Source organism: Cololabis saira, chromosome 13 (assembly GCF_033807715.1).
Source record: "Cololabis saira isolate AMF1-May2022 chromosome 13, fColSai1.1, whole genome shotgun sequence".
Classification (NCBI taxonomy): Eukaryota; Metazoa; Chordata; class Actinopteri; order Beloniformes; family Belonidae; genus Cololabis; species Cololabis saira.
The window spans coordinates 22,545,164-22,666,376 of NC_084599.1; the positions used below are offsets into that span (position 1 = coordinate 22,545,164).

Genomic DNA, 121,213 nt, shown 5'->3' on the forward strand with positions numbered 1-121,213 from the left:
ACCAAACAGATCGTCAACCTGTGCAACCCGGCCGCACATGAAAGGAGAAGAAGATAGCGGAGAGATAGAAGGGAAAGGACGGAAGAATAGACGCAACATGACCAACAGTGTTGGGGGTAACGCGTTACAAAAGTAACGCAATTACAGTAATGTATTACTATTTGCTGTAACGCAGTAATATAACGCATTACTAATAAATTTTCGGTAATATTTTACTCGTTACAATCTAAGTAACGCGCGTTACAACGCATTTTAACCCGTTTAGCTGTTGTTTTTTAAAGAATTCACCAACACCGCGTCCGCGAGACATCCCGACAACAGAAAAAAGCGTTGGGAACGCGGCGCGGCGGAACGTAGCGCCGCTGGACACTGTGTGTGGGGACTGTTCAGTGAGCAGAGCCGGCAGGGAAAAGTCAACAGTGCGGCGTGTCCGCGTGTAACTTAAATCTACCATGGTCTCAGCGTTATGGCCCGGCCAAGTGAGGCTTCATTTATATTTGGGCTTTATACATTTATTAAATATATATGAGCGCGGAGTCGGCGAGGAGCTGCACGAGCCGGGCTCACAGCCAGTCGCGCTGTGAGAGCGGATTTATGGTTCCGCGTTAAATCGACGCAGAGCTTTCGCCGTAGCGTACGCAGTAGTTCGCGTAACCCACGGCGTATGGCCTGCGTTGGTGTAACGCGGAACCATAAATCAGCCTTAAACCACACCTGCAGCCCATCAGGAGGAGAGGTTAAAACAGCTGCGAGTTGATTGCTGGTTCGTTTTGTTAACTCTGAGAGCTTTATTGGTTTGTTTGTTAGCTTGCTGGTGTTTTTTTTCTCTCTGGGAGTTATTTATGAAGAAGTTCTGAGTTCCGTGTGAGCAGTATTCGAGTTGAGGGGGGATGAGGGGTGATGTGATGGCACCCCCCCTGAAATTAAAACGGTCCAAATCATCTCCCCTGAAATAAAAACGGTCCAAATCATCCCCCCTAAAATAAAAACGGTCCAAATCATCCCCCCCTGAAATAAAAACGGTCCAAATCATCCCCCTAAAATAAAAACGGTCCAAATCATCCCCCCTAAAATAAAAACGGTCCAAATCATCCCCCCTAAAATAGAAACGGTCCAAATCATCTCCCCTGAAATAAAAACGGTCCAAATCATCCCCCCTGAAATAAAAACAGTCCAAATCATCCCCCCCTGAAATAAAAACAGTCCAAATCATCCCCCCCTGAAATAAAAACGGTCCAAATCATCCCCCCTGAAATAAAAACGGTCCAAATCATCCCGGAAATAAAAACGGTCCAAATCATCCCCCCTGAAATAAAAACGGTCCAAATCATCCCCCCTGAAATAAAAACGGTCCAAATCATCCCCCCTGTAAAACTGCCATCCCTCCTTTCCATCCCTTATGTCATTTCATCAATGAATGTGGTTTTACTGCTATTTCAACATTTAGAGTCATCACCAGAAAAATAACTTATTTGACAATTTTCACCTGTTTCAAGTAAATTTTCACTTGAAATAAGTAGAAAAATCTGCCAGTGGGACAAGATTTATCTTTTTTTGCTATTTTGTTGAAAGTAACTCAAAAGTAATACACAAGTAGTGTAACGCATTACAATTCAGATATAGTAATATTGTAATGTAACTAATTACTTTCAAATGACAGTAACTAGTAATATATAATGTATTATATTTTGGATGTAACTTGCCCAACACTGATGACCAACACCCATCGCCCGCACCCAATGCAGCAACAACCCGCGACAAAAGGCAACACCAGGACAGCCACACGGCATTCACCCACACACCAGAAGTTTTCTCAAATGGAAATCTTTCTCTTGTTAATGTTAACTTCAGGTTTTTAAACAGAGCAGTGATTGGGGCAGACTGGAAGGGTTTAAACCATGTTCTGTTAACAGTTATTTGTGCCAAAAAAATGTAGAAAATCAATAATTGGAGAAGTAAATGAGGCAAATGGGATAAGGTTTATGAATCAACCAAGGCAAATTACAATACTTAATCACACAAAGGGTGTGTTATTGCTTGGGAGAACAATCTCTGCATTACAGCAATGAGGTCATCAAGTTTTCTGGATGCAGAATTTTCCACAAATAAACCTTGGTTATTGAGTTTTTCCTCACCGGCTATTGAATGGTTTTTGGTCTTTTCTTTTCTTTTCCTTATGTATTCAACTACATTCTGAATCAGTCTTCATGTACTTTCGTATGGGACACATTTCTTCTTGGCTTGAATGGATATGTCAGTTATTGTAAACATTTCAAAAGGAGGTGAGGAAGTATGTTCATATCAATGTTTATACTCCAGCTCTGCTTGACAGATGCTTCCACAGTCCCGACACCATTTCCTTTCAAAATAAGGCCTATACCTTTCTTTTGCAAAATACAACAATTAAAAAGGATATGTGAAGAGTTGTGTCTCGAAAAGTTTCTTGAAAGCCAAGAGGGGTTCCTCTGCTCTGAAAGCAACTGGTTCCACTAGTGAGACAAATGATTAGCATATTTCCAATGTCAGACTCTGTCCTTAATCCTATAAATCCACACATCTGAAAAACAAAATGATCTATTTCATCACAATACATGTTCAAAATGACACTAACAGTGTAAGAAACTCTAATAATGGAACCCTTTGTCTGATACCAAGCAGCCATAATGTGCATGTCTGAAAAAAGACAAAAACTACAGTGCTCCACACCCCTCACCCCTTTGCAGTCAACCTTACAGTTGGAACAAGAAATGAGCTCACCTCGTCCAAGTCCCAGCTCCCCCAAGGTTTGAACAGGAAACAGAAAGCACTCAACCCCCGCCCAGCAACTTGCATCCATTGCAGCAGTCCCAAAAAAGAAAACATTGTTACTGAACATTAACAAGCCCAAAGAAATTAAAGACAAGTTTTTGGAAAAAAGAAACAGGCGTGCTTGTGCATGTAACAAAGCAAATCTGAAGCATAAGTGAACATGAGATGAACAGTACTTATAACTGCTGCTATGAATTTTCAGCCAGTGAATTCCACTCGTTTTTTGGATTCCTCTGAGAGGGAATGTTTCATGCTCCTTTAAAAATACAAAAGACGCTGCACACATCTGTAAGCCATTAGTCCCTTAAACTGTTAGCAAGCACTCTGAGAATTCTTTCCGCTCTCTTGCAATCTTGCTACATTTATATGTGCCTTCTTTCCCTTGTCATGTTTTTCTTTTTTAGGATTGCAACCTTTGTCTTTTTCACTTCCAAAGTTTATGGAATCTCACATTTGCGTCCAGACAGCTCAACTTCATGGTCCACTGAAAGCCAAAGCCTTCCAAACTTTAGTCACTTGTCTATCTCGCTCTATTCCCCTCTTCACTAGGTTTTTCACAGACGTTTACACGTTGTCGAGCAAGCTGTGTGGAGCTAAAATGTTCTCTGTCACTGGGGAGCTACATCACGTGTTTACCCGCCTCTTCCTCCCCTGATCCTCACAAAGCAGACTGAGGACATGTGAGGCAGATCTTCCCTCTTCCAAATGGTCCTCTGTAGCCTGACTTCACAAAGGCACTGATGTGCTGTTGTGCTGTTTTATGAGCTCACATATTCTCATACCTCCTTGAACACTGACATCCGTTGTCCCTGCCTGTGTTCAACTTTGAAGTTCTGCATTTTTCTCCCACTGCATCACTGGGCAGCACAGCTGCACAGGGCCAGCTTGGATGACAGCCATCCTCCAGGTAGGATGAGGCAAAAAATACCTGACCTGGAATCAAAGTCATGGAAAGAACAATGAAGAGAGAACAGAGCAAGAAATGGAAAGATGAAGTCTATCCATCTGCACGTGTTTGTTTGCATCTGGTGCCGCGATCATATCATCATTCATATAGGGAAATCCACCAGCTGACCACAGGATTCCCAGATGGGATTAGATGGGAAGTCAGTCACACTCCACCCTGACCCCACGAGCTTCAACCGCAAACCCCAAGACTATGATGACACTCACAAACCATATTCTAAACCCTCAGCTCCACCTTACCACAACCACACGTGCAGAGTTTCGTATTCACATGTCATGAACCCATGACCTTAAGGTTTACCGTCACTAAAACTTAATACAACAGGGAGGGAGAAAGATTTTGAGGAATCTTCAGTGAGTCTCGCTATTACCTCATTTGATAAAGAATTGAAAATGAACTCTCAGAACAATCTTCCCCATTCCTATTTCTGTCTCTACTAAGGAGATTAACCCAACTTATTTCCTGTTTCCCTAGATGTTACTGTGATGTATGCATAGATTGAAATATACCACCACTCATGGAAATACATACAAGCCCTTGATACAAGTGTTTCTCCCTTCCGGTTTCATCAACATATAGTTTCCTTGGTGGGTCTCCAGCTTTACAGCCTGGTTAATAGAACAACACGTTACTGTTTTGTGTATCTAGAAACTACAAAAAACCTGTTTCTCAGTCACAGATTTGCAATGAAATTCATTCCCAGCAAAAGCTCCGGGAAATACATGAGCACATGTGTCAGTTGAGGCAAGTACACCTTATCATGCACTGTCAACCAGAAAGAAATGCATGATTTGGGGGTAAAGAGGTAGCAGTGGAAAAGGAGGGAAACCAGGGAAACCAAAGTTTTCCTAAAAGATCAACCTTTCCACCAATCTTTTGCTCGGGCACTTGAGTTTGTCTTTAATGTACCATGTAAATATGCCCCCCCCACGCCACCCCACCCTCGCACCCCCAAATCTTGCTGTTACTTAAAGTTTGGTTTGGTCAATGACGGGAAAAGATGATTTGGCTTATAGCACAGTCTGCATGATAATCGTAAAGTGTAATGAGATGGGAGTAACACTGCGCTGTGTACTCCAAGTTAGGCTAGTCTTCTGGTCAGTCACGACTTTGTAATGTGTTCAGAATGTGATTTTGCATTTTTCTTGTCTCGTTAAAAATAAAACAAAAAAACCTGGACATCCTTGGACAAAATGTGTAAAAAGAAGCACTTGTTGTCAGAATACTTTTCTGCACTAGTGTTTATGACATTTAGTACGGGCAATTGCCTATGAGCACAAAGAGGTGTTGACACAGCCTCAAGCTCAACAAAAGACCTCTTTTTAGCGCCATACAGTTCTCAGTGACGTTTGTGAAATGTAGCTCTGTATTGTAATGCTTGAAAGAGGTTTTCAAAGTAATACTTTGATGAATAACAGTTCTTGATGCAGGACCATCTGAGAAATGACAGATCATGGGTGTTCAGCTTGGGCTCACACACAGACGCACTAAAATTCCTCCAAATTCCTTGATCATTTAATAATATTATGCACTTTAGAGGAAGAAACATGAAAATCCCCTTTCAACCTTTCTTTGTAGAACATTGTGGAGCATTGTTTATAACTTTCTCTGCAATGGACTGGGGATTTGTCCTGGGTGTGTTGAAATAACCATATTATCTTTTATTTTTTCACCTTGGTAACCACATGAACTTGCCCCCTGTACCAACTTTTTGGGAATGTGTTGCAGGTATGACATGTAAAAATTGGTGCATATTAAAAAATGATGCCAATTTTTTCGGATTTGGGGTTTTAAAAAAAAAAAGCGATGACTTTATCTCAGATAGAATGGCTACAGGTTTCATCACCTGTTTACATTTGAGACAGTCCTTGAGCAAGGTACTGAATGTTGGCTATATTATTATATAAAAACAAAAAAGACTTACTTTAAGGACAGAAATTTGGATCCTTAGACGTAAACTCCCCCAACATACCCATCTTGTGATGACCCTTGCATGCACCGGTTCACCCCTATGGGCAGCGGTACAGCATGACTAATTCTGGCAGTGACGCTCTCCCTGCTGAGCGGCTGTCATGGAAGTGATTTAGTGCAGTGACGACTCTCCTGGCTTCGTTACAGGCCATCTGAAACTCCAGTGAAGCAGTGGTGGTCTACCCTGGTTACATTCTATTAGCAGAGGCAGAACTCAGGCATCATCTCAGCAATTCAACTATTACACAAGTGCAACAATAACTTAGTTTGATTTGCATACATCTGTGCAAAATGGGGGAGATACAGTTTTATCACCACTTAGTCATTCATCACTGAATGAATGATAGGGATTATGATGCATAAAACATTTTACGTGCATGTGCTGTCTCTAAAAGAGGATAGATTTCTATTCCTATGAAGCTTCTGTCTGTACTGGCTTGCCATTCCTCATACTATCTGAACCACCAGAGAGACTCCAAGCTCGGCACTGAAGCGATGATGGAGCCCCAACATTCCTGCTCCTCCTGCAACAGGCACATAAAATGATAATCCACTTCAGTCCACGTAAGAAAATTGCTTTTTTTGTCAACATGAGACCATGTATCCATAATAACACTGAATAAAGGTCCCTCCACGGCAATTTTTCTTTCATGAAATGATGACATGACAGTTTCTTGTCTTTAAATTGCAGCGCCGCATGCCATTGAGTTTGTCATAAGCCAAACCACGGTTTCTTCGGTACTTTGAAATTTGGCAGAGAAAAAAAGATGGAAAAAAGAAAAAGGAGTCACTCCAGTCATTTGGTTTGCCTGCTACTCAAACACCATGCATCCATCTCCACATATGGTGTGTCTGTGACGGGTTTTGCATGTATTTACAGGAAAGACAAAGATTGGAAACAAGTGAGAGAAGGGGCAAAAACTGGGGAAGGGAGGGCTGGTAAATGTATTTCCCTGGGCTTTGAATGTACAATACAATCCAGACAGTGGCCTTCTTTCACTGTAGCCAGATTGCTTGGCAAAATATGGTTCTGTTTAGAGGGGGGAGGGGGGGGAATGCTGGGAGGCAGACGAAAGAGAAAGAAAGGAGACACACACATGCACGCACACACATAAAGGAACTTGAAACTAACAGGATCTAACTCTTTGCTCCTACAGCCCACTGCAAATCGTCCTGCATGACTGTGCTGCAGGTCACAAGCTGAGGGTAAAGTTTGCTCGACGCTCCCCTTTAGAATGAGTTATAAAATAAATACAAGTGAGAGCAGAAGTTTGCATTGCTGTCTGAGTCCAAGGGGAGTGTAATTATACAAACATCTACTTTAATAGAAGTTTCCAGGTTGTTGTTTTTTTCAGTGCTGTAGAAATAATAAATTCAGCTCATGCCAAGTCTTGCTGAGAGAAAAAGCAGCATGCACATGATTTTCCACCTTTGTTAATCTTTGACTTGAAAACAATCTGGAGATGTTACAAAAAATAAATCTCATCTTGCTAAAAATGTCTGAGGAGTAAGAAAGAGAAGATTGGCTGATCCGTCAGTCCACCTCAAATTATATTTCAGTTAGACAACTCGCGCAGCAAGTTTGAAACACTTTCATTGTAACACATATTTGGCTATGACGTTTAGGCTCCATTCAAGCATATAGTTTATCAGGCTTACATTTAAATACAGGGGTGTAGGACTATGGTGGAGGTGGGATTGATCGCCAGCTTTGTAGATGAGACATCTGAAGGCATCTAGGAACATATACTTCTTGCTCCTTAAATAGGTCAAAGAACAAACGGTGTAATTGGAATAAACCATTCGGAGGGTGAATAAGCAGGCACACGCGCTGCAGATCGCCTGCCTGAAAAAACTCCTGGGGGTCGTATTATTTATGAGTCTTTGAAATGAGTGTGTGAACACATTTGAGCTATCCTCTCCGTGTAATTGTGTTAACAACGTTTATGCATACTGAGATGCAGTTGTTGTGTTGCTTTTGGGTGTTTGTAATGTACGAAATAAAAAAAAATTATAAACAAATAAAAGCTGTTTCACACTATTTGTTTGGTTACACAAAATTGCAGAACACATCAGAACACAGAAAAAGCACCGGTGAAGGTTACCAGTGATCCTCCACTTCAATAACGCTCAACTGTACTTATCCGCATGAACCCGTAAAGTCCTAAATGACTTCGATGTTCTGATTCTCAACTCAGATAAGACTGAGGACGTTGCTGCTGGACCTGAGGGTCTCGTGAATATCAAATCAAATCAATCTTTATTTGTATAGTGCTTTTCATGCAAATATAAATTGCAACACAAAGTGCTTTACATAAAATGTTAAACATAAAACGTATTAAAAGCTAATAGAAAGCAGGATAAGATAGGCTATGAAGTTAAAATACCCACTAAAAGAGTTTAAAAGTATAACATAAAATCCTAAGAAAAATCCTTTAGAAAGCAAGACATGCTAAAACAAGCATAAGAACAACTTAAAACCATAAAACCATAAAACCTGGGTTAAAACAACAAGAACAGCTAGTTAAAACAGGGGTATACAATAAAGACTAAAAGGAATCAGCTAAAAGCCAAATTAAAAAGGTGGAATACCTTCTGCCTTCTCCTACGTAATGATACGACCTGGGGAGTTTTTTCAGGTAGGGAATCTCTGCAGTGTGCGCACCTGCTTATTCACCCCTCTGAATAGTTCTTTCTAATTACTCAGTTTGTTCTTTGACCTATTTAAGGAGCAAGAAGTATGCATTCTTAGATGCCTTCAGATGTCTCAACCAAGCTTCCTCTCAATCCCACCTCCACCCGGCTTCCACCTGTGGGCTCTGATTCAAAGGGGGGGTTAATCCTACACCCCTTTATTTATGTGTAAATACTGACAAACTTTGCTTGAATGGAGCCAAATATGGGTTACAATAAAGTGTCTCGAACTTACTGCGAGAGTTGTCTGACTGAAATATAGCCAAAGTTAGGAACATCCTGGCTCTGAGTGATGCAGAGCAACCTTTCCATGGACTTGTTACATAAAGGTCTTATAAATGTAATTCTTTCTTATCAGGCTGACCCAAATAATGTTCGAAAAGCCTCTAGATGATGCAGATTGCTGCCATGAGAATTGTAAAGGGAATAATCATCAGGTTGTTGACTTCCTGCAAAATTCAGAGTGGAATTTAAAATCCTTCTCCTTATACGCTACATAAACACCTAACGACCAAGATTCCCGCATAATTTCTCTAGAGAACACTGGACTGAGGCAACAATGAATTCATGTAACAGAACTGCTGCACAGCTCTTCTTGAGTTGCTGGGATGTTGTTTAGGTCCTTTAGCTTTGCTCCATTGTAGAAAAGACAGAAGTCAAAGTGGAAAAAAACATTCTTCATGGAGAGAAGCTGTGAATGAAAGTGGTAAAAGATAAAGACCATCCAGTCCAGCTATCTATGCTTTTCACCCATGCGTTGTTATTCTTTAACTTTTTTTGGCATGTTCTAATTAAATTTGCGGTTGTCTCCTCCTTCCTTGCTGTACTGGCCAACTTTTAACCATCCGGCCTTAAATTAACTTGTAATCTTCAGGAACTACATGCTGCTAGCTTCTCGGAATGCGACATGGAATGCAAAAACCATCACTCTGGAGGATGTCGCATGAAGATGTTTATGCGCGACCATGAATGAGATCTCATTTAATATTTACAGCACCTCCAAAAATAGAATACGTTTTTCAGCTTGTAAATTCCTCTTTTGTGAAACCAGCTTCCAATTTGGGTTCAGGAGGTAGGCAGCTTCTCTACCTTTACCATAAATCTTTTCATTTGGATAAAGTTTGTAGTGGAGGGTGACCCTTTAAATATGTTGCTATACAGTTAGGTTGCTCCTCACGCTCTTCATTCCTCTCTCTTCAGGGTTTGTTTGTGTTTATGCCATAATTACTGTAATCAAATTATTGTTTTGCTTATTGTTTCAAAATGGCGGTAATCAGATTTTATTTAACTGGACTCTTTTCTTACCTGCAAACTCTTTTAAGTTAAATCAAGCATCATCCTTACAACACGTTACAGATTACAGGTAAAAGTACGCACACACAATACAAACACAATGGAAACACAAAATATTGCAATGCAGTATAACTATGAATAGATATGAAGTATCAAAAATGACAGAGCAAAAGCACTCAAAATAACCAAGTAGTATTGGGAGTCAGACCTGAAAGACAGGGATCAGTACTGACAGTTCTGAGGGGACACATATTCAGACCCAAAACCCCAAATAATGAATACAAGACAGTCTGTTACACTACAAAGACTTATAAAATAGCCAAAAAGAAAGAAAAATGCTACGAGACTTGACAACAACCGCAAAGAGACATGTGTCTGACCATGTTGTTGGCAAAAGAGGGAGTTGGTGATCCTGAAGAGAAACGCTGAATCGTAGCTTTCAAAGAAAAGCTACGATTCAGATTTAACATCTGAATTCTCGCGTGATGGAGCATGTGTTCATAGTGATTGAAGTATTAATGCAAAAACTAAAAAAAAAGAAAAAAAAGCAATGTTTGAGGGGAAAAGTAAAATCCCATTCATGTTTTTGAGGATGGCCATTTTGTTAAAGTGTAATGAAAAAACATCATCATTTTGGTGAAGATACTGACTTGGGAACAATTACAAGCGTTACTCTGGTGCAGGGGTTTTCACAGAGGTTTGTCTTTCATGAATTGTTTGATTTTAACCGAAATATTTGCTGTATCAGTTACTACCATATCCAGAAAAGAAACCAATACATGTTTCTAGGCACACGGATGATCAAACCTCACAACAGCGCCACAATTTTACATTCTGTAATTCTGTTTTTCTTATAGACCAACACTGTAGCATTAGACATTGTTTTCAGATGTAAATTGAGGCTAAAGTTTGAGTAATATACCTTACATTTCTCAAATACTACAGCTACTGAGCTTTTAGAGGAGAACCTAACGTATGAGATGTGTCCAGCTGTCCTCGCCTCTTGACCATCCAGATGGCCACTCTCTCTCTCTCTCTGTCAGCATCCTATCAGCACTTGTGACAACAAAGCACCAGGATGTGTCAATCACAACCAACAGTGGTGGAGGCTGTAAATAACAGGACTATTTGAACAGACAGCGCACTTTTGACACTGAGCTTCAGGAGACTAGGAAAATGGAACTTAAAACTAATTTCTTTTAATGATCCATTCAATAGTCCATTGTTACAAACCTTGTTTTTTTTATATTTATCTTGACAAATTAAGAAATTGTCAATTATGGAAGTTTCATAATTGTTCTCTTTTGTAACACATTGGGGTAAAAGCAAATCATGAAAGTATTTTACTTTAACAGTGTTATCTCATCACTTGATTAGCTTGAAGACCTGATTTTTTTTTTTTACAGATTGATGATAATGAAGCCATGTCAGACTCAGTGGGTCTAGCTGCTCAGGCCCCTGTTATAACAACTCCAGGAGTCTTGAGGAATGTGGGTTTGTCCTGCAGTCCGTTACTACCCCCTCCATCTCTGCCTCGCTCCGTGTCCCCTCCCCTCTTCCAAACAGGGCAATTCCCCAACTTTTCTCATTTTCTCACAAGACTATAGTTCAATATTCCACTTCTGGGGCGCATATCCTGTCTCACATTGCTGTGCTGCTCGACGCAGAGGCGCTCCGACTGCTGCAAGGTATTATTGCATGTAACCCTGCTGATCTCTTTATAACTACAATTTGGTTATGAATAGCTCTGATTGTGACCATTGTTTCAGAAGCCCGTTGTTTCACGGACATTATCCTCTTCTGCATGACTGCTCTGACTTGCTTTATATTATAGAAGGTGACCACATCACAAGATTAACATGCAGAGTAGGTACAAGAAAGTTTGACACTTTTGAAGTGTAAAAAGCTGCACTTTTTACCGGCTGCTGGAAGTTTGTAATGAGGATTAAAACAAGTTTACCATTTAACGCGTGCATTTAGTTGTGAGCAATTTTATTTATTTATTTATTTATTTTAAAAAGCGCTCCAAACTTTTTATTTTGTATTTTCCATTTTTCCGTCAGGGACTATCTTCTGTGTCAGCGATATGCTTTTTTTTCTCTCTCCATTCATAAAGTTTCAGAGGCATGCACAGCTCCTTTCTGTGGTGTAATATCGAGGAAAAACCTACTTGCCTCCTCGCCAAGTTTGCAGCAGATGGCTCTGATGGCTGGTTTCTTTTGGTGTGCAGATTGCACCAGATTTGTGGATGTTTTCTGTGCTTGAGGTGCTTGTAAATCCCAGGAGCGGCTCCCGCAGCCCTCAGCCTGGGAATGCAAAGCTGCGCTTTGATATGATTTACATTTCTAATTACTGCCAGGAGAATAACGGGATTCGTCCTTTGCAGAAATACTGCGGCTATTAGTTTTCTACTGCAGGACGGAGGCTTTTACTCGCTTGCTTTTGACAGCAGAAGTGTTCGGCAAAGCGATTATTGGGTCATTGATCCTGCCTTTCTTTTGTTCGGCTGCGAGTCTGATCCATGGTCTGATCCCGCCTCACCTTCACTTCTCTTACTGTTACTGCAAGCAGCAGAAAACACTTTTTTCTCGGGTAGGGCTTTTTTTTTTTTTTTTTTTAAGTACCATTCTCAATAACTAAGACAGAAGAAGTAGCCACAAAGTTTTTCCGCTTTCGATACACATTTATTGAATCATCATTAGCCAGGATTGAACAACTGGAACAATGTGAAAAAAACAATGAACTGTCAGTAATATCGTGCTAAAATGTCTCTGAGTTGTTGGAGCGTCTTCTCTGAGTTCACTGATCGTCTTTCCATTAAGTCGAGTTTGAGTAGGCCTACTTCATTTTTTTCCCTTTTTTTTTCTTCTTTTCCTCTCCCAACCCGGATTTCTCTCCGCTTGGATTGATGCTTGCAGAGCTTTAGGTTGTATATCACCGGGGGCCCTCTCAGTCTATAATGTTTGACAGAAAAGAAAACTAAAATTTCACTGCCGTTCAATGCACTTCGAGTTTGATGTCTGTCATTTAAATGTGCAGGGATGCGGTTAGGGCAGTACTATAAGACTAATAGTTAGGGCAGACAAATACACCGTAATTAAATCTAGAAACTCTTCTCAGTTGTGCCCACAGTGAACAATAGAGAGTTATTTAAGGTAGTGTTTTCCAATAGATAAGAAATGAGTAAAACCCCACACCTCTTTCCCTCTGTGCATTGAGTGATTGATCATTTAACTGTACTTGACCATTTAACTGTAAATGAACTCTTTAAACCCCCCCACTTGTTTACATCACCGGCTCCCTCTAGTCCCAAGTCAGTAATTTAGGTTAGTCATTCCCACTCTTTTAGAGATTTAAACCTTTAAATTAAAGTAACATCACAGGTTGACTCTGTCTATAAGATTTGAGGGTGTAATGTGGTCTGGAATTTCTTTTTTTTTCTCCAGGTCTTTTAGTTCTCAGAGGTGTGGTTTCAACAATAAAGCACTTATTTAAAAGAGAAAAGTTAGTTTGTTAAGGGATACTCTGATTCTCTAAAACTTTGATACCAAAAATTAGACTCTGATTTCCAGGCTGAAGTAGCAATAGACACAGAAGAAACTGTTTGAAGACACCAATTGGATTGACTTCCAAGCCTCAAGACTTCAATCTGTCAGAGAAGTATTTAACCACCCAAATGTCATTTAGACGTTTGTTAGAAAGCTATGCCAACTAAAGTAATTTTGATAGATTCAATGGTGTTTTTAGTTTATATTTAGGGAATTTGTTTGAACAGGTAAATAATAAGTGATGAGCAGTTGTAACAAGAGACAACTGGGATGGAAGTCCACAGTTGCTTTCACTTTTGGTTGTTCCTCATAGTAGGAATAGAGGACGACAGACAACACTTCCTGAAAGTAATCAAACGGTCACTCTAATGAAATGGAAATGATGTTTTAACATGAAAGAAAGTTTTCGGGATTGCATTCAAGTGTCAGTGCTTATCTTCAGAGCTGAACAGCTGGTATAGCCTACACTTAACACAGTAACTACTAGTCTACTTCCACAAACTGCTCTTTCTGCTGTTTCTTTCCGTTCAACACTTTGAAAAGGAAATAGAAAAGTTGTGTCCAAGAATAAGATTCATTGACATGTTTCTCAGCTTTGACATCCTCTCTTCCTCTGTCTAGCCTCTACCCTGGAGTACACACCACGACCTGGTCTCAGTCCAGATCTAGAACCTGCATCTCAGTCTGGGTCCTCACAGTAAACACAGAGTCGGAGAGTGAGCCGTAACCAGGGAGCGATTCGGTTGGAGGGATAGCCAGGCCGACCAATGGGATCAGGGAAGCTGGCTCAGTTGCTGCTTGGATGGGCAGCGGTATGTCTTTGGCCCGTTCATGTGGCTTTTGGTGAAACTGGAGATGGACCTCACCAAGCGAGCCGCTTTACTGGCAGCGCGGACCAGAGGGAAGTGCAGCGGGTTCGACGTCGTGGCCAGGAGTCGTTGAGAGGGTGAGAATCTGTGTGTGTCACTGTCTTTTACAAATCCCATGTAAGCAGCAATGTTGCCGTGCAGTAAGCTGTAGTGATTTTATTAAGATACACAGGGCTTTATGCAAAAAAATAATGCAGTTCTTTCTGGCTTAAACAAATCAGGATGTTTGTAGCTGAAAGAAGGAGGGATTCGAATATAAATGGATTTCCCCTCTCAGCTCTCCTGGCAGTCCTCTTTCAGTTGCTATACTTTCTGGGCAACACAAGCTTGTCTTAGGTGAAATTATGTTGTTGAACACTGTTGCATTGTTTTCTCAAAAAGAGCACATGTTCAAACTAAACATTTTGCTTGCCACAGAAACCTGCCTGTTTTTCACCGTAAGATGCTGTTTTCATGGGAAAAAACAGCATGCATTCTACGAAAGGATAACACACTATAGCATGACACACAGTTACTGCATAGTGTATTAAAAGTTCACGACTTTTGCAGGGAGGCCCTGATCTTGTGCTTTAAGTTGAGGCAGACAAGAGGGAACTGATGTGTGTGTGGAAGCACATGTGAACACATGATCCCAAAGTTAGTTTATTTGTCTGTTCATGTGGAGTATTGGATGGATATAGAGATCACGTCCCCTCTCACCAGCCGCAACCACCTTCACTCCCAACTCTTTAACTTTGTTAATCAAACAGCACAAATATATGTCAGTGCAGCAAAAAGTTTTCCTTGCATATTTCGCTTCTTCTTGAAAAACAAAGGATGTTTTCTTGGAGCCAGTTTTTCAGTGTCTGCATCAGTTATTCCAATCAGTCTCCCATCTGTCCCCGCTTATGGTTCCACCAGTGCCAAGCCACAGGAAATGAGGTATTCATATCCCGAGAAGGGGGTATGAAAAGGGGCATTTGTTTCACTGCTGTAGGTGACAAAGCAGCTGAAGGAGCAAATGAGGTTGGAAAGAGCATGAAACAAAGAGAACCTGATGATATAATGTCTCATATGAAGGTTAAATTGGTTCAAAGTGAGAAAGATAGAGTAACTAAACAGTAATTATATTTGATTTGGGCTTTTTAGTGTTGCACCTTAAAGCTCACATAGTCATTGGATTGTTTTCTATGAAACCATAGGAAAACATGCTAAAAGGGTTATGACGGCATCATAGAAATTGAGTTGACTACCTGAAGACTCTTTCATTCTCATTTTGTTAATATCGAAGGTATTTGTCTAAAATGTTATCTCCATACAATTAAACAAGTTTCAAGTGGAAGATTTTCACAAACGTTTTAGCCCTTTAATCGTACTTGTTCTGTATACAGCTGCTATGACTGAATTACAGCATTTTCCCTTGTTTGGTTGTATTTCCAAGAGTAAACTGTTGTACGCACACTTCGGTAAAACTAACTTCTGTGACACATCAAATGGTTGAGATATTTTGCTTGTTAAAGCATTATAACAGTGTTTTCATGAAACTGCTTTGTACTTTATTAAGAGCACCATTTATAAAATGACAACACGATAGCAGTTTTATCTGGTCACAAGTTTTGACAGCTGTTGATCAAAAGATTCGTCTAGCTTTGGATGCCTTTCACTATACCAGTATAAACCTTAGTCTATAGATACAGTATGTGTTTGCAGTCGGGATGTAAAGGATGATCACTCCAAACCATAGAACACTTATAATAAAACCACATCAACATACAAATTCATGAATCAATGTGTGTACTATAAACCGTAAAATGTTTTTGAATATGGTGTTTTGGCAGTTTACGCATAAACAAAATGGATCAGATCATCTTTTAAATTAGAGATTAACAACTCAGTTGACAATCAAAGTACCGAAACACTTAGATCCCGCCATGATTTGAAACAGCAGTGAAAAGTGCAATAAAACATCTGTAGTAGTTGGAAATTGGAGCTCTCTTCAAAGCTACAAGACTTAAGTGACAAAAACAGTAATTTCACCACCCAAAACATATGAATGATGGTTCTAAGGCTTGTGCAACTAGTTTTGCTTGGGTGTTGCACCATGTTAGTTTATTCCCAAAACAAGTCTTTGAAAAATGTCATTCCGAGAAACACTGACAGAACAATGCTTGTGTTCTTCCCAAACATGACGTAATTATAACCCAGAAATATGTGAGGCAACTCTTCCAGTGTTTACTGTTTGTGTCAGAGGATACAACTGTAATGTAATGACATTTTAACCCCTCCCAAAAGACCAAAGCAACAACATGTCCTCTTTAGACCTTTAATTTACGTCAGTCTAAAAGAGAAACTCTCATTGCAGTATTTGAACATCTAGATATATGTTGACTCTAAATGTTCTAGATAGGACATTAACTTCACTTAACTTTCCTGAATTAATTTTGAATGAACTATTGTCAATCCTAAATTAAGACAGTTTTAGCAAATGTAATTGTTTATTTAAAAGTAGGGCAGGTGATTCTACACGATTTATAACCCAGAATACTTTTTGTCAGTCACGTTTACATGCAGCAGTTCAATCAGATTTCTGATCGTATAAGACATCGTTCGGACCTTTGAACTGCATGTAAACACCTTAATCCGATCTACTTCGGACCTATTTCGGACCTATATCAGACATTTAATAATCCGATAGCAACATCTAGATAATTCGTTCAGAGTCAGAATTTTAATACCATGTTTACGGAGACATCGGATATTGCAGTCTGCGCATCCTCGAGAATTTCCTCTGGGGCATTCACCCGGAAGTGAAAGGAGACGGGGCGTGTTCAATAGTTGTTTAAACACCAACATGAAGATCGTGAAAGAGATTGCAGAAGCTTCATCAGGACACCGGAGCAGATCAAAATAAAGTGGAAAAATATACGGAAGGCGTACATTGGCGCCAAACAAAACAGGTCAACCGAAAGTGGCTCTTTGTTGAAATGGTTACCATGGTTACAGCGACACATAGCGTCACGGAGTCAGCCATGCTCTGGCCATTTATCCGATTCTCTGAACAGCATGTAAACTCAGACAAGTGATTCGGTCTTCTGGATGTCTTTATCTGATACGATCAGAAATATGATTTGTTTGCTGCATGTAAACGTACTGACTGAATATCTCTTCACCAACCGCGAGCTGCCTATAAACTAGACACAAAGAGTGGGCTCAGACTGCCACCGGCCTGACCTCATGGGGATTTGTGATGGGGGCGTGCTTTCTCTGGGTCACTGGAGGAACTATGTACATTTGAAGATTTGATTTCATCCAGAATCCCTAATCCTACCTTTAATGTTTCCAGGTTTTTAAATGAGCCACCATGTTAGTCCTGGAGAGTGAAGCTGAATGGAAATGTTAATACGGTCAGGTGTAATAAGAAAGGTGTTTCCATGGTTGTTGAGCATTTTACAGGGTGCATTTTATCTTGCTTGGTCAGTAGCAATGGAATGATACTTGCTATGTCAGTAATCTGTCGGGATATTACTTTGTCATCCACCCATCTAAAGCAAGCAATCCTATTCTTGGACATAGTACCACCCCGGGTGCTCAATAAAGTTTATTTAGAGACATACCAGTAGATGTCTTTAATTTCAATACATCTAATTGGATAATACCCATTAAATTACCTGATTTAAGTATTTCTTTAACAACGAGACCAATACTAGACCTTTATGTGCTTACATTAGGAATTGGCCTCAGGACCACTGGGACCCATCTTTCTGGCAGCATTAGTTTTGGATAGCTTGGAGTTATATGGGACAAATTACGACTGCAGGGGGAACGAACCATTATGCTATCTCAGACATCTAGACTTCACTGAGCCACAAGTCGAACCGCAGACTGGTGTTCAACTCAAGTTGAAAGATTTAACCTTGTTTAAGATGGAGTGAGTGACCAAAGGAGAGACATAAGATACAAGGAGAAACTGCAAAATAGCTCATTGTTTTATCAAACGTTTTCCCCACTGAGTTAAAAAAGACTCAATGATGTTAAGAATCCCACATTTGAGCATTGAAGTAAACAGATGATCATGCAACTGTACAACACCTTTGAAACACTACTTTTGAAGCTAAAGTTCCACTCTGGTTTTTAGACTATTACGAGAACTGAATACCAGAGTGATTTAGCAAAATGTTGGACATCTTTTTGATTGTTTTAACTGGATTTCTAAGTGTTGCCTGGTCAATGTAGCTTGAATGATCCTGACAGCACCTCCCATGAACTGCTGTAGTCAGGCCAAAGCACACAATCCTATTGCTTTGAACATATTACTGTTTTGATTTGAATGTTTTTGCCTGAAAATGATAAAGGCTTATCTGAGATAGAGTTAAATGACTTGGCAGCCTTTTTCATCTAATCCTTTTTGGATTTTAATGAGTAAGTGTTTTGGCTGTTTTATGTTTGTCACTGTGGAGTTGTTGGATTGTATTACAACTTTTTCTCCATTGCAAACTACAGTCCATGCATATGCTTTCTTTTTGTTGTATTTTCATTTAAAAGTTGCACCAATCTCAGTGGAATATCTGTAACTCAGATTAGGTTACAGTTTCTCTGTGTGGGACATGGAGGGAGGTTAGTTTAATGATGGTCATTATTCTGGCCTTGGACTTGGGAGAGTGTTTATTTACTGGCTAAAGCTACATATCCCCTGGTGTTTCTCTGGTAGTGCCGGGGCTGATGCTCACAACTCATTTATTGGATTTATTGGCTCCCACAGCACACTGCACACTGGCATGAGTCCACTCCAAGGTGGTATACGATCAGACCTCAGGCCGGCTTGTTGGCTGTCTCAATTGCTTTTCTCCATCAGTGATTGACTGGTTAGTGTGTGGCCACCTACTAACTGATGCCCTAGGAAGTAAAAAAAAAGGTGAATATTTATTGTTTGACAAGTTCACTCAGTGTTAGAGTTAGAAATTCTGGGTCTTACTTTGTTGCAATGGCCCACTTCATTAGGTCCGCCCTGGTTGACATAAATCTGCCAAGGACATACATCGGTTGCTGGCTTAACCTGGCAGACAGGCAGCCCTAAAGCAGGGAATTATATTTACTCACTCAAGAAAGAAAGAAAGAAAGAAAGAAAGAAAGAAAGAAAGAAAGAAAGAAAAGAACAAGAGCCAATAAAACAATCCTGAGGAACATTTGAGCATGGCCTGAGCCATTATCAGTTTCCATCTCTGGTTTATACGCATTAGAATTTATTTTACACTATTATGTGTATGCATATGTAGGAGTGAGCTATAAAGTCAGGATTATCCGTCTTTGCTGACTGGCATGTGCTTAAAGTGGTTTAAAATGGATGTATATATTTTCCATCAAATTACATTCAACAGTTTCCATTTTTTTTTCCAAAATCATATACATACTGTAACTAGTCATAAGACATTAAATCCACATGTCATTATAACACATCAAAGAAATATCACCTTTGTCCGAAACAATTTCACTTTAGTAAGACATTTACTTTAAGTACAATAATAAGACAACCCGAGGAGATATTTGTAGTCTTTTCAATCTGCTAAAATAAGGTTACATGTGATATGCAGAAAGATATAATTTAAATACATTTATTCTTTCACACAAGTTAGAATACCAAAACAAAAACAGTTATGTGCAAGATTGTACAATAATAAGTTGCAGTGCTGTTTTCTTGTTTCCAATAGTACAACCTCCAAAACAGAAAAAGCAGTATTAGCTGATGGTTTGGGGTTAAACTTAGAATGTGCAGGAAGCTGTCCTGGTGGACTTGATTTGTATCAATAGATAATTATATTCTTCATAACTCCGTAATTATATCAGTAAACAGCACATCCTGTCAGCCTGCTAATAAAACACATCAAAGTTGTATTACCTTTAATGCGTCATGCACCTTTAAGACACAAGATCATTCGGTAGAGGTTAAACTTGAATTTCTGAAGGCAACAGTTGGATTCAGTGAAGGTTTGAGGGTGGGTGGGGGAATAAAACACACATCTTTTAACCAGTTTGCATCTGATGCTTTTTTTTCTGACACTCTTTTGTAAATGTCTGGCAACAACACCTAGTCAGGTTTAAGTAGCACATTAAGTAGCACATTCCTTTGGAAAGGATGAGGAGGCTTTATGCTTTTCCTACAGATGAGCTTCTTTTCCATTGTCAGGGTAACCATGACAACGAGCAAGAGCAACAATAATATCTGCACAGAATGGCTCCCGACATCAGTTTCAGACGTTTATGGACTTTTGTCGAGTTGTATCAAACTATCCCACATTATGGTGCTATTAGGTACTCGGAGTGCGAAAAGGTGGGGATATTACCTCAGCCTCCTCGCTTGACTGAATGAAACCACATTTGCTGTATTTGAATTTAGACGGTCATTTTACAATCAAGAACAGTTCCTCTTTGCCATCCATTTTCACAACTTTTCATCAGCTATAACCTCGGTCTAATTTTCATTTCATATTTACTCCCATATGCTGTATCTGTTCTTTATTCATTAATAATTTATTCAGCTGCTTAAAATGTACAAACTCTAAAACTAGACCTGAATTTCAAAAAAATTACTTACAGAAATGCAAGAATTCTTGAGTAAAATTTTTTTAGTTGACTACAGTTTAGATGAAAATACAAGGACAAAACTTGAAAGGAGTTTTAAGGTAAATCTTTTTCTTCTGCTTTATCTTCCTCTGTGATTGGGTCATTTTTTTCCAGTCTGCATTCCTGCTGCAACACACTCCCAGATCTGATAGGAGAGCAGCAGGTTTGGCTAGAGGCAGTCTTATAAAAGTAAGCAGGGACCTTTGACCTTTGACTAGTACACTGACACACACACACACACACACACACACACACACACACACACACACACACACACACACACACACACACACACACACACACACACACACACACACACACACACACACACACACACACACACACACACACACACACACACACACACACGGGCATCTGACCTGGAGCTCTGACAGCTGTGAACTTCTGGTTAATGTCTTAATGGAAAAAGACTATAAAACACAATATTTTCTTACCTGTCAGCTACTGTTCCCTCTTCCTAGATCAGGGCAGCGGGGGGGGGGGGGGGGGCTGATCTGAACTGCCTTGAACTTTGACCATGATAACTCTTCTTTCAGAGGGGCCTCGAGAGGCCACAGCCTCATGAAGGTTTTATTTTGTAGTTTTTTACACTACTGTGGATCACTGTGGGTGTAAACAACTGTTTGTTTCTAGAAATTGCAACGTAAGCACAACGGGGTGTGTAAAAGTAAGTAAAATGTAGTTTTGCATTTTTATGGTTTTCAAAGTCATCTTAGATACTCTTTCAAAGTACCTTTCAGTCAACTTTGAATGTTGCTGATGGTTTTTTTCATGTCCTTGGTTGGTTGAAATCCAACTAGGAGGTTGCTGGATCAACTCCCAGCTCTGTCACATGCCAGCTTGCCCTGACTACTCATAGTGTCAGCCCAGGTAAATTGGTAGGTTTTTTTGTCAGGAAGGGTGTTGGACATAAAAACCAAAAAATCAATCCGTGGAATATAATGATTGGATGTGGCAACTCCCACAAAAGCAAAGAGCTGAAATTGCATGCTTTTTTAATATTAATGGCAATCAATAATAGGTCATTTCCACTAGTACCTAATCGGCTCGGCTCGGCTCCACTTTTTTAAAGGTATTGTGACATCATTTTTAACATGCTTTTAACACTATTAAAAGTCTTGGCCAACATCCCTCAAATGTGTCTAAAAGAGTGTAACAAGAAAAACTTCACTCTAGTACTCCATTCCTGGCTTTTTATTACAGTGTTTTTTTGCGCCATGAAAAACGCTTCCTTTACCCCCTTTCCTGTCAATCATTGCGCCGCTCCTCCTCCAAACCTCCTCCAAGCCAACCATACGCTCACAGCGGCGTCGGAGAGTTAAGCCGGGAGCGACAGGCGAAGCATGCACGGAAAAGCAGCAGCAAAAAATAAAGGCATGCAAGCAGCAGTGTCCCCTTATCTTAAGTCCAGTCAGTGGCCGCGGGTCTTTTTAGCAGTTCTCCTCCGGTGATTAGAACAAAAGAGGCTCTAAACAGCTCCGTGTTAAGCCTGATTTATGGTTCCGCGTTAAATCGACGCAGAGCCTACGCCGTACGGTGCGCGTCGCCGCGTAACCCTACGCCGTAGGCTCTGCGTCGGTGTAACGCGGAACCATAAATCAGCCTTTATGGTGCGCTGGAGAGGAGAGGAGGCAGGGAGCTGGGTGGAGGGGGCGGTGATTTAGCGGGTCTATACGTAACGACCCGCCACCAAACCAGATGCGTCGTTTTTGCATAGTTATGCGGAAAATCCCAGAAAGCACACAATACACTGAATGTTAAAAGTTTGTTGTTTTTTGGGTGTAATTGATGTCAAGACACCCAACAAAACACAAAAAATCCAGAAAAATGTGTTTTTCATGTCACAATACGTTTAAGGGTTTTCCACTAGGTGATCATACCGGTTAGTACCTCTTTTTTTCGCACCTACTAAATGCAACGTCACCTGGCTGCAGGCCACTGATTGGCCAGAGAGTAGTGTAGAGCACACTATTTGGCCCACACATTTCTGTGCTGCATGGCCGACAACTGCATCCAGAGGGGGCTTGATGGGGCAACGCTTTTCAGGCCACCTTGCCATGAATGTCCCGCCCACATTGTCGTGGTTCTGAACTGTAATGGAAAATGGAGTCAAGTTTAGTCGAGTCAAAAACTGTATAATGGAAAAGGGGCGATCCTTGAGCCAGGAGGCACCTTTGAAGGCAGGGACTTGGCCACAGAAACGTCTCTTTTAAAGAGAACAGTGGGGCATTTTGAGATTGAAGAAAACACCTGGTGTTCAGGTAATTTTTATGGCTGCTTCTCAGACTTCATCCTTGTTCGCTTCATCCTCTGAAGCTTTGTTTCAGGGGAGAGACCAGGCACTGACCTGGAGGGAAGACGGAGAGAAGAAAAAAAGTAAAAGAAAAACAAACCGGAATTTGACAGTTTCAGACTTGCGGTTTTTCCTGTATTGATACATCGCAGATCTGTAGCAGTTGAAATTGTTTCATGCTGTGAAAAGAAAGAGATTCAGGAAGAATTTTGCTTGACAGCTCATTAAGTGCTGGCATGCTGATGTCTTACGCTGTCCTTTTCTGTAATTTCTTTTTCTCTTTTTTTTTTCAAACCCCATTAGGTTTTTGGATTTGTCTGCTTCCCAAACTGTTTGGCCTCTCCGTGCTTATTCTGCTCCCTGCTTCGTTTCCATATCACTATTTTCCGCTCCCACTCCTCATCCTGCTTCCTCTTCTTCTTCTTAACATAAACCTGTTTTGTTTTTTCTTTCAGTGTTTCCCACCACCATGTCTCCTCCCATTTTCCTTCCCTCTTATATATTTTTGTTACATTTTCTCTCTAATCTGGCGCGTTTAAACTTTTGCTTGTGTCCCAGAAGAATTTACTGCCATTTATAGGTTTCTCCTTTTATTTTAGGCATCCTTCTTTGTCTGTCGTCTTATTCTACCTATGAACTTAAATAGATCTTGTCCGCCTATAGCCACCTGTTTGTCTGGCTCACCTGTTTGTCTGTCTCTCTGTGCCACCTGGGAATGCAGTTGGAGGTGTGCTCTACTTTCCATCCATCAGAGGCTTGAAGTCCAGGTGTCATTTCCTTGGTCTTCATTTTCTTCCTTTCTTTTTTTCTTACTGCACCTAGCAGTGGATATATATCAATCAATCAATCAATCAATCAATCAATCAAATTTTATTTATATAGCACCTTTCGTCCAGGTACATGAAATACAAGGTGCTTTGACATTTTGATTGAAAAATAAGCATAATAAACAAATAAAAACTGGGAGACCAAAAAATAAAAACTGGGAGACCAATGCACCCTGACATACAATATAAAATATATAAAATGTATAAAAAGATAAAGGTTCAAGGATTAAGGCTAAAAAAAAAATCAGTCCACAACAATAAAAATAATAAAAACATTATAAGAGATAGATAAATAAATAAAACAGATACCTTTAAAATGTTTTAAACGGAATAAAACTAAAACTATAAAATGTGATGCTACATAAAAGCCAGACCAAAGAGATGAGTTTTTAGTCTACGTTTAAAAATGTCCACATTTCCAGCTCCTCTCATATATCCCCAGTAGCTGATCAGCTCAACCTCTGTCATGATGGGTTTTACTGCAGGGCCACTGTTTCTCTTTATGTCTCAGTGCGACACTAAGTTCACACACCAATCATGTAGAAAATGCAAGAACAACCATTTTTAGGTTTCCTTTGGTTGTCAGCAATGTGATGATCTTGACAATAACTGCTTTAAAAATGGCCAACTGGGATTTTTAAACTTCATATTTTGGACAATTTAACTGAGAAACATAATACGTTATATTCCCTGTAAGGACACATGTAGATTGAGTTTAGATGTGGTTCGCTCACGTACATACTTTATCTAGCTGAACTGAAAGGTTGCATGGGGAAAAAAGAGAAAGAAAAACCAAAAATAACAATCACAATTCCCATAATGCAAATCAATTTCTTCAAGACTGGACAGAAACTTAAGACTGGATGTAACATATGCACATAAATCCCTTGTAGACAGTGAGCAACGTTTGCTCATTTGTTTTCAAGACACAACCGGTTTTCATTTTTTACGATGAACATAAAGGCAAACGCAGTATTTCACAATAAAAACTGAAGGCTTGAGCTCAGATATTGTTTTTATTTCATGTTTTAATGCTTCAGAGAGAAATAAAGTTTTGTATAAGCACTGCAAAGGCTCTCGAGTCTTTAACCCTTGATGAATTTAGGACATCTCCTACTGTCCCTGCCAGATCTTTTTTTTTGCTTTTCATTCATTATTAGAAGTGCAGAAGTTGTCCAGACTAAAGAGATGTGATGCTAAATGAGTTTAACAGGAGAATCTCAATCAGAGTTTTACCCAGATTTAACAATCAGACGTACCTCAGTTCTTAGTGAAGCTAAAAGCAAACGCAAACAGCCAACCACGGCGCAGATGACCACAAATTCCTGTCATTACATGCTCTGAAGGGTCACTTAGTTCAACCACATACTTGGAATCGTTTCCGTTTGCTAATCAGCCTTCCATGGCATGTTGGGGTGTCTCAGGTCAGTGCAAACTAGCCTGAAAGTACTTGAATTTTGGTTGTGATGGATGTTGGATTTTAGCGATTTTCTCTGTCGCTAAATAAACTGAGTTGTAAGCAAGGCTGTCATTGTTTATGGAGGAGAAAAATTGTAGGGCTCTTAACATGAGCTTGTAAAGCAGCTGTGGACCTCGGTTTTGCCCCATGTTTATATGTGTTTGTGAGTGTTTAAGCAGAGGCAGTCACTCTAGATGTGGTTAAGCCATTTCCTCTGAGGAAAACGTTGAGGCTAACCTGTCCATCCAGTCGAGCGCTCCGTCTACTATGACGACTCTTCCGTCTGTCAGAGTGGGTCAAAGTTTGCGGCCAGTGCTCCTACGGCAAGAAGCAGATTTGACTGAGACGGCTGGATATCTGCCAGAAAAGAAAAAGGACAGCCAGGCATAGATTGTGAGAAAAAAGGCTGGCCATCCTGTGTTTCCAAGTTAAAATTTTAGCACTGAAAGAAAACAAAAAGCTGGTCCTTCTGCCGCTGGCCCCTTGCATTTCCTCCCCTTCCCAACTCCATCCATCACTGGATAAGGGCTTTGTATCAATGTTTGTTTTAAAAGCAGTCACACGCAGGGCATGGGCCGCTAAAAAGAATCTCATAACTGTGTGTATTTGTTTAGAGGTTTTACTGAAATATGTGTAGGAAGTCTGTGTGAGGACTAAGTTTGTTTGTTCTTTCTTTTTGTGTCTAATAGACCCAACGTGTGTGGCTCTCGCTTCCATTCATACTGCTGCCCGGGCTGGAAGACTTTGCCTGGAGGGAATCAATGTATCGTCCGTAAGTTTCTCCCCTTAATTCTTTTTTTTTTTTTTTAGACAATATAACATGGATTTATTCTGCTTGTGTGACTTAAAACCTAAAAGAATGATGGAGCCAAATAAATATACTCATCTCCTCCTTTTAATCTTTTCAGCAATTTGCAGGAACACGTGTGGCGATGGCTTTTGCTCCAGACCTAACATGTGCACCTGCTCCAATGGCCAGCTCTCTCCCAGCTGTGGTGCAGGAGCAGGAGGAGGAAGTGAGTAGTGACAGTTAACAGTTACACTTACAAAAACTCAGTAAGCCCAACGATAGGGTGGTAGCAGGACGACAGATGACAATCAGGTACCAAACAATTAAGGGAAAAACCCTCTGCCACCAGATCTTTATGCAACCAAACCACCAACCATACACAGGGTTAAATAAAGAGTTACAGTATATGATTATATTCAGTCTGTTGTTCTACTGCAACAATTTTGACAGTCAAGATTTAATTATTAAGCAGTCCTCCAGTTCCAGAATTATAAAATACATTTTGTTTTAATGTTGTTTGTTGTTGTGAAAATATTTTCCTCAAAGCTTTCCGTGCAAGCTGGAAGTAAATGGTAAATGGCTTACACTTATATAGCGCTTTCCAGCTGTACTCCTACAGCCCCAAAGCGCTTTACACTGTAGACATTCACCCACACACGCACACAGGGCAGAGCTGCCACACAACGGCGCTGGCCTGACAACCGGGAGCAACTGGGGGATTCAGTGTCTTGCCCAAGGACACTTTGGTGGACACAGGTGGAACTAGGGATCGAACCACTGACCTTCAGGTTCAAGGGTGAACGCTCTACCAACTGAGCCACCTTCCACCGAAGTATTGAATGATAAAGGGGCTTTTTTGTGGGAGTTAAAAAAAAACCAAACTGATTGTAGTATATTTTATTCTTAGCTTACAGTTTGTGTAGACTGGAGGATTAATGTCACTTTCCTGTTTGTTTGGATAATAGACGGCTGTTGCTAGTAACCTGTTGGCTTAGATTAATACGGGGAAAAACTGATCTGACTGTGTCAAAGAATAACAGATTTTCCAACCTGCAGCTGGACGCAGCAAATCCTGAACTCACAAGCATTCCTAAAAATAGTCACACTCCTAATGTCTAGAAAATGTCAAAATGCTTTTTTCATACTGTACATTGAAAAAAAATTAGACAAAGATCAAAAGATGCTAAACAAGAGAAAATAAATCTTGAACGATCTTAACTCTAAACACATGAACTTGATCTCTTTTCTTATCTCTACACATTGTCACTAAATTACTCCACTGGACTGCTTTTTCAGGAAATTGAACATAGAAGAACCAAATCAATTCAAATGAACTTGAAATGTGGAAATTGTCTTTTTAGAACAATATCAATAAAGTTCAGTTGCGCAGTGGCTGCAGTGACCCTGTTCTCCACTGTTAATCATTTAAAAGGAGCTGAAAGTTAAAACCGAACACTTCAATAACCGTAAGCCCCATTTCAGCAATGTCTTACGCTGCCTTTTGGTATCATGGTGTTGACCAGACTGAACATGGACCAGAGAACACAAAGGAGTTGTCTGAGGAGATCAGAAAGAAAATTCTAGACAAGTATGTTAAAGGTAAAGGACACAGGCCATCTCCAAGCAGCTTGATGTTCCTGTGATTACAGTTGCAGATTTAATTCATGGGACTGTAGCCAACCTCAAAATTGGTGACAAATTTAAGGAATGGATAATACGAATGCCAATCAAATAGCCCAAGAAAAGGTCAACTCAAGGATCAAAGTGCTTCAGTGTCAGATCACACCATACCATCGCTGTTTGTGCCAAAGTAGACGTACAAGAAGAGGACTCACGCAGGACTCCACTGTTGAAAGCATATCTTACAACAGCCAGACTAGAATATTTTAACATGTACATTGACAAGCCACAAAGAAAAAAAGACGTAGCTGCTGTGAAACATGGAGAAGGCTTGGTTATGTTTTGGAGCTTTTTTGCTGTGTCTAGTACAGGGTGTCTTGAATCTGTGCACGCTACGCTGAAATCTCAAGAATATCAAGGCATTTTGGAGCGAAATGTACTGCTTGGCGTTAGAAAGCTTGATCTCAGTCTCAGGTCAGGGATCCTCCAACAGAACAAAACACAACTAAAAATACCAGACAATGGATAAAAAAAAAGTTTGAATATTGTGCCCTGATTTAAATCCTGTTGAACATCTGTGGAAGCATCTGAAACATCCAGTCTGGAGAAGAAACCCTTCAAACCTGAGACAGCTGGAGCAGTTTACTCAGAAAGAAATGTGTCTATAGACGCAGGAGTCTCACTGAAAGTTACAGAAATCACTTTATTATAAGATTGTATTAGTTTGTACATAAATAAAACAGGAGTTCTTTGTAAGCTCGAAACCTTTTGTCCAGGAGGAATTGGTTAATCAGTGTCTGAATCACCTATATTTCCTCCATATGAAAAGAAAATAGATGAATACTATAGTATATAAAACATTTACACACAACATAAAATAAAAAAAATAACTGATTCAAACCAATAAATAATTAAAAATAGCCTAAACATGCACACAATCCTTCATATCAGTTTGCAGTTTGCTTTTGAGTAGATTAAGTTTTGTTACAGCTGTAGGAAAAACTGTCTCTGAATCGTGTTGTTCTGCTTTTTATTGCTCTGTACTGTTTACCTGAGGGCAACAGTGCAAACAGAAAGTGTCCAGGGTGAGAATTGTTCTTTGTGATATGATTTGGCTTTTTAATACAGCGGTCATTGGGTAAGTCCTCCAAAATGATGCCTGTTAAACATGGCCAATCACGTCTATATATATATATATATATATATATGTATATATATCATGTACCTTTCAAAGGAATAAGACATTATAATGGCTTTACAAGTGATTGAACCTCTTGGGCAGGTTTGATTCCAAATTACAAAATGCATTTCCTTTTTACTTTCTGTGCTTATTATAATAGCAGTGAATGCATTCACAAATGTGCACAGCAGCCTGCAGGTCACAGGGTTTGACAGGATTAAAAAAGAAAAATCTGGCTGCCACGGCTCAGTCTACCGGGCTTAGTTACAAGCCACTCAAGATTTGTGTTTGGAGTGAAGTGAAGGGTTTCATACGGAGCGTGTGAAATGAAGCTTGCCTTTATGAGACTTTACTGCAGAATGCAGTCCTTTAATTGTGCTAGACATAGTGAAGACGTTATTAATTATCGATTTGGAAACTTTACTCTTTCCGTGAATGTGTATATTAGCGTGTTGTGTGTTGAGCGTCACTACTCTAGTGGGCCAAAGTCAGCTCATCAGTCACACCTTAGACATCTTACTCATGCTCGGCTTCCAGTCGGCCCGCGAACACGCACATTTTCACCCACAGTCAACCGTTTCCACCGAGACATTGACACGCACTGTCAAAACTCAAACAGGCACACAGGGAGCATCTTTTCTATGTAACTCAGAGGTGTAAAACAGGATCTGCTGTGGCCATAAGAAGGGGTGAATGGCCCCGAGAGGAAGAGTGTGAGGGATGGGGTGAAGGGAAACTGCCTCTGACCTGCAGATGTCCTGCAGTCAGTGCTTTGCTGAAAGCTATGAGGTCATGTTCCTCGGGGGCTGAGTGGTCATAGAAAGAGGAGCGATAAATTAACATGACAGCTTATATGAGCTGGCTGCACTTATTGTAAAACTGTGATGCTCAGAGTTTCCTCATTTTGTTTTCAGACAGCAGAGGGGAACAAAAGGCTATGAGGATGTTTTGAGGTTTGCTTCATTTGGAGATTATTGTTCAGTAGTTAGCAAAAGGAAAAGTCAGTAGAATGACTTCTCGAGGAAAAACAACAATCAATCTCATAATTTGCTTAAATATATCCATTAGGGATGGGCGGTATGGACTAAAAAATGTATCACGATAATTTCTGGCATTTATCCTGATAACGATAAAAATGACGATAAAAAAGTACCAATTCAACTCCACCTTTGTAACTATAAATCTATCTCGCTCTCAGATCCGCCATGTTTGTTACACAAAAACCTCATCAACGGGAATTTATCCTTCTCTTTCTTTCTTTCTTTCTTTCTTTCTTTCTTTCTTTCTTTCTTTCTTTCTTTCTTTCTTTCTTTCTTTCTTTCTTTCTTTCTTTCTTTCTTTCTTTCTTTCTTTCTTTCTTTCTTTCTTTCTTTGTGGCTCATTTCCTTCCTTCCTTCTTCCCTTCCTCTTTTCTCCCTTCCTTCCTTCCTTCTTTTTTCCCATCCTTCCTTCTTTCCTCTGCTCTCTCCTTCCTTCTTCCCTTCCTCTTTTCTCCCTTCCTTCCTTCCTTCCTTCCTTCCTTCCTTCCTTCCTTCCTTCTTTCCTTCCTTCCTTCCTTCCTTCCTTCCTTCCTTCCTTCCTTCCTTCCTTCCTTCCTTCCTTCCTTCCTTCCTTCCTTCCTTCCTTCCTTCCTTCCTTCCTTCCTTCCTTCCTTCCTTCCTTCCTTCCTTCTGCTTTACACAAAAACATCAGCGGGAATTTATCGTTTTTATCGCGAGATGACAAATTCTTATCGTGAGGAATTTTTTTGACGGTATATCGTGAACGGTAAAATATCTCCCATTCCTAATATCCATATCCACCATAATAACCATAAAGAATAAACACAGTGATAATAATAATGGTAATAGTCTTCTGTCTGTGTACCCATACGCTCAATTGTAACAATGGTCACATGACCCCTCTCTGTGTCAGTCATTTTAGTTAAAATGTTCAACACTGATTAGACATAGAAGCGTAGTTACATCCACCAACTTTTGTTTTTAGCTACCGTTGTTTGAAACAGCATCACAGAGTTAGCATGTACGCTCTGCTGTAGCTCAACATCAGTGAAAGAACCGTAAACCAACCTTTACAGGGTTTCCCAGTAACGTATGTTCTTCTGGCCTCTATGTCCGCTATAATGAATGTCAGCGTCCCGACAACTTCATGACTGGTGACAAAGTAAAGTCACATCACGTTAACAAATATTTCCACAGACATCACCTTAGATGGCGATTTGTATCTTTTTGCCGATCTAAAGCTTTGTTTAGCTTTTGTAGCTGTTGTCTGCTCAAAGGTGTTAGCTCTCAGTCTCAACTTCTGGTGAGCCTCCTCCTTGTAACAGGATAAGTACAGTATGCACAATTGGAAACAAATTGCAGTGATATATAGATCCAATTTCCACATAGCGTTTTCCTATGCTTCGGTTACACGGAGTGATTCTGGCGCACTGGTTCGCTGGTGTATAGATGGCATCTTTGTGCTGTGCGTCAAGCCTGTGGAATGTGGAGTTCAAAATAAATCAGCAACACATTTGTTACTTTTATTCATATAATCAGGACATCTGCACTGATCCGCATACAGAATCGTCCATTATTATTTCAGGGTCTTTTCCTGGAATCTCGGCCGCTTCCAAAGAATAATGCAAATGTTTCTGTGCAAGGCTCTGCAGCCTCTCCACTATATTAACTGGAACAGGAAAAGTTAACCATATATGTGGCTTTATGAGTACATGAGCTGCATGTATCGATAACCTGTAGATGCATGTCACTTCCCAGACTAGCAGAGTTCACACTGTAATTCACCCTCATAATAAACACGTTTAGGGCAGAGCAGCTGTGCGGAGGATCATATAGGGTTGTCTTTATAACCTTGTCTTCCCATAACCATAATTACAAAATCATTACTAGGGATCTTCTTGCCTTAATGCTCAGGAACAGCTGTCTTTAAGGCTGACAGGCCGTGAGTCCTGGGAAAGGACAGAGTGGACTTTTTAATTAGAAACCACACCACCACAACGTAGTGCGTCTTGACCACAAGTTAATGCGCTGTCCTTCAAGGTATGAGGTCAGCAAACAAGCTAAGTGAATACATCGCTCTTATTTACCTTGGAAAATAATGATGTGCATGTGGTGAAGGATTAACTGCTCTGCGGAAACAGAGAAGCATCCGCACGCCTGTATGTCAACCTGTATCGACCACATCTTGTGCAGCTTTGCGCTGCTGTTTATCCCTGCTGAAACCGAGGGTGACTTGTCACTCGTCCATGGGGGTGTGTGTAAATCAGGACAAAAAACAGCTATAAACCTCCTCAGTTTTCCATTAGATACACATGCTCCCGCTCTCTCTCTCTCTCTCGCATTCTCTCTCATTCTCTCTCTCTCATTCTCTCTCTTTCTCTCTCGCACACACACAAGCTGGAACTTCCTGTGTTTTTTAGCCTCTAGTAAAAAAAAAAGGAAAGCACCCAGATGTGTGCAGCTCACTGACGACACTGCCAGACTACAGAGGTGCATTGTGCTGCTGTAAAACTTCACCCAATGTCTGGGAGATATGTATACGCTCATTCCCTCTCCCCCAGCCCCGCTGCGTGTCATGTGCAGCTTTCCAGGCATGGGCCACCGGGGGAAACATCTCCCTCCACCTGCTGGAGATGGAGTCCCATGAGGAGGAGGGAAGCTATCTAATGAGATCATCCCTTTTTTGTGTCCGCGTGTGCTTGTTTCCTTCCGTCGCCTCCTCCTCCTCCTCATAACTAGTTCCTGTTACAGAGAAAACACATGACGTCCAGTGGATTTGTGTGAGTCCAACCGTCTTTCCAGTCACTTCCTTCATCGGCTTCGATTACAGGGTTCAGGGAGTTTAGAAAACTGGACCGAGACTCTTCTAATTTCTACTGCCCCTCGTCGCTGACCTATTTAAAAGTATGTTTTTGTGGGGAGTGGTGGGGGGGCAACCTAAATTGCCTTCAGCTTTGAGGTTGTCTTAGTTGCAGCACACTGGAGCAGCTTTCTTCATGGTTTGTTCCCTTGCAGGGAAAATTGTAATCATTCACTGCAGTCATTATTCATGTTTCACATCGCAGCTCCAACTGCTGGCTGTATGTGAAGAGCCAGTCATGTGTAGCGTTAACCACATGTTCGCCTTGAAGCTGAGACTCAAACCTTCGGGGGAAAGCATGGCCCATCCCCTGTGAGAGTAAACGCAAAGAAGAAAGAAAGACGGAGACAGAAAAGTAAAAAGAAACCACACAAAAATCAAAACGAACCTGTAAACTTCCCAGGAGTCTCAAGCTATTTGCTTTAATTTATCATCATATATTGCCAGACTAAAGTAGTTCCTGCCAATTCTTTGTGGGGAGGCTGCCAAGTGTTGCACATGAGAAACTTTGCTCAAATTCCTTCTAAATGCATTAAAGCCATGGAGCAAATTAAGCTATGTGAACCTCTTTTTCAGTGAATTACAGTTTGACATTGTCTCCATTAAAACTACTCGGGGTCCACCTCCAAGACTCGAGCTTTTGTGCTTTAATTCATCTAAAACAAGCTTCCAGTAAAGCGTGGGTGATAACGGTGAAAAGCTACATAGTTGTGACTCACTTAACTCACATTTTAGTGTGTTTGGGTTCAGTCAAAATAAGCAAATGGATTATACTGGCTGAAATATCTCCTGTTGGCAAGTGTGCAAACTTCTAAAGTCTCATTAGACAGACTCAGATACAGAGAAGCTCAGGCATTTCCCCTCTTCTGCACAGCTCTGCATGCCAGAAATGTTAAAGAGAGAAAGAGACACAAACGGGCAGATGGCAGGAGAAAGGGAGCCCGATAGACTGAGAGGAAATTAATGTTGAACTTACGATTAAGATACAGACAGAAGAGCATGAAAGCCAAAGAGGAAATGGGGGGGTGGGAGAAAAGTAAAAGCCCAGGACAATAAAGGAAAATAAAACATCCCTCTTAACCCCAATGAAAGAAAAGAAAAAAATGCAAGGACATTATTAAAATACAATTGTCTGACAACTAATACTGTAATCTTCATTCATCATCCAGCCATAGAAGAGAGCTGCTTTTAAATGTTTGGGATTGTCAAAATAACCCCCTTACTGCTAAAAAGCTGTCTGCCTGCCAGGATGGTCTTGATTCACTCAAGCGTATCACCTGTACAGCAATTACAGTCTTCTTACAAACCCCATTTCTTTATCACACCTATTGTTGTATCTTATTATTTTTTAAATTCCTCCACTCTTACTGTTTCTTCTCTGTTTATGTGCCTTCACCCTCTTCATGATGAGCCAGGTCCTGCTCAAGGTTTCTTCCCTCCTAAAGGGGAGTTTTTCCTTGCCACTGTTTGGCTTAAGGTTTTTCTCCCACTAGGGGAGTTTTTACCTGCCATTGTTTATGTAATAACTGCTCGGGGGTCATGTTCTGGGTATGGGTCTCTGTAAAGCGTCTAGAGACAACTCTGTTGTATTAGACGCTATATAAATAAAATTGAATTGAATTGAATTGAAATTCATTTAGACCAGAAGGTAGTAGACGTCTGTCTTAACGTATCGTCTCTCCCGGTCCTGCTTGATTACTTTCTTTTTCATGGCCTGAGGGTTATTGTCATTATTCAAATTCAACACATTCAGAGAGAACCTTTCAACCTGTGAGGCCACGTTTACACGTAGCCGGGTATTTACAAAAACGGATATTTTCCCCTCTCCGTTTTCAAAAATATCCTCGTTTACACGGACCCGCATGAAAACGCTGTTAACGTCATGCCAGCCAATCAGAATCCTGGAAAAAACATCAACAAATGACACGTGTAACTTCCAGTTAAGGCTGATTTATGGTTCCGCGTTACACCAACGCAGAGCCTACGGCGTAGGGTACGCGGCGACGCACACCGTACGGTGCGCATCGCCGCGTACCTTACGCCGTAGGCTCTGCGTCGATTTAACGCGGGACCATAATTCAGGCTTTACTTCCAAGAGTCTTTCCAGAGTCTTTCGTTTGGAGTGACAGAGAAGTGGAGTTACTTTTAAGTGTGACTTTAGATTATAAAACAGGTAAAATACAAGAAAATATTGACGGTGGCCAAACTAATTGTAAACACAGGTCGCACACATGACGCTGGTGAGTTGGTACACAATGTGACGTTCTGAAGCTTAAATCTCTGTTTTCCTCTGTTTTCCTCCGTTTTCCTCCGTTTTCCTCCGTTTTCCTCCGTTTTCCTCCGTTTTCCTCTGTTTAGACGCAAACGTGAAAACAGAGTTTTTGAAAATCTCCACTTTGGCCGGAGTTTTCAGAAATGATCGTTTTTGGGGGCTTTGAGCTGCGTTTTCGTGTAAACGAACGGCCAAAACGCATGAAAACGCCTCCGTTTTTGCTACGTGTCACCCATCTTCATTTAAGCCTTGGATAGACCTGAATGTGCTTTTAACTGAATTTCTTTATTTCTCTTCCAGTTCAGTCCTGTAATATCAGGTGTATGAATGGAGGCAGCTGCGCTGAGGACTCCTGCTCGTGCCCCAAGGGATACACCGGCGGCCACTGTGGACAACGTAAGTAGAGCCCGCTACAGTCATCACTCCGGTGTGGAAATGTGTGTTGAGGTGGTTCACTACGCCTGTCTGTTTATAATGTTTATGTCACCTGCTTTTGAGGATATTATATCATTCTTTTATTTATTTATTTTATTTATTAGTTTATTTGACAGGGACAATGCGCATCAATAAAACATTGCTGTAAATGTGCCAGAGTTAGCCAAGAGGCTATTTTTCATCTGTAGTCCCTGGACAGATGTAAGAATACAGAAAAAGTACAGAAAGGTACAGAAAGTACAGAAAAGTACAGAAGTACAGAAGTACATAGAGGTGCAATTAAGTTTTAGTGCTGACAGAGCTGAGTATTAATCAACCATTTCTTTAAATGAGCTCTAAATACACTGTACAGTATGTGTCCAGTTCTCTGATAGTTGCAGGGATGGAGTTCCATTCTAGTGCAGCTTTAACAGAGAATGCATACTGACTGAAAGCACTTTTTCTGAGTGGAATAATACAATCCCCTCTTGCTGCACCTCTTGTGAACTGATCAGCAGTTGTTTTAATGTTGACAAAGTCTCTGAGTGGAGGAGAAGTCAGGCCGTATATAATCTTGTGCATAAGACAAACATCTACATATTTAATCATATTTTCCCAACTCAACAAGTTATATTTTTTTAGTATTGGACAATGATGAAAATGTACTGATTTCTTATCAAGGATTTTGAGTGTTCGTTTATACAAAGACTGTAATGGTTCTAGAGTAGTGGTGCTAGCCTGTGACCAGGTTGTTAAGCAGTAAGTGATGTGGGAAATGACCATAGAATGCATATACGCTTAGCTGCCTCTGTTCACATGTAATCTCCAATGAACCTGAAGTTTGAAAGATTGAACTTGACCCGGTTACAGACCTTTTTCACCTGAGCCTTGAAAGAAAGTTTTGAATCAATCAGCTTAAGCTTAAAAAGAGACATTTGAATAATGTCTGACCTTTGAGGGAACTTTGACCTCTCAGAAATTTGACCTCTCACATTTCAGATAGTCACATCATTTATGGCATTTTGTATCTTGTTCTGTTTGTTTTTTTCTTGCCCTTAAAATGTCTGTACTTGTACGTTAAGCTGCTCACCTGTACCTAAAATTGCTTCCCCCTGGGGCCAACCAAGGATTTTCTCAATCTGAATGTGAACGTCAATAATGCTGTCTGACGATATTTTGAGGCCAAACAGCAGTCAGCCTGTCGCTCCTGTCGTTGCTCCCCTTTTCTTGTTGACAGAACCGCTGTACTTTTTATGCTTTAAAGTTTTAACAAACTCTATAAAATGTTCTGTATTTTTTAGCTTTGCGCACAAATTCTAAGGTTTGACATGGATACAAAAAGTGGGGAGTTAACAGAAAACCCGGAGACTCTGAGCTTTGTGTGATGCATTGTTCAGCAAGTTTGGGGAACTTGGCGTAAGGCTTGGCTGAATTTAACCAGCAATAATGGAGGATGTGGCAGTAATCAAAGACAAGATGTCACCAATAACAAACGTGATTGGTTCCATTCTAGCTCAGTCAAATCTCGCGATTCAATATGATCTTACAAATATCATGTTTCCTATTCTTGTTGATACAAATGATTCATGCCGAATGCCATCTGGTGCACATACTTCCAATTTCATAAAGCTCCTGCATTCACATGAATATCTGATGCAAGACACTCGACACATTGATCAGATTAGATTCAGATCATTCTGATTCGATGGTGAAATGTGTCGGAACTGGACGCTATGGCTGGGAGGTGGATCTTTGGGTTTTTCCCATATAGTTTTCCATTTAGATCCTTCCACAAATTTCAGTGCATGGTTAAGGTCAGGATTTTGCCATTTAAAGTATTGATTTTATTTCATTTTTAAAGTTAAAATAACTTAATTTTAGTACATGAGCCGCTGTCTCTTTAGATTCAGTTGTTGAACAGACACCTTCAAATTTTCCTTTGGAATTTGCTGAGATATTTGGGGATTCAAACACTACGTTTACATGCAGTCAAAATTCGGGTTATTGCTAATATTCCGGTTACTGAAACATTCAGAATATTCCGGGTAATTACATGGTAATTAATCATTCGGGATATCTGGATCAAACCAGCGACGTGCGGAGAACGTCATGACTTCTTCTTTCTGTATCCAAATTCAAAACAAATGCTGCTTCGCGCAACTTTTCTCTCACCTTCTTGTAAATCTCGCTATCCCGGTACTTTCTACGATCTACAAATGCCAAAATGTTCATATCCTTCATTACATTTATGAAGAGATTAGTCTCCTCCTCACTCCAAAAGTGTGGCGTGGTCTTGCGTTTCGCCGTGTTTAGAAGAACTTCCTGGACTCAAAAGACCAAGATTCCTTGTGAACAGAGCATGCGCAGAAAACAAATTCCTTTTGGCGTTTACATGACCGAATATTCGGGTTTTAAAAGGAGTAACCCAGGGGTCATATTCGGGTTTTTAAAAACCAGAAATATGAGCAAATCATATCATCTGGGTTATTGCCAATATTCGGGTTTTAAAAGGGTTATTGACTGCATGTAAACGCAGTGATTATAGACGTTATCTGTGCTCAGATCTGGTGAAACATATGTCACCATCACCATTTTTTTAAACCAATTTCGACCAAATGTAGTGTGCTGTACATAGGATAGAAGCAAATACTTCAGAAATGTTCCACATTTCATACATGGGAAGTTCTTCAGCAGGAATGCAGTGCTTTCATTTCTCAAAATACCACACTTTTTTTTACTAAATATTTCAACAATTTAGGTCTTATCCACCCGCAGAACATTTTTCCAAAACCCCCTTGATTGTAAACCGCAGACAGAAAATGAAGTTGTTTTGAGAGGAGTGGCTTTCTCCTGACGGCGGACTCATTCACATCGACATTAACCACGAGGAGACGTGTCTTTCATGCACCTTGCTCTCTCTCTGAACTGTGGTGGCTGTCCAGTCCTGGAGAGCGAGCAGCTGTCTTCAATATCCTCTGTTTGTACACAGATCTGTCTGACTATGGATTGATTGAACACAACGTTTTCAGTGACGACATTATCCAGCCTGATGAAAATAAATAATTGTTTTTCTGGTGTCCTTGGAAGTCTCCTTTGTGTGTGGCATGATACATTTCCACAAACATGAGCTGTGTAGATGAGAGTTTGTTAAAAGATGGAGCACCTACTTTCATTTAGTTTCCCCTGAGTGAGGACTCTTGACTAATATAGACCTAGAAGATTAGATTCATATTTAGATAAGCCTTTTATAAATGCTGGTAAACCCTGTCACACTTGTATTGTGTATTTGTTACAATTAAAAAGGATGAACCTGACGCGGTATGATAACGCCCTGCCCGTCTTTGTTCCCATCTCTCTTAGCGGTGTGCGAGAACGGCTGCCAGAACGGCGGGCGCTGCATCGGGCCCAGCAGATGTGCCTGTGTCTACGGTTTCACTGGCCCGCAGTGCGAGAGAGGTAAGAGCTCATCCTGGCGTTTATGTGTGTCTCCTCTGAGCTCTGCTTGATTCGATACGCCAGAGGCCCTCTGACAATAGAGGAGTCCCTGCTTTGGGCTGTGGGAATGTTGAATGAAGAAACGACCCGTTTTTCTTTTTACATTTCTTTCTGTGACACAGTGATAGTTGCAAACTACACTGACATACATGGTGCTACTGAAAACATTCTTGATCAAGTAATGTTAAACAAGTGAAGTATATAAGTGGCCTATTTGTTCAGACTTTCTGTTTTCACATATGATTAAGAACACAATTTATTGCATTTTAAACATCTTGAGAAATATGCTGCAATCCGCTGTTGGCATCTGTATTTCACTCATGTTGATTTTCACAATTACTGTAACATTGTGGGTAAATAAAAATGGGATATATGCATAATATTGGCGTAAAAATAAAAAAAACTATCCATGAAATTGTGCATGCGCCAGTATGTGATTAGAAAGTTGTGTTTCTTGAGAGTTTAATTAGCATCGGAGTATCGCACTCTGACACTCAGTGGTCAGAGTTGCAGTGTGAGACTTCCTTAAATCAATTCACTCTCCACCCATGTGTGTGGCTTTCTCTTGAGAAAGATATTGATCCCGGAAGGCTTTGATGGTGCCGTGTGGCTGATAATGTTGTTGCAATCTGTCCAGACGTGCTCCTAATTCAGCGCTCGGTGAGAAACGCGGATGACTTCATAGACTGAGCTCAGACAGACAGTGGGCGTTTATCTTCTGTGCTTTGAACCAAAGCCTGTGGTATGTGTGTGTGTTGGGAAACGTTCACAGGCTCGCTGAAAGGAGGCTGAAGAGTTTCAAAGGGGAAAAGAAAACAGAGAAAAAAGAAAATCAACTGATGTTCATTTTTAATTTCTTCTCATATTTCTTAGCATGTTTATGGTCATGAATCTTGTCTGACGCTGACCTTAACCTCCCGTCCTCCCCAAGTCTGATTCTCCCTTCAACTTGCTGGCATGCACTGTAAGCCTTTAACTACACTCCATTTATCTCTGCATATGTGCATGCACACATATAGATGATATGTATGCAAGCATGCCTCCATGAAAAACAGACACAAATCACTTTCTTATCGCACTTATCTTCTGTTCTGTCTGTAGTTCTGTTTTGTCTTGTTTCTTCTCTTTCCTCGCTATGAACTTGACTCTCGCTACCATTTAGTTAAACGCTATTACTTTTCTAGCCCCCATCCAACTCAAAATTCTTGGGTCGTGTTTTCTTGGGAAATATGACATTTTAGGAGCTGAGGTTGTCTGAAGGAGCCTTAAGAACATCTGGCAATAAATACCCTCCATTCCACACAACATCCCCACAGGTCTGGCCAGATACAGTTTCTTTGAGAACTTATCGTGGGCATTTCCTGATGGGGACTGGAACAAGGTAGGGGAAACAGAGATGGGGGAAGGGGGTGAGAGAGAATAGGGTGAAAATGAAAATGGACTCTCCAGCTGTGTACACAAAGCCTGTAGGATGGGCGTGCAAACACTCCACATGTCGACCAAATAACTTTTAGGGGGAATCCACATAAATCTCTGGTTTGGTGGAGGGTTTTTTTTGTGTGCCAAATATCCTTCAGAGAATCAGAGGTTGTACACCTAAGTAAGAGGCATGATACTTTTCCAGTGGGTTAGATATGTAATTAAAGCTCGGGTGTATTTGTTACGACTGATTTTACATAGACCAAAAAAAAAAAAAAAAAGTCAGCGGGTTTGTGAAAATCTTTATCCTTCCCTCGTACATTTTTGATCACACTGAGCAAAAACATTATTCTAGTAACACTGTGTTTGGGTGGAAAACGCTGTAAATCTTCCCTGACATATCCTTTGGTGTTCTTGCTGTATTATTGTGGTTTTAAAGTTTGTGCAACTGAGGCCACGGGTCATTAACTTTATTGTGTGATTCAGCGAGAAGACTCACTGATGAACTGCAATAATGAAAGCAGTGAAAGTCAGTCAGTGAGGGTGACCTGGGTGTGCATGAATTCAGTAAAAGGAGTGTGCTTGTGCAGCTACAGTATGTGTGACCCACACATTTCTTTGAGACTTGCTGACTCAGCATGAAATAGAGTTAGAGTTCTGTTTTTGATAAAAATGTCTGTCTCTATCCTTCAGTGGCTTACGTGCCTTTGTCCTTTTTTATTCTTCATATGTGTGCATGTCTAGAAAGCTCTGCCGGTTAGTGTTTAACTGTGTCCCCAGGATGGTTAATTTATGCTTTTCTGTCATTGAGTCAGTCCACCACTTAATCATCACTGAAAGCTTGAAATCACGACTTAATGAACTGATGTGGATTTTGATAATCATGTTAATGTGACTGAATGATGAAGATCTGGGTTTTCCCATAAAGCCTAATTAGACTAAGCACCACGACCTGGGCACGATGATTGCTTGCAGCAGCACCGCTACAACTGATGATTGACTTTAATACATAATAGAGTATAATGCACTTTATGAGTCACAAATTATGATGAATATTATAATCACTTACTTGATTACCTCCAATTGGCCTGGGTCCCTTTTTACATTTTATCACACCAGGATACAGCATGTATTATAATTACTTCAATTTACTACAAGCATCAAATTTGGTAGAACTATAACAAGCCTATCCGTCCCTCCATCAAGCAGCATCAGTACCTGTAGGTCCAAAAGTCAACCAGACTTTTGTTTCTTCCCAGGACAGCCCAGTTTAAGTGGACCTGCACTGCACAACGATATTAGAATGGGTATTCACACAGCAGTAATCAGTGATGTCATGGGCGTTTTGAGGTAGTGCAAGTGTAGGAAGTTAAGCTGTTTCTGCTCTTTTGACCCTGGACAAGAGAGAATGGCTGGACAGGATGGCTGCGCTGGTGACCGGGATGGGTGGGACTCCACGGGACACTCAGTGGAAAATATATACATTCACAGTTTAGACTCAGCCACTTTGGAGCCTTGCTTAATTTGATCCGCAGTGAGTATAGTGCACCTCTTAATGGTAAACCCATATGCTGAGACTTAATCTTCGGGTCGGATTATAAACTCCGTTGAGCAAATATTAAGCGAGTGCCCTGAAAACGGGCCGGGGCGTTTTTATCATCCTGCATCACTGTTCTCTAATTGCTGCCTGAAAAAGTCTGACTCTCGGGGCTCTGCTTCATAATGAGCCCTGTGCTTCCTCTAGATACTACGTATGATTATGTGCTCTGAATGAAATCACCATGTTGTGCGTTACGTATAATTAGCAGCGTCACATTTCACAAGCTGTTTCACGTGTCTGCCTTTCAGAGGGGATATAAATTTTTATGCCCCATCTCATAAACGAAAAGATTAAGGACCTGTTAACCCTTATCCACGTCACATTTAGAGACCACGGTTTGTTCAAATGTAGATATGGGACATGGGATAGTGAGGAAAGCTGGAAAGTGGACTGATTTAGCCTAGCTTCAGTTGAGAAAGCATAACAAAAAACTTTCCAAGTTGTGGAGAGTGTAGTGTCCCGATAGTGAGTGTTGTTGATGGACGCTGGTGCCCTCTGGCCTCTCTGCAGGCCGTCCAGTCTGCTTTATTGTCCCAGAGAGACAAACCAAAATAACTGGAGATGTCAAGATAGTACAGTGCAGTACAATGGTGTATAGAAACAATAAGAAAGGAAAGTGAAGTATTGGATACATAATTTTTTTTTATTGTAGCTGCAGCAATTAGTCACATACAAGCTTATTCAATCTGTGTAAAACTCTATTTCAACTCTTTTTCTTGACCCGTTTAGTAATTTTCGCAAGTTTTTAGCTCTTCAATCTTCCCATGGACTTTCACCCACAGTTGCTGCCCCTGCATGTGTGTGTTTGTGTTTGCGCCGTGAAAAACACTTAGTCACGTTTGAGTGATTGCCTTTGGAGGGAAAGAAAGGAGCAGACTCTGCGAGGAGCGATTACGGCTAAAGGAAAAGAGTGATCTCAAGCCTGCTGATAGTGGCGTAGATAAGACTAACCGAGGCCGCTACGGTCCACCAGGATGGAGATAAATGTCCCAGACGTGCCCACGTTTGCGCGCGCTCACACCTACGAGCAGTTCACATCAGCAGGATACGGAGACACAAACAAAATGCTGCAATCAGATTCTCCACAAGTCGGGCTCAACACATGCCCAGGCTGACCACATTAACCTGAACTCACAAAAGGGATAATTAGAACATTTCTTAACAGGTGAGTAACAGCATGACGTTTAGGCGTAAAGTAAATCTTCCAGCTGTATAAAGTCTGGAAAGGACATCTGGTTGGAAACACATAACACATGCATGTAAAACACACACATGTGCACAAACACACACCCACAGGCTTTACATATGGTGTATTTCTTTTTTTCTTATTCACTTGAACCATTGAACTCTTGTCATAGTAAAGTATGTATGAATGATGGTAACCTGATTTCTGTCTTATAGACTCATGCTTCACGTTTCTTATCTTTCCAGGGTCTCCTTGGTGTTTTTTTTTCATTAGAAATACTTAAGCAGTTATTAATGAATCTGAAATGATAATTCTTTTTCTTTTTTCTTGTGCCATTTCTGTCCTCCCTTCCTTCCCTCCCGGTGCTCAGGCCCATACCCAAACCCATCTCCATGGTCCCATAGCTTCATAGGGCTGATGGGAAAATGTTCCAGACAGGACTAAATATTGTCTACACTATAGTATGCTACCTTCCCAGAATTCAACTCTCTCAAGAGCAAAGTGTAATAGCATTCGATGAGTGATTGTGATGTTTTTTTTAAAACATAACATTCTTATGTTAGTAGCAGGACCAGAGAAAACATCATCATATGAATCATTTGCAAGACCATACATTTAAACTGATTAAGGTCAAACTCTGGTTAAGAATATCCTTATTATTACTAACAGCACTTCATTTAAACTTCTATAAAAAGAGCTTGTGTTCATTCATTGAAAATATTTGAAACCTTAAAGAATGAAAAGATTCTATCAAGTCTGAAAAAAAGTGCTGACATTCTCATTATTGATGAGGAACGACTCATTTTGTTTTGGCTTAGAATGAAACTTGAGAGAGAATCATGGGAGTCAGAGGTCACCAGCAGTGGGTTTTTATTCAGCATGGAATGAATAGGGGATACCAGGGGATACCAGAATGTTCAGATTTGTTTCTTTTTTAGTTTTTTTTTTTAAGCAATTCGAACTCTAATTAAACAAAATTGCTCCCAAATGTACTTAGCTGGACCAAGTCAGGAAACTGGATTTCTCTCTTGTTCTAACCTGCCAGTCCTTGCACATGTACTAATCTATTATGTTGATATCTGGAACATACAAATGTCCAAACTTTCATGCTCTGTCACTTGTGCTCACCTCTGGACTGATGCATGAAATTAGGATTTCATTTATAAATACAAAAACTGTATTTATGTTAAAAACAGAGTTTACACGGTCATTTACTCTAAGTCTGTATGACAGACAGGCTTTATTCACACTTGTATTTAAATGTAGCTGTAATTGCTGTTCAGATCCTTTGTTTTGGTTACTGCAGATGTTGCGTTTTCCTTCAGACATGTCTATGTATACAGATGAGTACGTGTATTCTTGTGCATCCATTAACTCCTGCTCATCAGAGATCAGGTTGTAGGAGCAGCAGTTTAAGCTAAGGGGCTCAGTCTTCACCGTTCTCCACCTGCAGAAAGAACTACATGGGTGTGGTGTTATGTGGGAGAGATAGCAGCTGAAGGCTTTAGCGTATCGATTGCCAAATTCCTCCACTCTGTCTTAAAAAAAAAGAAGAAAACAACATCAGACAACAACTTAAGTGTAATAACTTATGCTGGTTAATGTTTCTGTCTCTTGGCCCATAAGAACAGGCAGTGTGTCAAGGGCAGCAAAGCTCTAGAGAGTCTGTACTCTGAAAATATTGATGTAAAACCAAGCATTTATCAGACATGTTTTCACAGCGAGTGAGTATTTATATTTTCAACCAGACTTTTTGTTTGCTCCACTACTTGAGTTGAGACGATGAAGTCATGTCTCCCACATACAGAGATCTGTGGAGGCAGGAGGACTTTTCAAAATTAAAATCATCATAATTGACCAAATTTCAAATATTTTTCAAGTTTCAAAATACTTAGATTAAACAGTTACAATGTTGTACCAAAGTATGTAAACATTTTTGGAATTTCTTCAATTCAAACACCTGTGATACCTAATTTTGAGTTAGCTTGTGCATATTGAGGTGAAGCTGGAAAATATTGTGAAGTCTATTGTTACTGGCTCTTTATTGCTGACACTTCTGAAGTTTTGTCATTGGATAAGTGACAAAATGGAAAATATAAAATAGCAACAGGGTTATTCTTAGTATGATCATGTTAAATGCACACTTATTTGTGTGTGTAAAGGGGACCTATCATGAAAAACACGTTTTTTCTTGCTTTAACATATATAAAGTGGTCTCTCTTCAGCCTGACAACTCAGAGAAGGAGGAAAGCAACCAAATTCTGCAGTGTCTGTACAGTCGCCCGGATGAGCCATCCAGTGTGATGTGGCTTCTACGAGCCGTTCAGATTCTGCTCCTGTCGTTACGTAACCAAAATGCGATTTACATAGGTTGGCCTCTGATGCGTGAAACACGCCCAAAACTAACTCCGCCGGCCGGAGCTTCCGCCATTTTTTCGTAGCGGTGTATCGCGTCATTCAGGCAGCCAATCAGCACAGTGCCTCATTATCATAGCCCCGCCCACTCAGAATCCTGCATAGATAATGAGGTTAGAGAATGGGAAGATAAAGACATGGCTCAGAGGCTGAATTTCTAATTTATTAAGCAAAAACAGTCAAAAGCTTGTTTTTAAAACATTCAAGGCCTGTTTAAAATAGATATTAGATGCCATAATAGGTCCCCTTTAAGTACAAATGTACAGTATCTGCTCATATGAGATACATGAGTTGGCACAGCACGGTGCCAAGGTCATGTAATGATGGACGATCAAAGAGGAGCTGACGGACAGGCAACGACAGAGCCAAAGACAATGGAGAGCCACAGTGTGCAGAAAAGGAAAACTTAAGTGATCCTCAACCTGGACTAGGCATGCTGACATTGCTCTACTTTCTATATCCATACCCTTTTGTTCTGCCTGGGCTTTCCTGCTCTTTGCCCCGCTCTCTGTGGCTCAAGGACAATAAGTCTGCTGAACAATTCCCAACAGACATCACCACTGTGAATGCTATCGTTCCATCTCACTCTGTCCTTCAGAGCCAAGCAGGCTGTCACATCCTTGGTTAGCCAACCATGTACTTCGTCTTTCATCTCCACTGTGACAATCTAACAATCTACTTTTCTTTTTTTTTTAAATGAAGGCCATATTAAGTTTGGCGCCACTGCAGAGAACTTAATAAGGGCTTCTCCTGCAAAGGAAGCCATCATTAGTCTGTATGAGATTGAAAGGACGAACACTGTATTGCAAAAATGGTTTCAGTGTGAGGTCATAGTATCTGATTGTGAAGTTCATGCGGCAGGGTTATGTCAGTTTCACTTGCAGTTACTCAGAATGACCACTGAAGATAAAGACTAACAGTATGCTTGGATGCTGCCTGTTGTAAAAAGTGCCTGTACTTTGGTATATTTGTCTCCACTGTTACTGTAAGAATTTGGGATTTTGCAAAATTGACTGACTTTTTTTTAAAAACAAATGTAATGTCTGACATTGGTTTATAGTGAATGTGATTTTGCACAATTGCATAAATGAAAATTCTCCAGAATGCATACATTGATGATGATCAATTGCTGACTGGTCAATTAATATGCTAAATCTGCGGCCAGCTAACCAAAACGTGTTCCTCTCCAATCCCAGACTACAGGACTGGGCCATGTTTCACCCAGGTGAACAACCAGATGTGCCAGGGCCAGCTCAGTGGAATCGTCTGCACCAAAACTCTGTGCTGCGCTACCATTGGCCGGGCGTGGGGCCACCCCTGCGAGCAGTGTCCTGCCCAGCCGCACCCCTGCAGACGAGGCTTCATCCCAAACATCCGCACTGGAGCCTGCCAAGGTTAGGTCTTGCACTTTTCTTCATGTATACACACCTGACAGTTTTTTTTTTTACTTAATGTCAACAGAGACAAAGGACACACACACACACACACACACATGGGCTGACGTGCACACACACTCACCCACACAACGACATACTACCACCACAATAAACATTCTAACCATTACTTTATCCATCATCGTCTCAGCTGAAATTCCTGCTGCACAACATCCTCGAGGTAGTGTTAACAACTCTGACGGTACATGTATACATTAAGCCGGATACCAACTGGAGTGTTCCTGTTCAGACCTTAGTTTTCAGAAGAAAACTGTGCTAACAGCGTGCACGGCTGTTAGATGCTGTATTTAAGTGAAGTGCCTTGGTTATTATCAGTACGTCACACATGCCAAATGTGTCCTTCCCAAAGTCAAGCTAGTGGCTTATGTGCTCTCTAGAACACACCCTGTCTAATGACAAATTAAGTGCTGATTGAAATATAAATGTTTCTCTCTGGTTAAAATGGCTCTCTGCTTAGGTTACAGCTCATATTATTTCAACTAAACTACAAGAAGAAATAGACACTTGATCGTTTCTATATTATTGGATTGTCAGCATTTAAACAAAAAGCCATAAGTAAAGACTGAGCATAGGATATAGGGTTTCTTTTCAAAGCATTTGAGCTCCAGTGTGGGATGTGAAGGACGCAGTGCTCCAGTTGTGTCATTTTGAAATTTTTGGAATAGCCTCATGCTCTTTATTTTCACATAGCAGAATTTAAACAACCAGACACTCTCTACATGCCTTTCCAATAAGCTATGGCCCTTACTAGACTAAGCAATAAGCTTATATCAATATATGACACATGTGGAGGTCAGACCCCTTGTTAAATGAAGCCAGCCCTTTGCTGCCCCTATCCAACTCCTTTCACGTTCACATCAAGTGTCAGCTTTAGCAGATTCTGATGGATGATGTGTAAATATCGTCATGGTGTGAGGCTATTTTTCTAATGTTGCGCTGATCTTAACACATTCTGCTCACACTCCAATGATTTGAGTGTTAGTTACACTGCAAAAACACCCCCGTAGGAATAAGCACAATAGTCCATGAATCGAGTTAAAATGGTCTGCAATAAATCTTACATGTACATGAGGTAAGAATATTGTTCTTGGTTAGAATTCTTAAAACTAACAAAATGGTCTAAAAAAGTCACTTAATTTTCTTGAAAAAAGTTGTTTTCCCCTGCTTAGAAATTGTTTTTTTGCAGTGTAAAAACATTGATTTTAGTCTTTTTTTCTAAGAAAGTAAAAACTATTTGTTTCAAGAAAATTAAAAGACTTTTAGACTATTTGTTACCATAGTTTCAAAAATTCTAGTCAGGAAAATTTTCCTCACCCCATTGGCAGAGATAGACAATCATGACTATATTAAGGAATATTAGCCTTATTTCTAGTGGGGCTGTTTTATAAGGCTCATTTTTGTGAGTATGTGTTGTTTGTTAGTTTTGTAGTAACAAACAAATACTCACACGGATGGATTGTTTATCCAGGTGTGTTTATGCAGGTCAAGTGACGCAGCTCATTGCTGGCCCTCAGCCTGGCATGAAATTGCAAGGAAGTGACTTTCATGTGATTACTAACGCTGTAATTGCAGACACAGAGTAGTCCAAATAAAATGCCAGTGAACACTTACCTGGATGGAGCATTACGTATTTACGAGTGTTTTTGCAAGTTTTATTTAGTACCGCTGAGGCATAGGAGAGCTAAACAGGTGAATGCATTGAGGTATTGGAGACTATGATGACTTCCTGTGCTGTTTACAGCCTTTGCAGAGGATGGTTTTCCAGTTAGTTTTGTCTCATGGTTTCCAAGTGCAGCATGAAACACTGAAAATAGCTTTGTTACAGCAGCCGTCACTCAGGTGAATGAGATGTCACGAAATTGCACGAATGAAGAATTTATTTAATTATCTATGCATTTATTTTTCATGGATGAAGGATTTGAAAAATGACTCAAATCTTGATCGCTTATACTGTGATGTTTATTATCCAAATTGTTAGAAACGTTTGTATATTCAAGTCCAATAGACCCATTTGTAAAAATATAGTTCCATTCAATTTTAGGTGAATTTTATTTTTATAGCTCAGATTCAGAAACAAAAGCCATCTCAATGTATTTTATAGTGAGTATTATCATTACTGCTCCCAGTCCTGGATAAATGGGAGGATTGTGACAGGAATGGTATCAGATGTAAAACTTGTGCCAAATCAATATGGGGAATGGTGATTCACTGTTCATCTTGCCACAACCCATCCACGTTTATGATCCAATCTCTTTATAATATTTATGAAGGTAATGGAAAAAGTAACTTGTCTTTAATCAGAAACTTATTTTAAAACTACTCTAGAGGTTCCTCTGTTTTTGTTAAGGTTGCCAAGTCGGTCATATGCTAGAGGTGTGCCAGCATCGCACCATTACTAATGTCTAAATGACTCACACTCCTCCTTTCTGACTGTGTTTTTCAGTATTCTCGCATTTGTTCCCTCGCTACATATCCGTTTTTGTCTTTTTCCCACTTTCTGAGTTTCCACTCCTGTGCTCTTGCACATAAGAATGCAGTAAGGATGCCTAATTGCCAGAATGCCGAGAGCAATGTCTCTGGCAGCAGTACAAAGCACACATGACCATGAATCCAAATGTAAGGATTCCTCCCCAGGCACCACATCAGAATGTTGGCCAGTAGTCACTTTCTTTTCCCTCTTAGACTTTTACATATGGAGGTCCTTAACATGAGACAGAACTTTCAATTTTTACAATTAGTAGCATAAACATGTTATGGCGGATCAGAGACAGGCTTTTTACATGTCATTACGGTGTGTGAAACATATTTTGAGAGCATAGCTACATAATCGTAGGTTCTTCATGAGACACTAGCACTGAGGTGACTATTAATGTACAGTAATGTACCGCCGTAATGTACCGCCATGTGTGGGGTTTTTTGTCCCACTGTCCCACAGCTGAATCAGAGAGATCCACATGTTTTAAAAGAACCCACCCACTGACGTATCCCCAGTCCTGGTAAAAGTGACTCACATTGAATTCTGGGAAAAACGTACGTTTAAAAAGTCATTTCCTGTTCAAATGAAAGCTGGAGTGGGTCTTTCTGGATATTGACTTCAGACATCACAGCTAGTGCCAACTTACTGCCAATCGTAATAAGTTATGGCAAATTACAGAGAATGCAGGAACGTGTTTAAGTGCAATTGTTGCTTTGACTGTTGTTTCTCTGTCTCTTTTCTTTTGCTTTTTTCTAACATAGTCAGAGTCATTTCTGACTTTATTGAGGTCATAATCTTTCTTGGGTGTTTTTGCCTTTTCTCCCTAATTTCGTGACTTTTTTTCTGTCCTTTTAGACGTTGATGAGTGCCAGGCGGTGCCAGGCCTCTGTGCTGGAGGCAACTGTATCAACACTGTGGGATCCTATGAATGTAAATGCCCCGCCGGCCACCGTCAGAGCGAAACCAACCACAAATGTGAAGGTGAGTCTCGTTGAAACAGGACTCTGACTCAACACAAATTTACATTTAAGAATTAACCAAGAAAAGTAATAATATGATGACTAAAAGCATCATTTTCGAAATCACCCTTAGCGACCCTGAATGGGAAGAAGCCATTATAGATAATGAATGGATAGATAACTGAGATAGACACAAAATGTGTCAATATCAATTAGTTTCTATGCGACAAAATATGCTGTACAAGAGCAGAAAGAAGCACAATTAAATCATTCATTGGAGTTATTCATATGTGTGTAAAACATCAGCTACATTTTTCTGAACAGCTTTATTTGAGGTGAAACATTCCCTTCATGATAGCTTCCTGGTTACTTCGATTTCAGATCTATCTCCATATTAATTTAAAATGGAGGAAAATAAAAATCGCCCAGTCTGCACCAGTAAAATACACAATAAAAAGGTTTTTACAGCCCTAACTGCAGTTTACAAAGTGTCAGGGCTGCAAATAATTATTGACCTGAACATTTCCCAATAAAACACGATTAACAAAAGCTTCTTTTTTGAGATGAAGTAACTGAGAACACGAAAAGAAAAACAAAAAAAATATACTTCAGCATTTTGAAACTAGTAACTCAGCTTTATTTTTACATGTTGATACGTTTCATGACAGATCTGAAGTGTCTGTTGGAATAACAAGAAATCATTTTGCTGAGTAGAAGGTGTGACATTCCTGGACTCTCCACTTTAATAAGAGTGTGGGGTTTCTGGGCTTGGACTGACAAATCCCCACGGCTGTTTAAAAGGCGACGATGTGTTCAGAGTTAAAGTCATCTTGACCTGTGCACGGAAGCGCGCATGTACACATGTGAGCACTCAGCAGAGAGGATTCACATTACACTGAGCTGATTGGATGGAATTTAAACAATGGCCAAGCTAAACAGCCATTTAGTTAGCCAGGCAAGACTTAATGTTTGTTGAACAAAGGTGGATACGTTCTTGGTCTTCTGCGAGGATTACAGAAAGCTACTTAACTGTTTTAGGAAGATGGCATTTGTTTTACTGAACAAGATCACACCAACGCTGTATTAGTGTAGGACTTATAATTTAAAGTTGACACTCCTAGAACCACTGAGAGCTGTAGAAAGAAACAGAAGAAGCACAAGACCTTTTATGTGTTAGGAACTAGTGCACCTTCAGATTTGGGAGAAACTATTACTAAAACAAACCAAGAAGTGGTTTATTATATCTATTAAACCATGTAAATGAGTTCTGTACATATAGCTAAGAGATGCTGGAGGTAGAAACAAGTACGGTAGTATCAAGAAGAATTAAGACAAAAAAAAGAGAGGACACAGAACTGTACTCGAATACTGAGGGCTGATGAATTGTTTGGAAAATGCTTTCTTGACAGTTTCTGGAGGATATTCACAGGGGTTTTACAGAATCTAGTCTACAGTGTTGGAGAAGATTTTTATTCAGGACAATACACCATCACATTCTTCCAAGCTCACCACTGATTGGCTAGGCAGTCAAGGCTAGCCCAACCCTCGTTTTCACATGACTAAAATCCCGCTGAGGACTGGTGGGCCCCTCTCAAATGTCAGATTTACAGTGAGAGGAGACAATAGGCCTCTTTGAACGGCATTTGGAGACATTTGGTTGCAGCTTCAGTGAAAGCTGATCTATAAGAGGTCAGAAATGTAAATAGTCTCTGGATTAAAGGCTCACGGTTGTAAGAAAAGAAAAACTGCAACATTGATCACTATATATGAATTCAGTTAACAATTTATTACATTCTCCTTTAAAGTTTAAATAAAGCAAGTGAGCTTTTCATATAAAGCCATACGATCCACAGGAAAGAAGCTGTCTCACTCTTGCTTTGTGAATCTTTTGGATTTGGGTTTCAATTCCTTACCAAGATGAATAATAAAACAACAATAAAATCAGTCATGAAGGTTAAAATCTACTAATAACGACACATGGAGTTTTACAACAGTTATAACATTCCTCAAAAGCTTTGACCGAACTGCTAGAAAGACAAACGTTGGCCCATTAAAGGACTATTTCAGAAATATTACATCCAGTCATTACTTTGTTTTTTAGTGCAAAAGTAGAATGATGTCACAGTTTAATATTGTTTATTTATATGACCTTTGCAGAGAGAGAAAGTGTATTGTTTGGAAAGGTTGTTTAAACAAAATAAGAGTTGTGGTATGTTTCTTCAGTCATGAATCTCCAGGAAACAACTATGTAGCCAAATCTCACAAACAATCAGACTTGGTCCTTTGGGGAATGTTTTTCACTGAAATACCTTTCTACTGTGAGCTAACGCACAAACACGCTCCCCGAGTGCTTTCACAGGGAAATTAGTATTAAATTAGGCTCTGGAGCAGTTGAGATAAAGTGCAGTGAAGATGTCATGCATCCCAGGTTGTTTTGGGCACAACAAGTATCTGGTTTTGTACCCGGTATCTAGTCCAGACTATGCTCAACAGCGCCCCCAACCCCCCCACACACACCTCTTTCTGCCCCTCCTTCCATTTTCCTTCCATAAATACTGTGATTTAACTTAAAACCAGCTGTTAGGGCTGAAAAAGAAACACTTAGAGCATGTAGGAGACTTTTCTCGTTACGCAGCAAGGACCACCGCAAGCAGATTCTCTCTTATGCACATGATACACACGGTTGCTGACCAGGTACTTTTGTATGTTTCAAACAGTCAAACAACCATGGCTGCTTCAAAGATTCCATCATAGGCATTTATTCAGGTGACACGCATTTGCCTCTGTGCACAAAGGCAGTCCCTCAGCTCAGCGCCTGTGTGCAGTAACGTCTGGCGCACCATTGGTGCTGCTGACACAGGGTTTATTTGGCAGAGCTTTTACAGCCTCACCTAGGCCTTCTGCCACTTCTGTCAGACAAGAGTCAGGAGGAGAAGAACAAACTGCTTCTTGGCTTCCAACACTGGGCGTTACTACATACTGTGAAGCAGACGCATACCTCCATAAAGGATATGGGTATTAGTTGCATGCACTTTACCCTTTCCGAAACACAGAGTACTTTCACATTGCAGCATGCGCCACTTCTGCTTTGATGCCATAACGGGGTCCAGCAGCAGAACAGTAATTACATGTGAATAAGCGTGACACATCATTAAAAACTCCAGTCTCTCTGGAACTTTGCTTTGGGTATTCCCTATTGTGGTGCAATGAGGCCCTCTCATAGAAGAATTTAACTTGAGTTTTTCATAAAGTTCACCACACAAAGGTGCACACTGCCAAGCACGATGCCTGTGTGCGCTCATATATCTGAAACATTACTGACTCACACCACAGTATGTTTAAATCTAGTGAGAGTAGACGAGCGGAGACTGCAAAACACTTTGACAAATCAAAGAGAAGGGGCCCAATCTTTAAAACTCCTCAACCCACTTTCTGCATCTTTAACGACAGCACTTCAAATCAATTTTGTACGTGGAAAATCAATGAATGTTAAAATCATATATTTCTTTTTGGAGAGACCAAGTCATATGTAGATATATTTAATCTCTCCTCTCTGTGAATTACTTTAATCGTAACGTTTGTGTGTATTTGGTCATGCTGAGTGCTGACGTGACCTAAGGTGACATCTGTTGTTCTGTTTGTGAACAATATGCAAAACTTTCAAAATACATTTAATAAAACTTAGAGAGGTGGAGCATGCATGAAGAAGACACTACTCTCACTTTTATCCTGTTCGCCTGATGAATTATAGCCTGAACAGAACGAATAAAGGTTGAACTGCCAACCATCTAACTTCTGGATTTACTGAGATCAGCAATAAATATATTTACAGCCTGGTTCAAAACAAGTGTTATAGTCTCAATCGTTTGATTTCACACCCGTGAAAACTCTGAGAGGGATTGAATATTTATGTACCACAGCACGAGAGTTTATATAAAGCATCAAATGAATTTCTAATATGATTGATTGACAGAGAGCCAGTGGCTAGCCGCTATCCCTTCATCGTTCGTATTCGTCATGCTAACGGTATATGCTGCTGTAAACGTCTGCACGCAGGTCTATATATATTTTGATATTTCGGCTGAAGGAGTTCAGAGCAAAGATAACTTTGATTGAAACACGGCGGGCGTGTTTCCATCAGCTCCGTACAAAGAAAAACCGGCTTCAAAACCGATCTTCAGAAACCAATGGGTCACGTGACCAAATATTTCGTCCATTGTTGTATACATATATGGGCTGACATCATTAAACTGTCAAACTTCTGATACATTCAGTGTTCTTACATACTTCGTAGTACACGTTTACCGCAGCATGCTACTGCATCTCTTAAACATCGTAAGTTTAGCCATATGAACATGTGCAGATGTGTGCTATGACAAAATGAGCTGTTTATCATGTGACTATGTTTCAGATATTGATGAATGTAGCACCATTCCTGGTGTGTGCGATGGAGGAGAATGTACCAACACTGCTGGCAGCTACGTATGCGTCTGTCCACGGGGCTACGTCTCCAGCACAGACGGCTCCAGATGTGTCGGTGAGTCACATTCACGCATAAAGCAGCCTTTTTTAGTGTTTCTTGCTCTCGATTGTGCATTTTTTCATCCCTTGGCTAGGTAAGAGCTCCACATCTGGCTTCAACACCATTTCCTGTCAGTGGAATTCTGATGAGTCAAGCTGGCCTGCAGACCTGTGGTCACCATATGCAGACCTACATGCTTTCACGCACTATTTGGCCTTGACAGCGCTGATGTACTCCATTCTGATTGCTCCTCTGACTCACGTAGAGCACATACATCCCTGACATGACCCATGAAACACTAGCAGGTGTTTATGTCAAAGAATTGCTGCATTCCTCAACAATCAGGGCATCTGTGAACGCGCACAGCTGCTACGTTAACTCAAGATTTTGCTCCAAATGAACGGCTTAGGCTTGATCTGTCTTTCCAGGTCAACTGTAGAGGATTTCTGTCACTGACGATACATCCTTTACATCGAGTTCCATCACGTGATATTCTCTACATTTCCTGGTTTTCGCATCACCACACATCTGTGGAAAATAACTGGCCTCTGGGTTTTGTTTAGGAAAATGTGTGAGAGGGTTTGGGTTGAGCCGATCAGAAAGAGGCATGTCCAGATCCCGTGTGCCCACATGTGGAGCACAGGGGCATAAACAGAGTAGGAGGTGATCTCACTGGCAGCACATGAGCCTGCTTCAGTGGGTTCCTCATATTCAAAGTTACAGCTATACGATACTGTGTAAACTAGGATTGTTGTAGTAACATGAGGCTGTTGTACACAACACGGGAAATCTCCACAGTATTAGATTCAGTATATGTTTTCTAAAACTATGTTTCTGTAAAAACCTCAATTTTTTTGTTTTTGCTTTTCTTCATGCAATTGAAAGCAAAGTCCTTTAACACAATTTCCAAAACATAAATTTATTATATACTGGGGAGGTAATATTTTTATCCATTTGAAATATTTTGGAAACATCCTGTACATTTGTGATGTTCTCTTACAAAGTGACAGAACATTGGAAAGAGGAGGTACAGAGAGAGAAATGGTTTAAGTCTGGCGATATATTTAACATGGCAAATTTAACGCAGCTCTCCCACCACGCAACCCAAAACTCCTCATCTGCTCGTCATTAAGCATGTCCATATTTTATCTTTCATGTTCCATCCATTTCTCTTTTTTGTTTCTTTTTTATGTTCCTCAACCAACACCCTAGTGATTTATAATACAGAGGTCCGATGATCACACTGCACCTTCCCCTTCTTTTTGTTTTACTTTTAATTTAATTTCTAAAAAACTGATGCAAAGTCGTGCCCTTTCCCTATCTCCACGTTCTTCTGAAGCTTTATATCCTTTTGTTCACTGCCATCTGGATTGTGCACATCGCTCTTTCCATGTGTTTCTGTTGTGGATTCGACTAAAGGAAAAGAGTGAAAAAAGACAGTAAGCAATCAAAACAGGTACCAGATACAAGCCACGTATTTGCTCACTCTTTCTCTGTCTCACTGCCAAAACGGACAAAGCTACACCGCCGAGAGAGAAAGGCAGAGGACACTTAAACATTTAAAGACAAGACCAGATCCAAACTAACAATCAAAAGTCACTCCAACATTGAAACTTGGATTTGAAAAGAAAAAATAATTAGAACTTGCTGTCTTTTTGGCGATATTAAATATATTCATTATTTCAGACTATTTTTTAAATTTTTTATGGTCAGAATAGAAAGTGAATAAACAAAAACTCAAATACCTGGTTGGGCTAGTATCACGTTGTGAAAGCAGGAAGTTTGTTCTGGTCTGGACTCATTACTGTGGGCCTGTGCTTTGTGAGATGTGCTGTTAGCGCGGTAAAGTAGGCCAGTGGGAGCCGTTTGGGGGGAGTGTGACAGTAATCAGAGCCTAATGCTGTGTCCATGTAAGCAAAAAAAAATGACCTATCCAGTCACTCAGTCTGTAAAAAAAAAACACCTCACCAAACGAAAGCATATGCTTGTGTAGTGGAGCAATGCTGGTGAACAAACTGCAGTCTGGATCCAATTTAAGTCATCATCATCTTCATCAACAGCCCCATCTCCTCCGTGGTTCCCTCTATCTTCGGCTGTGCCTCCAGCTCTGCCTTTCCTATGGGATATTTCTGTGGTTTGTTTGTTTGTCCACGCTGGTAGATATGTGTGGGAATGTATGTTGATTCGCATGTAAATGTGTGTGAGCTTTAGTGTGTGTGCTCCCAGACACAGTACAGGTCCTCATGTCCCATCTAATTGTCAAAAAGTGGCCCACATGGAAGTCATTAATTCCAGACCGCTGGCTCATTAGTGACTTAATCGACTTGTGCTCTGCCCCCCCCCCCCCCCCCGCCCCCCTCCCTTCACTCATCTTCTCTCTTTTCTGCTCCTTTTTTTCTGCCGATGCACTTCAAATTCTCTTCCACATATGCTGCTCACTTTCTCAAATGACAGTCACGTGTTCACTCGGCCTGTCTTTCTACTTTTCTGGGTGTATTTTTTCAATTACCAGGAACTCTCCACTCACCCTTGCACACACTTACTGAACTGCAGCCCCCTCTCCTGTCCCACTGACCCTGACCTGGAACACTGTAACAAATAGGACCCCTTTGAGGGGGCCCTTCAGATGCCTGCAGGCCCTGCTCTGACACTAGTAACTGAATCAGGTTCACGGAGGACCCCTGATCCCAATGTTGGTTTTATACCGTCATATTTATCTCACACATGTTGTTTAAGTACTAGTCTGCAGTCTTAAACGGTTCTAGTTATTTTACATCTTGCATATAAATTGTTTGCCTGCTTTCCAGTACAATGTCAGCTGTTGAGTGTGAACTGCTGTTGCTGTGTTTCCAGGCCATCAAAATATTTGTGTTCATCTCTACTCGCAGATCAGCGCGTCGGCACGTGTTTCTCTGCGCTCACAAATGGCCGCTGTGCCGCAGAGCTGAATGGCCAGTACACCAAGATGCAGTGTTGCTGCGACACAGGACGCTGCTGGGCTTTAGGACAGATCCCTGAGATGTGTCCAGTCAGAGGTTCTGGTGAGCTCACATGCTACTTAGGACACAAGACACAGATGTCATGTTTTAGTTTTGGACAGTTATTCACTGGACTAATAATATCTTTGCTAAATGATACATAATAAAAAGATGACATTTACAGAAACCCAAGCTGAAGCCGTGACACTATAAATGCTTCACCAATGAAGTTACTTAAATGCAGTAATGTAAAACTAAATGACCCTGAGTTTGGCAGTCGAGCATTGTTGCTTGATTATCACCTCAAGTTAACGAGCATGATGTCATGAGTCTAAGAAAAAGATGGGAACGATTCAAATAGCCATCATCTCCTCTCTTAAGTTGGAAATTGAAGCTCCCTGTGCGTGAGTTTGTGTGATTTGGTGCTGATCAGTCACAGAACCGTTTCTTCCAACACTGTAATGAGATGTGTACTGTTACTTCTAATCAGTCCAACTAAGTGGAGATTATAATTGATATATCTGACTGTAACCTATCTGATATGTTAACATGCAGCAGTACACACATTCACACTTACGAGTTATCATAGTTAACGCAAACTAACACTAAATTGAACCTTACAGTTGAAAAATAATCCTGTTAACCAAAATAAAAATAAAACTTACATTTTTCATAAACTGTAAACTAGATAAAAACTAAAATCAACAATGCATGACTAACTGAAATGAAATAGAATTGCAGGTAAAAATGTACTATGTTTTCATTTTCCATTTTGGGCCTTTTTTATGTTAATCACTTCATTTTTGTCATTACTCAAAGGAAAGAACAAAAGAATTTAGTACTTTACGGCATCGTCGATAAGATTCTTTCATGTTAGATTTTAGAAGTTAATTCCCTTAAAAAGTACAATTAAAACTAAAACTAAACTAAAAGTAAACTATAACTAATCAATGTTTCAAAACTAGAAGTACTAGTGAACTTGTTAAACTAACTAAAACTAAACTGAAATAATATACAAACTGAAAAAAATCTAAACTATTTTGACTCTGGCATACATACACAGAAATTTGAATTATACTGTCTCTACTATATATTTATATAAAACACTGATAATGGTCTGCATGCATATGACCCGTTAACGTCAGCATATCCCAAACTAGTAAGCTGTTAAAATCAAATGTAATACCTTTCTGAACCACTCATCTCACTTCATATCAAACATTAAGGTACTTTTTGTTACATATGAAAACTGAAGCACATTTAATATTACATATACTTTTTTTCTTTCATTTCTTCGTCCTCAAGATGAGTACAGGCGTCTTTGCATTGTGGGTGTTGCCCAAGGACAACTTCCTCTAAACTACCCGAATGGATATTACCCCAACAATGGCAATTATGGATTCAAGTTCCCAAGTGTATCAATCAGCAATGGAGGGGGTGGCGGCAACGGAGGAGGAGGAAATGGTGGGAACAACAGAGGCAATGGAGGAGGAGGAGTGAACTCCCAAAATATTGGTGAGTTAATTTGTGATGATCAGCTGATATGTATTATTCACTCGGAGCTCTGTGTTTACAAAAGTCATATTATGTGTTGCATTTGCACTTTTCTTATTTTTTTATGTGTCTGGTGTCTTTTCGAAGGTACTGTGACTGTGAATGAAACCATTGATGTGTGCAAGCATTTTACTAATCTGTGTCTGAATGGACGCTGCATCCCAACACCTACGCGCTACCGCTGCGAGTGCAACATGGGCTACAAGCAGGATGTCCGTGGGGAGTGTATCGGTAAGAAAGTACACAGACAGCTGTTCAGGAAATTCCCATAACAGGTGAAGTGGCTGTGTGACAGTCCCACAGTTTACTGCATGCACTGTACTGCCATCTTCTGCCATTTGTAGGAACATGATTCAAAGTGTTGCTTGGTCCTGATGGAGGGCATCTGCTGAAATGTAATCTTCTTTGTGACTGATAGGTAAAACCATGTATTCATTGTGGTTATATGAGTAATATTCTCTCTATTCTCATCTGTACAGATGTGGATGAGTGTGTGAGTAACCCATGTATCAATGGAGACTGTGTCAACACTTCTGGATCGTACCACTGCAAGTGCCACGAGGGGTACCAGGGAACCCCCACCAAACAGGCCTGTATTGGTGCGTCTCCCCGTTCTGTCAAATCTGAAATCAAGATTTTTCGCCAACTCTTAAACTTTGACTCACTGAAACATTTACCAAAAACTGAAGATAGTAAGCAGTTCTTATTCCCTGATTTTTTTTCTTAGATATTGACGAGTGTATTGTGAATGGAGTAATGTGTCGCAATGGCCGCTGCGTCAACACAGAGGGAAGCTTTCAGTGTATCTGCAACGCTGGCTTCGAACTCACCTCTGATGGAAAGAACTGCATTGGTAAGGAGCAAACACGACTTCTTTGAAACGTTCACCCTCATGAAACTGAGATATTGACTGAACTTTTCTTGGTTTCGTCAGATCATGATGAGTGTGCCACTACCAACATGTGTCTCAACGGCATGTGCATCAACGAGGATGGCAGCTTTAAATGCATCTGCAAGCCTGGCTTTGCACTGGCGCCTAACGGACGCTACTGCACAGGTATGATTTATTAAGTACAAACACAGATCTCAAAACCTGGAGCAGCCAAACTCTTTGTTTCAAAAGAGCGTTGGTAGGTTTGATGTTTTTTTAAGTCCCAAAGGGGCTTTTTTTGTACATGTGTACTCAGCTTTGCTTCGAAAGTCAGACTATTTGAAACTCTCCTAAAGTGCTAACAGTAACAGTGAAGAAATAAATAGATGGATGAATACATTTACAAGTCTCTCCGTTGAGCTGTTGTTTGGAAGCTTCAAGAGCAAATGCCATTTCATTGTAGTCATTTAAAAAACAGGGAACAAAGTTAAAACGTTGTCCAAATAAACATATTTAAAATGTTAACTCACCATGAACTGCATCCAATCTCTTTAACTTAGTACAGGGATTGTTAATGTGAGGCTATTATGGTGCGTGGGAATGACCTGTAAATGAAAACATATTTAAACAGTACAGTATGTTGTGCAGAAGATGTACCTTGTTGTACATGGAAAACTTTCCTTCTCCTCAATCAGTTCAAGCCACACAGTAGACAGCCTTTTTCTTTTCTTTTCTTTCTGGAATTATGATTTGATATGATTTATTTGGAATTTCTTTGGTCCATGTTAGCTTTCATATTTCATAAAGTCCAAATCTGCCAGCTGTATTCCAGATTTTGCCTTTATTGGGAATCTATTGGAAACATACATTCTGAATGTTATTCTGCTTTGAATGTTCATCTACTTATCTAATTATTTTTTAAAGGGGTTTTCCATGTTATTGCACTAATTTGTAGAAGCTTTTGTATACTCAGTTCTGCCTTAACTGAAAAACTGAGTCTGGCCTGTGATGCGGCGCTTACATCAATATTCCTCTCCCCATCAGACATTGACGAGTGTCAGACTCCTGGTATCTGTATGAACGGCCGCTGCATCAACTCGGAGGGTTCTTTCCGCTGTGAGTGCCCACCAGGTCTGGCTGTGGATATGGATGGAAGAGTGTGTGTGGACACGCACATGAGGACCACCTGCTATGGCGCCATTAAGATGGGCACATGCTCACGCCCATTCCCAGGAGCTGTGACCAAGTCGGAGTGCTGCTGTGCTGATCCCGAACATGGGTTTGGAGAGCCTTGCCAGCCCTGCCCATCTAGAAACTCAGGTATGGCCTTCGCTCACAGCTGTTTGCTTGCTTTGGGGCAAAAAATAAAGGAAATATTTAGCTAATTTGATACGTCATCTACCTGTCTTCTGTCTTTCAGCCGAGTTCCAGGCTGTGTGCAGCAGCGGTATTGGCATCACAGTGGATGGCAGAGGTTAGTATGTTTTACACAAATGTGAATGCTATTACAAAGAAAAAAATAAAACAAAAAAACAATGCACCTTCTGGTTAACATTTGGTGTCTCGCAGATATCAACGAGTGTGCCTTGGATCCTGACATTTGCCAGAACGGCATTTGTGAAAACCTCAGAGGAAGCTACCGCTGCATTTGCAACATTGGCTATGAGTCTGACACAAGTGGCAAGAACTGCGTTGGTGAGTCTGTGTTTATTTTAAAATCTTTCCTAAGTTAAAAAAGTTAAGTTATGTCCTTGTTAAGTGGGGCTTTGTAACTACTTCAGAGTTTTGGCCGGTAACCGTGACCAGAAGCTCTCAACAGAGGTGTCGCATGTCGCATTTAGACGTAACACGATTCAGCATGAGGAATTTGTGAATGGATTTAACACTTATAACATGTAAACACTATATATACGTGGTTTAGCATATAAATAATAATTAGCAAAAGCCAGTTTAACAATTTATTGAATAACATTTTCCTTTAACGACACTCCAACACCATTTGCAAACTAACGAGACCATTTGATGTAGTTTTTAAAGGGGACTGTTTATCCATTATTATTAAAGTATTTTTAGCTCCTACTTTGTTGTGTTTTTGTTTCATAAGCTACCAAAGATTTATTAAAGGTAGCCGGTGGACCTTTTTCGGACCCCTTTGGCCTTTGCTTTAACTTTGACCAATGCTGCTGAAGTATGTTCAGAGTGTGTTCTGGCATTGTCTTGCAGAATTAAGCAAGCCCCAACTTGAAACAGATATTGTTTTGATGGCAGCAGATGTGACTTTAAGATCACAATATATCATTTAGCATTAATGTTGCTTGCACAGATGCTCAGGTTAGCCATGCCATGTGCACTAATTGCCCCCTATACCACCAAGGATGCTAGATTTAAAAAAAATACCAATTGTTTTATATTTTGTTGGCCACAAATTAAATATAAGCATATGCTTTTCAGATGAGCGTTGATTCACTCAACGTTAATTTCAATCCGACAGAGCTATGATGAATGATTTGGTTTAATCATCATTATTATCGTTGCATTATGTTTTCATCTATGGTTTGTATAACCTTCGAACACTGCATGGTATAAAATTAGCCTTTCATAGATTTTTTAAACTCCTTTTAGGCAAATAAATAAATAGATAATGATCATCAGGGTAAACTCTTTGTCTTTCCTGCAGACATCAATGAATGTCTGGTGAACCGATTGCTGTGCGACAACGGCCTTTGCAGAAACACTCCCGGCTCCTACACATGCTCCTGTCCTAATGGATTTGTCTTCAGACCTGACTCAGAGACCTGTGAAGGTGAGAGCTCCATCAGTCACTTCTTGTTTGTACTCTCAACACGTGTTGTCCTTTTTGACTAGCTACTGGGGTCATTTTTGAAGTGAAATTGCTACCAGATATTTTATATTTGATTTAAATAAACATCCGACTGATTGAAAGGGGCTTGAAAACTTTGTAACTGACAAAGGGTTTGAAATTGAAATTGAAATTGCTTTATTTGTCAGTGAGCCAGCGTGTTGGGGGGTTATAATAAATTTGACTTGGTGTCTCAGGTCTCACGTGTGTGTTTGGTAATATTTCAGATATCAATGAATGTGAATCCAGCCCGTGTATCAATGGAGCATGTCGTAACGTAGCTGGGTCTTTCAACTGTGAGTGTGCCCATGGCAGCAAACTGGACTCCACCAACACCATCTGCGTGGGTAAGCCATCAGGCCCGTCATGTACTTGTCAATTCAGAATCGATACATTTTTGTCAAATGATGATATAACCATCTAACTACTACATATACACTCTTAAACTTGTTTTAACCGTGGCATTAAAGTAGAATCAGTTTGTTTTTTAAATCCATTATTGTGTGTGTGTAGTAGTTTTGTGATGAGCTTTACGAGATTTAAAGAGAGCAGCTACTCAAATTCTACTTCCGCTTAGTTAAGCTGCCTGGTTGGCAGTGGTGCATCCTCTCCACACCCTTTTGATGCTGTTGCTCCATGAAAAAGAAAAATATAATAGTAGTAGTAGTAGTAGTAGTAGTTGTAGATATCCTGCTTGATGAAACACACAAGTGAGTACTTTTAAACAAGCTGCAAGAATACTCTTGCAGCTAATACGTACATATATATATATATATATATATATATATATATATATATATATATACCGTATATATATATATATATATATATATATATATATATATATATATATATATATATATATATATATATATATATATATATATATATATATATATATATATATATACTCAACTCTGTTTATCTAAGAAACCTAAGAAAATGAATCAGTTTCTGAAGTTAAAAGCAATATTTTTTTTCATCTTACTTAAGTTATGGGAAACAAAGGCCTAGATAAGCTGCCATTTATCTACTTTTGAACTCAGCCAAAAATAAGGTCATTATTGTTCTTGCCCATAAAGACCTCAGAGATTCACTGTCCAGCCCTGTAGTTGCTCTGGATAGCATTGCCTTGGATATGGCCCCAGATATCCCCTTTCATTCTAATATTAAACAGAACTGTCAAGGAGAATTCTTTCATCGGTAGAATATTTCCAAAACTTAAGCATCAGTTCCCAAAGCAGTGATGTAAAACTGATCCAGGCATTTACCACATTTTAGCTGGATTAAGCTATGCCACTTTAACTGGATGTTCATTCAGTCTCAATTTCTCAGTTTTCCAAAATGCCAAGGGAAAATCCCGTTGCTCGCACACATCCCTAAACTGGCTCTCTGTAAAGTTACAATAGCATTTAAAATCATTTGTATTCTCCTCATCACATTCACATTGTCATGAAACAGCTACTTTCTGTCATAAAGATCATAATGTTTCCTATAACATCTCGAGAAGTTTTCCCGATCAAACGCAGGTTTATTTATGGTCTATGTTCTCAAAATGTCCAGCTCTAGAATGGGGGCACATGATTAGCCCTTAACAATATTTCACAACTATATTTGATTGTTATTTGCACAATGCTGATCAAGAATTGTTAATCTTTGAACCTTTGACATTTTGTTTTGTTTCCTTTATTGTGTAATCATGAGTTCTTGCTCTGCATAGCACTTGAGTTGCATTTCTGCTTACAAATGCTATTCAAACAAAGCTCTGATGAGCTGTTTTGAGATGAGTTGGGGTCAGATGATCTCACTGGGACACACAGTTGATTTATTAGATAAATACTTGCGTGCACGGCCTTGAGTCCTATGAACATTGTTTTACTTCACAGAGATCCACTACAGATTTAAAATGACAAGCGGAATGCAAGACTGTCTGCTGACGTTAAAATTGTATTTGTTTAGGAGTTTGTGTCTTTTGGAAAATCATGCAGGAAGAACTACGCGCTAATACAATATGCAGATGTTGTTGTAACTGGAGTGGAAAATGTATTTAAAAAAATACACATTCAGATTGCATGAGCTAACTCTGCCAGAGGTCTATAGATTCCTCTGACTTTGTTCATTTCTGTTTAATGTTTTAGAGCCGATTTCTAAGTGGAGAGAGAGTGAGAAAGTAAATTGCGGTTTTGTGTTTGGGTGGCCTCATGATTTGGGGGAAAATGTGTCTTATGACTGAATACTATGCCAATCGAGAGTGCAGGAACAAAGGATTAAATGCAATAATTCATGGGCTTAACCTCAGCATTCAGCCACAGACACTGTTTAATGCCAGTTGGGAGAGTAGGGAATTTTAGATTTTTTGTTTTTGCAGTTTCATATGTTACCATAGCTGTAAAATTAAAATAAATGATTTAGGAAAAAGGGGTGGCGAGGGGCAACTTTGGCAAAAAGACCACTAGTGACGCTGTAGAGCAACGTTTTGCTGCATGTTTTATTTGTATCTTTTTATTCTAAAGGCATCTGCTTAATATAGATAAAAAATGGCTTGGCCAATGTTTTAACTTGGAATATAAAAGCACTCACCGCTCACTTAGGATTGTTTTTGAGGCCATTTTATCTGTTTTCTCTCTCTGTAAACAGAGCTTTTTGTTTACATGAAAAAACTCTGCAGAATACCTTTAATCAAGTCTTCTCTGTTGTTCCATGGCTTTGCAGATAGCATGAAGAGTACTTGCTGGCTCACTATACAAGACAACCGCTGTGAGGTCAACATCAACGGAGCCACGCTCAAGTCTGAGTGTTGCTCCACACTGGGAGCCGCGTGGGGCAGCCCCTGTGAACGCTGCGAGATTGGTCAGTTCTCACACAGATACGTTCATACGTACATAAACATTTTTTCATCGAGGGTTGAAGTAAGAGTTGTATCGTTTGCTCTACATAGTTATTTTTCTGCAGCAGACGAATTGTAGACAATCTTTCAAAGGGAAAAAGGAAGTATTTGGTTCACAAGTTTTAAGTTATTACACTGTTAAAGCAGCTTTTATATCATCATGGTAATTTTGCAGGTAAACAGGTCAAAAAAAGACGAAGAAAAGTGGTGGCAGTGCCATCAAGCTTGTAGAATGGTCTTCACTGAGATTTGAACTGAACCTTATGAAAAACATCTGAAATATCAACAAAAAAAAAAGGAAAGGAAAAAAAGCAGGCTTCAGATGAGTGTTCAATGTAACATCGGTTTAAGTTGGCACAGATGCGTAACCTTTCCATCCTGCCTGTCCTGGGTGGAGTTAAGGAGTGAAGCAGAGCAAAGTAAAAACACCTCAGCATAGCCGTCTGTGAGATGTTCAGTCCCGATCCCCCAGGAGGGCTGAAAAAAGGCGAACTCTTGTGTTCATAAAGTATTCCTGCTGCAGAGCGCAGCTCGACAGCCTTCAAGATCAGCTTACGCCGACAGTGCTGACTGACTGGCTAATTACTAGTACCCACACAGCACTTTCTATTTAGGTTAATAGGGCCGAATGTTTCAGTCAACTCAGTGGAATCAGCTGGAGCATTCAACCCAGACAAATATCCAGTCGTTGTTTTTTGACTGATTTATTTGCTTATTTTATCCTCAGACACTGCTTGTACTCGAGGATTTGCTCGCATGAAGGGTCTTGTTTGTGAAGGTAAGAATATCGCTAATAACTCAATGTGTGTTGCAATACATTGCCCTCAGAATGTGCTTAATATTCCCTATGCATAATTTTTTTATGATTGAATGTTTACCAGGGGTCAAAAGTGTAACAATGACTTTCAAAATGCTTTACTTCCTGCAGATATTAATGAGTGTGAAGTATTCCCTGGGGTGTGTACAAATGGACGATGTGTGAACACCCAGGGCTCGTTCCGCTGTGAGTGTCCCGAGGGTCTGACCTTGGACAGCAGTGGTCGCACGTGTGTGGGTAAGACGACTGTAAACATGTCTCACCTCAGATTATAGGACTTTGGTTCACAGTTACTGCACTATAAAAGCTTGAATGGCACAATAATGTCTTATCTCTTTGATAATATCTTCAAGACACGCGCAGCGAGCAGTGCTACAAGAAATGGCACGAGGACGAGTGTGGCGAGCCGCTACCGGGGAGATACCGCGTGGACATGTGCTGCTGTTCTGTGGGGGCTGCTTGGGGCGTCGACTGTGAGGAGTGTCCCAAAGAAGACACACCAGAATACAAAACCATTTGTCCTCGAGGGCGTGGCTTTGCCAACAGAGGAGATATATTGACCGGCAGGGCCTTCTATAAAGGTACCTTGAATCTCAATTTATGGAATATAGACACCTTTTATCAAAGATAAGAGAAGTTGCTTGTTCTGGTCTATTTATGCACATTTGAACGTCAATGCACTCATAATCAAAAAAAGAATGTGACTTATTAAGATGTAATTATACTGTATATGTGTTTCTTTCCAGATGTAAATGAGTGTAAAGTGTTCCAGGGTCTGTGCTCTCATGGAACCTGCAGAAACACCATTGGCAGTTTCAAGTGTCGATGCAACAGTGGCTTCGCTCTAAATGCTGAAGAGAGGAACTGCACAGGTGTGAAGGGCGCTGAGCTTAATATAGGTTCAATAAAAAGTCAATGCCGCTCACCACAAATACATGTCTTTGGCTATTTTCCTATTTTTCAGACATTGATGAGTGTCGCATCTCCCCTGACCTGTGTGGTCAGGGTACCTGCGTTAACACACCTGGTAGCTTTGAGTGTGAGTGCTTTGAAGGCTATGAAAGTGGCTTCATGATGATGAAGAACTGCATGGGTAAGTCTGAAGTGCATTTCTATTCAAAATGACATAAACTAGCACACCGTCTGAATTCACCCCCACAATGTGTCATTCATTTCTTCTTCGATCTCATTTTTTCTGATGACAGACATTGATGAGTGCGAGAGGAACCCTCTGCTGTGTCATGGAGGAACCTGCATGAACACAGAAGGGAGCTTTGATTGTGAATGTCCTACTGGATACCTGCTCAGCAATGACGCGTCGGTCTGTGAAGGTGGGCAGTCTGTGCAAATGTTACATCTTGATACATTATTGCTAATTAGGTGTGCTATATTTAAATTTCAACGGCCTTCCTCTCTTGCTTGTTCAGATCTGAACGAGTGCCAGCTGAGTGAAAACTTGTGCAAACACGGCGAGTGTGTGAATATGGCAGGAACCTACCAGTGCTCGTGTAACACCGGTTACCAGGCAACGCCAGACCGGCAGGGCTGCGTTGGTGAGTGAAACAACAAAAAAGGCAGACTTCTTTTGGATCGTGTCTTCTGTTTCCACTGAGACTGAGATCTAGCTGATCTGAGTTCTGGCTGTGTCGGCTCTGTCCACACAGACAGCTGGAAACAGAACAACACTTCCTGTTAGAGTGTGAACATTAGGTTCAGGTTCAGGTTCAGGTTACTTTATTGATACCCAAGGGTAAACTGGTTTTGCAGTCGAGAGTTAAACAAGCAGCAGAAAACATACAATCAGTTCAGGAACAAGACATTTAAGAAGAAGACATACACATAAAACAAGAGACAGCTTCGGCTCGACAAAAAGTGCTGCAGTTCATGAAATAAATATAAGAGATAAAAGACATGAGGCTAAAAAAGAATTAAAACACCAAGAGCAAAATTTCCTCCAAGTTAGGAATGGATAAGAGCAATAAGATAAAAACATTGTAAAATACATCGTGCATTACAAAGACATTAGATCTAAGTTCTTTCCTAAAATTAAACAACAAGTCCAGGATTTTGATTCCCTTCCAGATCAGGACAAAATCCAACATTTAATTGGAGAAAAAAATGAAAGTTCTTTAGAAGCCGCTAAATACATCAGCGCATGTCATAGATGGAGAGAAACACAACCAGACAACTCAGTCTCCTTATCCCTGCCTATTAATTATGGGCATGCCAAGTAATGGCATGACCATATTGCAATCGTCCAGAATGGCCCAAAGGGCAATGCTGCTAGCATTTCGCTAACAAGCTAAAGTCGCAAAAGTCCCACGTCACACCAGTGGGTGTACAGCATGACCCCGCTCTGATGGGGAAAAAAAAAATCCCCAAAAAATAAAACACGCCTGAAAAAATGAGGAAAAACATGAAAATGAAGGCGATATAATGGTATACAGAAAAGGTTTCCCTTTTTTTATTATTATTTTTATTCCGCACTTTTTTTCGTCCGTTAATACGGCCCGAACCGCAACGTGCACCCATGCATGCCATACATCGTTGGATGCGTCTCCATCGTGCCTCGATGGCTATTACTTTTCTCAGTAATAGGGGTTACCGCGGCAACGCTAGTTGCCAAAAAGCAAAAAAAAAGGCGAAAAGTCAGACGCTTATCGCTCGGCCGAACTTTATCGTAGAGACATCGTTCAAACTTTCAAACACTTGGCCCGATTGGCACTAAAGGAACGTACAACCTCATTCTTCCAATTATTACAGTTTTTGTGATATTGACCTTTCATTTTTTTTTTTTTTTCCGTTTGACTTTGGATGCTTGTTGCTAGGCAACAGGTTATCGTAGAGACATCGTACAAATGTTCCCCGACTCGGCACGCTGTGGACTTCAACATACTCAAATTTCATGAAGCTGGGATTTAAGGAAATTTTATGTATAAATCCCGGCCAAATAGCCCCATTCATTCGGATGGGGGTTTTTACCATGATGAAAAAAAAACCTATCCGTTAACGTAGCCTGAACCGGAACGTGTACCCAAGCATGGCATACATCGTTGGATGCGTCTCCATCGTGCCTCGATGGCTATTACTTTTCTCAGTAATAGGGGTTACCGCGGCAACGCTAGTTGCCAAAAAGCAAAAAAAAAGGCGAAAAGTCAGACGCTTATCGCTCGGCCGAACTTTATCGTAGAGACATCGTTCAAACTTTCAAACACTTGGCCCGATTGGCACTAAAGGAACGTACAACCTCATTCTTCCAATTATTACAGTTTTTGTGATATTGACCTTTCATTTTATTTTTTTTTTCCGTTTGACTTTGGACACTTGTTGCTAGGCAACAGGTTATCGTAGAGACATCGTACAAATGTTCCCCGACTCGGCACGCTGTGGACTTCAACATACTCAAATTTCATGAAGCTGGGATTTAAGGAAATTTTATGTCAAAATCCAGGCCAAATAGCCCCATTCATTCGGATGGGTTTTTTTTGCCATGGTGAAAAAAAAACCTATCCGTTACATAGCCTGAACCGGAACATGTACCCAAGCATGGCATACATCGTTACATGCGTCTCCATCGTGCCTCGATGGGGATTACTTTTCTCAGTCAAAAGCGTTACCGTGGCGACGCTAGACGCCAAAAAGCGTGCCCCATTAATAACTATGGGGAGCAAAAGAATGAATGCAATACAACCGTAAACACCTCAAACTGACATAGAAACCCCCCGAACACAACCACTACAGCCCCAAACCAAAGCAGCGAGAGGGGACGAATGAGCAGTAGGGCATGCCCATATCAAAATTTCCTGAAATTTTCTAGTTTAAAATAGTTCTGTATATATGTGAATGTATATGTATGTGTATGTGCATTTGTGTGTGTGTGTATGTATATATATATATATATATATATATATATATATATATATATATATATATATATATATATATATATATATATATATATATATATATATATATATATATATATTGTATGCAGGTGTTAGGTATTTGGTGTTGGGCATTTGTTGTAATTGTATCGGTGTTTCGTATGTTGATTGTCTCGTGATTTATTGTATGTATGCTTTCGGCAACAATGATTATTATCATTCATGCCAATAAAGCCAATTTGAATTTGAATTTGAATTTGATCTAAGTGTCTCGTGTGTAACGCCGGCCTCTCTATGCAGACATCGATGAGTGCACCATAATGAACGGAGGCTGCGAGACCCACTGTACCAACTCAGAGGGCAGCTATGAGTGCAGCTGCACTGAGGGCTATGCCCTGATGCCTGACCTCAGGACCTGTTCAGGTAATAAAACACCAGACAGGTTATTCATTTTTATTTATCAATGTATTTATTATTGTCTAGTCTCCTGCAGTATATGGTGTTCCTACTTCTACCAAAATAAATCGCCCCTCTGCTTTATCTTCTAGATATTGATGAATGTGAGGAGACTCCAGACATCTGTGATGGAGGTCAATGCACCAACATTCCTGGCGAATATCGCTGTCTGTGTTTCGACGGATTTATGGCTTCCATGGACATGAGGACTTGTATTGGTATGAAGGTTAACTTTCTTGCTTAATAATGCTCTTGAGTTACGTTTGAAACGAATGCTGCCATCTTTAGGCCAATTCCAAAGTAAACTATTCATTCACTGCCTGAGATATATAGACATAGACGTGTTTTTGTCTCCTCTCAGCACACCTGCAGGCCTGCCTGTGTCAGAATCACTTTCTGTCACTCTGATTTCCACTGTGACACCATTCTTGTGTAACCTCTGTGTCCGTTCAACCCTGTCTGCCCAGATGTGAACGAATGTGATCTGAACCCAAACATCTGTCTCCACGGCGACTGTGAGAACACTAAAGGCTCCTTCATCTGCCACTGTCAGCTGGGATACTTTGTCAAGAAAGGATCCACGGGTTGCACGGGTAAAAACATGCACACGCGCTTGGAGAAATGAACATCAGGGGCAGCTGTCGCCAGGAAGTCTGATCGTCCATGTCTCGATATTTGAGTTAAATGTTTTGACAGTTTATCCATGCATACAGTAGTTCCAGGTCTGTGTTTTAGAAATGAATTATTAAAGCCAAGCCTGGCGCAGCTGAAGACCAAGCAAACTGCGAACATAATTAAAACTGCTGTTTCAGAACTCCACCACACAAAAAATATTATTATACTGATTAAAATTATTACTGTATTAATTTAAAAATAGTGTATTTCTTCATTTTTAGAGAAACACAAAAATATAGTATAGAAATGTAATCTGTTGACCTCACGAAACTTTAACTTCATCAGTCATCTACATTTATTTCTTAGTTACACAAAGTATTTAACTTTGAATGAATGTCAGTACCTTCTCACTGACCACTGATGCATTCCTGCATATTTGTAGTCTTGAAGGGATCTTTTGATTTTCAGCTCTTGTTGGCATCATCCATCACCAGCATCATCATCTTCGTGGTGTCGTAAGTGTGTAACTCATCTCTACATATTTCCAGATATTGACGAGTGTGAGATCGGAGCTCATAATTGTGACATGCACGCCGCCTGCATCAATGTGCCGGGAAGCTTCAAATGTCGCTGTCGAGATGGCTGGGTGGGAGACGGCATCAAGTGTGTGGGTAAGTGCATGCTTAGTTTATTTTAGATCTGATGAAGTTTGTAAATGCGTTGCAAAATGTGTTTCAAAGACATAACTGAGGAATGGAATTGTCTATAGGGGCGGCAACATTTCTTTTAAAGTGGGCCACCAATTTAACTCCACTGGCCTTTACATACTGGCCCAAGGACGAGAGTAAAGTCCCGCAAACGTGTACAGTACATGAAACCTGCTTTCCGGGAGACAAGTGTGACTCGATGTTGTGAAATGAGAAGGAAGGAGTCAGTCATGTTCATTCCACTCACGTTAATTAACTTTTTTCTAAAAAATGTAGCAGAGGAGATGCTGTCAGCTTTCTTCATATTGTTATGGTCCTGTAAGCGTGTGTAAGCTTGCATGCACAATTCTGTGTGTGTGTGTGTGTGTGTGTGTGTGTGTGTGTGTGTGTGTGTGTGTGTGTGTGTGTGTGTGTGTGTGTGTGTGTGTGTGTGTGTGTGTGTGTGTGTGTGTGTGTGTGTGTGTGTGTGTGTGTGTGTGTGTGTGTGTGTGTGTGCAGCACGCTGATGTTTGGAGAAGTTGAGGGGGAAGGTTTGAACAGTGTAACTAGACAGTCAGCTGCATGTACAGCAAATAAAAACGCTGTGGCTCCTCCAGTTACTACTACTACTACTGTCATTTAGCGGACGCTTTTATCTAAAGCGACTTACAGCTGGAAGAGTCTGGCTCTTTCTCACAAGCTGCTGTTTCATTTGTGAGCGGTTTTAACTGCAAGTCTCCTCATCCCTGGAGCGAAGTGCGTCTCTGTGGTTATGGCTATGGTCGCACACGTCCAACGTGATCAGAAAGATGTTAAATTCTCATACTTTTTACTCGGTTATGGAATGGGGGAATGCCCCCTACATACACAACCAGCCTCTCATTTTTCATGCCTATTGGTCAACCTCAGGGGGTGGAAAAAAGAGGTGATCAGATTTTATGCCTTTCTGGAAAGTGGCGCTACAGGCAACATTATCAACAAAAGGGGAAAATGTTCTGCAAAGCAGTGTTGTCAGACACCCAAAACCAAATTATTGTACAGAGAGCCCCAAACTATCGTATTTCACATAGATTCATCATACGCAGAATGAGAAATGTGTTTGCTGATGGCGTGGGGCTAAAGGAGCGTGTCTGTGTGAGAGAAAAGTGATAATTAAATAAATAAACTTCAGATCAATTATGAACTGCTGTTTCTAATTCATAATCGGACTAATAGTAAATTAGAGTTGTGAAGAAACTTTCACTTTTAGAGAGGGATTGTATACTATCGTAAACTTTCACTTTTGATGGTACGGAATTTATCGTACTAGTACGATAATTATTGTTAATCTGGCAAGTATCTAAGCACCTTATTGTTGGCCATAATATCGCGAACGGTTTTAAGCTCTTCCATGACGTTACTGACTTTCCTGTTTCCTTCTCTTTCAGATCATGACGAATGCTCCTTGGAGGACCACAACTGCAACCCCAATGCCGACTGTGTCAACACACCAGGATCCTACAGGTGTACATGCAAAGACGGCTTTCATGGAGACGGTTTTTCATGCTCTGGTAAGATTTTCAACAACAGTGAGGCACAGAAGTGGGAGTGTAATGATATGGGCCTGGATGAATACAAAAGATATTTAAGGAGATGACATATATATCGCGCTTAACTCACAATGCTGGTTGTATCCTATTTGATACATAATTTTCTGAAACCTCTGTACCATCTCCACAATCAATAAAGAACCCCCCCCAAAAAACAGAGAAATTATAAAAATATATTATTAACTAAATACAAATACATTAATGTACCTAATGCATTCATAATGATAAGAAAATATTTAGAAATTGTTAAATACAAAATTAGAATTGGAAAAAACATTTAAAAAATTGTTTTGTTGTTATTATATATATATGTACACATACATATATATATATATATATATATATATATATATATATATATATATATATATATATATATATATATATATATATATATATATTCTGTCAAAATTGTCAGCATTGTAAAGTGTGGTGACAGCTGTTCCTATCCTGAAGCGTCTGCCTCTGCCTCAGTTCAGTGATAGTGCCCACTGGTTTGCTCACTTCTGTTTTTTCTATTTTTATAATGTATTTGTTTGTCCTGTTTCAGACATGGATGAGTGTGCAGACAATGTCAACCTGTGTGAGAACGGCCAGTGTCTGAATGCCCCGGGAGGCTACCGCTGCGAGTGTGAGATGGGCTTCACTCCTACAGAAGACAGCAAGGCCTGCCAAGGTGCTGCATTCAGTCTGCCACATCGTACCACTTCTCCTTCCTACAATTCTTTTTCCATTGGGGTTGCCTAACTTACATGTCATTCCCTCTCTTTGCCCTTGCCCTCTCCCACAGACATTGATGAGTGTAATTTCCAAAACATCTGTGTATTTGGAACGTGCCAGAACCTTCCAGGGATGTTCCGCTGTGTGTGTTATGATGGTTACGAACTTGACCGCAGTGGAGGAAACTGCACTGGTAAGTTGAGCAATAAAATGAAAATCGGTCAACGCAGAAGAGCCAAGAGCCAAGCTGTGTGTAAATGCCCTGTCATAGTCTACAGCACAAGAAAAGGGAAAAGCGGAATGAAATTATTGCGTTCACAAAAGTAATGTGTGTTTGTGTCCTGCAGATATCAATGAGTGTGCTGATCCAGTCAACTGCATCAATGGACTCTGTGTGAACACACCAGGGAACTACCTGTGTAACTGTCCGCCTGACTTTGAGCTCAACCCGACTGGAGTGGGCTGCGTGGGTGAGTCACAGTCACAGCTTCCAAGTGATACTGTGTGTGATGGCGATAGTCAAATGTCTGGTTTGATATTTTTATATGTGCATCATATTGTAGCAGAATGGAGGGGCATATTCATTTGTTTCCGTTTCATTTTTGAGAGGGACGAGCAGAGATGAAGCAAAGGGGTCAAGAGCTTTGTGTGTGAGGCGAGCTGACATTCAGTTAATTTCAATTCAATTCAATTCAATTCAATTCAATTCAATTCAATTCAATTCAATTCAATTCAATTCAATTCAATTCAATTCAATTCAATTCAATGCAATTCAATTCAGAATACTTTATTCATCACAATTAAAATTGATTCTGCAGAACACACTGCTCTTAGCAACGCCACTCATGTCAAATCCGATGATTTCCCAATGCCACCATACTATATGGCTATGCTGAGGGACGTCTGTTTGATGTGTGTTAATTACAAGAACAAAAACACTCGCAATTGGCTGCTTTGAGCCTCTGTGCAAAAAAATGACGAAAAACAGATGAGAGTCAAGCTAACAACTAGAACCACCTTAGATTTACTGTTAATCATGCATGCATGATTTTGGATGTGGTTTAAACAAGAACACTAGTAAAGGCTCCAGCCAGTGTTTGAGCCAGGACCCTTCTTTTTCTTTTATGCAGCAGTGTAAGCCTGTATAAGACAGCAACTTGTTCGCCTACGCATTTAGTATTTCATTTTTTAATTGTGTTCTGGGCAAGTTAAGGATAATTTTCATTCAGAATTAGACACTATTCTGTATTTCTCTCAGACACCCGCGTTGGAAACTGTTTCTTGGACGTCCTGAACCGTGGTGACGGAGGAATCTCCTGCAGTGCAGAGATCGGCGTGGGTGTGACTCGTGCCTCCTGTTGCTGCTCCATGGGAGGAGCGTGGGGAAGCCCTTGTGAACTCTGCCCCCCACCCAACTCCAGTATGTGTGACGCACCCAGTATCCAGTCAATTACATGCAATGTTAACTGCTGATTGCAGACCCGTATGTCAGATTATAGAAAAAAAAATGTGGGTAAGTTCTTTACTAAACACAGTGAAAAGTCACACTGATTTGCTGTATATTTTTGTTTTGCAGCGGAATACAAGACTCTTTGTCCAGGAGGAGAGGGTTTCAGACCCAACCCCATCACTGTAATCCTGGAAGGTAGAATCATCAAGTTTACTCTCATTTTCTGCAGTATATTCAAGCAGCTTCAGCTATAAACTAAGCTGAGACTTCTACTTCAGTGTGTTCAAATTCTTAAAAAAGCAAAACAAGCACCTTACAGGCAAAGATGGATTCAAGCATTTGAATTGTTTTGTAGATATTGACGAGTGCCAGGAGTTACCAGGTCTCTGCCAGGGCGGAAACTGCATAAACACATTTGGTAGTTTCCAGTGTGAGTGTCCAGCGGGCTACTATCTCAACGAAGAAACACGCATCTGTGAAGGTATGCGCTCATCCCTCCGTTTGGATTATATAGATCATATATTGAGAAAAAATCAACAAGTCATTCTCATTTTTTTTTTTTGGTTATCTTATTTTGCAGATATTGATGAGTGTAGCACACACTTTGGTATCTGTGGACCTGGTACTTGCTACAACACTCTGGGCAACTACACTTGTGTGTGTCCACCTGAATACATGCAGGTCAACGGAGGAAACAACTGCATGGGTGGGTAGAAGTGTAAACGCCCAACAGCATCACAGTGCATGGCAGGTGTTCTATTTGGACTGATAGATTACTTCTCTTTGCGATGCAGACATGAGGAAGAGTGTGTGCTACCGCAACTACAACGACACGTGTGAGAACGAGCTGTCGTTCAACATGACCAAGAAGATGTGCTGCTGTGCCTACAATGTTGGAAAAGCTTGGAACAAGCCATGCGAGGCGTGTCCTACTCCCGCTACCAGTGAGATTCAATAAAGACCTGGACACACGCACTGAAACAGCAAAGCTGCATGACCAGATTTCATTTGTCTTGATGAATCTCTTTCACTCTGCTTCTTCCAGCTGAGTACCAGTTGCTGTGTGGTAACCAGGCTCCCGGCTTTATCATTGACATCCATACTGGCAAGCCAATTGGTAAGTCACAGCAAAACTCAACCCTGGCAGATAATCAGCGTTCTGACCTCCAGGTCATCACTGTCCAGGCTGAAAATGTCACGGCTTGGATGATACGACTGTTTTGTGGTGTTTTTTTTCTACAGATATTGATGAATGCAGGGAGATCCCAGGCATCTGCGCTTTCGGAGTGTGTATCAACCAGATCGGGAGCTTCAGGTGCGAGTGTCCCATGGGCTTCAGCTACAACAACATACTACTGATTTGTGAAGGTTGGTCTTATTTTTTTGATTTGTGATTTGGGGAGTTTGTCCTGTCTGTCCTTGCAGATCCGTCAATGCTTGCTAGTGCATCTCACGTACGGTACGACAAAATACTGTCCTCTGGAGCTTCTTTACACCAAATACCACCAACATATCCATGCACATTTAGACTCATACGCATACATTACAGTACATGCTCACATGTACACAGTGACTGGTTCTCCGGCTGAGAGGCACTTTTCCAAGCAGTCCACTCAGTGAAGTTAATGCTGCCTTATGATCATGAAATATGTCCTTGTAAAAGCAAGTGTTGTGGCTTTGAGATCGCCTGCAAGAGCGATCAATCATGTGAAACCTGCCAGCGACTGTCTGAACTGTACTCTGACCAGACAGTTATGGAGCCTGTGATTGATGCCTGTTGTTTCTTTCCGTCTCCCTACTCTTGTAGATATTGATGAGTGTAACAGTGGGGACAACCTGTGCCAACGCAATGCCAACTGTATCAACATTCCAGGCAGCTTTCGCTGCGAGTGCTCACAAGGCTTCAAGCTGTCTCCCAACGGAGCCTGTGTGGGTGAGTCCGGCCCGTCTGACAGGCTTTACACAAGTTTCTCATCTAATGGCCCTTTTCCACTAGTACCGGCTTGGGACGGCTTGTACCGCCTCCACCCGCTTTGTCCTCATTTGTTTTTCGACACCCAAGTGAGAAGTGGGCGGGTTGGAGCGAAGATGCTGTGACGTACTCGATTGCGCAACCCCTTTGTTTGTGTCAGCGCTGATGAGAAATCAGCTGGAGCCGCGAGCGGCTGAGAAAAAAACAGAGCGCCTGGTGGATCTGATCGTTCCTTATCGCCGGTCTACGTCCCTTTTTAATTCTCTCCTCAGCCACCAGGTTTATGAACATCTGCACCTCAGAGTTGGATCACCAAACAGACGTTTGCGCTGTATAATAAAATCGCTGCGAGTCGTTCTCGCGCTGACTCCCCACTTCCTGATTCAGACGTCTGACGGCCCCGCCCCCCGACCAATCAGTGGCCTGTAGTGTGATGACGTCAGATACAGGGCCGACTCAGCACGCTCAGAACCTCGGCAGAATAGATACAGAAAAAGTATCTACTTGGCACGGCTCCACCCGTCTCGGCCCGTAGTGGAAAAGCGCAAGACAGGGGCGTGGCGAGTAGAAGCCCGCAGAGTAGGTACTAGTGGAAAAGGGCCATAAGAATACCAGGACAGAGGACAGATTCTGCTTAGCTCGTAAAAGAAAATTAACCAAAATAACCCAGACGGTGTTTAGGGGGACAGATGTAGATAAGTAAACATTAGTTTATAGTTTACATATATTGTGTTATTTGTAGTTCTCGATAGCTTTTTCTAACTATTTTTAGCTTTAGACAAATTAACAGTCTGACGCTGTCACCATGACCTGGACCACTGTGGCATTTCAGGCTTAACATTAATTACCATACCAGTTATTAATCATCATTGTTATTTGCAGCAGTATACTGAAGTTAATATATGATTTTTAACCTTTTGGATGTTTTTCTTTTTCCTTCAGTGAATTATATAGTTTACAAAGTAATAAATTACAAAACCCAAACTCCCTGTCAAAGGGAATCCATCTCCCCCACAGAAGAAACTGCCCTTGAAAGTTTTGAAATGCCTGGTTTGTTATCCAGGCTTTTCTTTCTTGACCTTTCCGTGATTTGATGGAAAGCATTTGTATAATGCCGACCCAGTCAAAAGTTTGCCACTTTATCCACTTTTGACCAATCAGAGCAGCCGAGGAAAGGACCTAAAACTATGTGCTGCAAGAGCTGATTATTTTTGTTTTATGATAATATTTAAGCCTGTCAAACTACTCTATTTACACTTCCAAATGAAGTACTGAACCTGTAGATTTCTTATTTGTGTTATTTCTTCACAGATCGTAACGAGTGCCAGGAGATTCCTAACGTGTGCAGCCATGGCCGGTGTATAGACACGCAGGGCAGTTACCGCTGTCTCTGCCACAACGGCTTCAAGGCCACGGCTGATCAGACCATGTGCATGGGTGAGGGCTGCAAGCTGAAAACACTTCTGTATGAAAAAAAGCTGATGTCACTCACGTTAAATGTTGTCGTTTTGCATTTGTGTGTGTATTTCAGACATCGATGAGTGTGAGAGACAGCCGTGTGGTAACGGCACCTGTAAAAACACAGTGGGGTCCTACAACTGTCTCTGCTTCCCTGGCTTTGAGCTCACACACAACAACGACTGCATGGGTATGAGACATTTATCACGCTGGCTGGCAAAGGCCAACAGCAGCTGACTGTTTCCTTTAAAAGTCAACATCTCGTCTAAAGTTTCCTCATATTATTAAAGAGTGTTTATGTATATTTTAATAAAAGATGCTGCCCTTTATGGGTGTAGTATTATGTTTAGAAAACATGAAATATTATTTTGACATGTAATTGGTTTATTTTTGTTTCAAAAATGCCTTTTTCATCATCTGAAATATTTGTTCCTATTTGTCTCACATTTACCTCACAGACGTAGATGAGTGCAGCGCCCTCCAGGGCCAAGTGTGCAGGAATGGACAGTGTATCAACGGACTCGGTTCCTTCCAGTGTCTCTGTTATGAGGGTTATGAAAACACACCTGACGGGAAGAACTGTGTTGGTGAGTCACCGGCAGTTTCAAGGTTGCAGACAATTCACTGCATTTGGAAGAAAACCCGTGAGAAACCCCAAAAATGCCTTATTGTTGGCATAATCAGCATTGGCAATACGTTAAGCTTTTGTGCACGTTGTTAATTTAATTTGTATGTTGTCTTGCAGATATTAACGAGTGCGTGAGTTTGCCTGGGACGTGTTCTCCGGGAACCTGCCAGAATCTGGATGGATCCTTCAGATGTATCTGCCCTCCTGGCTATGAAGTTCAGAGTGACCACTGTATAGGTATGACACAAACCCACGCACACGTAAAGAGACACTTTAATACAGCTGAAGTATTCTGCACATACTAGAACTATTTATTAAAATGGTTGGATACAATTACAGGTACAGTAAAACCAGGAAATTAATTTCACAGACTTTCACTGCAAATTTTGACTATCATTTTATCTGTTATCCTTGTTTTTTTATGAATAATTGCAGCTGTGTGTAAAATACATGCTTAAATGATTGATCTGGCATTGTTGTTTTAAATAAACCATGAGTATGTTTCCTTATGTACACACATTTTTAAACCGTTTCTGTTCTGGCCTCTACACTTCTAGCAGTCAGGAGCACACGTGCCAGCTCTCCTCTTTTTACCTCCTTTCTGTTGTGGTCCCTTCACAGATATCAATGAGTGCGACGTGGAGCCCAACATCTGCCAGTTTGGCACCTGCACCAACACCCCCGGCAGCTTCCAGTGCACCTGCCAGCCAGGCTTTGTACTCTCTGATAACAAACGGCGTTGCTATGGTGAGAAAAAACTGCTGAGGGCACAGTCGTCATGAAGACGACCATGATTGAATGTGCTGCACCTGTTTCTCACCTTAAATAAAACACAGACTAGTGTCTTTTCACAGAGAAGCAATGCAATCATCATCACCAAATTGACTGGAGGTTGATTTTTGTTGTTTTTCTCCTGACAGATACTAGAGAGAGCTTCTGCTTTACCAAATTTGAAGCGGGCAAATGTTCTGTCCCCAAGGCCTTCAACGCCACCAAGGCCAAGTGCTGCTGCAGCATGATGCCAGGAGAGGGCTGGGGGCTGCCCTGTGAACTGTGCCCACGAAAAGATGATGGTGTGTAATACTGACACACTCCTTTCTTTTTCATTAAACACATACTGCTAGCCCCCCAAAAAATTAAAACTCCCTATTTTTGCTTGTTACACAGCTGCTTTTAAAACTCTGTGTCCCTACGGCCTTGGATCTGTGCCTGGGCTGGGGGAAACTCGTGAGGGTGAGTGCTGCAACACTGATCTAAGCCCTTAAATGTGTTTTTTTTTTTTAGTATGTAGGCAGAAGTACATTTCTATGTATGTAAAAAACAGACTAAAGCTTTCCTGCTCTGCGTAGATACGAACGAGTGTCTGACTAACCCGGGAATCTGCCAGAACGGCATCTGCATCAACACGGATGGGTCATTCCGATGTGAATGCCCGTTTGGATACAATCTGGATTACACTGGAGTCAACTGTGTCGGTGAGCTGGTTTCTCCTGTTAAGCTCTGCAACAAAGAAAATATTCTTTATTTGAATTCAAGACAAGGAAATTAGTATTTGGATCATTTATTTATTCATAATTGAACCAGTTACAGCTTGGGTTTCCTCTTCAGAGTTGTGGCCACTTTAGGTCTTGACGGACCCGTATCTTTAAATTGGTTTAACTTGCTAATTAAATGATCCTAACCACTCTGTTTCTTCGTTTGCTGTATTCTTTCTCCAGATACTGATGAGTGCTCGATAGGAAACCCCTGTGGAAATGGAACCTGCACCAACGTGGTTGGAGGTTTTGAGTGTTCCTGCCTGGATGGCTTTGAACCCGGACCTATGATGACTTGTGAAGGTCAGTGGTTCACACTTGCACAGCAAGCAACACTTTCAGGACCGCATTAAGTACAGGAAATTAAATTGTTCTTACCTCCCTTCTCCACTCAAGACATCAACGAGTGTTCCCAGAATCCTTTGCTTTGCGCCTTCCGCTGCGTCAACACCTTTGGTTCTTATGAATGCATGTGTCCTGCTGGCTACATGCTACGAGACGACCAGCGCATGTGCAGAGGTGAGAGGGTGCAGCAAATCAGAGATTTGCAAAGTATCACTTTTTGCTTTTTTTTTCTAGGTTCTTTATAGGGCTGGGCGATATATCGAGATTTTAATATATATCGATATATTTTCAAACGCGATATGGTACGAGACAATATCGTTTATATCGATTAAATTTTTTTTTTTTTTTTTTTTTTTATGATTTTGATATAGCTTATTTTGTGACAAATTGACTTGAATGTTTTATTTGAGATTTGCACAAATGTTTTGTTATTTGCACAACTATCAACCTCAGTTGAAAAGTCTGCCTGTTACTGTCTACACTGTATTAATTGTACAGTGTATTTTAATTTAATTGTTATGCAGGAAAGGGATATTTGTTTTATTTTATTCAAGAAGCATTTTTATTCTATATATGCAGGCAGTTTATTTTTATTTCATTTGGTTTATACATTTTGATATTGTGCAGACCTCAATAAAGGAACCTGTGTGACATTTGGCACGAGGCATTGTATTAAAACTGACCGTTTTTTTAAGGGTTTGCCTCAGAAAAAAATGAAGCTAACAGAGATGCTAACAGAGATGCTATGCTATAATGCTTTGGGGGAAACCCCAATTATGGCACAGAAAAAATATCGAGATATATATCGAGTATCGCCATTCAGCTAGAAAATATCGAGATATGACTTTTGGTCCATATCGTCCAGCCCTAGTTTTTTATGATAAGTAATGCATCCACATCCTTTAAAATGTCCCTTTTAACAGACCAGGACGAGTGCTCAGAGGGGCTGGATGACTGTGATTCTAAGGGCATGACCTGTAAGAATCTGATCGGTACCTTCATGTGCATCTGTCCTCCCGGCATGCAGCGTCGGCCAGATGGAGAAGGATGTATGGGTGAGTAAAAGAAAAGAAAAAAAAGAAGCTGCTTTAACTGAAAAGGTTCTCCTCCTCAGTCTTTTCATGCATCTTCTTCCTTTTCTCCTGTACTTGGGCAGACCTGAACGAATGTCATGCCAAACCTGGAATCTGTAAGAACGGGCGCTGTGTCAACACAGTGGGCAGCTACCGCTGCGAGTGCAACGACGGCTTCGAGCCGAGCTCCACCGGAACAGAATGTATTGGTAAGAAGACGAGGAAGAGCCTGTGCTCATAGCCTGACCGTAAACTCAACGCGAGAACTAGTGAAACTCAGAAACGCCCCATAATTGTACTATATATTTAAACACTCCGCTTCTCGTCTTCGTAGACAACAGGAAGGGCTACTGTTACACGGAGGTTCTTCAGACCATGTGCCAGCAGTCGTCGACCAGCAGGAACAGTGTGACCAAGTCTGAGTGCTGCTGCAACGTGGGCCGAGGATGGGGGTCCCAGTGTGAGCTGTGCCCTCTGCCTGGCACCTTACAGTACAAGAAGATGTGCCCACTCGGACCTGGCTATACCACAGATGGTAGAGGTGCGAAGCAACTGATATGAAATGAGAAAAAAAGTGTTTGTTTTTCTTGTGAATTCACAAAGATCCAACTGAAGGACATAGAGGCTCCCTGTTCAATTCTGTGTGCACCTGTGTGAATGCTTTTTAAAATGCTTCTGTTCCTCCAGACATCAACGAGTGCCAAGTGCTGCCAGATATGTGCCACAACGGGCAGTGCATCAACACCGTTGGATCTTTCCGTTGCCACTGTAACGTGGGATACAAAGCTGACTTCACTGCCACCTCCTGCGTTGGTAAGTCAAATCTTTGCTTTTGGCTTTATCAAAAAAATACAATGAAACATCTTAAAGCAGCACTATGTAACTTTTCCACCTTAATATAACATTTCCAGAGTCATTGTGATGGTACATCAACTTCCAACAGGTTTAATGACACCTCTGTCATGGTCTGGTGCATGGTAGGAACCCTTCCACACTAAAAGACTACACATTTTTACGGCATAAGTCACTTCCCCCTCCTTCCCGATTCGCAGTCGAGACGAAAGCTGGGCGGGGCGTGGAGCGCAGAGCTCAGCAGAAGCTGGTATCATGGCCGAAGCAGCGAAAAAAACGAAGAAAATAAAAGTTTTATCGGAGGAGGCAAAAAAAAAAGCGGGAGAGTAACAAGCCAAATGCTCCGCAGTTTAACATCTTTTTTTTTTGCGTTCCATCTGTTCACTTGGTGAAACAGAAAAGTAGTTTTGAAAGTCCGTCCCGTCTTCTCTCATCAAAACAAATGCACGCGACGGGGACAGGATCTTTCCGGCAGTACGCGCTGGTGCTCATGGGAAATGTAGTGTTCTTTCTGGTAAGGCACTACCGCTTTTGTCCAAAGGAGCCGCCAAACTCAACAAAAGCTGAAAGTTACATTGTGCTGCTTTAAGTTTTGTAATTAGTGTAAAGCATCTTTTCTGACATTCTTGTTTCTTGGTCTCACTGTGTTCACGTTCCAGATATGGATGAGTGTTCTCTGTCTCCGAAGCCCTGTAACTTCCTGTGTAAAAACACAGAAGGTAGCTACCTTTGCTCCTGCCCCAGAGGATACAGCCTCCAGCCGGATGGAAAGACCTGCAAAGGTATACGTTGTCTGGTTGAAGCCGTGTCGACAACAAGTTACAAAGCATTTCTACGGTCTGCGATCTGTTCATCTCCCTGCTAAACAGATCATTATTATTACCCCTTAACTGTTTGATAATGTAATGCTCTATTAAAGTGTCTATAAACAAGCCCTGCATATTTTAAGGCGGTCTCCTGTGTGTGACTTAGATCTGGATGAATGTTCCACGAAGCAGCACAACTGCCAGTTCCTCTGCGTCAACACCATCGGAGGCTTCAACTGCAAGTGTCCCCCCGGTTTCACTCAGCACCAAACCGCCTGCGTCGGTGAGTACAAGACCAGATAAGCACGAGGCGAAAGCAATCCTGAAAAAGTGTCAACCATTTTAAATGATTTACGTGTGACGCTGTAAAACCAGCTTTAAATGAAATATGTCGGAACTACCTGTTTTTCTTTCCTTTCCAGACAACAATGAGTGTACGGCCCAAAACAGCGCGTGTGGTTCCCGAGCCGCTTGCGTCAACACGCCTGGTAGCTTCAACTGTGAATGCTCCAAAGGTTTCTCCCTGGACAACACCGGCCTGGGGTGTGAGGGTGAGAACATGCAATGTCTTTACATCCACGTAGTTTACTTACTTACTAGAGCAGCGTGTCCTCTCAAAACACAGAATGGAAAAGTAAATGCGTTAATACTGATTTTCCTCAGATGTGGATGAGTGTGGCAGCAACCACCGCTGTCAGCACGGCTGTCAGAACATGCTGGGAGGTTTCCGCTGCGGATGTCCTCAGGGCTACGTGCAGCACTACCAGTGGAACCAGTGCGTGGGTGAGTTACTGGGACTCATGACAATAGAGAGAATAGGAATTTTAGGAAGTTATTTAAAAGCTTTTTTGACTCTTGAAATAATTCCTTTTTAGTTTAAATTGGCTTTTCAGTCCCGGATTTCTGATCTATGATTAAGACAGCTTCCAATTATGACTTTAACTTTAGCATCTGTGGATATGCACGTTCATCGATAGAATAAAATCATTCCTAAAGCTTCAGATAAGTTGAGTGAATAAATGTGCGCTGGGCTGATTTTGGTCAAAATGTCTAATGTTTTTTGATCATTATTTGGTGTAGTAACTGTATCCATCATCTCCAGTGCTAACCCTGAACTTCCCTTGTATCTCCATGCAGATGAAAACGAGTGTCAGGGAGGAACCGTTTGTGGCTCGGCCTCCTGCTACAACACTTTGGGCAGCTTCAAGTGTGTGTGTCCCTCTGGCTTTGAGTTTGAGCAGAATGCCGGCTGCCACGATGTGAACGAATGCAACGGTGGCACAAACCCTTGCATCTACGGCTGCTCCAACACTGATGGAGGCTACCTGTGTGGCTGCCCCGGAGGTTTCTACAGAGCAGGACAGGGGTAAGGGAGCACAGACTAGAGATTACATTCAATTGGAAGTATTTCCACCGCAGATCCTTCTACAGCAGGGGTCGGCAACCCGCGGCTCTAGAGCCGCATGCAGCTCTTTAGCGCCGCCCTAGTGGCTCCTGGAGCTTTTTCAAAAATGTTTGACCTTTTTTTTTCCTTTTTTTTCTTCTTTTTTTTCCCTTTTTTATTTTTTTTCTCTTTTTTTTCTTTTTCTTCATTTTTTCCTTTTTTCTTCCTTTTTCCTTTCCTTTTTAATCTCGATCTTTTGACTTTTTTCTCGTAATTTTGACTTTTCTTCTCGAAATTTTGACTTTTTTTCTCGAAATTTTGACTTTTTTTCTCGAAATTTTGACTTTTTTTCTCGACATTTTGACTTTTTTCTCAACATTTCAACTTTTTTCTCAACATTTCAACTTTTCTCGAGATTGTACTACAGCATTAGACTTTTCATTTTTTGCGGCTCCAGACATATTTGTTTTTTTGTGTTTTTGGTGCAATATGGCTCTTTCAACATTTTAGGTTGCCGACCCCTGTTCTACAGCAAGTGATTTGGCCATGTTTCACATTTTGCTGTTATTGAATATGTATTTCCTCTTCGTGTCCCTGCAGTCACTGCATAACAGGCTCAGGCTTCCCAAGCCAGCTTGAGGAAGGTGAAGACGATGACAGTCTGTCTCCCGAGGCCTGCTACGAGTGTAAGATCAATGGAGGAGGAAAGAACAGAAGACACAAGCGCAATGCTGATGAAAATGAGCTCGACCAGGTAAATATGCTGTCATAAGCTGTAGTAAGTTTCACATGGTTTTTGTGAGAATTCCCACTTACCAGTTTATCCCTGTCCTTAATGCAGGAACATGTCAGTATGGCTAGCGTGGACACCCAGGCCTCCATCCCCATGAACCTGTCGCTGACGTCGCTGCTCAACAAAGAGCCTCTGCTGGAGCTCCTGCCCGCCCTGCAGCCGCTGGAGCACCATGTGCGTTACGTGATAACCCACGGCAACACCGACCAACACTTCCGCCTGCTGGAACGCCAGGATGGGAGGAGCTTGCTGAAGCTCGGCAAGAAACCTCCTGCGGCGGGATCCTATCGGCTAGAGATCACCAGCCTGCCGCTGTTTGGGCCGCGCAGACTACATCAGCTGGAGAAGCAGCATGACAATGACTACCTACAAGGGGAAACAGGAGACGCTCTGCGCATCAAGCTCCACATCCACCTGCACTGAGCTCAGAGCATCTGTGTGTGTGTGCAATCCTGCGCTGGACCGAGTTTTAACCTTTAATCCAGTAGCTCCACCACCCAGTCTTGCCCCTTCAGGACCATCCAACCAGCAGGGGGTAATCAAGGGCGATGAAAGACTGAGTCAATCAGCCCAATTCTACCACCACTTTGTTACTGTTCACATTATTACATGTTCGTGTTTTGTGCTCCTCCCCCTCCCCCTCGACTTCATTCCTGCCTGACCCAGCACTCATTGTCCACTGAGAACCAGTGGGGCGGAGAGCAGAGAGGTGCTTTAGTGCTCGGACCATGATCACCTCAAGCAGACATCGACAAACAGACAGAAAGCTTGAGGGGCCGTGCAGCACTGGGCTTTTTATTACAGGTCCATAAAGTGCTAAGAAAGGATTGTCTTCGTGCAACATGTATGTTTCTTTTTGTCTAGTAGTGTAAAAAAAAAAAAATTGGGACATTAAGGCTCCAAATATGGTCGAAGCACTCTGTCACCTCTCTGATCTTTTTATTTTCTTTTTTTGAAAAGCAACACTGGGGATAAAGGTTTGTCTCGTTTGCCCCTCTCAGTATTTTTAGTATGTCATTTTAATGTATTTGTGCTGATTAAAAATGTTAACACGAAGGACTGCAGCATTTACACAGGATGTCAGGTTCTTAGATCCATAACACTCTGTTATATACACTTGGATGCCAACCAATATTCAGACGAGAACGCAGCAGGCGAGCCGTGTTGTGCTCTGATGTGGCTGATTTTTTTTTTTTTTTTTTTTTGGCTCCTACCTATGAGCAGCTTCAAAGCAGGGATTAGCGTGTTTGCATGTGTGCGCTGTCATGTTTGCTTACCTCAGTACCTCTCACCAAGTATGGACACCATGCTGTGATGCTGACTTAAAAACAAAAGAGGGTGCTAGCGTCCCTCAGCATCCGTCACGGGCAGGGAACACACTAATTAGTAGCTCGTAGACTTTAAAGAAGATAGATCGGGTCACGTCTGTTATTTATCCACTAAGGGATTTTGACTTCAGGTGCACTGATTCTGGACCTGAGAGGCAGATTTTTCATGGAGTGGAAAATCGTCTTTTTTTCTCTCTCTTTCTCTCTCTCTCTCTCTGTCAACGGTCAAAGGCTTGGAGCTACTCCTGGCTTTACTAAAACTCGCAAATGCTTCAGGAGAAAAGAGCTGTAGGTGACATTAAGTTGACTTTATCTGACTTCTTTGACTTTCACGTTAGCTCGACGTCTGAGGACTGAGCGCCGTTTACAACACGGGCACTGCTGAAACAGAGTAGCAGTCTCCAAGGTACATGACATGTCGAGCTGTAGCTGTAGGCAGTGCTCTGCAGAGTAAAGGCACGCACAGGTGAACACGAAACCTCACGGGAAAATTAGAAGAAAAAAAAATGAAACAGCATCCATCAGGTCGTAATTCATTACTCATGAATATTTGTTTTCTCTCAAAGAGAAAAAAGGTGCTACATCAAACCATCTCTAACTCTGTATAAAGTAAATGCAGTCTTGAATCTGGATTGCAAAAGTTACTTCTTTTTTTTTTTGCTAGGTTTTTTGTGTTGATGTCTGTCTTTTGTATTGTCCAAAAAAAAACTAAAAAAAAAACATTATAAAACTTGCTTCTTGAAAATTAAATTGTATATTTTTAAGTGAAATGTAGATTTTTTTCTTTTCTATCAAGGTCACATGAAAACAAAACAAATGCTTAGTGAGATTGAAGGCTTTAAGTGCTGTTGACTTTGTTTTGTTTAGGAAGAAACTCCCTCCCCGATAAAAGCAAGACAGCGTCATAATTATATATCACTGACAGGCATCTGTTCACCGTTCAAATCAGCAAAAAGAGAACAATCCATCCTCGCTGTTATCTCTCACGCAAGGAAGCGTACAGACTCAACACCACATGAATTAAGGCAAACTGTCAAAGCATCTCAGGATCTTTGGTGCTAAATGATCCTTTTCCTTGAACACTCAAGGTTGCTGCACTGTTACCACACCCTACAGTAGAAACATAACCATTTTTTAACCGGAGAGTCTTTGTATACTTTATATCATAATTGTTCATTTGTAATTTTTTTTTTTAATTGCCTCTTTGTTTAAGGGCATGTGCTCACTGTATCCTAGCTTCAGTGTCAAACTTGAATACAGTCATCACCTTTGTTGGGAATGTCATGTACTATATAGTAAAAGAAAAAACAAGCATCCAACAGTTTTTTTCGTATCTTTTTTTTTTCCAGAAGTTTGATGTCAGATGAAACCAGAGTTTAAATGAAAGCTGATGACAATCATGCAGTCACATCCACCAGCTAAGATCAATAAATAAATCAGCCTTAACGGAGCAGCTTTTAAAATCCTAAACTATCGTGCAAAGATGGAAACCAAAGATTTTTGACATCAAATGGCAGTGTGTAAAATCAGAGTGATTTTCATGATATTGTAAACTTTTGTCCAATAACGTTCATGGCAATAAAATATTGTGGGTAATATTTTTAAGTCTTGTGTGCCTGTGATTTCTTTTTTCATTTAAGCTTGAGTGTAAACAGTCTGTCGAGCCATTCAAATTGTTTTCCTCTTTAATTCTCAGTAGGAATTCCTGGTTCCTTTAAGTTTGGCTTAGATTTTTTTAGGGAGAAAACACAACAAACATGGAAGAAACACCACTAAATAGGCAGTAAAACTGAAAATATGCAGCCAGAGAGATAGCCAGAGTATAACTAAGAGATGCCCTGCAGTTGAGCTGGAAGACCAGTAAAAAAAAAAAAAAAACTTACACTTACAGAAAAACAACACTTTAAATCATTTAGACAACTTAAAGGTGAATATGGATTAGAAGATCGTGATTTATACAGATATCTGCAATTAAGACACTTCTATGACACAGAAATTAAGACAGAAATTTCATTGGAAGGGAATGATGTGATTGAGGTGTTGACAGGAGCTTATAAGCAAACTCCTTCAAGAATTGTTTCCAAACTGTATAGAGGTTTAATGAAGCAACATGGGAGAAATACAATGTATGTAAAGGCAAAATGGGAAAAGGAATTAAACATTGAGTTGTCAGAGGATGATTGGCACTCCATGAATAAGACCCAACACACGTCAACAAGCTCCAAAGGATGGAGGGAATTTGGTTGGAAAAATGTAATTCGTTTTTTTATTACTCCAACAATTAAAAATAAACAATTAGGTGAACTACAATATTGTTGGAGACAGTGTGGGCAATTGAGTGCCAACCACTCTCACATTTTCTGGGCATGTATAAAAATGCAAGCATTTTGGGATGGGATCCTAACAGCCATGGAGAAAATTTTGGGATATAAGATCCCTAAGGATCCACGAGTTATGTACCTTGGACTGATACCAGGGGATGTAATAAGCAAAGAAGACATATACATCGTTAAGATTCTATCTCTTGCGGCTAAGAAAGCCATTACAAGAAACTGGCTGAAAACGGACCCACCTGACCTGAGACAATGGCGTGATATTGTTGAGGAAATACGATTAATGGAACAGATTACCTACAGTTTACGACTCAAAACAGAGCTATATGTTGTAAGATGGACAAAATGGTATCAATATGTAAGACAGTAGTGACCCCCCCCCACCCGTTTTTGTTTTTGTTTTTGTTGTTTTTCTTGTATCTGTCTGTTGATTTTGTTACCAATTGAAAAATGGAAAAATAAAGTTTAAAAAAAAAACAAAAAAAAAAAACTTGTTAATCTAAGGTGTAGTACGTCCACAGTCACTGCATTGTTCTGCCCCCGCTCGGCTGCAATTGGTTTGGTACATTTTGTACCATTGGAAATGGCTGCGAAAGGGTGCAGTACCAGACCAATTTCAACAGGGAACATGTTCATAAAGTGAATGGGTTATGTCCATAGCTAAGGAAAACACACACACACAAAACGCACCAAAGCAATAAACAGCAGTTCTTTTATTTAACTTCCAAATTTAAACAATGTTGTTTCACCACAATTCAATTCAATTAAATTTTAGTTATATAGCGTCTATTACAACAGAAGTTGTCTCTAGGCGCTTTCAGACCCAGAACATGAGCCCCGAGCAATTACACAGTTCAGCTACCAGGCCAGTTTAGAGAGGAGTAAATGAGTAAATTCCACTGTTTTGACCCAGTCTATCAAAAAAAGAAGAACAAAAAGCACATAGTCAGAAAAATACAATCACAAAAAAGCAAAGCTCTCAGCTTTGCCTTGTTCTAAAACAGGGCTGCATCTCTACCTCAAAAATACACGGTCTAAAGATTGGTACAATAAGAGGAAAAGACAAAAAGGATAGCAAAAAGGAGACTGAAACTTTAGTCAAGAATAGAAAAATAAAGCTTTCTTTTGCCTAAAGGCTTGTGTTTGCTTCACCACCACACCTGGCAGGCTCACCAAAGCTAAGAGTACAACCAGTTAACCTAAACTCTACTTGCAGTAATTAGGGAATACATTTTTTTCTTTAAGTATGGCTTCTCAGTCACAGATATAGTCACACACAAAACATATAGCGACAGAATTGTATGGACACCAGCGGCTTGGCCCTTTTAAAAGTATCTGGATCTGTAGCGCTGTCATGGAAAAGAGTCAGAAATCACAATCAGCTCAAAAATGTGATGATGTTCCTTGACCAGCACTTTGAACCTTTGTACTGTGTCTTAGTTCTTTAAAGGGGCATCTGCTCAAATGTAAACTCTTTCATCTGCCTGTTGATTTCTAAAGAGAATGTGCAACTTTCAGGTTGTGAGCAATGTTTCTAAAATATGAACACGGTCTGGACCTACGATGATGTTGTGGCGTGGTAGCAGTTTTGACCGTTACAGTAGGTCACATTAAGGCAGCTGTGCAACTCATGGTTTCTGTCCTTCGTGGTCCACATGGCTGCGTTTGCAGGGTGAGTCTTCAACCGCAGCTGTTGTGGGTTTAAAAAGTCCTGAAGCCTCATATTTACACCAGTACACAGTGATTTAAACCCAACAAAAGGTAACACATTCCCACTAATTCAGATTCGGATTATGCATCATCAATGTCCATCTTCACTTAAGATCTAAGAGGCTGTGTCTGCGTACAATGAAATATCCCTCCTGTCCATAACCATGGTTACGCCCTACACCAGCGCATAGTCAAACTGACCCCTCTCCAGCCCCTCCTTGTGGTCAGTCCAGGATGATGCGGGCATGCGACTGTAGGGGTCCAGCAGGATCCTGAAGCACCTGACCAGCAGGAAGACCAAGAAGAGTATGAGGAGGCCCACGAATGCCAAGGCGGTCCGCTGCTCGTTGTCCACCCCGACCAGGTTTAGAGGGGGGCTGCTGCTGCCGCCGCCAGGGCTGCCGGGCAGGGAGGAGCTGGCCGGGGACAGCAGCAACTCATAATCAAGTATGGGCACATCGTTCATCCTCCACGGCGCCCGGAGACAGGGCTTACACACTGACTGGACGGTTGGTGTGTTGGGTGGTGATGTGGAGAAGGATGGGAAGGTATTCATGAGGGGCCGTCTTGAAGGGAAGGGTCAGTTTGCAGGTTTTATGTCTCAGATCCTACGTGTTCTACGTTAGCAGGAGCACAAACTTGTGTGACGTGTGTGTTTAAGACGTGCGCATCCTCATTTTCTTTTAGAGGACACGTTCAGTTGTCAAATCTAGGTCAGTCAAAATGACATGAGCGAGGCAAATATGAGCCTAATCTGCTCTGACAATGTGCGAGACAGACACACATACGCACATTTTCAATTATAGGGACCACTTTCTTGTGTCACACATTCCAGGATGTACTGTAACTGAAAAGTGTAAGGATGCTCTGTTTCGTTCGTCTTTAAGTGGCCGAGCCTCAGGCAGTATATTTTCTATTCAGCTGAGCCACTCTGCCACATCAGCTCTCATTTGCACTCTCAATCTGGGCAGACAGGGCGTGACACCGGCTCCCGCGGCTGCAAACAAACACAAACAAACCTCTCTGGTCACTGTCAAGGTCAGTGTACTTATTAGACATTGGATATGGTGCAGATGGACAATCTAACAGCCAACCTGGTTCAGCTGTTTGAGTGTAAGTTAGGGTGCTGTGCAACTGGAGTGAGAGGAAGACATAAGCGTCAGAAAAACAACACTATTTAAAGCATCTGCAGAGGCCAGCTTGCAGGTGAATGTGCGGCCGCATGTGCATATGTGTGAGTGTTTGTCCAAGGCTAATTAGATCTGGAGGTCAGTTGATTTATGGCCCTGGGTATAAAACAGCGCATGACCTTTTCTGATGTTACCTGCTAAATGCAGTGCATTTGCTTCAACTGGCCGGCTCGAGCTTGACTAGTGGGTCAGGCTTGTGAGCGGCTGAGATCAATTTCTTCCCCTGTTTTGCCCCTCACAATGACTGTCTCTCTCTTTCTTGACAAAAAGAGGAGCAACAAGAGGTAGGAAAAGATTTGAGAGGGGTTGTCAATGAAGACCGTGGGGGTTGTCAGTCACAAATGAAAAGTGGCTTCATTTGAGTGGAGAATGGCTTTGTCCTGGCAGTCCTCAGACGGGCCGTCTGCAGACTTGTTGTCATTAGATGTCCCTGATAAGTATGAGTCAGCAGTCTCCCCCTGAAACAAATAGAGACATCTGGTTAGAAAATTGAACAAAAGCTTAGTGATCAAGCCATAATTAGGTTATTCAATACGCGCTAGCATCACACAGTCACACAGCTTTGCCCGACTTTTCTGTCATTTCTAATGTAGACCATAACAAGAAGATTAAGTCATTCCCTTCTCCTTTCACAATAATGTGATTATTATGGCCCCTGCTCGGTAAGTAAGTGACATTAACCATCTGCAAGAGCCCCTTGCAATGACACTCAATTAGGAAGCTGATTATAGTGTCATTACGGCCACATTAGCAGCAATGAATGTGCAATTATAAACATTGATATCACATTACCTCACCCACTTTTGTCAAAAGCACTGTTGTGGGTGGAGTGTTTGTTGATCCCCTTCATCCGTTTACTTGCATGATGGAGGGAAAAATAAATTGTCATGGAGCCTCATTAATAATCTAAAAACACACCTCCTGCAGCAGACCGGGTTTCAAATCATAGAGGGGAATGTGATACCAAAACCATTTACACCTGCTCACCCACCTGAACAGAGTGGTGATTGGGCTACTTGTTTAGAAAAATGTGATGCCAATAGAGAGAGAGAACACTTTGAGGGTGTGCGTGTGTGTTGAGGGGGTGCTGTGTGAGACGGACAAAGGCAAGACTGTGCACTGGGGAAATGATAAACGATGGACAGCAACTTATGAAGATTGATGGAGGAGCTAAAGATGGATGAGCAGAGAAGTTCCCGTGGTGAACCTGGTTGACGGGAGAAAGGAGAGGTTCCCTGGCACAAACTTGACTCACTCTCCTCTGTATAACTATGGCAAAATGCCTTTTGTGTATTTTCCCCATCTCCGCCTCTGTTCTATCTAGTTCAAAGGTTTCCTATTTGCTACTTCATCAGCCGGTGTCTCGGGCGCTCGTTGCACCAGACTGGCTGGCAGCAAGATGACACACCTGGGAGGTCACTCTAACACTCGCAAATTAATGTGCACGTCTCCAGTGTGAATTAAAAAAAAAGACTTTCTGTGTATGGACTTTCTCCAATGTGAGAAGAAAAAATCTCCCCAAAAATAAGAATAGCTTTTAGATAGATTTTTTTTTCATTTAGCCACATAATTATTCTTAAATGTTATGTAGTTGGTTGTTTTAATAAAGAGAGTCGTACATGGCAGGCTGTAACGAACTTTAGTACTGATATATGGGGCTGGGAGTTTTCTCTTTTATGTTATTGTTCACTTTTCTGGTTGTAAATAATGCGTGCAATGGTTCAGCAAATGCTTTCTTATTAACAGCAAACTTGAACTGTTGGACTTTTTGTCCTTTGTCAGTCAAAATAGCAAAATAGCTCCAAAGCATACCCCTCCTCATTTCATTAACTGGGCATCAGGTGTGCAAAAAACAGACTCCATTTATCTCCCATTAAAGTTAATTGTATTTGGGTTCAGTCATTCTTCCTCCAGCACAGTGAATGCACTGTCTCTTCAATAAAGACACACAAAACTGTAATTGTTTATCAGTTTAAGCTTATTGTGTTTATCTGTTATTATGAATTAGATCACATTCGTGGAGAATTAATGCATAAAACCAGATCAATTTCGCAAAAAATGCACTTTTCAGGGTCAAAGGACCTTCCTCGAGAGACAAATGGACGTTAAAAAAAAAAAGACATCAATAGTACATTTCTGCAGCACATGTAAGAGCAACTTTTTATATTTCAAGGTTTGCAAAGAACCATACTTTCTGGAGACTACAGCTACAATGGCACTGTTTTTTCTGTTTGTAGATTTCAGTGCTCTCTCTCACATATTTTAAGCACAACAACAAAGACTAAACATTTAACAAAACTCTGCTCACAACACCCTGGTGCTGTAACAACGAAGCAAAGGTATGAAGCCAGTACTGCATAGCAGATATTCAAACCCATATTTGAAATAAAAACAGGAGCAAAGACACTGCTGACAAAACCCACACTATAATATTTCCTGTGTGATGTGGGAAGGGCAGTTGAAAGGTCAAAACATCCTGCAATCATCTTTTTTCCAATATCTCTCACTAACTCATCACTAAAGAGAGAGGGTGACGAATAGCAGTGAGGAGAGTAAAGATGCAAAAGAATATATAATTAAAGCAGCGATGAACGGGCCCTCGCACCCTTGTGCACGTTCAGGCTGCAGTGGAAGCGCTTGTATGACTTGTATGTAGATTCTTCAGGCCTGGACATTTAGCGGATGACACCACCCACGACTATCTATATCAAACCATTCAAAAGTTATGGCAGAAAGTAGGAACTATCAGATATCGACCAATCAGATGAAGGGGCGGGGCTAATTTGCAGCAATTATGTTCAAGGACTCAAAACCATGTCCGATGACACCACCCACAAGTCTTTATGCCAAAGCATTCAAAAGTTATTGCAGAAAATCAGAACTATCACATATCGACCAATCAGAAGAAGGGGCGGGGCTGATTTGCACCAATTAAGGTGAAGGAGTCAAAACCGAGTCCGATGACACCACCAACGACTCTATATGGGAAACCATTCAAAAGTTATGGCAGAAAGTAGGAGCTATCAAATATGGACCAATCAGATGAAGGGGGGGCACGCTTTTTGGCATCTAGCGTCGCCACGATAACGCTTTTGAAAGAGAAAAGTAATGCATGTCGTTGCAGGATGGAGACGCACATTTTGAGGTATAACACACCTGGGTGCACGTTACGGTTCGGGCCGTATTAACTGCCAAAGGAATGGCATAAGTTGCGCCAAAATTACACGATTCATTCAAAATGGCCGAATTCCTGTTCGGTTTCGGCCATGGTGCCAAGAGACTTTTCTTTAAGTTGCGACATGATACAGGAGTATACCAATTTTTGTGCATCTAAGTCAAACCGTATTGTGGGGCTTGAGGCACAAAGTTTTCTAGGGGGCGCTGTTGAGCCATTAGGCCACGCCCATCAATGCAAACCATTAAATATCAAATTTTTCACCAGACCTGGCTTGCGTGCAAAATTTGGTGACTTTTGTGGCATGTTTAGGGGGGCAAAAAGGCCCTCATTTCATCGGAAAAATAAAGAAGAAAGAAGAAAGAAGAAAGAAAAATTCCTACAGATACAATAAGGCCTTCGCACTGTAAGTGCTTGGGCCCTAATAAAGACACTTGGGAAGCTGCAAATAAGAAAACGTTGGGACAATTTAGAAAATGCAAATAAAAACAGGAAAATTAAAGCATTCATTTTTGTCCACTTTATTTCGCTTGTGAATATCTTTCCTTTTTTTCGCATTCCTGTCCTGCAACATCTTCAAAAAAAATAGAGAAAGTAAAGTTTTAACCACTTTATTGCAGTTCATTTAAAGGAGCTTGAGGCTCTTTTTAAGAAATGAGACTCTCTAGCGCCACCCTTGACCACGACGGCCGTTGGGGGTACTGCAGCCAACAGTGAAGCCGGCACGGGAGAACGGGGAGAACGCGCATGCAGCGTCATGTGACGTCACATCCGCAGCCCAGCGCGGGAAATTTGGGCCCAAATTGCAGCACATTTTGCAGCACACAGCCTGTTCAAGGCAAAGGAGAGATACACTAGAGGGCTCATTCTTTTGGGTTTGGAACGCTTCATCTGACATTATTACTAGAAAACTTAAAATGTATACGAATTTTCTTCATAAATTCTGCCTCAATCCGGCCTCAAGCTCCTTTAAAAAGCAATCAATGAAGTATATCAGTTGTTATTTTGTCTAATTTTTCCTGCAAACGTGCAACTGTACAGGGTGGTTATTCTCACATTTTTGGTTAAAAAGTGTCCATACATCCTCAACTGCACAGGTCGGGACTGCAACCAAGACCTGTGACCTTTTCTTCCTCAGTCCTGCCTTTATAATGTGTACAGAATGCAGTTTTGCATTGTCTGGGTAAAGAATACATGGTAGTCCCTGAAAAAGATACAGTATCATCTTGCAGCATATGTTGCACTAAAATCTCAAGTTACTGTCACGGAAGTATAAATGACCTTTGCCAAGGGCACTGATACAACCTCCTGCCATCACAGAAACCTGCTTTTTAAAGCCGTTGGTGTTAACAGTCTGGATTATCCTTTTTGTTTTTGGTCCTGAGTACAAAGCGCCCATTTCTTCCCCCCAAAAAATCAAAAATACTGAATCATCTGACTACATTACCTGTTTCATCTGTGTGATGATGTGCCATCTGAGGGGCTGTTCCCTCAGTTCTTCTCCAGCATCCCTCAAACAATTTATCAACTAATCCTCCACTTTAGGTGTGCAAACCAACTCAGTCTACCCTCTCTTACTTTATTTACAAGACATTTAAACCTGGCTGTTCCTCTGATGCACATGTTCTTAATGCTCTCCAACCTTCTCACTCCCAAAGAAGCTCTTCACATCTTCAGTTCTGCCACCTCCAGCTCTGCCTCTTGTCTGTTGGTCAGCGCCGCTGTCTCGGCAAAGAGAAGAGCTGGCACTGAGGACACCAGATCTTCTAATGAGATTATGTACTGCAGAGAGAAAAATATCAGTCCCCTCTCATCTTCCTTGGTGGAACATTGTTTCACACCATTTCCATTAGTTTTTCATGCATTTCTTGACAAAGTGAAGCTCTTCTGCCAAATTTGGCAGATAAAAGCTCAGCCTTTAAAGGATTCTGTTTTGTAACAAATCATTGCAACAATCACCAAGTAAAAGCAGTGGTATATTTTTAGAAAAGGAAAACAAAAAATTGCTTTAGTTCTGCTGGAAACAAACCTTTGCAAAGTCAGTGACCTAATACTTAAATGGCCTCTGAGAGAGAGAGTGTGTGTGTGTGTGTGTGTGTGTGTGTGTGTGTGTGTGTGTGTGTGTGTGTGTGTGTGTGTGTGTGTGTGTGTGTGAATAAGGTGAATAAGTAATTGGGTGGTAGAGGGAGGACAGACAGATTGCTCAGCTTATTTTCCTCCTCGTTAAATCTCACTCCCACCATCACCCTCTATCAGCCACACACACTCTCATGCACACACGCACACACACGCACACACACACACTCTCACGCACACACGCACACACACGCGTCGTCCATCAGCTTCATCGCACATCCGTTACCGCCCACTCTATCCCCTCCAGGACAGCACCAGCATGATTCCCGTGATGAAGGGATATGAATATGTCAGTCTTCATTGAAAAGTCCTTAAATAGACACCTCTCACACCTACACACTCACACTCACACTCACTCACACACTAACACAACTAGTGCACCACATAGGACTCATTCCAGACCAGAAAGACGCAGTGCCATGCCCAAATAAGAAAAGACGGCAAACTTGAATTTAACACACACAAACGCGGCAAACGTTCAGCAGGCTGTATCTCCAAAGAAACACCTTCACACAGTGTGTGCACTCATTCACTTCGCCATTCACCAAGTTAACTCATCAGGGTAAAAGAAACAGTGAAATTATACTAATTTCGTTTTCTCTCACACAATAACAGAGTGACCCTTTTTCCCCCTTTAGGTACTACTTTATCTACCTGTCATATCCGTCACATTCATATATAAATACAGGCTCCGTTGATACTCAATCTGCACCCCATTCAAGTTCAACTGACTGAAATCCATACAGCAGACAAATATAAACACACAAAATAAATTCCTGCAATGGTGTTCCTTTTAAAATACAAACTTGAACCAAGAGAAAGCTACTTTTCAAATGTAAATGAATCGTTCCTAATGTTCTTTTGATGATTTAGAGGAATGTTTAGCTAACTGTTCAGACTCTGTTCTACTTCGCCTCATTTTTATTGGATAAAGACTTTACCAAGCGGCTGTTTTAAAGTGTCTCAAAGGAACCTTTTAGCTCTGTGAGTCCCCAAACAGGCGTGCCATTTTACAACACTGTCAGAGGTTCGTTCTTTTTTGTTCTCTTGGTTGGTCATTACCTTGTTTTCTCCTCCATCATTACTTTATTCAGTCGTTTAGGGGCTTTTACAACTGTAGGTCCGTGAGCTAGATTTATCATTGTTAGTGAGAGCTGTAAACATATATGAAAAAAAAAATGCTTGAGAAATTCAGATTTGCACTGCACTGAAAACGAATATGTATTTATTCGCCAAAACGTGCACATTACACCAAGACACTGAGACAATTCAAGTGCTTTGGTGAAGCAGCCACATGTATCCTGCTTTTTATCACTGAATGCAGTTTTGGGGAAATCATTCAATTCAAATAAAACTTTAATCTAAAAGAAAAACAACAGCCTTTTTATACAAGTTTAATCAGCCATAGAAAATATTAATTGGCCTTTTAAAAAAAATTGTAATTGGAGATGTTGAAAAAAGTTGTGGCCTGTACATCCTTTGAATGTCCAAAATACAAATAAAATGTGGATGGCCCGTCCAAGGAAATGTATCGAGTGTTGTACGGTTCCTTAACAGGACACAGATTTTCCACAATGGAAATAGAATTGATGTCCAACAAAAAACAGTAAAATACTTTTTTTTAAATATTCGGGCAATCATTGTGTGTTACATAATACAAGTTTGTCCTAAAAAAATAAACTCACAAAGATATGTTGCAAGACAGCAGACACATTGACTGGGTTTTACATAGTAGGCTATAGACTTTGGGATGCAGTTCAAATTCCTTCAAGTCTTATTTACAGCTTTGCTGTAGGTTTGGCTCTTCTGGCGCGTTTCCTGGCAATTTTTTCTTTTTTTGGCTACCTCCCTGCTGTTTGCCTTGCAGCCCCCTCAGATATCTTCTCTCGACCCCCCCCCCCCCCCACACACACACACACACAAACACCTCACATTCAAACAAAGCATTCTGTTTTTGAAAGGGTGTTCACTTATCATTCTTCTTTTCAGACCGGAGACAACCAAACCAGCCTCCAGAGGGTCCAGAGCCGAGGCATCCCTTATTTGTTATTATTTACAGCTTGAGCAAAGCCGCTCTCGGAAAGTAATTAAACTATAGAAACAAAGAGAAATGGAGGAAAAGAGCATCAGAGCCAGCAGAGAGAGAAAGAGGGATGGTAAATGTCCGCCTAGGCCTCAGCCTGCAGGGGATTGAATTAACCCCTTCCAATTTGCAGCTTATAAAGATAAAGTGGACCTGAGGCAATGGCGACAGGGGGCTACATGGGATCCACACGCTCAGATGGGTATCCCCATCACACCATTACAGATGTTTACAAGAGAAAACATGCAGCATTCAGGGAGATCATTACACACACCGTCCATGGACATAGGACGCTCAGATGAACTTATATATATATTAGATTTATTTATTAGATTTATTTCCTCTGGAAATACAAGCCTGCTTGCCGAGATTCATTCTCCAGCCTAGGGACTTGACACATGCAGTGTGCCTGCCGCTATTGAGGACAATAAGTACTAGGTCACCTTGAGCTGCATGTAAAAGCAAATGTTGTGCTCATAGCAACCTTATCCAAATTTAACATGGGTAAGTTAAAATGCAGATTTTTTTGAGGAAAAGAATCACTCAGTACGTTTACATGCAACTGACAGATATGCAAGCACATCCAGTAAGATATCAAACCGAATCATGGATGTCTGTCACATATTTTTAGTGCGAGGTACAGAGTGTTCGTGGACTCAAGATCAGTCCTACTCATAATGAGGCTATAGACATTTTCTAGATAAAGTAAATGTGAGTTGGCAATTAAATCTTCTAGATTTCAAACACAACCAGCCCACTGGCTCTGCACACTCACGCGGATGCATAGTAACACAAAAATGGAGTGTGTGTGTGTATGTGGGACTGAAATAAAGACCCTGTTCTTTCACAGACTGTACATGCAAATAGGAAAGGAGTACCGTAAGCGGAAAGCATTCAAGACTGCTGACCTTTTCAAACAAAAAGGTCCTGCAACATTACGCAGAGGGCAGCAAGTCTCACATTGAGGAATTCTCTAAGAGCTTGCCACATTTACATAAGAACATGTTCTTTCTCGTTGCTCAGTACTCAGCAATCTTAAGTCTGTATCTCAAAGAAGATCTTTTCAGAAGCTTTTTTTTCTGTTACCTGAAATTCTGTTTCTCTTTCATTCTCTTTTTACATCAATAGCAAACAATTCATTAAATGCATTCACACCAAAACATAAAATTTGAATCACCTGTGGAAGCAACAAGGCTTTAGAAAGAAACAACCCACCATCGCCTAGGAAAGTCATTGGACAGCTGCCTCATCTGTTAAATCTGTTAAAGTTTAACTTCAGAGACAGGTCTAAAGATAGTTAATGCCTTTGATTTCTTTTGTTTTTTAACTAATTGACTCTTACTAGTTTTTACAAGTTTTGCCAAGTATTTCTAAAAAAAAAAGAAAAAAAAGAAAATTCTCCACTGCTGTCTGAGACAAGTCACAGACTGTTCAAATGTTGTATATCAGAAGAAACTTCAAAAGAAACTGTAAACCTCCAGTGCATTGTACTTCTGTGTGAGTCAGGTCTTCCATAGCTTTTTGGGGTGTTTTGGAAGACTTTGAGACAGCCCCTTGTGGATTTCCATGTGTATCTATGGTCACTCTGATAAAAGCCATCCTCTTTCATTTTTTATTTAATTTCTTTTCTTTACAAAGGATCATTTGGTCTGAGCTCATCATACATCTCAAAGACCACATTATAGAAATAGATTGCCTCAATGGTATTATTGGTATTATCATTACATTTTAGTTGTTTAACAATGGCAAGTTTTGGTGCTCAGTATGTGTCTATAAAGGTTTTTGTATAAACAAATAAATTCAAATACAAGAGAAAAACATGGTTTAAAATTCCAGCATTTTTTTGTAAGTATTCACAGTGAAGGAAGTTTTTACCTATAGGGTGCCAAAACCTTTGCACGTCTCTGAGGAGGAAAAGACAAATGGAGCTGTGCACAGATGATGGAGCAAGCAGGGAAAAATAAGCCCCTTTGCGAATTTCAGTGGCAGCAAAGCAGCTGAGCAATTCCATCCCTGAAGCTGCCTACAATCTATCATTTTATCAGCAGCCCCGATGAACATCTTTCTCTTTATCAGCATATTTAGGGCTGTACTTGAATGGTCCTTTGTCACTAGTCAAAGAATTGAATATGCTTTTTTTTCCAAACAAAAGAAGCTTTGTGATTTACATTAATACAATGAGACTTGTTTAGAGAGTGAAGTCTGCCACTGACAGGGCCAGCTGCTGTGTAATTATGTGTATATTTTTCTAAAAAAACAAAAACTAAAGAAAGTTAGACAAAAGTTAGAAAAGCTCCCAACAACTTTAATTCACCTGAACACTCACCTAAAGCCTGAAATACTACATCATTTATCTCACTGTCATAAGCTAAGTTTAGAGCTAAGTTAAGAGCAGGAACTGCTTAAGAAAAAGCAAACTTCTCAGTGAATAGAAACCAATAGATTTATTTTTGACCAGTCCTATTTTCGCTGAGACTGAGTTGACGCGTCATGATGCACTCATGTGTCGGGCCCTAATTTTGTCCATGCATGAGTTCCATAGATTACTGTCCTTCACCTCAATAAGTATGGGGTTTTCACCTTAATGATATGTTTTCAAATGTTATTGTTTTATTGTCATTGATTCATTGAATCAGTATTCATTTAAACAGTTGCCCTTCCCAGTAAACCAAGGCCTGTGGAGTCTGTCCTTGAGCTGAACTTGTTGGGATGTCCACTCTGGGGAAGATTGGCAGTTTGCTTGATTGTTTTACAACTAATCTATAATCTTTCTCACCGTAGAAATATGGCCTGCTTTTTTTTAAATAGCCTTACAATATAGGCCTTTCCAGATGAGGGGTAGGAACACTTGCTTCTCCATGATCTTTGCTGATTTCCAGGTTTCTTGCCACTGTGTCAACACACTTCTGAATCCTCCAGAGGGGTGTTTGCACTTGGCGATAATCAATTAATCATGTGGTCATTTTCTAAACTACATACTATCCTATACTCTGATGATTTTCTCCAAATGTAGTACATAGTGTATTATATGCAAACAATTGCATAATTTGACAAATACCCAGATGGGTTTTCTTTAATGTACATCTATGTACTGTAAACATGAGTATAATATTTTGACTTTATAGCATTAAAGGTTAAAAAATGAAAATTTTGTAAAAGTGTTAATCCGCACTAGATGTCGTATAAGGAGAAAAAGAATAAGTTACAGTATGTTTTCCATTATTGGTGTACCCAGTGGAGCCTTTTATCCTTTAAGGTGAACTTGAGGACAACCTCTATGTGTGATGTGGGTCCAGTCATGTTGTGAGAAGCGAATGGCTCTTGTTCTGGGTGTTTCTGTCAGCAGCAGCATTTTTACTGCCTGTAGTCTCTCAGCATGGGGAAAGTACATGATGACAGGCATAACTCCACCACCGGACGTATGTCTATGAGCAATGATTTTATGCTGACAGTTACTGAATGGCTTTTTTTCTGACTGGGAAGAAATATAACTTTGTTTGCTGCATTACGAGGGCTTCTTACTTTCCATGTAGCCAGTGCTACAGAGTTGGATGGCGAAATACTGGTCATAACCCAGTGTGGAGTAAGAAGACTTGAATGATCTGAATTGTCCCCAGTAGGAGTCCACAGGTTTGGAGGAAATGTTTCTGAGATACTTAAAACTCTATAAAGCCTCTATTGAAAATTATAGGTCGAAAAATGTAAACGATCCGTGCCATGGGAGAGAAAATGAAAGGAAAACATTAAAATTTTACTGGTCTTGACTATTGACCAATTTAACTCACACAAAAACTTCTTCAGCCCAGTATGGAGATGACAAGTTTGCAAATAGATGCATCATTCAACAGGCTTTTGTTTGATTTAAAATTACATGTAATATTGACTGGTTTCTCTGCCTCCTCAACTATAAATAAACTGAGAAAAAAATAAATGTCACCAAAAATATTAGGTGCTACAAATCTCTATATAAAAAGAGGAACCCCACACACTCAGAATGAATTTCATTTTACAACGTCATGACTTTTTTGGGCTATAAATGTTATTTCTTTTCATCTTATAAAACCCATGGTGCATTTGACTCGAAAGAAAGATAGCCTCAAACTACATTTGTTACCCCCAGCCAAGTACCTCAGTGAGCAAGGCTCTTGGACACTCTGACAGGCAGCAAAGGAACCACCTTTCTCCCCTGGTCACCAGTTTAGTCAGCACCAAGCTCCCATCTGTCCAACCAGTCAATGTTAATAATGTCAGCCCAGTCAAACCCACCCTATATTTAATTTACAAATCACAAACATGAAATATTCACATAGCAATGAGGATAAAAAAGGAATGACATGAGTTCTCAAGTGGGAGCAGGTCAGCAAAGAGGGGACCAAAACCTCCAAGTGGACTATTCTTTCTATTCATTGAGAAAAGTGTAAAAGAAGAGCTGACATTATCAATGAAATCAGAAGCTTCACCTTGAAAGGCCTCCTGCTACTGTCAAAGCAACAATCATGACAGCTAACAAAATTGGATCCACACCAGCAGGAAAGACCCTGTGAGATCAGGTGGGAGGTCAGATGAATGATGACGAAATAAGAGATATGGACAGGTGCAAGCGTAACTTAGGTGAAAACAGACCAACAGATTGGACAGCAGCAGAGACGAAAGGCGGTGAGCAGAATGCTAAATTCCCATGACTCATGTCAGCATTCAGACAGAACAGAGTTCTGCAGCCACCCGGGGACCACGAGGGGTCGCGTGGCATCAATCAAAGGCATTTGGGAATAAGAGAAAGGGAAAAATAATCATGGAGGTGAAAGAATGAATAAGAAAAACTGGGATGAGATTTGGCCCAGATGAAAGCGGGAGGTGGGTGGGCATGCGAGGGCCAATACGGATATGTCAGCACTCCTAAAGTCAGAAGACAGCACTTTCCTTCTATCAGACAGACATTCTGTCAAGTCCACTGGGACAGAACGGAGCCTGTGCCAGCTAGCCAACCAGCCCGTGTTGAAGGCCATATATATTACATGCCCTGCCCACACAACGCTTGCTCAAAACCAAGGTGGAAGAACGCTGACAGTCAGCAATAAAAAGTCAAAAACTTTCTTGTAGACGGTAAAAAGAAATGATCTGAAACATCAGAGCAACTGGAAGCTAGGATGTAAAACAATACTTTTCAATCAGCAAGCGAGGCAAAACACTCCACCCAAGATAAAGAAAACACAATATTATGGCGACGTGGTGAGCATTATTCTGAACTACCATTTTTTTAACAAAAAAAAAAGGGGGGGGGGTGTCTTTCAACACTCTAATGACCAGAGCCGGATTAAATAAATGGACTACACTAGTACACTAGTATAGGCAGACTGTGATTTTTGGGCCCCCCTCCATCAGGGCCCGAGCACTTACAGTGCGAAGGCCCTATTGTATCTGTAGGAATTATTCTTTCTTTATTCTTTCTCCTGACAAAAGGAGGGCCTTTTTGCCCCCCTAAACGTGCCCAAAAAGTCACCAAATTCTGCACCAAGCCAGGCCTGGCGAAAAATTAGATATTTAATGGTTTACATTAATGGGCGTGGCAAAATGGCTCAACAGCGCCCCCTTGAAAACTTTGTGCCTCAAGCCCTAGGATACGGTTTGACGTACATGCACGAAAATCGGTACACACCTGTATCATGGCGCAACTTAAAGAAAAGTCTCTTGGCGCTATGGCCGAACCGAACAGGAAGTTGGCCATTTTGAATTAATCGTATAATTTTGGCGCAATTTATGCCATTCCTTTCGGCAGTTAATGCGGCCCGAACCGTAACGTGCACCCAAGTGTGTTATACATCAAAATGTGCGTCTCCATCCTGCGACAACACGCATTACTTTTTTCTTTCAAAAGTGTTACCGTGGCGACGCTAGATGCCAAAAAGCGCACCCACCCTTCATCTGATTGGTTCAGACAGAAAAAACTTTGTCTCTCAAGTTCTACAATACGGTTTGATGTACATGAACGAAAATCGGTACACACCTGTATCATGTCGCAACGTAAAGAAAAGTAAAAAAAAAAATATATATATTTTTTTTTTTTTTTTTTTTTTTGTTCCTCTGCCTGGGCCCCCCCCTGCCAATGCCTAGTTTGCCTTTGCGTTAATCCGGCTCTGCTAATGACAAAGTGCTGATTCACACACTGAAGCTGAAATAACTTTGCTCTGCACGGTCCTGATGACTGCTCTGATCCCCAGTCTACAGAAGCCAGAAATTACAATCCCGAAGGATTAAACATACAGGAAAAGTCATGGAAGCTTGGACATGTCCCCTCGATGAAGAAAAGTCGATAAAGTGGGGTAAGGTGTGGGGTTCTACACACCCCTCCTTACCTGGCCAAAGCCTTACGGCGCATAGAAGAAAGAGGCAATTATCTACAGACTTCCCTTTCCCGTCAGCAGATATTTTTTTCATATAGGTGAACTTGAATTAGATCCTTTCGTCATTAGGGATCTCTAAATGAGCTAATAATCTTGTAATGGGAGGGGTTGCTGTGGTGTCTGGCAGTCTTTTTCTGACCTTATTTGGAGCAAGGACAAAAAATCCTGGGCCCTGAGTCAAATACCAGAGACTGACAGATGAATGGTTTAATATTTGATGGCTGATCTTCAACAAATGTTTTGAAGGATAAAGTAACTCCCAGTTGACAAGGTTGAAGAGCCACAAGGACTTTGTTTTGTCCCCTCTAAAGAGCCAGTCGCCCTCCCTGAAGGTTCTGCAGCCTCTTCGGGACAGAAAGTGCAATGTCTATTACCCCATGTGCCCTAGGTCACGCATGCTATACAGTCAAAGTGGACCATGCTCAATGCAACAGTGCTATTATTTCAGGGGCATTACACTGAGGTACCACAAAACACGCTGGTGATTCCCTGTTCCACATGTGTGCATACAAAGGTAATTTCAGAACTGTGCAGCATGACATTTAAATCATAGCTGTCAAAATGAGGCACAAAGACACTTCAGTAACGACCCCTCTGCACTCAGCTGCTTTCAAACCAAGCCTGAACAATGAAAGAAAGATACCACCTTGGTGCACGACAGAGAGTGAACGGTATCAGATTACACAGCTAATAACAGTGATAGATAGGTAAAGAACAGTGAAGAACCCGGTTCTCTAATGTGCTCCATGTAATGTTGTATTTTCTGAAAGGCATGTGAAGAAGGCTTGTGTGTAATCCCACTCCAGTTATCACTCTCGTCTCTATTCCTCCTCTCATTACAGGTCATTACATGATGACACTCTCAGCTTCCCTGCCAATCAGCACAACCACACATGCTGTATATTATCTGAACTGAGAGGCTGAGAATGGTCGATTGGGAATGTGGCCACAGACCATTGTTCTTGTTTACATTTAAAACAACTCTTTTTTTGAGTGCATCATCTCATCTAATTAAAATGTTTGCCAAATTCAGCAAGAAATATTTGGTTAGGATCATGTTTCTTTTAAGAATAGCTGAAGAAGAGCTTGTAAAAACTCTACGATGCCAAATTTTACACAAATAATCTCCATCTATATATATATATATATATATTTTTTTTTTTTTCCCCATTATAATAAATGAACTAAAAACAATGCTTGTCTGCTTCCACTTTATGTAAAAATAAACTTCGACAAACTAAGACATGGCATCCTCCATGGAGGACATCACCCTGTTTCATTGTTAAAAAGAAAGAAATCTGCACCAAAATCTAGTTTCCTTTTCCCCCCCGACTCCATTTCTCCACATAGTATCATTAAATTCAATCTGGTTTATAAGGTGTTCTCACTCCTTAGGGGAGGAATAACATGATATACAAATGCTGAAGACACTTGGTTGAGTGCTCTTACAACATTCATTAAGCTGAGAGTGGCCAGATCTCCATCACATTCCAGATACCAAAAGTTAAGATCATTCATTACAGCTAACAAGTGAATTATTCAGCATTTGTCAATGTAATGTGAGACAACTCTGATCAAAGGAGCCAGGACGTCTGTGGGGCATCCAGTGGTTGGCACAGATTTCAGAGTGGATAAAAGACACAGGTCTGTGGCGGGGGGAATAGTCCGATGCTGCAAGGACCTGATTAAAGATAGTGTGCAAATGACAGACTGATAGCACAGTTTTTCAATCAGATTCCACTGCAAATCAGAAAAGTAAAACAAAAAAACTATTAAAAAAAGAAGTTCCAAATACATCATTTACTATGAGCAATGTTTCTAAATGTAATTTACCAGCACCCAGCAAGCTGTACACACATGTGTAATGATCTATAGGTGACTCCAGGAGAGGAAAAACATATCGCAGCATGATAATTCCATCCACATTTCCTGAAGGTGACTTGCACATGGCTGAGGAAAGGAATTTCTGTCTGTCCAGGCGAGCATTGTATTTCATAGAGCATTGGTGGATGGTTGTTTTTTGCTGGGGGGGGGGCTTTTAGAGAGTTTCATATATATACACAGTTAAACAGGTGCATGATTGCAGTACTAATATTATTTGATGAGATATTAACATTTCAGTCGGTGAAAAGGGTGGCCAAATTAGTGCTTTTATTTCAACAACAGTTGCAAAAGACTAAATAACAAATCATCCACTCCGATCAGTATATACTTCAGCGTTTGGTTTAATGGGTGTCGTCCGAAAAGAAATTTATTCCATTTGGACGTTTAAGTTTGACTCATCAAGACCTGGATTTCGAGCCCTTCGTTTATTTCCAACACAACAGAAGCATTTACTGCTGTTATTTGGCAGAAAGACTGTGATCAGCTAATAGTGCTTTGGCAGACTGGACTGAGCTGAAAAAGGACGGAGCATCTGTAGCGAGACGATAACTTCGAAAGTTTGGCACAAATCATTCCCGACAGACTGACTTCCAAAGTTAAAGTGTGACATGCAAGTCACGGCACTGTCTCAGTAGCCCGTGCAAATGTAGTACATGTTGCTATCTTTCTTTTTATTCATTATTATTCTCATTAGTAGCTATACATATCGATATCACATGCGTGTTTTTTGTTTGCTTGTTTGTTTTTCTCGTGATGATGCACCAACCTGGTTCAGGTGTCCATCATAGGTCCGCTGCGTCCGAACATCTGCAGCCTGAAACTTTGGGATGCGCTCGGCTCTCCTCCGCCTCCTCCTGCACCTCCGCGTCTGATGCTGAGACAGGACTGGAAGAGAGGACTGGAAGAGAGGACTGGAAGAGGCAGCCGGCTCTTAAAGCTCTCCACCCACCCAGGCCTGCCTCCGGCGTGCACAGCCAATCATGACCAGTCCGACAGACCACAGCGGCGGACAGCCCGTCACTACACTTGGATGAAGTTGCACTAGACCAGGGGTCGGCAACCCGACAACCCTAGTGGCTCCCTGGAGCTTTTTCAAAAATGCTTGACCTTTTTTTTCCCTTTCTTTCTTCTTTTTTTTTCTCTTTTTTCTTCTTTTTTTTCTTCTTTTTTTCTTCTTTTTTTCCTTTTTTCTCTTTTTTTCTTCCTTTTTCCTTTCCTTTTTAATCTCGACATTTCGACTTTTTCTCGACCTTTCGACTTTTTCTCACATTGTACTTCAACATTAATCTCGACATTTCGACTTTTATCTCGACATTTCGACTTTTTTCTCAACATTTCAACTTTTTTCTCGAGATGTACTTCAACATTAATCTCGACATTTCGACTTTTTTCTCAACATTTCGACTTTTTCTCGACATTGTACTCAGAGCCGGATTAAATAAATGGACTACAGTAGGCAGACTGTGATTTTTGGGCCCCCCTCCATCGATGTTATTTATGAATTGAAATCTTAAACTTACCAAAGTTACTAATAAAAGTTAATTCACATTTTACATAGCATAGTCATAGTCAAGTTGGTTCTTTGTATTCCAAAATAAGTCATGTGTTGTATATTAAACAGTCTATCAGACTATTTTTTTATTTTTATTATTTATACGACTTTTTTCTCGACATTTCGACTTTTTTCTCAACATTTCGACTTTTTTATAGACATTTCGCCTTTCGCCATTTGCCTTCATTCTAAGGCTTATACAAGACTTCATTTATTGCGGCTCCAGACATATTAGTTTTTTGTGTTTTTGGTCCAATACGGCTCTTTCAACATTTTGGGTTGCAGACCCCTGCACTAGACCCTCAGTCAATTGCTGCTGGATGATAAGTATGTTTACAGATACTTAGTGTATTTTTTTTTTTTTTTTTTTTTTTTTACCTTGTCTGCACACATATTGATACCATGCAGGTAAAAACCAAAGGTATATATATGTGCATTATTGCTATATGTAATATATATACATATATACGCCTACATACGCATACACATACATACATAAATATATACATACAAACCCAGTGATATATATATATATTTTTTTTTTTGGGGGGGGGGGGGTGCGTGTTTGTATATGATCATGCATGTGTGTGTGTGTGTGTGTGTGTGTGTGTGTGTGTGTGTGTGTGTGTGTGTGTGTGTGTGTGTGTGTGTGTGTGTGTGTACATGTCTTTGTGGCTATGTGTGTGAGTGTGTATGTGTGTGTATGTATATGTTTGTGTTTGTGTGGCTGTGTATGTGTGTGTATGTGTATGTATACGTATGTGACTGAGTGGCTATATGTGTGAGTGAGTGAGTGAGTGAGTGAGTGAGTGAGTGAGTGAGTGAGTGAGTGAGTGAGTGAGTGAGTGAGTGAGTGAGTGAGTGAGTGAGTGAGTGAGTGAGTGTGTGTGTGTGTGTGTGTGTGTGTGTGTGTGTGTGTGTGTGTGTGTGTGTGTGTGTGTGTATGAGCGTGTATATGTATGTGTGGCTAAATGTAACTGTGTGTGTATGCATATGTGTGGCTATGTGTGTGCATGTGTGCATGCATGAATTTATGAATATGTATACGTGTACGTGAGTGTGTATATGTCTATGTGGCTATGTGTATGTATGTGGGTATGTGTGTCTGTGTGTATGTGTGTGTGTATGTGTGTGTGTATGTGTGTGTGTATGTGTGTGTGTAGGTGTGTGTGTAGGTGCGTGTGTAGGTGTGTGTAATAAACCAAACAAAGCTCCACCTGAAGTGTATCTATAGTGGGGGAGGGGGGGGAGCAACCCCGCCACCCGCAAGACCAGGGGCCGACCAGGAAGAATACTTAGTGTATTTTCAAAAAGGGATGATAATCATATTGTAGCAACTAGCACGCTCGTTGCCAGTGGGGCCGACCGACAGGACAGAGGACACAGGGTTTAGTGCAGCAACTCCTTTATTCAATCACACCGCCACACGTGCACCAGCAGAACCTTCTCCCAGCAGAACCTTTTCTGGTGTGCAGCCACTTCTTATGTAGCCAGGCAGGGTGGAGAGGTTGATTGGGCACAGGTGTGCCCAATCGGCTGAGTGGCTGCTCCTCCACCCTGCCACACATATGTTGGTCAGTAACTACAGGCAGGAAGGTCAGGGCATTGAACCCCAACCCTGCCTCATGCAGTCCTAAGGCAGAGCAATGAAACCCCCAGCTACCTCAGTGTATACAGTATGCATATATAAATATCAAAACTTGGCTGCTTCACCATCTCGCTGTAAAATAAATGGATGCAGGACTTAATTTGCCATTACATTTGCGATCCATATGCTTCAGTAAAATTGACTCATTGATATGATGATTTGACTTGATCTCTAATTTGGATAGGGAGAATACAAAACATGTCCATTTTTAATTTTTAATCTTACTTTGGCTTGCTCTCTGATGGACTGCCGACCTGTCCAGAATGTATCCCGTCTCCCGACCAATGACACCTGGGATAAGCTCCAGCCTCACCGGGAGTCTGAACAGGATGAAGCAGATATATAAAAATGTTTGGATAGATGGACTTTGGCTTGGGGGATAAGGATAAGGAGACTGTCTCTTATCCCTTGGCCAAAGGCTGTTCATTTTAGCCTGACAGTTATGGAGTTGACTGAATTTGAAGACGTTTTTCAGAGAAAAGTTTCAAGAAAAAGAAAAAAAAGAAAGAGAGAAAAAAGATGGACGGCTGAGGCAGTAAACCAGTGCAGGTCAGTTCAATTCAGTTTTATTTACAGACAAAGAAAACAAATTCAGTTCAGTTAAGTCCAACTGAGTTCATTGTAATCAATTTAGAAATAAAGTGAAATCAATTTCATTACAACTGATTTTGTAAAATAACAACTCCTGTGATGGACTGGCAACCTGCCCGAGTCCTGCCCTGCCTCTGAGCTGAGGAACACGATAGTCCTGTCAAACTGAGAGGATGGCTCAGGGTCAACCCAGCCAGTCCTAACTACCGGCTTTATTACTGGGAATGTTTTAAGCCTGTTCTTCAAGGTAGAGAGGGTGTCTGTCACACAATCCCAAACTGGGTTACCCCAAGGGTTTGCTCTGTTTTCCATTCTGCTTTTAGAAACTCTTGGAACCAGGAGTTGGGATGACGTGGAACAATGAGGCATTTCAGGTATGATGGAGCTTTGTCATTGTGGACTTTACGTGTGAAGAGAAAACATTTAAACCATTGAAGAGAATCTCAAATTGGATAAATATCATCTTTCTTACGTTATGAACTTTGGTTCAGTTGGAGTCTTCTCAGAAATAATCTGTATTTTCTAAACTTGAGATTCCTCAAATGTCTTAAACAGTAATGAAATAAATATTATCCCTCCTCTCAAAGGACCCAAAGCCGAGGTGCATTTCAGCTCATCATTCTTTTTCCGCCTCAGTCTTTTCCCCTTCCAATAGCTTTCCCGAGTCAACAAACTGCCCTGCACTGCTGCTGCATTTCAAGGATGAGGAACTAGTGACACGGGCACAATCTGGGCCTCCCACTGCTCCCATCCCTCTGTCCTGCTGCCAGTCGCCTTGCACAGTCTCTCCAGCAGAGCGGATCCGGGGCTCAAGAGAGGGGAATCAGTGTTCTTTTAATTATCAGAAATTCAGTACTGCAGTCATGCAGTCGACAGTAGATTTGTGATACTTCCTCCTTTAATAATGAACTTTTCCAGGAAGTTTTGGATTGGTCCTCTGTTTTCATATTTGGACCAGCTCCTTCCTTTACAACTATTAAAAATCTGGTGTGAGTAAGCATAAATAGCAATGAACAACAGTGTCTTTTTGGGAAAAAGAGAATGAATCCAGCCTAAGGTAAAATAATCCTCCAATACGACTGTCCTCTGTATAAACTTAGCTGCTGCCAGGAAAGCCAGGAAAGGACATGTCACTGAACAATGTCAGATATTCCCCACCGGTTGGGCTCATGATGGTGAGAATGTGTGGGCTGACACAGAGGAGTGTTCAAACCTTTGACAACCCAGCTGGACGCACATCTATTATCACTGTTCTCATTTTAATTAAAGCAATTTTCTCTTGGAACAAAATGGCAGCTTCACTTCAGGGCTGAAAATGTCTGTGGATTCAAAAAAAAAAAAAAAAAGTAAGTGTGTGTCTGTGTGCCTATTCATTCCTTGTGGAGTGGCTGTGTGGGTGTGAGCAAGTACATTACTGATTTTGAGAGTGTCATTTTCCCAGGTGTGTTTGTTCCATGGTGTCATTGCGTGTATGTGTGAGTAGGAGGCTTTGATTGACGCTGGAGAGCTCATGTCTGACACCTCAACTCCACGCTGACAACACTCTCCTGGCTTCTTGAACTGACAGAAAACTCTACATATTTCAGTCTGTGCAGTGTTCTGCATGCAAGATAATTTATTTTCTTTCTTTTGCAATACTTCTTTTTATGTAGGCTTGTGTGTGAGTGTTCAGGACCAGGAGGCTACGACCAATCAATAAGCCTGATAATTAGATCTGAGGGACGTCGTTATGGTAGCCCCTCGGGGAAGCAACGCCTCTTCTTCCGTAAAGAGCATCGTTGTCTCCTCTCCTTTGAGCCAGCATGCACCTCATTAACCTTTGGAGCCAATACAACTCTGACAAGATGCTATTTATTGTTTTTCTCAACATGTTCTGGTGTTTGGAAGATATAATGTCTGAGAGAGATTTACAAGGTTTTTGAAACAGCTTGGATGTTTACAGTGTTACCAAAACGCTACTTCATCTATGGCAGAAAACGTTACTTGAAAGATAAAAGTACAAAAAAAAAGAAAAGTTTAAGAATATATTTCAAGAGTCAACATATGGATTTAAAAAATAACCCGAAGTAATTTAAATGCATTTTGGCCCACTATGTTGCCTTTTGAACGTTTGAAGACCCCGACTTTAACTGTGAAGCATCAAACACCATGTTTCCTTCAGTCTGGAGAATGTTAAGGACCATAGTCTGCAGTTTTGTGCATCACTTTATGGCTGAACTATATTCATTAGACAAAATTCAGGCAGTGTGTGAAAATGTAAAAAAAATAATGAAGTACAATTCAGTTATGCTCCCAGGTTTGCTGTAATGCTGTCAAACCTTTCAAATATCCTGTAGAACATCTAAACCTTAACCATAACATCTTAATCTTTCTATTATCTTTTCAAAGTCAGCACACAAATAGAGCCAATTTACTTTTATGTGCTCTCTTTAATTCCAAGAAATGTAACCTCTTCAGATGCTTATGCCTATCTTTAGATGTAAGTGACAAACTAATTCTAATGATATATTACTGGAGTTTAATTGCTTATGTCTCATGTATGCTGTGACTGAAAGAATAAGATCACAGATACCAGCAGATAAAAGAGTTTCCTCCGCAGGGTGGCTGGGCTCTCCCTTAGAGGGACTTGGAGTAGAGTCGCTGCTCCTAAAACATCGAGAGGAGCCAGTTGAGTTGGTTTAGGCATCTGGTAAGGACGCCCCCCCGGACCCCTCGGGAGGTGTTTTAGACATATCCAACCAGGAAGAGGCCCCAGGGAAGATCCAGGACAAGCTAGACAAATTATTACTCTTGGCTGACCTGGAAACGTCTCAGTATTCCCCCGGAGGGGCTGGAGGAGATGGCTGGGAAGAAGAGGACCTGGGCATCTCTGCTTAGGCTGCTGCCCCCGTTACCTGGGCTTGGATAAGTCGAAGCTAATGGATGTATGTCGCAATCCTTGTGCATGTTAAGTCCAGATATAGTCCAACTAAAAGATAAATCAACAAATTAAACTATAAGGCAATAAGTGTCAACTACCCTGCACTAACATGGTAATAAGACACTGGTGGAAACAATCAAGAAAAATCACACATGAATGCAGGAAACTGGAAATAAAGTTTATTTACCATTAAAAATACAGGAAAAACAAGAAACAACCAAAGTCTAAGTTCAAGTTTAAATTGTTTTTTTCAAAATAAAACCCCTCTTCCTCTTTCATGTCTTTATTTTAAGGACAAAAAGTCAGCTATTATTTGTATCCCCTGTATACACATCTATGTGAAACCACTTATCAAAAGAATGAATATGATGCAATGGAAATATGTTCACATTTATATTTTTTTGAATCAATTAACACAATTGTACTAAAATGAGATGAGCAACAGAGGGATACAGCATATTAGCAAGCATCTGTGTGCGTGCCTGCGTGCAGTGCATGTCCGTGTGTGTTTGGGTGTAGGTGGTGGAAGGGTTCACGCCAAGCGTGAAAATGTCCTTCTCCTCCCTGAAGCTTCCCTGTCCCTCATGGCTGTAATCCCTCCCATGCTGCACATCAGCGCATAGATTATCGCAATAATTTTCAGAAAAACCTAATGGCCCCTGCTTTCAAAGTCAGAATGAGGAAGTGAACATGGTGTTTGAAAGTCATTAAGACCTCTGGGAATCAAAGCTGTTTTGTAGGTGCTGACCTTCAGAGCCTTGCCAGTCCCCCGTGCTGTGTGCTAGTGCATGTGTCTGTGTCTGTGTGTGTTAACTTTACTTCAGGAGTTTTGGTCGATTGAGTGCCATACATGAAAAATGGTGAAATCACACATTGAGAGGTGGCGAGACAGTCGTGTAAAGAGAAAGACACTAGTTTGGTTCCCTAAGGAAACAGTGCGGGTCCATTGCCTGCTATGTGTCTAAGCGTTGCTAAGTACTGGAGTACTGGACTCCCTTGTGCTCATTTATCATGAGCTACTGAATATCAACTAAGTGCACAAATATTCATTGAAATTCACCAAAGATGCTTTACTAACTGAAACAAGGTGCTGCATCAGCACCTTGTCTCCAGAATGGATGGGCACATACTGCAAACATGTTAGGGATGAGGATTCTAATTATGGGGCAATCAAGAAATCTGCAATAATTGAAATAATCCTTTTTAGGGTGTTCACATGTTTTTGTAATATTTGGTTTATTTACAAGGATCAGCTTTTAGAAATTGTCCGTTTAAATGTGTTGAATCAGAATCAGAACTTCATCCTCACCATATATACATATGATGACATTTAGAGCACTGTCTTAGTGTGTATACAGCACGAGTGTGACTTTGTCCTTTACTGGTCGGCCTAGTCAGTGCAGAGCTCGTGTCTCCCTGGTTGTTTCCTTCTCCAAGGGAGGTGACTTGTGGGCACGGTTTAATCGTTTCCCTTCAGTCCTGGTTATGGAGCAACATTCATCACACAGCTTCACAACTTTACCCTGCATCGACCTGATGCCACCACTCTGAAGCCGAGCACACACAGACCACGCACACAAGCTGCACACACACATCACAACCACACGTTCCTCCCCGCTGATCCTCTCTTCATGGGCCATTTATTAGTCTATTCTTGGTTAATTACTTTAAAGTATCTGACAAGGTAAAGTCAAGGTTTACGTAGATTTGTAATTGTGTGTGTGTGTGTCTGTGTGTATGCGTGAGTGTGTATTACGGTATTATAAATGTGCTATAATTAATGCAGTGTATATAGTTCCCCAAAGGAGGTCCAATCAGATCTTTTTTAATGATTTTAAAAGAGTACCATCACAATAAACTTCCTTTTCTTCCGTCAGAGCCTGAGTGTTACAATACGTTTGATGCAATTTCCCTGATGAGGATTTGTTTTGTGCTGTAAAGGCTTAATTCTCCACACTCCAGTTTTTCCTGCTTCATGCTGCTTATGAACAAGTCTGCTCAGGTTGTGGCTTGTTAAACACATCCATAACAACCCATACAATTTGAGTATATAGTATGAGCTTTTTACTTCTTATGCATAAACCTCCAGAGAAAGATAAAAAACAAAATAAAAACAAAAACAAAGTTGTTGGAAATGCCTGGTCAAAGTGCAGACTTCAGCCCAAATGAAATGCTGTGACGGGAATCACTGAGACTTGCACATAAACCACAAATAAAGCAGTTTGGCAAAGAGGAGTTGGGGGGGTTGAATTTCTGTTTCTGTTTTCGAAAGAATGATTTCTTGCATTAGTTTGACCACTTTTGTTTGCATCTTTCCTAAATGGCCAATCAATGAATCCCATCCTGTCCCATCCCCCTTAGTTACTGTTTATAGGATCAGCAGGGCACATGCATGCAGGATAAAAGTTAATTAATTTACTTTTAATTTGTTCAATTTGGAAAGGGATAACTTTAGATCGACTGTGCTACATTTAACTATATATGGTAGTAGATATGAGGAAAACATGTCTCCAGATCTATTTTGATCTAGCACTAAGAAGTCACTTAGTTAGGTATTGGATATGATATTGCTACCTAGATCTAAAGTTATAACTTGTGCATGGTTTGTGAAAAAAAACAATGATGATGTTAAATATTTAATTTTGTTATATATCTGAAGTTGTACTATCTAATTTGAAGACGTACTGTAAGTTTTATTTTGCTGTGAAATTTAAGGGTACCAATAAGAATTGTAAATATAGATGTGCTTTATTTTTTTTTAAAGGAAGAAAGATACATTTCTAAAGATTTAATTTCCTGTCCAAGGTAGCATGAAGTTATACATTTTCTTGGGCATTCATAAGAGCTTTAATTATTCATGGAGTAGTAAACAGTCCCTGCGAAGAGTGGGGTAAAATACTTTTTAACAGCTTGATGTAATTCTGAGCTTGGGGATATTTATTACTCCTAGAGCTCAGTGATTGATGCCTGATTGATATCGGTTATGGAAATGAACTATAATACTGTAAAGATCTGATCAAGCTAAAGAAGTAGACAATTAGTGGAAGGATTTGTCAGAGCAGGTTGCCAAAACCATTTTGCACTCGCAGAGATGGTGTAATTTTACTGCGCTGAGAACAGGAACGACTGACAGGGAGTGGAGGGAGGAAGTGGGAGGGAATTTAGATTAAAACAAGTGGACACTTGGTACAGATAACATAGTCTGATGGAGCCAGTTGACTGATGATGCACGCATTAAAATTTTCTCCACATGATTAACATCATCAGAAGATTAATTCTGGCTACATTTGAAGTGCCTGATCATTTCTGTAAATTAATGAAACAAATAATACATATATTACAAACGAATGAGGGATAAACCTTGCCAGAAAGGCAATCAGCCATGTTACTGCAATGCATCACTTTCAAATTTGTTATTTGCATTTTACACAACTTTCTGGTCCAAGTTATGACACACACTCACACTACAAGACTTTTTATTTTCCTGTTGGTGTACTTAGTTTACCCCCCTAACTGTGTCTCCAGAGCTAATAAGGCCTTTTTAAACCCTTCTCCTATCCTCTTCAAAAGCAGAAAAACCAACACCATCTTGCTACCTATGACTGGACAGCAAAGAAGCAGCTCCTCTGATCCACGATACTGCTTGTAATACTGAGGACAAAACTCTCCCATACGTTCAATTCAGATCAATTGGATTTAATTCTAACTTTACTGTCATTGCACAACAAAGTGCAATTGAATGTCTGCTTGTCTGAAATAAATAAAAGAAAAACTGAAAATGGACAATAAATACTGTTATACACACATTAATCATTTGTAATGAAAATAGAATGACTGCACCAATGTCGTACAGGTTATAGTGCTTATGCATGTGCAGATTACGATGCAGAGGAGAGGGCGGTAATAGTTCAGTTCAGTGATGGCTCTTCCGGAAAATAAAAAAAAATATATCATGTCAAGGGTGACAGTGAATGGTGTATGTCCTGAAAATCTAAGGTCTTGATTTATTGATTTGTTAAATTCTTGCACAGATCGGTCAGTAGGATCCCATATACCTGTAAATGCTTCATTCTCCACCAGCAACAACGGTTTCTGGTCATATGATGGTCTGGCTTCAGGATCACTGTTAGTACTTTTAGGCATCCAGGCTGCTCCGACTTCGCTTATCACAATAACGTCCCATCAGCACAGCGAAAAGGCCAGTTATTAATGCACTGAGCTTCTAATGAAAGTTAGCATATGGGAAAAAAAATGAATTAATGGTATAGCCAAGAACAATAGCAACTAGAAAATTTTAGGAAATTTTGATATGGACATGCCCTATTCATCCCCTCTCGCTGCCCTGGTTTGGGGCTGTAGTGGTTGTGTTTAAGGTTGTTTTGGTTGTGTTGGAGGTGGTTCTGGCCATGTTTGGGGTTATTAATAATGGCCAATAAACCAAACCAAGGCCTGGATGCACGTTGCGGTTCGGCCCACATTTACAGATGATTTATTCATATTCTCCCCCATAAAAATGCATAGGTTTTTGTTGCCATGGTAACAAGTCCCATAGGATAGAATGGGACAATTTGGCTTCAATATCTCAAAAGTTGTAAACAACAGCCTAATGAAACCTCAGTATGTTGTAGTCCACATTGTCCCGAGTCTTTTAACATTGGATCGATGTCTCTGCGATATTGTGTTGCCCAGCAACAAGCGTCCAAATTTCCATTAGCTTGAAAATTAGAATAGATAAATATCTCAAAAAGCGTAATAGCTAGCATGATGAGACTAAAATATGTTGTAGTACAACACGTCCCGGGTTTGTCAAAGTTGTAATGATGTCTGTACGATAAACCGTTGCCTAGCAACAAGTGTCCAAAATTAAAAAAAATTTGAATTGAAAGTTAAATATCGCAAAAACCATAATAATTAGCATGATGAGGTTGTACGATCCTTTAGTGCCAATCGGGCCAAGTGTAAATCTGAACGATGTCTCTACGATAAAGTTCGGCCAAGCAATAAGCGTCCGAATTTTCCCCTTTTTTTTTGCTTTTTGG

The 121,213-nt window shown here is 40.8% G+C and overlaps 2 protein-coding genes across 3 annotated transcripts; one reads left to right on the forward strand and one right to left on the reverse strand.

The window, feature by feature from the left end:
* The first annotated feature begins 11,339 nt into the window (after positions 1-11,339).
* Positions 11,340-90,156, forward strand: fbn2b (fibrillin 2b). The gene is made up of 65 exons (XM_061738318.1): positions 11,340-11,421; positions 13,903-14,227; positions 26,037-26,119; positions 26,256-26,363; positions 35,371-35,466; positions 38,845-38,940; positions 46,796-46,993; positions 50,385-50,510; positions 54,900-55,025; positions 57,899-58,051; positions 59,294-59,503; positions 59,630-59,773; positions 60,022-60,141; positions 60,270-60,395; positions 60,477-60,599; positions 61,458-61,733; positions 61,834-61,887; positions 61,983-62,108; positions 63,091-63,216; positions 63,501-63,620; positions 65,986-66,123; positions 66,888-66,938; positions 67,089-67,214; positions 67,331-67,558; positions 67,724-67,849; positions 67,942-68,070; positions 68,183-68,308; positions 68,405-68,530; positions 71,162-71,284; positions 71,410-71,535; positions 71,785-71,910; positions 72,481-72,603; positions 74,046-74,168; positions 74,758-74,883; positions 74,998-75,120; positions 75,275-75,397; positions 76,186-76,347; positions 76,504-76,572; positions 76,733-76,858; positions 76,958-77,083; positions 77,172-77,321; positions 77,423-77,494; positions 77,620-77,745; positions 78,185-78,310; positions 79,661-79,786; positions 79,881-79,997; positions 80,266-80,394; positions 80,553-80,672; positions 81,057-81,182; positions 81,356-81,508; positions 81,603-81,668; positions 81,785-81,910; positions 82,154-82,273; positions 82,367-82,489; positions 83,239-83,370; positions 83,472-83,597; positions 83,723-83,929; positions 84,076-84,201; positions 84,900-85,022; positions 85,213-85,329; positions 85,469-85,597; positions 85,710-85,829; positions 86,184-86,412; positions 87,031-87,184; positions 87,272-90,156. The coding sequence occupies exons 2-65, from the start codon at positions 14,049-14,051 to the stop codon at positions 87,644-87,646; spliced, it is 8,634 nt and encodes a 2,877-aa protein (XP_061594302.1). The 5' UTR covers positions 11,340-11,421; positions 13,903-14,048; the 3' UTR covers positions 87,647-90,156.
* A 1,441-nt stretch (positions 90,157-91,597) lies between these two features.
* Positions 91,598-110,349, reverse strand: LOC133457808 (cortexin-1). Of its 2 annotated transcripts, XM_061737149.1 has the most exons (3): positions 110,230-110,349; positions 93,919-94,242; positions 91,598-93,591 (listed from the first exon to the last, which is right to left on the reverse strand). In XM_061737149.1, the coding sequence occupies exon 3, from the start codon at positions 93,148-93,150 to the stop codon at positions 92,770-92,772; it is 381 nt and encodes a 126-aa protein (XP_061593133.1). In that variant the 5' UTR covers positions 93,151-93,591; positions 93,919-94,242; positions 110,230-110,349; the 3' UTR covers positions 91,598-92,769. The 2 variants fall into 2 exon arrangements, with proteins under 2 accessions (XP_061593133.1, XP_061593132.1); XM_061737148.1 differs by having other exon boundaries at positions 91,598-94,242.
* Positions 110,350-121,213: the final 10,864 nt, after the last annotated feature.

Bases quoted from the DNA above. Each gene is read 5' to 3' on its own strand.
- LOC133457808 (XM_061737149.1), bottom strand. From the start codon at position 93,150: ATGAATACCTTCCCATCCTTCTCCACATCACCACCCAACACACCAACC.
- fbn2b (XM_061738318.1), top strand. From the start codon at position 14,049: ATGGGATCAGGGAAGCTGGCTCAGTTGCTGCTTGGATGGGCAGCGGTA. The intron at 59,774-60,021 runs GTAAGAAAGTAC...TCATCTGTACAG, and splicing joins TGTCCGTGGGGAGTGTATCG to ATGTGGATGAGTGTGTGAGT. The intron at 68,309-68,404 runs GTGGGCAGTCTG...TTGCTTGTTCAG, and splicing joins TGACGCGTCGGTCTGTGAAG to ATCTGAACGAGTGCCAGCTG.